At 46.2% G+C, this 144,179-nt stretch overlaps 3 protein-coding genes and 2 non-coding genes across 15 annotated transcripts; 4 read left to right on the forward strand and 1 right to left on the reverse strand.

The window, feature by feature from the left end:
- Nucleotides 1–44,470: 44,470 nt before the first annotated feature.
- LOC100273813 (uncharacterized) lies at nt 44,471–72,905 on the forward strand. Of its 11 annotated transcripts, XR_004851760.1 has the most exons (14): nt 44,471–44,735; nt 47,172–47,596; nt 47,719–47,947; nt 50,776–50,871; nt 51,216–51,284; nt 51,936–51,992; nt 52,095–52,175; nt 52,252–52,416; nt 55,875–55,970; nt 59,681–59,777; nt 60,092–60,233; nt 69,138–71,653; nt 71,740–71,830; nt 71,911–72,905. XR_004851760.1 is itself a non-coding variant. In XM_035961347.1 (12 exons), the coding sequence occupies exons 1-11, from the start codon at nt 44,655–44,657 to the stop codon at nt 60,226–60,228; spliced, it is 1,533 nt and encodes a 510-aa protein (XP_035817240.1). In that variant the 5' UTR covers nt 44,471–44,654; the 3' UTR covers nt 60,229–60,233; nt 71,911–72,891. The 11 variants fall into 11 exon arrangements, 5 of the variants coding, with proteins under 5 accessions (XP_035817240.1, XP_035817239.1, XP_008654604.1 ...); XR_004851763.1 differs by lacking the exon at nt 69,138–71,653 and having other exon boundaries at nt 55,875–55,957; nt 71,911–72,897; XR_004851761.1 differs by lacking the exon at nt 69,138–71,653 and having other exon boundaries at nt 71,911–72,881.
- LOC103635191 (protein ALP1-like) lies at nt 64,124–65,754 on the reverse strand. The gene is made up of 2 exons (XM_008657709.2): nt 65,439–65,754; nt 64,124–65,360 (listed from the first exon to the last, which is right to left on the reverse strand). Exons 1-2 carry the CDS (start codon nt 65,681–65,683, stop codon nt 64,319–64,321), a joined length of 1,287 nt encoding a protein of 428 aa, XP_008655931.1. The 5' UTR covers nt 65,684–65,754; the 3' UTR covers nt 64,124–64,318.
- Nucleotides 72,906–81,468: 8,563 nt separating the features above from the next.
- LOC111590100 (small nucleolar RNA R12) lies at nt 81,469–81,551 on the forward strand. The gene has a single exon (XR_004852293.1). It is a non-coding gene; the product is annotated as a small nucleolar RNA R12 (small nucleolar RNA).
- Nucleotides 81,552–81,675: 124 nt separating this feature from the next.
- LOC111590091 (small nucleolar RNA SNORD24) lies at nt 81,676–81,762 on the forward strand. Its single transcript, XR_004852363.1, has one exon. It is a non-coding gene; the product is annotated as a small nucleolar RNA SNORD24 (small nucleolar RNA).
- Nucleotides 81,763–102,623: 20,861 nt separating this feature from the next.
- Nucleotides 102,624–108,092, forward strand: LOC103635194 (uncharacterized). Its single transcript, XM_035961665.1, is given in 8 exon segments — nt 102,624–104,277; nt 104,379–104,763; nt 105,062–105,306; nt 105,383–105,595; nt 106,272–106,364; nt 107,207–107,311; nt 107,402–107,701; nt 107,703–108,092. Coding segments are annotated over 8 exon segments (1,545 nt in total). The 5' UTR covers nt 102,624–104,100; the 3' UTR covers nt 107,730–108,092.
- Nucleotides 108,093–144,179: the final 36,087 nt, after the last annotated feature.

Below are 144,179 nucleotides of genomic sequence, written 5' to 3' on the forward strand. Positions count from 1 at the left end.
TGAAGATAGCAAGGAAAGGGCTTCGAGGAACTAAGCGAAGGTGAAGGTCAAGCGACGGCTTGTAGACCGAGGTACCATGGCTAAGGTGAAGAAGAGAGTACTTGCACTAAGTCGATGAACTAATCAGCTATGAAGAGTTATAACATGTTGATGCATCAGTAAGGTGACTTGAAGCCATGATTTGAACTCATATAAGGTGATATGGTACAAGTCACTGGGTTTGATTTGAGTTTGCTTCAAAAGGTGAGACAAAGATGTTTGTGATCCTTATGAAGCAATGCCATGGAGAAATCACACATGAGACACCAATGACTCAAGGAGTTTACTTCAATTTATTTTATTTAACTTGAGTATAGGAATCGTCGTACTATAAAGGGGGATCCAAAAAGAAGGTTGGTGTTTGCCAAAGCTCAAACCTCTATATTCAAAAGCTATTTTTGAAAAACAAAAATCTCTTTAACATTATTTGGTTGACCATGGTTAGGTTTGAGAAACCTAGAGTGTTCTTGCTGAAAAGCAGCTGAACTTGTTCAGCTGCAGCTGAGCTTTTCAGCTGAGCTGGACTTCAGCTGAGCTGAGCTCCTTTAGCTGCAGCTGAGCTGGACTTCAGCTGAGCTGAGCTTCTTCAGCTACAGCTGAGCTTTTCAGCTGAGCTGAACTTCAGCTGAGCTGAGCTCTTTCAGCTGCAGCTGAGCTCTTCAGCTGAGCTGAGCTTCTTCAGCTACAGCTGAGCTTTTCAGCTGAGCTGAACTTCAGCTGAGCTGAGCTTTTCAGCTGGGCTGAACTTCAGCTGAACTCGACTTCAGCTGTGAACCTCTTTGACCATACACCAGCTGAACTTGCCTCCGGGAAGTTGAGCTGGGGTTTTCTCTCCTAAACTCTCTGGTCAAGACCAGTTGAACTGGTCCTGAGGGGCAGTTCAGCTGGTCTCTGACCCCTCTGACCTCTGATCTGCAGTCTGCCAGTCAGACTGGCAAACAGGTCGCCAGGAGCTGTCAGGGGCGGTTCAACCGCCCCCCCTGGGCGGTTCAACTGGTTTTGGTCAACTTTGACCAGTCTGCGGTCAGTCTGCGCGTCAGTCTGCCAGTCAGACTGGCAGACAGGCTGCCAGGCCTGCCAGGGGAGGCTCAACCGCCCTAGGGGGAGGTTCAACCGCCCTCAAACAGAAAAATCTGCCCAACGGCTAGTTTTGAGCTCCACCTATATATACTACCTCCTACCTCTCTCCCTAAAGTAGTGAGCACGATTTGAACTCCATTTCTAACCCAAGAAACACCTCCCTCTCTCTCTCACACATCTCTTGCCTCTCCCATTTCAAATCTTTGGAGAGAAATCTTTGAGTGAGCTTGAGAGCTGCGGTTTTGTGCTTCATCTCTAAATCTCTCTTGCTCTTCTTCTTCATTCGAGCTTTGGTACTACATCGAGTTCTTTGTGGATTCATTACTCTTGGAGCTTCTAGCTCCTAGACGACTAGGTGTCTCTTGTGAGTCTCCAAATCTTGTGGAAGACCACAAGAAAGTTTGTATTACCCGCTCGTTTGAGCAAAGATTAGTGTGTGGGCTTGACCTTTGTGGTCGGCAAAGGGAGGATTAGGGTTGAAAGAGACCCGGCTCTTTGTGGGCGCCTCAACGAGGAAGTAGGGCACCTTGGTGGTGTGACCGAACCTCGGGATAAATCTTGTGTCTCTTGTGTTCTTGCTCATTGTGTTTGTTTGTGTTTTTCGTTCTCTCACCATTGCTTGGAAGATTTGTTTATATCTTTTTGGTGTGTGGATTTTGAGAAGTGCCATTCTCAGATCTACTACTTTGAACCCTGTGGATCATTTAGAACATCTCATTTCCAAAGTTAACTGGGTGAATTTCGAGATCAATTCAGTTTTACCCAGTTTGCTTCTAGTTTTTGTTGAAAAAGTTTTAACTTGCCTATTCACCCCCCCTCTAGGCAACTTTCACACGGGATCATCCCTGGGAAGCGCGTCCAGCCCCTCGGGCGACTCGACCTCCCAGTCTGCTTCGGGACACCCTCCAACTTCCGAAGGGAGACCCTGACGTTCGAAGTGGTCGGGTTCCGAGGAACCTACCACGCCGTGCTAGGGAGGCCATGCTACGCGAAGTTCATGGCCGTCCCCAACTACACCTACCTGAAGCTCAAGATGCCGGGCCCCAACGGGGTCATCACCGTCGGCCCCACGTACAAACACGCGTTCGAATGCGACGTGGAGTGCGTGGAGTACGCCGAGGCCCTCGCCGAGTCCGAGGCCCTCATCGCCGACCTGGAGAACCTCTCCAAGGAGGTCCCAGACGTGAAGCGCCATGCCGGCAACTTCGAGCCAGCGGAGACGGTCAAGGCCGTCCCCCTCGACCCCAGTGGCGACACCACCAAGCAGATCCGGATCGGTTCCGGGCTCGACCCCAAATAGGAAGCAGTGCTCGTCGACTTTCTCCGCGCAAACGCCGACGTCTTTGCGTGGAGTCCCTCGGACATGCCCGGCATACCGAGGGATGTCGCCGAGCACTCGCTGGATATTCGGGTCGGAGCCCGACCCGTCAGGCAGCCTCTGCGCCGATTCGACGAGGAGAAGCGCAGAGCGATTGGCGAAGAGATCCACAAGCTAATGACGGCAGGGTTCATCAAAGAGGTATTCCATCCCGAATGGCTTGCCAACCCTGTGCTTGTGAGGAAGAAAGGGGGGAAATGGCGGATGTGTGTAGACTACACTGGTCTCAACAAAGCATGTCCGAAGGTTCCCTACCCTCTGCCTCGCATCGACCAAATCGTGGATTCCACTGCTGGGTGCGAAACCCTGTCCTTCCTCGATGCCTACTCGGGGTATCACCAGATCCGGATGAAAGAGTCCGACCAGCTCGCGACTTCTTTCATCACGCCGTTCGGCATGTACTGCTATGTCACCATGCCGTTCGGCTTGAGGAATGCAGGCGCGACGTACCAGCGGTGCATGAACCATGTGTTCGGCGAACACATCGGTCGCACAGTCGAGGCCTACGTCGATGACATCGTAGTCAAGACACGGAAGGCTTCCGACCTCCTCTCCGACCTTGAAGTGACATTCCGGTGTCTCAAGGCGAAAGGAGTCAAGCTTAATCCTGAGAAGTGTGTCTTCGGGGTACCCCGAGGCATGCTCCTAGGGTTCATCGTCTCTGAGCGAGGCATCGAAGCCAACCCGGAGAAGATTGCGGCCATCACCAGCATGGGACCCATCAAGGACTTAAAAGGGGTACAGAGGGTCATGGGATGCCTCGCGGCCCTGAGCCGTTTCATCTCACGCCTCGGCGAAAGAGGTCTGCCTCTGTACCGCCTCTTAAGGAAGGCCGAATGTTTCGTTTGGACCCCTGAGGCCGAGGAAGCCCTCGGCAACCTGAAGGCGCTCCTTACAAAGGCGCCAGTCTTGGTGCCGCCGGCGGACGGGGAAACCCTCTTGGTCTACGTCGCCACGACCACTCAGGTGGTTAGCGCCGCGATTGTGGTCGAAAGGCAGGAGGAAGGGCATACATTGCCTGTTCAGAGGCCGGTCTACTTCATCAGCGAAGTGCTGTCCGAGACTAAGATCCGCTACCCACAAGTTCAAAAGCTGCTGTATGCTGTGATCCTGACAAGGCGGAAGCTACGACACTACTTCGAGTCCCATCCGGTAACTGTGGTGTCATCCTTCCCCCTGGGGGAGATCATCCAGTGCCGAGAGGCCTCGGGCAGGATCGCAAAGTGGGCGGTGGAAATCATGGGCGAAACGGTCTCGTTCGCCCCTCGGAAGGCCATCAAGTCCCAAGTGTTGGCGGATTTCGTGGCCGAATGGGTCGACACCCAACTGCCAACGACTCCGATCCAACCGGAGCTCTGGACCATGTTTTTTGACGGGTCGCTGATGAAGACGAGGGCCGGCGCGGGCCTGCTCTTCATCTCGCCCCTCGGTAAGCACTTGCGCTACGTGTTGCGCCTCCACTTCCCGGCGTCCAACAATGTGGCCGAGTACGAAGCTCTGGTCAACGGATTGCGGATCGCCATCGAGCTAGGGGTCAGACGCCTCGACGCCCGCGGTGATTCGCAGCTCGTCATCGACCAAGTCATGAAGAACTCCCACTGCCGCGACCCGAAGATGGAGGCCTACTGCGACGAGGTTCGGCGCCTGGAAGACAAGTTCTTCGGGCTCGAGCTCAACCACATCGCTCGGCGCTACAACGAAACCGCAGACGAGCTGGCTAAGATAGCCTCGGGGCGAACGACAGTCCCCCCGGACGTCTTCTCCCGGGATCTGCATCAACCCTCCGTCAAGCTCGACGACGCGCCCGAGCCCGAGGTACCCTCGGCTCAGCCCGAGGTATCCTCGGCTCAGCCCGAGGTACCCTCGGTTCAGCCCGAGGCACCCTCGGCCCAGCCCGAGGTACCCTCGGCCCCCGAGGGCGGGGCATTGAACGTCGAGTAAGGGCAGAGCGGGGCCACGCCAGACCAAGATTGGCAGGCCCCGTACCTGCAATATCTCCGTCGAGGAGAGCTACCCCTCGACCAAGTCGAGGCTCGGCGGGTAGCGCGACGCGCCAAGTCATTTGTCTTGCTGGGCGACGAAGAGGAGCTCTACCATCGCAGCCCCTCGGGCATCCTCCAGCGATGCATCTCCATCGCCGAAGGTCGGGAACTGCTGCAAGAAGTACACTCGGGGGCTTGCGGCCACCACGCAGCACCCCGAGCCCTTGTTGGAAATGCTTTCCGGCAAGGCTTCTACTGGCCAACGGCGGTGGCTGACGCCACTAGAATTGTCCGCACCTGCGAAGGGTGCCAATTCTATGCGAAGCGGACACACCTGCCCGCTCAGGCTCTGCAGACAATACCCATCACCTGGCCCTTCGCTGTATGGGGTCTGGACCTCGTCGGTCCCTTGCAGAAGGCGCCCGGGGGCTACACGCACCTGCTGGTCGCCATCGACAAATTCTCCAAGTGGATCGAGGTCCGACCTCTGAACAGCATCAGGTCCGAGCAGGCGGTGGCATTCTTCACCAACATCATCCATCGCTTCGGGGTCCCGAACTCCATCATCACCGACAACGGCACCCAGTTCACCGGCAAAAAATTCTTGGATTTTTGCGAAGATCACCATATCCGGGTGGACTGGGCCGCCGTGGCTCATCCCATGTCGAATGGGCAGGTAGAGCGCGCCAACGGCATGATTCTACAAGGGCTCAAGCCTCGGATCTACAACGACCTCAACAAGTTCGGCAGGCGATGGATGAAGGAACTCCCCTCGGTGGTCTGGAGCCTAAGGACGACGCCGAGTCGTGCCACGGGCTTCACGCCGTTTTTCCTGGTCTACGGGGCTGAAGCTATCTTGCCCACTGACCTGGAATACGGCTCCCCGAGGGCGAGGGCCTACACCGAACAAAGCAACCAAGCCAGCCGAGAGGAATCGCTGGACCAGCTGGAGGAAGCTCGGGACAGGGCCTTGCTACACTCGGCGCGGTACCAACAGTCCCTGCGACGCTACCACGCCCGAGGGGTCCGGTCCCGAGAACTCCAGGTGGGCGACCTGGTGCTTCGGCTGCGACAAGACGCCCGAGGGAGGCACAAGCTCACGCCCCCCTGGGAAGGGCCATTCGTCATCGCCAAAGTTCTGAAGCCCGGAACGTACAAGCTGGCTAGCAATCAAGGCGAGATCTACGGCAACGCTTGGAACATCAAACAGCTACGTCGCTTCTACCCTTAAGATGTTTTCAAGTTGTTCATATACCTCGCACCTACGCAAAGTTTAGTTGTCAAGGAAGGGTCGGCCTAGCCTCGGCAAAGCCCGACCCTCCCTCGGGGGCTAAAAGGGGGGAGACCCCCTCTGCGTCGAATTTTTCCTCGAAAAAGGATCTCTTTTTAGCAGGATTTCTTTCGTGCTTCTTGACTACTTCGGAAAGCGGATCCTGGAAACGACGAGGTACACGTAAGCAGCCAAGGCTGACCGAGCCGAGGGACTCCTACGCCTCCGGGATACGGATACCTCACTCGTCCCTTTCTGCGATAAGTAACTTGCGCTCGGGTAAAGCGACTCTGTGGACCGAACGAGTCATCACGTTCGGAAGCTCTCCTGCCGAAGCAGTCCTTCAAGCTTTCTCGACTAAGTCGGGGACAGGGCCTCATGGACGGGTGAAAGTACGCGTAAGCGGCGAGGCCGACCGAGCCGAGGGATTCCCACGCCTCTGGGATACGGATACCTCACTCGTCCCTTCCGCGAAAAGCAACTCTCGCTCACACAAACATCCCTGTTACCGACAGAGTCCAGATGCTCGAAACAGGAGGAAAAAAGACGCAGCTTCGCGAGCGCGGCGAGGGCGTGTTCTTCTGGCCTCGGCGGCCGCAGAAAGCACACGCTACAAGATGATCTGATCCTGCAGGCTCGGGTCTTCACGCCGAAGGGAGCCGTAGCACCCTCGGCATCGACGACGTCTTCAGCAAAGCCCGACCCAGCCTCGGGCGGCGCCGCGGTCCAGGGGCTCCTCCGGGAATCCGGCCCGAGCAGGCGGCTCAACCGGTTACCCCTGGGGCCTCGGTCAACCGGCTTCCAAGGGCGCCAGCCCGATCCGAGGCCTCGACTGATCGCCTTTGGCGTCGGCTCCGCTGACGGACAACACGGCTAGGCTCCGGCCAACCAGGTTCCCCATTCTCGAGCCAACTCCGCCTCTGTTCATACTGATATCGCTACCCCCGGCCTCGATCCACCGAAGGGCGGCCGAGGGGTCTCTTCAACTAAGCTAGAGGAGCCTCACATAACAAGGCCGAACGGGCCGAGGGATTCCCACGCCTCCGGGATACGGATACCTCACCCGTCACCTTGACACGGGGCAACTCATGCTTGGTAAAGCGGTTCAGATAATCAAACAGGCGAGACTTAGTGCTCGAAAATGAGGAAAAAACGCGGCTCCGTGCCAAAATTACATACACGTTCAGGCCTCGACAGCCACAATGAACGAACTCACTGGCATTCGAAGTGCCATTACAAACGGAACTCCGGTTCCCCCTCCGCAGGTACGAACAACCCCACTCCGAGGGGGAAGGCCTGCGGAGCAACGGAAGGCCGACGAATGGCGCGCCGTCACCCGCTCCAGCAGCGGCGACGACGACGCCTTCTGCTCCGAGGGACCAAGCAGCGGCAACGCCGACCTCAGGCTCGATGCCGCTGCCAGGAGGCCCCCGCCCGTGCCAAAACTTGTGAGGCAAGGACGGGCAGAAGGCCATAGAGTTGGAGGTCAGCCCGTGGCCGGCCCCGGCCATCTCGCCGGCAGCAGAACCTCTTCAAGCTGCCGTGGCGGATGCCGGCACCGCGAGTGGCTCCGAAGCCACTCGCGCCTGAAGGCCAGGCACGCTGCAGCTGCCAGCGCCGCGGACGACGGCCGCCTTTCCCTCCGATCACTGAGTGAAGGAGCGGGCCGCCGCCCACGCGGGGGCCGACCTCAACTCGGCGCACTCCCCTCCCCAGCCCTGGTGATGAAAATCCTTGAGGCTGAGGGAGGGGAAGAGGCCGCGGCCCGGCTCGCTTTCCCTCACCATCGAGTCGGAGGTCGCCATCTCAGGTGACCGCCGGCGGAGGGGAGCAGCCGGGCAGCATGATGAAAATCCTTGAAGCCGAACGATGGCTGAGAGGTACCAACTCCCATGGAGTTGCGTTCCTCCAACGAGGAGGCGGAAAGGCGGCGGATACCCCCCATCCGGGGGCTTGGAAGACGGGAAGACCCGACGCTTAAGGGAGGAAGAAGACATGGTTGCCTTACGAAAGGAGCCTCCCTCCTTTTAAAGGCAACTCCCCCTACGTGCGCCCCCAGGCGCCGCGGGCCGAGTCTTCTCCAACACGCTCCAAGGCCCTCCCTGCGACTCGGGGGCTGGGTCCCGCATGTCATGCAAGCCGGCTCAGGGCAGAAGAAGCTAAACCGCCGCGCATGGTGCGCACGACCGTCCAGCGGTTACAGGCGACCCCCCATTTTCGCCCAGACCAACGGGCAGAAGGAGCGGGCAGCCATGCAGGCGGCATGCAACCGCGCCAGATGGACGCGCTTCTCCGACTTCTGACACGCCAGCTTGGAACCCAGGCCCACGCGTCGAGCAATCGGCGCGCCAGTTGCTGCATGCAAGCAACCGCACCGCCACTTGTGCCACCATCGCGCCTCTTCGGTTGCGAAGCCTATGCCACGACTCGAGGCGACCCAACAGCGCCAGACTGGCACGCCGGTCAAAGCGACCGAAAGTGGGCCGGCAGTAATAGCGGTGGCAGGCGGGCGGGCGCAGCGGTCACGTCGTCAGCCAGGCTCACGTCCCATCCTGAGACAGCGAGAGAGCCTCCTCTCACGGCGTGAAGACGGTGCACCCGTGACCCGTTCCTCGAACGGATCGCACGCGCGCAACGGCCGCCCCGCCAACCACTCGCCCCGTCGCATTAACTCCGCGGCAGGACACGCGGCGCTTCTGGCAGGAGGAGCGTGCGACGCTTCACCTTCGCCGTAATAACCGCGTCAGAAAAGGTACGCCACGTCGTCCGATTTCGTATCCTTTTCCGTTTTCCTCTTTCTCTATCTCTTGCAACAGGGACCGGGAAAGGGGGATACCCCGAAAGGGATCCTTCTCCGCGAAGGAACCGGGCTCCGAGCCCCCCATTACTGATCAGGGGTTCGAAGGCTGGCCCCCCGAGGGTTCAACAGTCGCCTCAGATCGCGTGGGCCCGACACCCACTACTGGTCAGGGGTTCGAAGGCCAGCCCCCCGAAGGGCTCCATGGCCGCCTCAGGCTACTCGGGCTCCGCGCCCATTACTGATCAGGGGTTCGAAGGCTGGCCCCCGAAGGGTTCACAGTCGCCTCAGACACCGAGCGAGGGATGACCAGGGGTACGTTCGATACATAACCGAGGCTCGGGCTGCGCTCCCGAGGTACCCTAGGACATTTCCGAGACCAGCGGGAACGATCTTGTAACGGAATCCCATCGGAGGGAGGCATCGAGCCCTCGGACCCCGTCGCCAGGGGACCGGGTCCGGCAAATCACCCGTAGGTACTTTTGGGCGTGCCTCTGGGCCCCTAGCCGACTCCAACGAACGGGGCACGGACGTCCACTCGGATTACCCGCTTGCAGCTCACCGGAGACACCATGTTCGGTGCCCATCGAGGGTAACATGGCGCACTCCCCCCCTCCTCCTTGCGGAAAGGCGACGTAGGGGCGTATGTAAAAAGCCGAGTCTGTCCCTGATCGTCCTCTCGCCCTGTGCAGAGGCTCGGGGGCTGCTCTCGCAAAAACCGGCTCCGGCCAAATCGTTGACAGCGTCAACATACCAGCCCGAGAGCTTGGGCCCCGACCGTGCACCCGGGCTACGGCCAGTTCGCATGAGGGAACAACCAGACCAGCCGAAGCGTTAAGCGAAGTATTAAGACCTCGAAGGAGTGTAACCACTCCTCCGAGGCCTCGGGGGCTACACCCGGCGGGTGCGCTCGCGCGCACCCACCGGAACGAAATGCAACCGAGAAAGGCTGGTCCCCTTGCAAAAAAGTGCGACAAAAGCCTCCAAGCGAGTGCTAACACTCCCTTCGAGGCTCGGGGGCTACTGTCGGGGACCATAATTAGGGGTACCCTCAAGGCGCCTAATTCTCAGCTGGTAACCCCCATCAGCATAAAGCTGCAAAGGCCTGATGGGCGCGATTAAGTCAGGGATCAGTCCACACGAGTGACTCGATCACGCTTCACCCGAGCCTAGCCTCGGCCAAAGGCAGCCGACCTCGAGAGACTTCCGTCTCGCCCGAGGCCCCCTTTTTATGGCGGACACATCACCGGCTCGCCCAAGGCCTTGGCTTCGCTCAGAAGCAACCTTGACTAAATCACCACACCGACTGACCAAATTGCAGGGGCATTTAACGCAAAGGTGGCCTGACACCTCTATCCTGACACGCGCCCCCGGCAGAGCCGAGGTGACCGCCGTCACTCCACCGCTCCACTGGCCAGTCTGACAGAAGGACAGCGCCGCCTGCGCCACTCCGACTGCAGTGCCACTCGACAGAGTGAGTCTGACAGGCAGTCAGGCCTTGCCAAAGGCGCCACGGCGAACTCCGCTCCGCCCGACCCCAGGGCTCGGACTCGGGTAAGACCCGGAAGACGGCGAACTCCGCTCCGCCCGACCCCAGGGCTCGGACTCGGGCTAAGACCCGGAAGACGGCGAACTCCGCTCCGCCCGACCCCAGGGCTCGGACTCGGGCTAAGACCTGGAAGACGGCGAACTCCGCTCTGCCCGACCCCAGGGCTCAGACTCGGGCTGAGACCCGAAAGACGGCGAACTCCGCTCCGCCCGACCCCAGGGCTCGGACTCGGGCTAAGACCCGGAAGACGGCGAACTCCGCTCCGCCCGACCCCAGGGCTCGGACTCGGGCTAAGACCCGGAAGACGGCGAACTCCGCTCCGCCCGACCCCAGGGCTCGGACTCGGGCTAAGACCCGGAAGACGGCGAACTCCGCTCCGCCCGACCCCAGGGCTCGGACTCGGGCTAAGACCCGGAAGACGACGAAACTCCGCCTCGCCCGACCCCAGGGCTCGGACTCCGCCCTGGCCTCGGCCGAACGACTTCCGCCTCGCCCGACCCCTTGGCTCGGGCTCGGCCACGGCAACAGAAGGCAGACTCAACCTCGGCTTCGGAGGAAACCCCACGTCGCCCTGCCTAGGGCATAGACCGCCACGTCAACAGGAGGCGCCATCATCATCCCACCCCAAATCGACTCGGGTCACGGAGAACAAGACCGACGTCTCATCCGGCCAGCTCCGCCAGAGAGGCAATGATGGCGCTCCACAAGCTCTATGACGACGGCGGCCCCCAGCTCTCTTACGGAAGCAGGACAACGTCAGCAGGGACTCGACCGCTCCAACAGCTGTCCCTCCATCAGGCTCCGCCGCACCTCCGACAGCCACGACATCACGCCAGCAGGGTGCCCAGATCTCTCCGGCTGCCACATTGGCATGTACCTAGGGCGCTAGCTCTCCCTCCGCTAGACACGTAGCACTCTGCTACATCCCCATTGTACACCTGGATCCTCTCCTTACGACTATAAAAGGAAGGACCATGGCCTTCTCAGAGAAGGTTGGCCGCGCGGGACCGAGGACGGGACAGGCGCTCTCTTGGGGCCGCTCGCTTCCCTCACCCGCGTGGACGCTTGTAACCCCCCTACTGCAAGCGCACCTGACCTGGGCGCGGGACGAACACGAAGGCCGCGGGACTTCCACCTCTCTCACGCTCGGCTCCGGCCACCTCGCCTCTCCCCCCTTCGCGCTCGCCCACGCGCTCGACCCATCTGGGCTGGGGCACGCAGCACACTCACTCGTCGGCTTAGGGACCCCCCTGTCTCGAAACGCCGACAAGTTGTTTTCCATTATTGTTGTTGGGGACCAGCGCAAAGTAGCTAGAGATAAAGAAGAAAGTATTTACAATATGCTCGTGGCAAGGTTGAGCGCGGTGTGGTATCTTTGGTAAGAAGTTTTGTGCAGATGATGAGGGACTGTTAGAGGTGAACTAGAGGTGCGTCTTGTGAGCAACTATTGCCTTCTGATGTGAGGAAAGGACTGGAAAAGGAAGAAGTTGGCCAAAAATCCCTGAATAGTGGGAAGCCCTGCCACAGAAGTCGGTAATGGTAATGGTAGCGCCGCGATATCGAACCCAACCGATGGCCGTGATGTAATGTCACGTAATTGTCAGGTGAGCCTATTCGGGACAGCAAGGTGGCAACGCCTAGGGGAAAACGCATGGGGTAGGAAATGCAATCGCGGAATCATCCAGAATCGAATCGAAAAGGGGAGAGAAGCTGACCTGTGCCTGGGCGGTCTCGATGCGGCGGCGGGCGAGCGGGAGGAAGCGGGCGAGGAGGGAATCGACGATCTGCTTGGCGGCGCCGCCAGCGCCCATGTCGGACGTCGAGGCCGCGGCGCTGGGCGGCGTGGGGGGCAGCGGCGGGGGGTACGAGACCCCCGCTGCCGCGGCAGCGGAGAGGTGGTGGGAGGAGCGCGGGGTAGCCAGCTTGATATCGCGGGGAAACCGACCCAGCCAGGCGGCGATGCGGAGGCGGCCCCCGCCTCGCCCTGCCCTGCCTTCACCGATGGTACGGACTAGAGGAGAGATGGGAGCCACTGGAGGTTGGCGGAGGTCCTCCTCCTGGCCGTTGGCGCCTAACAAGGAGAGGGGTAGTGGAGGCGAAGAGGACAGAGCGGCTGTCGGAGCGGAGGCGCCCATGTCGGATCTGTGCCCGCTTGCCATGAAATCGCCCCAATCGAAGAAGTGGAGGCCTGGGGGATGAGGGCGAGCGAGCGGCGGCACTGGCCACGATGGAGCAGTGAGATCTAGAGTCAAGAGAAGTGGTCGAGTTTTTAAGTTTGACAATGTAAATGTAAAGTACTGATATATTCAGTATAGAATGGGTATATCTATCTAAATCTCTATGTACATAAATGATAGAAATTAAAGCAAAATGATGATTTAGATCTGTTGTGTGACACATTAATGATTGGGTCACATATGGATCTATTCTACCATCTATGTCACGCTGCAGAGATAAGTTTTAGATTATATATATATATATCATCAAACTAAGCTAAATTCATTATTTACTATATTTTTTCACAATACTTCTTACCAGAAAAATCCTACAAAGACGGTTTTATATTTAGAAGTGTCTAGTATACTCACTAACATCTAAGACAGTCCTTATAGTCTAGACGACTCTAATAATATCTTTATTTGAGATGATTTCATATACAGAAGTGTCTAATATAGTAACCAAAGTCTAAGACAATTCTTGCAATGTTAATGACTCAAAAGGTATATTTATTTAAGACAATTTTCAATAACAATCTGTCTTAAATCAATATAAGACATTTCTTATGATGTAACTGTCTCAGAACACTTCTTTATTAAAGACGGATCTCCAACAAACCGTCTTAGCTTACTCCTCGCCATATGATAAAAGACGCTTATATAAAATGCACTAATATCTGTCTTAAAATGTGCGTCTTAAATAAGCAGATTTTTAGTAGTGGGAAGACTGTCTGTCGATGGGCGCATCGGACAGTCCGGTGCGCCAGCCACGTCACCCAACCGTTAGGGTTCGACCGTTGGAACTCTGACAGATGGGGCCACCGGACAGTCCGGTGGTGCACCAGACATGTACTGTTCACTGTCCGGTGCGCCTTCTGGCGCCTGCTCTGACTTTGCGCGCACTGTCCGTGCACTGTAGCGCTTTTACAGGTTTCTGTTGGAGTCGACCGTTGCGCTGTAGCCGTTGCACCGCTGGCACACCGGACAGTCCGGTGCTACACCAGACAGTTCGATGAATTATAGCGGAGTGGCATTTCCAGAAACCCGAAGGTGGCGAGTTCGAGTTGATCCACCCTGGTGCACCAGACACTGTCCGGTGGTGCACCAGACAGTCCGGTGTGCCAGACCAGGGCAGCCTTCGGTTTTCTTTTGCTCCTTTCTTTTGAACCCAATCTTGGACTTTTTATTGGTTTGTGTTGAACCTTTGGCACCTGTAGAACTTATAATCTAGAGCAAACTAGTTAGTCCAATTATTTGTTTTGGGCAATTCAACCACCAAAATTATTTAGAAAAAGGTTTGACCCTATTTCCCTTTCAATCTCCCCCCTTTTGGTGATTGATGCCAACACAAACCAAAGCAAATACATAAGTGTATAATTGAACTAGTTTGCATAAGGTAAGTGCAAAGGTTGCTTGGAATTAAACCAATTTATATTTTCATAAGATATGCATGGATTGCTTTCTTTCTTCTAATATTTTGGACCACGCTTGCACCACTTGTTTTGTTTTGCAAATTCTTTTGGAAAATCCTTTCAAAGTCTTTTTGCAAATAGTCAAAGGTAATGAATAAAATTTCGAGAAGCATTTTCAAGATTTGAATATTTCTCCCCCTGTTTCAAATGCTATTCCTTTGACTCAAACAAAACTCCCCCTTAATAAAATTCTCCTCTTAGTGTTCAAGAGGGTTTTACAAATTGAAAGAAGATCAATTATTTTAGATACCAATTTTTGAAAAACTCCTCTAAAAATATAGATACCAAATGAGATATAATTTCTTAGAGGAATACTAATTTCAAAGATACCAATTAGGGAACATTTAACAATTAAAAACTTAAACTTGTTTCGAAAATTTTTGAAATTGGCGTGGTGGTGCGGTCCTTTTGCTTTGGGCTAATACTCTCTCCCCTTTGAAATTAATCGCCAAAAACGGAGTCTTTAGAGCCCTTATTAAATTCTCTCCCCCTTTGGCAAACAATATAAGTGAAGGATTATACCAAAGTGGAGAGCGATGCGGAGTGACGTCGAAGGGTAAGTAATATCGGTAGAGTGGAGTGGAAGTCTTGTCTTCGCCGAAGACTCCATTTCCCTTTCAATCTAAGACTTAGCATAAAATAAACTTGAAGAACACATTAGTCATAGCAAATGAAAGAGGTATGATCAAAGGTACATAGATGAGCTATGTGGGCAAGGTAACAATCAAAATTCCGAGAATCAAGAATGTTTAGCTCATGCCTAAGTTTGGTAAAGGTTTTCTCATCTGAAGGTTTGGTAAAGATATCAGCTAATTGTTCTTTGGTGCTAACATAAGCAATCACGATATCCCCCTTTGTTGGTGATCCCTCAAAAAGTGATATCGAATGGCTATGTGTTTAGTGCGGCTGTGCTCAACGGGGTTATCCGCCATGCGGATTGCACTCTCATTATCACATAGGAGAGGGACTTTGGTTAATTTGTAGCCATAGTCCCTGTTGGGGACTTGTTCTCAAATGCTATGAATTAAGAACAAGGCAACATAAAATGTTAAATATTAATGTCCTTCGTCCGCTGAAGCATTATTTCCCCAAGGATTTAATGAGCTTCGAACGAAGGTCATAATGACACAATTACGAAGGTTATATCTTCGTAATTAAATTCTCAAAGATAATACAAAATAACATGAGACATAAAGCATTAAAGACAAGCAAATTAGAAGTAAACAACATGATTTACATATTATATAAATTTAAGATATTCAAATATGATGTTTTGGTACATTTATACCTCTGCCTTGGCAAAGAATAATTTCCGAGTGATGTGATTGCAATTACAGAAATCCGTGAACAGTAAAGGAATACTGTTCACTATTTATAGGCACAGGACACAGCCTGTGAGCAATTACAATCATACCCCTCATAAAAGTTTACAACAACGACTCAAACTCTTATGGACTAAAAGGTCATTCTATCTTTAAGTCGGTTTGTAATTCTGAAGCTTCATGAACGGCACCCTTCGGCATCGCGTACAGACAGCTTCAGCCAAAGCTGTTTCTTCCTGCAGGACCTTCGGCGACGAAGCATGGTCCCAACAGTAGCCCCTTCGCGGTGCTAGATCGTTTTTCGTAACGAGCTTGATCCGTGAAAAAGGTCTCTTAGGCTTCAGGAAGCCGAAGGTCCGAAAAACACCTTCCCTGAGCTCGTTGTCGAGAAACGATACAGTTTCCGAGCGCGTAGCGGTCCCACCATGCAGGTTCACTATTTTGGTCTTTGCGGCCCACCGCGCAGCGGGTGCGAGCAGCTGTTTGCCTGGTGTAAAAATCCGGACGATTCACCTTCTTACCTGCAACACTATATAAACAGACAGGTAGGTGTGAAGTTACCACAGCATTCATTGCTATTGCACTGTTTTGCTGCCAAAAATTTTAACCATAGCCGAAGCTTGACTCTCGCATTCAGACGAAGCTCCAGTTTGGTGCCTACTTCGTCAGAAGAAAAGCTTCGGGAGAAACCGTTATTTAATTCCCAAGAAATCTTTCAAGAAATTCAGAAATTAAATGGCCAGAGTGCGCTCTACTGCTAGAGTTGAGCGTGAGGGAGACGAAGCTGAAGGTGGGGAGACTGTTCCTATCTCCGAAGCAATGCAGCAATCCGGATTGGTGACCTCGGAAAGAATCCCCACTGCCGAAACAGAACAAGCTGCTGCTGAAGCGGAACAAGAAGATATTGAGGAAGCTGATTCTGACGGTGATTACCATATCGCAGTACCGAGCAAGCCTAGCCATTTGGACTTCGGAAAGTCGACTATCTCCAAGGCTGATTTTTCCAAAATGGTGAAGTCGGGCTATTTCAGTGAAGATGAGAAGAAGTTGATTCGCTTCGGGGGAGAGGAAACTACCCCAAAGCCGGAAAAGGATGAAATAGTTATTTTCAAGAGTTTTCTAAAAGCTGGGTTGAGATTTCCTTTAAATAGAATGATTTCTGATGTGCTGCAAAAGTTTGGGATCTATTTTCACCAACTGACTCCTAATGCCATTGTCAGGCTTAGCGTTTATATCTGGGCTCTCCGAAGCCAGGCGGTGGAGCCGTTTGCCGACAGCTTCTGTCGAGTACATGAGCTGCATTACCAGACTAAGGCCAGAAAGGATGGGTTGCATGAAAATTTTGGTTGTTATAATTTTGCCTATCGGAAAACCACAAAATTTCCTGTGATTAGCTACCGAAGCAAATGGCCGGCAGGCTGGAAGTTAGAATGGTTTTATGTCAAAGTTGATGATGACAAAGAGAAGCTGGTACAGAGCCCTCTTGAACTGATCTTCGGAGAAACCAGACCCCGATGCAATATGGCAGCAGAAGGTCCAACTTGGACCGCACTGGCTGAATTCAAAATTATTGCAGAACACATTGGCACTAGAGATTTAGTGCAGGAATTTCTGGCCTGCAGAGTATTTCCAACTATGAAGGAGTGGACTATGCCGAAGCTTAAAGGAGAAAAGAAAGAGGGGGAGCTTGTGCGACTGCCCTATTATTATAAGTTTAAGAAATATTTTAAAGCACCCTGCCAAGAATGGCTCGATACAATCGAAGTAATGAGTAATGAAATTCTTGGAAATTACTCCAAAAAAGAGGACCAGCTGATGACAGCAGCCTTCGGCACTCGGCTGAAGCGAAGGCTGAATAGGGTGCTTGATGCTATAGGATTTGAATATGCTGATTATGGTCGACTGGGCGGAGATGCTGGAGGCCCGAAGCGAAAAAGAATTGCCAGCGCTGCTGACGAAGAGGTCGCCAAGGTAGCCAAAAAGAAAAGAGAAGATTCTGAAAAACTTAGTCCTGAAGAGTTGAACCCTGAGCCGAAGGTGGCCACTGCAAGAAAGAGGAAAATTGCATCTCCAGAACCAAAAACGTTGGTTCGAGAAGAAGGTACTCCTGCAACGTCTTCTGCTGTTGAAGTAGAAGAGATTATGAAGGTAATGACTGAACCCTTGCCTGTCAAGCTAAGTCCGCTGGCGCTGGAACTGACGAAGTGTTTTCAGAAGGACAAGGCAGCTTCGGCAGAAGAAGGTCCTGCACTGCCGAAAAAACGAAGGATTATTCAAATAGCAGATGTAATTCATGGGACACCGTCACCGACACCGGCATCAAGAATTGCTATTGACCAGACTGCCGAAACCGCCGAAGCTAAAGGCGCCGCAGCCGAAGCCACCAGAGCGGAAACCTTCGAAGCTGAAACTGGCGCAGCCGAAGTTGCCGGGGCTGAAACCGGGGCCACAGAAGATCCGAACCTGGAAGACACACTTGAAGTTATTGATAACATACTCCTAAAAATGACTGAAGAAGAATCTGTTGTGGCCGCGGCGAGCACAGCTACTGAAAAGGGGAAAAAGCAAGCCGAAGACATTTTGGAGGAAGAAGATTTTGAATTTCAAGATTTACTTGGGCAAGAACTGACAGACGCTGAAAAAGCAGAGCTTAAAAAATGTGCCATAGCCTGCGGATATAAGCCAGGGGCTACACTGTTCGGTGGGGTTAACGAAGGAAAGCTGAGGTGCCTTCGAAACCGCAGCGAAGCTAAAATTGTTAGAACTCTCTGCAAAAACATTGGCTTGCCGAAACTAGAAGCGGACCTCTGCCATTACCAACGACACCATATCGCTGGAAGCTTTCTTTATGCTAACTTCAAGGTAACAAATATTTTTGTTATTTTATTATTATTATTATCTTTTAGGTCGTTTTCTAACGAAGATTGTTTCGACAGAGCATATTATTAAGTAAGGTTCTAAAAATGCAACAAGATCTCGAAGAAGAGAAGAACAAAGCCGTCATTCAAGATTTGGCTGAAAAAGTTGAAAATTACGAAGCTAATTTGAAAAGAAAGACTTCACCATCCAGGACCTTGAAATCATGGTTAAAGAGCACGAGGGTGCATTAGAAAAGAAAGATTTTGTTATTCAGACTATGGAGGGTTCTTTGGCTGAAGTCCAAACTGAGAATAACAGCTTAAAGAATGAATTGCTCCAACAATCAGAAAAATTTGAGGAAGAAAAGAAACATCTTGAAGCAAGGCTGAAAACTGAGGTGGATAAAAATTCAAATTTGCAGAAATCCTTTAAAGAACTTCAAGAGAAATGCCTAAGCTTCGGCAGCCGATGCGTGCAGCGGCTGAAGGATGTGTTTCATTCTGTCGGAGCCAGCTCTGCAAAATTTACACCTTCAGCTGAAAATCTGCCCAGCACATTAGAATATATTGAAGGCGAGGTTGATGCCCTTGACGAAGTTATTGGTGGGCACGCCGACTTCTGCGCCCTGGTAGCTTCTCGGGGCACAGCTACTGCTTTTCTGAAGGCTGGCTGCACGCATGGAAATATTGTGAACAGACCAAACTTCAGCTTGTCAGCATCAGATCTGATAGATATCCCAAGCCTAGCCCGAAGCATTGGAAATAGATTCATGACCCAGATCTGGGTAAGTGGCGGGCGAAAAATGGCAGGTGACGAAGCTCGAAGTCATCTTAAGTCGGTAAGAAACTTATGTTTGTTACTTTTACATTCTCCTTGAAATTTGCACTTTTCTTATTCTGTTGTTTGATATGCGCAGGATGACGAAGCTAAAGAATGACGAAGCTGAAGTTTGACGAAGCCTAGCCTGAAGCTTGATAGTTGCTTAGAATATACTTTCCTGCAAAAATTCTGGAGAAACTCTTGTAATATAGTTATGGAACAACTCATGTAAATTTGTACATACCTTGTAATATATTTTGTTTCTGCTATCTGTGTACAATCTGCTTTGCTGTGGACGAAACTTCTCTTTTGAGCCGAAGGCGAAAAACACCTTCCCTTCTTTTCGTACACAACGAAGCATAAAAAAATTTTCTTTCGAAGTTTTTCCTCATTGCTGAAGCACCTGTCTTTTTTGTGTAATATGATGATGATTCTATATATGTCTAAATGAATGTTTATGAATGCAAATGACATGATGAAATGTACTGTGCAAATGAATATTGGGACACATGTTCAAAAACCATAAGCACAGCCCTTCATCCCCTTAGGAATGATTCAAATCTTTTTGCCGTTTACTTTTCGCTTCACCGTTTACTTTTCGGTGTATCAGCGTTGACTTTTCGCTGTAAGCCTCCCTTGGGAGCTTCTTCGCCTTTTACTTTCAGCGGAATCAGCGTTTATTTTTCGCTGTAAGCCTCCCTTAGAAGCTTCTTCACCTTTTACTTTCGGCGGGATCAGCGTTTATTTTTCGCTGTAAGCTCTGCATTCCCTTAGGAACGACTTTTGAGCTTCTCCCTGTTTCCTTTTCTTTTTTCCTTTGCATTTACATTTACATTTTTGGGGGGATATCACTCTCATAGAATTGAAATAAGGAAAATTACATGTTGTGGCCCCATTAAAAACCTTTCTCCCCCTTTGGAAAGGAAAAGGGTGCCACAAAAAAGAATATAAAAAATTACATCAAACTAAACATAATATCGTCGAAGCTCATCCGCATTCCATGATCTAGGAATGTCGTTGCCGTGCATATCCTTCAATCTGTAGGAACCGGGTCTTGACGAAGATACTACCAAAAAGGGGCCTTCCCACTTCAGCTGTAATTTGCCTACTGTCTCAGGGTTGGCTACTCTTCGAAGTACCAAGTGTCCTGGTTCAATGTTCTTCAGCTTAACCTTTCTGTCACGCCATTTTATTGTTTCAGCTTGATATTTATTGATGTTTTCCACAGCTTGAAGTCTGATCCCTTCTATAGCATCTTTTTCTATAGAGCAATCAGTTTCGTCTTCGCCTTCTGCCGAAGCTACTGTTCTTATTGATCCTGCTTTGGCTTCCTCCAGGGTTATTGCTTCGTCACCGAACAATAGCTTAAAGGGCGTAAAGCCTGTTGACCTTGACATGGTTGTGTTATGGCTCCACACCACTTTGATTAACTCGTCTGGCCACTTTCCCCTGGGCTGATTGAAGATTGACTTCATTATTCCTGTCATTATGATCCCATTAGCTCTTTCGACAAGTCCATTTGACTTTGGGTGTCGGACTGATGCAAAATGGATCTTCGTGCCAATTTGATCACAAAATTCTCTGAAGGCTTCAGAATCAAACTGTGTCCCATTGTCCACAGTAATAGCCTTCGGCACTCCGAAGCGACAAACAATGTTTTGCCAGAAAAACTTTTGAATAGTAAATGAAGTTATTGTGGCTAAGGGCTTTGCCTCAATCCACTTGGAAAAATATTCCACTGCCACTACTACATATCTTAGGTTCCCCTGTGCTGGTGGTAATGGGCCTAGTAAATCGAGGCCCCACCTTTGCAACGCCAAGTGGGTTGTATTAATTGGGTTAAAGACGAAGGTTGTTTTTTGATCTTTTGCACATTTCTGACAACCTTCGCACTTTTGGACCAGATCCACTGTATCCGAAGCTGCCTTTGGCCAATAAAAACCTTGGCGAAAAACTTTCCCAAGCAAGGGCCTAGATCCAATGTGAGATCCACACAGGCCTGCATGTATTTCCTTCATTAATTCTATACCTTCGGATCTGGATAAACACTTGAGCAATGGGGAACAGACCCCACGCTTGTATAACTCCCCTTCTATTATGACATATGGTCGAGCTCTTGCTTCCATTCTCCTATTATAAGCTCTGTCGTCTGAAAGAAAATTACCCTGAAGGAAAGAGATTATCTCAGTTCTCCAATCTTCGTTATAAACAGGGGATATGTTAAGGATTGCTCTTTCAAGAAGCTCGACCGAAGGTGCTTTTATTGTTTCGAAAAATACTTCCGAAGGTATAGGCAGCCCCTGGGCTGCTGACTTGGCCAATAGATCAGCATATTCATTTTCTCCACGAGGAATATTTTTGACAGAGAAACCTTCGAAGGAAGCCTCAATCCTTTGGACTGTATCTAGATATTTTTCAAGCTTCGGGTCTCTTGCTTTATAGCTTTTGTCAACATGACCAGAAATAACTTGGGAATCAGTTTTAAGAATGGCCCTTCTGATTCCCATTGCTTTTAACTTCCGAAGACCCAAGAGCAGAGCTTCATACTCAGCAATATTATTTGTGCAACTGAAATTGAGTCTTGCCGCATAACAGGTTTTAACTTTAGAAGGTGAAACCAACATAGCAGCTGTTCCTGCTCCGAAGGTTCCCCAAGACCCATCGCAAAACATTGTCCATGTTTTGGCATCTTTATTCGTTTCTTCCTCCTGAGCCCCTGGCGTCCAGTCAGCAATGAAGTCTGCCAACGCTTGAGACTGAATCGAAGATCTATGAACATAATCAATACAAAATTCATTGAGCTCTGCAGCCCATTTTTCAATCCTTCCAGTAGCTTCTGGATTTCTCATAATATCCTTCAAAGGTTGTGAAGAAGGAACAATTATGTTATAAGCTTGAAAATAATGCCGAAGCTTCCTGGAGGCCATCAAAACAGCATACAGTACTTTCTCCAATTCTGTATAATTTTTCTTTGATAAACTAAGAACTTCGGATACGAAATATATTGGAGCCTGTTTCTTGACTTGGCCTTCAAGCTTCTCCTGGACAAGTGCTGCACTTACCGCTGAGTGCGAAGCTGCCACATATAATAACAAAGGAGCCCCTGGCGTTGGTGGACTTAATGTTGTTAGATCTATCAAATATTGCTTCAGCTCTTCGAAGGCTTTCTGCTGGATTGGTCCCCATTGAAAGACTTCGGCTGACTTCAGCACTTCGAAGAATGGTAAGTTTCTCTCTGCTGATCTGGATATGAATCTGTTGAGAGATGCCAGCCTTCCTGTCAATCTTTGAGCCCCCTTTTTTGTACTTGGTGGTTCCATTCGAAGTATAGCTTCGATTTTGCTTGGATTAGCCTCAATTCCCTTTGTTGAAACTAGGCAACCAAGAAATTTCCCCTTCTTTACTCCGAAGACACATTTTTCTGGATTCAGCTTTAAACCAGCTTGTCTAAAATTAGCGAAGGTCTCCTGTAAATCAGCAATGTGGTTATCTTGCTTCGTGCTTTTTACAATGATATCATCAACATAAGTTAGCACATTCCTGCCTATCTGAGAATGGAGGACCTTCGCTGTCATTCTGCTGAAACTTCCCCCGGCATTCTTAAGCCCCTCAGGCATCCGAAGGTAACAATATGTCCCACTAGGGGTTATGAAGCTGGTTTTCGGTTCATCCTCCTTCTTCATCCAGATTTGATGATAACCTGAATAGCAATCCAGCAGACTCATAAGCTCTGATGAAGCTGCTGCATCGACTAAGGAATCTATCCTTGGCAATGGAAACTCGTCCTTCGGACAGGCCTTATTGAGATCAGTAAAATCGATACACATTCTCCATTTACCATTGGCCTTCTTCACCATAACAGTGTTAGCCAAACATTCTGGGTATTTTACCTCTCTAATAACTCCGGCACTCAGGAGTGTTTTCACTTCATTCCGAGCACCTTCGGCCTTGTCATCAGACATCTTCCAAAGCCTCTGCTTTCTGGGTCTGAAGGATGGATCAACATTGAGCGAGTGCTCAATAACATCCCTGTTAACTCCACAAAGATCATTGGCTGACCAAGCAAAAACATCTTTATTGTTGAACAAAAACCTTATCAAGGTTCTCTCCTGCTCTTCGGACAATTGAGATCCCAATAGCACCTTCTGCTCTGCTATATCCTCACATAAGAGCATGGGCTTCGGCTGATCAGCCGAAGCAGCCTTTTCCCTTCTGAACTTGTATTGCTCACAAGCTTCAGTTCCATCTATATTATGGATTGCTTTTGAGTCTGTCCAATTTCCTTCGGCCCTTCTGGCAGCTTCCTGACTTCCATGAATAGCAATGGGCCCTTGGTCCGAAGGTATCTTCATGCAAAGATACGCTGGATGAAGAATTGCTTCGAAGGCATTGAGAGTACCACGACCAATGATTGCATTGTAAGGGTATTCCATGTCAACAATATCAAACACAACTTGTTCAGTCCTCGTGTTGTTGATAAATCCGAAGGTTACTGGCATTGAGATTTTGCCGAGTTCTACAATCTGCCTTCCTCTGAAGCCGCAAAGGGGATGTGTGGCATGAAGAATTTTATCTTCGGGCTCTTGCATCTGTCTGAAGGCCTTAGCAAATATGATATCAGCTGCGCTGCCTGTATCAACCAAAACATTGTGGACCAGAAATCCTTTGATCACACAAGAGATAACCATAGCATCGTTGTGTGGGTAATCCTTGAGTTGAAGATCCTCTTGAGAGAAGGTGATTGGAATGTGAGACCATCTTGACTTGATGAAGGGTCCTTGCACCCCGACATGTTGTACCCTTCTCTGTGCTTCCTTCTTCTGCCTCTTATTGGCTGGTTCTGAGCTTGAACCGCCTGTTATCGGGAGTACCAGCTTCGGAGCCGAAGCAGCTCCAGCTTGATCGTTGAACGAAGCCATCAGCTCAAAAAAGTGGAAGTGAGTTCACCGGAGGTGGGCGCCAATGTTGGGGACTTGTTCTCTAATGCTATGAATTAAGAACAAGGCAACATAAAATGTTAAATATTAATGTCCTTCGTCCGCTAAAGCATTATTTCCCCAAGGATTTAATGAGCTTCGGACGAAGGTCATAATGACACAATTACGAAGGTTATATCTTCGTAATTAAATTCTCAAAGATAATACAAAATAACATGAGACATAAAGCATTAAAGACAAGCAAATTAGAAGTAAACAACATGATTTACATATTATATAAATTTAAGATATTCAAATATGATGTTTTTGTACATTTATACCTCTGCCTTGGCAAAGAATAATTTCCGAGTGATGTGATTGCAATTACAGAAATCCGTGAACAGTAAAGGAATATTGTTCACTATTTATAGGCACAGGACACAGCCTGTGAGCAATTACAATCATACCCCTCATAAAAGTTTACAACAACAACTCAAACTATTATGGACTAAAAGGTCATTCTATCTTTAAGTCGGTTTGTAATTCCGAAGCTTCATGAACGGCACCCTTCGGCATCGCGTACAGACAGCTTCAGCCAAAGCTGTTTCTTCCTGCAGGACCTTCGGCGACGAAGCATGGTCCCAACAGTCCCTAAGGGTTTGCCTCATCCAAAGCAATTGCACGCAACAATGGCCTGCGACAATGTATTCGGCTTCGGCGGTAGAAAGGGCTACTGAATTTTGTTTCTTTGAAGCCCAAGACACCAGGGATCTTCCCAAGAACTGACAAAGTCCCTGATGTGCTCTTTCTATCAATCTTACACCCTGCCCAATCAGCATCTGAATAACCTATTAAGTCAAAAGTGGACCCCTTGGGATACCAAAGACCAAACTTAGGTGTATGAACTAAATATCTCAAGATTTGTTTCACGGCCCTAAGGTGAACTTCCTTAGGATCGGCTTGGAATCTTGCACACATGCATACGGAAAGCATAATATCCGGTCGAGATGCACATAAATAGAGTAAAGATCCTATCATCGACCTGTATACCTTTTGGTCTACGGATTTACCTCTCGTGTCGAGGTCGAGATGCCCATTGGTTCCCATGGGTGTCTTGATGGGTTTGGCATCCTTCATTCCAAACTTGGTGAGTATGTCTTGAATGTACTTAGTTTGGCTGATGAAGGTGCCCTCTTGGAGTTGCTTCACTTGAAATCCTAGGAAATACTTCAACTCCCCCATCATAGACATCTCGAATTTTTGAATCATTATCCTACTAAACTCTTCACAAGTAGATTTGTTAGTAGACCCAAATATGATATCATCAACATAAATTTGGCATACAAACAAATCATTTGCAATGGTTTTAGTAAAGAGTGTAGGATCGGCTTTGCTGACTTTGAAGCCATTAGTGATAAGAAAATCTCTTAGGCATTCATACCATGCTCTTGAGGCTTGCTTGAGCCCATAAAGCGTCTTAGAGAGTTTATACACATGATTAGGGTACTCACTATCTTCAAAGCCGGGAGGTTGCTCAACATAGACCTCTTCCTTGATTGGTCCATTGAGGAAGGCACTCTTCACGTCCATTTGGTAAAGCTTAAAGCCATGGTAAGTAGCATAGGCAAGTAATATACGAATTGACTCAAGCCTAGCTACGGGTGCATAGGTTTCACCGAAATCCAAACCTTCGACTTGTGAATAGCCTTTGGCCATAAGTCGGGCTTTGTTCCTTGTCACCACACCATGCTCATCTTGTTTGTTGTGGAAGACCCACTTGGTTCCTACAACATTTTGGTTAGGACGAGGAACCAAATGCCATACCTCATTCCTCGTGAAGTTGTTGAGTTCCTCTTGCATTGCCAACACCCAATCTGAATCCCTTAATGCGTCTTACACCCTGTATGGCTCAATAGAAGACACAGAGGAGTAATGTTCACAAAAGTGAGTGACACGAGATCGAGTGGTTACCCCCTTATGAATATCGCTGAGGATGGAGTTCACAGGGTGATCTCATTGTATCGCTTGGTGGACTCTTGGGTGTGACGGTCTTGGACCCTGATCATCTTCCTTGTCTTGATCATTGGCATCTCCCCCTTGATCATTGTCCTCCTCTTGAGGTGGCTCATCTTCTTGATCCTCATTCTCATCATCTTGAGCTTGATCATCATCTTGAGTTGGTGGAGATGCTTGCATGGAAGATGATGGTTGATCTTGTGCTTGTGGAGGCTCTTTGGATTCCTTAGGACACACATCCCCGATGGACATGTTCCTTAGCGCGACGCTTGGAGCCTCTTCATCATCTAGCTCATCAAGATCAACTTTCTCTACTTGAGAGCCGTTAGTCTCATCAAACACAATGTCACAAGAAACTTCAACTAGTCCAGTGGACTTGTTAAAGACTCTATATGCCCTTGTGTTTGAGTCATAACCAAGTAAAAAGCCTTCTACAGCCTTAGGAGCAAATTTAGATTTTCTACCTCTTTTAACAAGAATAAAACATTTGCTACCAAAGACTCTAAAATATGAAACATTGGGCTTTTTATCGGTTAGGAGTTCATAGGATGTCTTCTTGAGGATTCAGTGAAGGTAGAGACAGTTGATGGCGTAGCAAGCGGTGTTGATTGCTTCCGCCCAAAACCGGTCCAAAGTCTTGTACTCATCAAGCATGGTCCTCACCATGTCAAGTAGAGTTCTATTCTTCCTCTCCACTACACCATTTTGTTGTGGTGTGTAGGGAGAAAAGAACTCATGCTTGATGCCTTCATCCTCAAGAAAGCCTTCTATTTGAGAGTTCTTGAACTCCGTTCCATTGTCGCTTCTAATCTTTTTTATCCTTAAGCGAACTCGTTTTGAGCCCGTCTTAAGAATCCCTTTAAGGTCTCTTGGGTTTATAGCCCCAACCACCAAAGTGGTCGTTGGGAAGGCTGTCTGTCGATAGGCGCACCGGACACTGTCCGGTGCGCCAGCCATGTCACCCAACCGTTAGGGTTCGACCGTTGGAGCTCTGACAGATGGGGCCACCGGACAGTCCGGTGGTGCACCGGACAAGTACTGTTCACTGTCCGGTGCGCCTTCTGGTGCCTGCTCTGACTCTGCGCGCACTGTAGCGCTTTTACAGGTTTCCGTTGGAGTCGACCGTTGCGCTGTAGCCGTTGCACCGCTGGCACACCGGACAGTCCGGTGCTACACCGGACAGTCCGGTGAATTATAGCGGAGTGGCATTTCTAGAAACCCGAAGGTGGCGAGTTCGAGTTGATCCACCCTGGTGCACCGGACAGTCCGGTGCGCCGGACCAGGGCAGCCTTCGGTTTTCTTTTGCTCCTTTCTTTTGAACCTAATCTTGGACTTTTTATTGGTTTGTGTTGAACCTTTGGCACCTGTAGAACTTATAATCTAGAGCAAACTAGTTAGTCCAATTATTTGTGTTGGGCAATTCAACCACCAAAATCATTTAGAAAAAGGTTTGACCCTATTTCCCTTTCAGTTTTGATGGGATCAAAATGCTATAATCTTCTTCTTCTTCATCAGCATTTTCTTCTTCCTTAATATCAGCCTGCTCAGCTTTGGCACCAGAAGTACCTTCGTCAACGGTTCCCTCTGTCACACCTAAGACCGATTGTCTCATGACTTCGGAAATCAGAGCTGTCTCGGTGGCCTCAGTCTCCTCTCCTTATCGAGTCACCCTTGCAGTCAAGCGTACTCTAGCCATCTGATGGATCTTTTGCAGTTTTTATAAAGCTGATGTTTTTTACAGTTTTTGACGAAGCTCTCTCTTTTGATGAAGCTAATTCAAAATGATGGTTCGCTCCATATTGCAGTGAAAAAGCTTCGGCTATGGTTAAATTTTTCAACAGTACAACAGTGCAATGGCAATAAATGTTGTGGTAACTTCACACCTACCCGTATGTTTATATAGTGCTGTAGGTGGGAAGGTGAATCACCAAGTCGCCCGCACCCGCTGAACAGTCACCCGCACCCGCTGAATGGTGGACCACTCGGCGCTTGGGAAGTGAATCACCAGATCGTTCGTACCCGCTGCGTGGTGGGCCACCTCGCGCTCGGAATATTTTAATCGTTTCTCGGCAACGAGCTCAGGGAAGGTGTTTTCGGACCTTCGACATTCTGAAGCCTTGGAGATTTTTCACGGATCAAGCTCGTTACGAAAAATGATCTAGCACCGCAAAGGGGCTACTGTTGGAGGCCTGCTTCTTTGTCGAAGGTCCTCTAAGCAGAAACACCTTCGAAAGATCGGCATATAAGCAAATACAGCGTGAAGGTACACGCCGAAGCTACGATCCAGGGAGCTTCGACATAGTGACATGCCTTGAGACGAATGGTTGCACCGACTTAAAGAGGAAAATACTGATCAGTCCATGATAATTTGTGTCATGATTATAACTAGTCATCAAAAACATAAATGTAATTTTGATCGGACTACGTCCCATGCCTATAAATAGGTGAACAGTACCCTCATACTGTTCACGCTGACTTGTATTCACTCACACATCCCGCTTGGATTTTCATCTTCTGTCAAGCCGAAGGTATAAATGTTATTCAATATTGTTTATATTCATTCATGATATAACAAAAAAGAAACATAAAGGATGTCAAATGATTGTTCACAATGTTTCTCATGTTTCATATTGTCGGGGACCATAATTAGGGGTACCCTCAAGACTCCTAATTCTCAGCTGGTAACCCCCATCAGCACAAAGCTGCAAAGGCCTGATGGGTGCGACTAAGTCAGGAATCGGTCCATTCGAGGGACTCGATCACGCCTCGCCCGAGCCCAGCCTCGGGCAAGGGCAGCCGACCCCGGAGGATCTCTGTCTCGCCCGAGGCCCCCCTCCAGCGATGAACATACTTCCGGCTCGCCCGAGGCCTAGTCTTCGCCAAGAAGCAACCCTGGCCAAATCGCCACACCAACCGACCAAATCGCAGGGGCATTTAATGCAAAGGTGGCCTGACACCTTTATCCTGACGCACGTCCTCCAGTCGACAGAGCCGAAGTGACCGCAGTCACTTCGCCGCTCCACTGACTGCCTGACAGAAGGACAGCGCCGCCTGCGCCGCTCTAACTGCTGTGCCACTCGACAGAGTGAGGCTGACAGGCAGTCAGGCCCGGCCTCAGGCACCATAGGAAACTCCGCTTCGCTCGACCCAGGGCTCGGACTCGGGCTCAGCCCCAGAAGACGGCGAACTCCGCTCCGCCCGACCCAGGGCTCGGACTCGGGCTCAGCCCCGGAAGACGGCGAACTCCGCTCCGCCCGACCCAGGACTCGGACTTGGGCTCAGCCCCGGAAGACGGCGAACTCCGATCCGCCCGACCCCAGGGCTCGGACTTGGGCTCAGCCCCGGAAGACGACGAACTCCGATCCGCCCGACCCCAGGGCTCGGACTCGGGCTCAGCCCCGGAAGACGACGAACTCCGATCCGCCCGACCCCAGGGCTCGGACTCGGGCTTAGCCCCGGAAGACGACGAACTCCGCTTCGCCCGACCCTAGGGCTCGGACTTAGCCCTGGCCTCAGCCGACGGTCTCCGCCTCGCCCGACCCGGGGGCTCGGACTCGACCTCGGCCACGGAAGACAGACTCGACCTCGACCTCGGAGGAGCCTCCACATCGCCCAACCTAGGGCACGGACCGACCACGTCAACAGGAGGCGCCATCATTACCCTGCCCCAAGCTGACTCAGGCTACGGGGAACAAGACCGGCGTCCCATCTGGCTCGCTCCGCCAGACAAGTAATGATGGCGCCCCGCACGCTCTATGACGACGGCGGCTCTCAGCCCCCTTACGGAAGCAAGAGGACGTCAGCAAGGACTCGACAACCCCGACAGCTGTCCTTCCGCCAGGCTCCAGCGCTCCTCCGACGGCCACGACACCACACGAACCGGGCGCCAAAACCTCTCTGGCTGCCACGATGGCATGTACTTAGGGCGCTAGCTCTCCTCCGCTAGACACGTTAGCACTCTGCTACATCCCCATTGTACACCTGGATCCTCTCCTTGCGCCTATAAAAGGAAGGACCAGGCCCTCTTAGAGAGGGTTGGCCGCGCGGGGAAGAGGACGGGACAGGCGCTCGCGTGACGCCGCTCGCTCCCCCTCCCGCGTGGACGCTTGTAACCCCCTACTGCAAGCGCACCCGACCTGGGCGCGGGACAAACACGAAGGTCGCGGGATTTCCACCTCTCTCCCTCTCTCGCTCCGGCTGCCTTTTTCCCCCCTTCGCGCTCCGTCTCGCGCCGACCCATCTGGGCTGGGGCACGCGACGACATTTCACTCGTCGGTCCAGGGACCCCCCGGTCTCGAAACGCCGATAGTTGGCGCGCCAGGTAGGGGCCTGCTGCGTGTTGACGAACAGCTTCCCGTCAAGCTCTAGATGAGCAGTCTCCAGCAACCTTTCCGGCCCGGGACGGTGCTCCGTTTCGGGAGTCTTGAGTTCATGTCCCTCGACGGCAGCTACGACATGATACTCCTTCCCCCGCCGTGCGACAGCGACAATGGCGGCCGACAGCCCGCCCGCCGGCGGCGGAATCGACGACGTCTTCCCCGCGTGGTGGAAGAACAAGATTCGAGCTCACCCCGCCCTCTCCCCCGCCGACGGAGGAGGAGGCGGGGCAACCAAGGCCAAGCAGGAGGCGGCACCTCGTCGGCTGTCGAGCGAGTCGACGGCGCCGGTGCCCCAACGGGGGGCGCGTCGGGCATCGACTTCGCGTTTGAGACGAAGACGAGCGTCGTCTCCCCGTGACACACCAATTCCAAGCAAACGGACGACGCCAGCACGCTCGCGAAAGGCTTGCTGGGCGTCACCCTCGTACCTGAGACGACGGTGCAGTCAGTCCCTGACGCGACTTCATCACCGCCCGTCGACCAAGAGGTACTGACCGATTCCCATCTCACGCCTCTTGGATTCAGCCTCAACCCGCCAAGCGGCTTCGCTTTGGCGGACGCTCTCGTAGAGGCGAGTCCGAACCCTCTGGGGTATCGTATGCGGTCACCCTGGGACCGGCTGACGGGCGTCTCGACCTACGGGCCCTCGGGGTCCGAGGAAGAAGATGAGCCCGACTTCTGTTGGGACTTCTCCGGACTTGGTAACCCCAGTGCCATGCGGGACTTCATGACCGCATGCGACTACTGCCTTTCCGACTGTTCCCACGGTAGCCGCAGCCTCGGCGACGAGGACTGCGGCCCAAGTCGTGAATGTTTCCACGTCGATCTAGGGGGTCCCTCCGAAGGCAACCATCTTGGTATGCCGGAGAACGGTGATCTCCCTAGGCCTGTGCCTCGCGTTGACATCCTACGGGAGCTAGCTGTGGTCCCCGTTCCGGTGGAGGGTCATGACCCACAGCTCGAGCAAATCCGCAGGGTGCCGGCCAGGCTCGACGAGGGAACAGGAGCACTTGAGCCGATCTGCCGGGACGTCGGGCAGGAATGGGCGGGCCAACCTCCGGCCGGGGAAGTGCGTCATCTACCCCAGGGCTTCCAACACCGCATCGCCGACGATGTCAAGGTGAGGCCGCCACCCGCTTCCAGTGGGGTCGGCCAGAACCTGGCTGCAGCGGCAATGCTCCTCCGCGTGATGCCGGAGCCGTCAACCATCGAGGGGCGGCGAATTCAGGGAGAGCTCAAGAATCTCCTGGAGGACGCCACGGTCCGACGGGCCGAAAGCTCCGCCTCCCGAAGGCAGGGGTACCCCTCGGAACATCGCGCCGCGACTTCCCGATTCATGCGGGAAGCCTCGGTCCACACCGGGCGCACGCGCAACACAGCGCCTAAGGCCCCGGGACACCTCGGCAACGAGCACCATCACCGCGACCGTCGGGCCCACCTCGACGAGAGGGTGCGTCGAGGATACCACCCCAGGCGTGGGGGACGCTACGACAACGGGGAGGATCCGAGTCCCTCGCCCGAACCACCCGGTTCGCAGGCTTTCAGCCGCGCCATACGACGGGCGCCGTTCTGGACCCGGTTCCGGACCCCGACTACTATCACAAAGTACTCGGGGGAGATGAGACCGGAATTGTGGCTCGCAGACTACCGGCTGGCCTGCCAACTGGGTGGAATGGACGATGACAACCTCATCATCCGCAACCTCCCCCTGTTCCTCTCCGACACCGCTCGCGCCTGGTTGGAGCACCTGCCTCCGGGGCAGATCTCCAACTGGGACGACCTGGTCCAAGCCTTCGCCGGCAATTTCCAGGACACGTACGTGCGCCCTGGAAACTCCTGGGACCTCCGAAGCTGCCGGCAGCAGCCGGGAGAGTCTCTCCGGGAATACATCCGGTGATTCTCGAAGCAGCGCACCGAGCTGCCCAACATCACCGATTCGGATGTCATCGGCGCGTTCCTCGCCGGCACCACTTGCCATGACCTGGTGAGCAAGCTGGGTCGCAAGACCCCCACTAGGGCAAGCGAGCTGATGGACATCGCCACCAAGTTCGCCTCTGGCCAGGAGGCGGTTGAAGCTATCTTCCGGAAGGACAAGCAGCCCCAGGGCCGCCCACCGGAAGATGCCCCCGAGGCATCAACTCAGCGCGGCGCCAAGAAGAAGGGCAAGAAGAAGTCGCAAGTGAAACGCGACGCCGCCGACGCGGACCTTGTCGCCGCCGCCGAGTACAAGAACCCTCGGAAACCCCCCGGAGGTGCCAACCTCTTCGACAAGATGCTCAAGGAGCCGTGCCCCAATCATCAGGGGCCCGTCAAGCACACCCTTGAGGAGTGCGCTATGCTTCGGCGCCACTTCCACAGGGCCGGGCCACCCGCGGAGGGTGGTCGGGCTCGCGACGACGACAAGAAGGAGGATCACCAGGCAGGAGAGTACCCCAAGGTCCGCGACTGCTTCATGATCTACGGAGGGCAAGCGGCAAACGCCTCGGCTCGGCACCGCAAGCAAGAGCGTCGGGAGATCTGTTCGGTGAAGGTGGCGGCGCCAGTCTACCTAGACTGGTCCGACAAGCCCATCACCTTTGACCAAGCCGACCACCCCGACCACGTGCCAAGCCCGGGGAAATACCCGCTCGTTGTCGACCCCGTCATCGGCAACATCAGGCTCACCAAGGTCCTCATGGACGGAGGCAGCAGCCTCAACATCATCTACGCCGAGACCCTCGGGCTCCTGCGTGTTGATCTGTCCTCGGTCCGGGCAGGCGCTGCGCCTTTCCACGGGATCATTCCTGGGAAGCGCGTCCAGCCCCTCGGACAACTCGACCTTCTCGTCTGCTTCGGGGCACCCTCCAACTTCCGAAGGGAGACCCTCACGTTCGAGGTGGTCGGGTTCCGAGGAACCTACCACGCAGTATTGGGGAGGCCCTGCTACGCGAAGTTCATGGTCGTCCCCAACTACACCTACCTCAAGCTCAAGATGTCGGGCCCCAACGGGGTCATCACCGTCGGCCCCACGTACCGACACGCGTTCGAATGCGACGTCGAGTGCGTGGAGTACGCCGAGGCCCTCACCAAATCCGAGGCCCTCATCGCCGACCTGGAGAGCCTCTCGAAGGAGGTGCCAGACGTGAAGCGCCACGCCGGCAACTTCGAGCCAGCGGAGACGGTTAAGTCCGTCCCCCTCGACCCCAGCAGCGACGCCTCCAAGCAGATCCGGATCGGCTCCGAGCTCGATCCCAAATAGGAAGCAATGCTCGTCGACTTTCTCCGCGCGAACGCCGATGTTTTCGCGTGGAGTCCCTCGGACATGCCCGGCATACCGAGGGATGTCACCGAGCACTCGCTGGATATCCGAGCCGGAGCCCGACCCGTCAAGCAGCCTCTACGCCGATTCGACGAAGAAAAGCGCAGAGCCATAGGCGAGGAGATCCACAAGCTAATGGCGGCAGGGTTCATCAAAGAGGTATTCCATCCCGAATGGCTTGCCAACCCTGTGCTTGTGAGAAAGAAAGGAGGGAAATGGCGGATGTGTGTAGACTACACTGGTCTAAACAAAGCATGTCCGAAGGTTCCCTACCCTCTGCCTCGCATCGATCAAATCGTGGATTCCACTGCTGGGTGCGAAACCCTGTCTTTCCTCGACGCCTACTCAGGGTATCACCAAATCAGGATGAAGGAGTCCGACCAGCTCGCGACTTCTTTCATCACGCCCTTCGGCATGTACTGTTATGTCACCATGCCGTTCGGCTTGAGGAATGCGGGTGCGACGTACCAGCGGTGCATGAACCATGTGTTCGGCAAACACATTGGGCGGACGGTCGAGGCCTACGTCGATGACATCGTAGTCAAGACGAGGAAAGCCTCCGACCTCCTTTCCGACCTTGAAGTGACATTCCGATGCCTCAAGGCGAAAGGCGTGAAACTCAATCCCGAAAAGTGTGTCTTCGGGGTACCCCGAGGCATGCTCTTGGGGTTCATCGTCTCCGAGCTGGGCATCAAAGCCAACCCGGAGAAGATCACAGCCATCACCAGCATGGGGCCCATCAAGGACTTAAAAGGCGTACAGAGGGTCATGGGATGCCTTGCGGCTCTGAGCCGCTTCATCTCACGCCTCGGCGAAAGAGGCCTGCCTCTGTACCGCCTCTTAAGGAAGGCCGAGTGCTTCATTTGGACCCCTAAGGCCGAGGAAGCCATCGGGGACCTGAAGGCGCTCCTCACGAATGCGCCTATCTTGGTGCCCCCTGCTGCCGGAGAAGTCCTCTTGATCTACGTCGCCGCGACCACTCAGGTGGTTAGCGCCGCGATTGTGGTTGAGAGACGAGAAGAGGGGCATGCATTGCCGAGACCTGCATCAACCCTCCGCCAAGACCGACTACACGCCCGAGCCCGAGAAGGCCTCGACCGAGCCTAAGGCACCCTCGGGTCAGTCCGAGGCACCCTCGGCCCGGCCTGAGGCACCCTCGGCCCAACCCGGGGCACCCTCGGCTCGGCCCGAGGTACCCTCGGCCCCCAAGGGTGAGGCACTGCGCATCGAGGAGGAGTGAAGCGGGGTCACGCCTAATCGAAACTGGCAGACCCCACACCTGCAATATCTCCACCGAGGAGAGCTACCCCTCGACAGAGCCGAAGCTCGATGGTTGGCGCGGCGTGCCAAGTCGTTTGTCTTGCTGGGAGATGGGAAGGAGCTCTACCGCCACAGCCGGAAACGCCTTACGACAAGGTTTCTACTGGCCGACGGCGGTGGCCGACGCCACTCGAATTGTCCACACCTGCGAAGGGTGTCAGTTCTACGCAAGGCAGAACCACCCCTTGTAGAAGGAATCCGGGGGCTACACGCACCCCTAGGAAGGGCTGTTCGTCATCACCCAAGTTCTGAAGCTCGGAACGAACAAGCCGACCGACAGTCAAGGCGAGGTCTACACCAACACTTCGAACATCCAACAGCTACGTCGCTTCTACCCTAAAGATGTGTTCAAGATTTTCGTATACCTCGTTCCCACGCAAAAATTGGTCATCAAGGAAGGGTCAGCCTTGCCTCGGCAAAGCCCGACCCTCCCTCGGGGGCTAGAAGGGGGGAACCCCCTCTGCGTCAAAATTTTCAATCAAAAAGGCTTCTGCGTTCCCCCGGCTATGTCAGAAGCAGGACCCCAAGAAGCGAACGCGGGTGCATGTAAGTGGCAAGGCTGACTGAGCCGAGGGACTCCTACGCCTCTGGGTTACGGATACCTCACTCGTCACCCACCACGAAAAATGACTCCTACTTGGGCAAGCCACCCTGCTATTGACGGGCGGGGCCGGACACGCAAAAATGAAAGGAAAAGGGGCACGACTTTATGCTACGATAATAAAGTGTTCAGGCCTCGGCGGCCGCAAAAAGACACACGTGCATTCAAAGGAAACTGCTCCGACAGAGTTAGGCATCGCCCGGGGAAGGAGTCGCGCCTTCGGCTTCGTCCCCGCCCTCGGCAAAGTCCACCCCGGCTTCGGACGACGGCACAGGCGGGAGGATCTCTGCCTCGAAGGTGGTCGCCAGCACTGCGCTCGGACCTGCAGCGGCCTCGTCGAGCCTCTGGACTTCAGCCAGGGCGGCTTCATCTTCGTCAGGAAGGCAATACCCCTCGCTGACCCGCTCCAGATCCACGACGTAGTGGGAAGCGAGCACGGCGAAGGCCTGCCTGACGCCGTGGTGTAGCGCCTCGCGGAGTCTACCGCGCACGTGATCGCCCAAGGCCTGCAGGAGACTTTGAGGGGAGCTTCCTGAGGGGACGTCGCCGAAGCCAAAGACCCGGCAGAAGTCCGAGATGGCCTCGGACATGGCCGCGTGGTCGGCCTCCCTCTGCTCGGCCGCCCCGGCAAGCGCCCTGGTGGATTCATCAAGGGCGGACTCAAGCTCTGCGAACAGCTAGAGCGCAAGGCCTCAAACACAAGTGGAGGAAACAAGCTGAAACGAAAACCGGAAATGGCTAGGACATACCTCCGGCTCGGGCACGCTGCTCCAAAGCTGCGGCCTGGGCTATGGCTAGGTTTGCTGCAAGGGCTCCAGCCCGGCTTTCGGCCTCGGCAGCCCGGCCCCGGGATTGGTCTCGCTCATCGGCGACCTGGTCGAACTCCGACTGACGTCGCTGCACCTTTGCACGTGCCGCTGCCGCCTCTGCTCTCAGATCGGCGCAGAGCAACCGAAGGTCCGCCACCTCGGCGCCCTGCTGGGAGAGGCGCGCAGTAGCCCCGACAAGCGAGGTCCTCAGGGATCGCAGCGAGCCCCAGATATCGACCTCGTGGCGGATGAACGACGACTTGGCGGCGCTCAGATCCGTCAGATCCTGAGGGAAGGAAGCGGGGCGTCACAAAAGACGCCTTGGTCACAAAAAAGGTATGCCTGAAACCATTACCTGGAGGATCTTGGGGACGTCCCTGCTGAAGACCTCCAGCGATGACCGGAGCGACCCCACCGTTGCCTCGGCACACTCGCGGAGCTCGTCCCAAGACTGCTCCTCCCGCTCATCGTCAAGAACGAAGAAGGGATCCGAAGCCTCACGGGTCCGGAACCGGAGCAACTAGCGCTGCCTCCTAGAGCTCCGCCGCGCGGGGACAAGGCTACCGCTCGGTGGGACGGATCGCGTTTCCACGCCCCCCTCCTCCGAGGCACCGAGCGTCGACGCCTCGGCCATCTCAGCGTCGGCGGCGACAGGCCGCTCCTCGACCAGGACGGCAGCGGCTTCAGCGGCAGCTGGCGCCAGCACCGGCGGCATGTCCGGTGGGCCCGAGGCCACATCCGCGCCAGCCGCCTCCCCCAGCAAGATGGCCGCCTCGGTAGAAGAGCTGGCCTCGGGAACTCGCTCCACGACGAATGGTGCTGCCTGAGCCCCCCGCTGTGGAGCGCCTTGCGAGAAGGTCAGCTGAACAGCGAGGCCCGGCACGGCACCGGCTGCGGAAGCCGACGCCGTCTTAAGGGCTTTCCGGGGAGCCAGATCGGTCAGGCCATGGCTTCGCTTGCTGAGGAGGAAAGAAAAGTCGCGGTCGGGACATACGAATGAGAAGCCAGGACGAAGGCATTCCAAGATACTTACCCGCTCCGGGCCATGATCAACCGTGCCTGAGGAGAGGTCTCTCAGATCTCGACCCCCCGAAGGCACCGCCGAGGTCCGCCTCGCCGTCAGCTTCGGTACCGCCCTCGCCTTGGGCACCTTGGACGCCCGGGAGACGGACTGCCCAGGCGCTGCCACGACGACCTGAGGGTCACCCTCCTGCGCTGCCGGCGTGGCCGACGGCTCCCGGGGAACAGACGCCTCGGCCTGACTCCCCGGGGTCACCTCAACTTCCCCGCCCGAGGGGTCAAGTACCCCCTCGGTCTACCCCCTCTCTTCGGGCCGGGACCTCGGCGTCCCGACTCCGGGAACTGACGGCGCCAGCCCACTCAGGGGCTGGCTTGACGACTCCTGGCCTAGCCCCAAACCCGGGCTGAGGCCGAGGCGGGCAGCCATGTCGTCATCCTCGTCATCATCTTCATCATCGTCGTCGTCGTCAGGCGTTTCCGGTGACGGCTCCCTCGGGAGTCCCTCCCTCTCCTGCCGACGACGGAGCTTTTCCAAGGCGTCTCGGGCCCGCGTCCGCTCATGGGCCCAGGCCTTCTCCGCGTCCTTCTTTTTCTTCTTCTCCTCCGTGGCAACCCGCCGCGCTGCTCGGTCCACCGCGTCCTCCGGGACCCGTGGCCGGGAAGGCTTGTGCCACCCTACCTCCTGGGGACGGATGGAAATCCCGACCGTAAGGACCAAGGGCAACCTGACGCAAGGAGAAGGAAGGAGCGGACATTCACCAGGGTCACGCACTTGTGGTCGGGACGCATCAAGGGCTGAGAGAAGGCACTGGCGTCCGGTTTTCCCAACGCGACGGCCACCCGCCCGTGGAGAACGTTGATGGGAAGAGGATCCGAGGACATCCGCGAGCCCTCCAAGTCAGCCTCCGGCGTCATCTCCCAAAGCGACAACCGCCGCTCTGCCAAGGGAAGCACCCTACGGCGGTGAATGGCGGCAATCACTCCCGCAGCGGTGAGTCCTCCTTTCCGCAACACCTCCAGGGCCTTGAGAAGGGGCTCGAGGTTCTTCTGTCTGTCGTGCGGGGTCCCGTAGAGCCAAGCATCGGCGGCGGCGGTGACCACTCGCTGAGAAAACGGCGGGAGCATCTCATCGTCATTCCGGAGGTAGAACCATCGGCGCTGCCACCCTTTATTCGAGGACGCAAGGATGGCGGGGATGTACAGCGACGCCCGCGACTGCCTCAGCTGGAGGATGCAACCGCCGGCCCGCACTGCCGCGCGGACCCTTCTCTCCCCCGTCGGCGAAGCAAAAAGCTTCGCGGAAAAGAGATGAGTCCACAAGTCCCAGTGGGGGCGATCCCCAAGTATCCTTCGCACACCGCTACGAAGATGGCGGCTTGCGAGATGGAGTTGGGGCTGAGGTTGTGCAACTCCACCTCATAGTTGTACAGGATCGCCCGCATGAAGCGGCTTGCCGGCACACCGAACCCCCGCTCGTGGAAGGAGACGAAGCTCACGACATACCCCGGCGGCGGGGACGGGGCGGCTCCGCTCGCGGGAGGAATCCACTCCGGCTGCCTCTCATCAGAGAGAGGGCGAAGTAAACCCTCGACAACAAGATCCTCCAGGTCATCCGTTGTGACCGTGGAGAAAGGCCATGGATCGCGCGGCGAGATGATGGTCACCCGGTCGGCCATCACCGAGCAAAAGGGGTGGCGGCGGAAGGAACTGGGTGGGCGGTTTCCTTTTCTCCGGCTAAACCTCTCAGGTTGCGAAAACCTAAGGAGGAGGTGAGAAGCGAAGCAAAGAACCATCGCCAGACCCTCCCCCGAGTATATAAAGACCAAGGCGAGACCCGTTCAACGTTTCGCCCGGACCCGCCGCGGGATTCAAAAACCCAAAGCGAAACGGTCGTTCCTCGAACGGCTTGCGCACGCACAACGGCCACCTCGCGAACCGCCCGCTCCGTCGCATTAACTCCGCGGCGCGACAGGCGGCGCCTCTGGCAGGAGAAGCGAGCGACGCTTCGCCTTCGCCATAATGACCGCGTCAAAAAAGGTACGCCACGTCATTCGATTTCGTATCCTTTTCCTCTTTATCTCTCTTACAACAGGGACCGGGAAAGGGGGGATACCCCGAAAAGGATCCTTCTCCGTGAAGGAAACAGGCTCCGAGCCTCCCTACTGATCAGAGGTTCGAAGGCTGGCCCTCGGAGGGGTTTAACAGCCGCCTCAGAGCGCGTGGCTCCACACCCACTACTGGTCAGAGGTTCAAAGGCCGGCCCCTCGGAAGGGTTCAACGGCCGCCTCAGGCCACTCGGGCTCCGCGCCCACTACTGATCAGGGGTTCGAAGGCTGGCCCTCGAAGGGTTCACAGCCGCCTCAGACATAGAGCGAGGGATGACCCTAGGTACGTTCGATACATAACCGAGGCTCGGGCTATGCTCCCGAGGTACCCTAGGACATTTCCAAGACCAGCGGGAACGATCTTGTAACGGAATCCCATCAGAGGGAGGCATCGAGCCCTCGGACCCCGTCGACAGGGGACCAGGTCCGGCAGGTCACCCGCAGGTACTTTTGGGCGCGCCTCTGGGCCTCTAGCCGACCCCTAACAAATGGGGCACGAACGTCCGCTCGGATTACCCGCCAGCAGCTCACCGGAGACACCATGTTCGGCGCCCTCCGAGGGCAACATGGCGCTTTCCCCCCTCCTCCTTGCGGAAAGGCGACGCAGGGGTGTATGTAAAAAAGTCGAGTTTGTCCCTGACCGTCCTCTCGCCCTGTGCAGAGGCTCGGGGGCTGCTCTCGCAAACCCGGCTCCGGCCAAATCGTTGACAGCGTCAACATACCAGCCTGAGAACTTGGGACCCGACCGTGCACCCGGGCTACGGCCAGCTCGCATGAGGGAACGACCAGACCAGCCAAAGCATTGCGCGAGGCATTAAGACCTCGGAGGAGTCAAACCACTCCTCCGAGGCCTCGGGGGCTACACCCGGCGGGTGCGCTCGCGCGCACCCACTGGAACAAAACGCAACCGAGAAAGGCTGGCCCCCTTGCAAAAAAGTGCGACAAAAGCCTCCAAGCGAGTGTTAACACTCCCTTCGAGGCTCGGGGGCTACTTTCGGGGACCATAATTAGGGGTACCCTTAAGACTCCTAATTCTCAGCTGGTAACCCCCATCAGCACAAAGCTGCAAAGGCCTGATGGATGCGACTAAGTCAGGAATCGGTCCATTCGAGGGACTCGATCACGCCTCGCCCGAGCCCAGCCTCGGGCAAGGGCAGCCGACCCCGGAGGATCTCCGTCTCGCCCGAGGCCCCCCTCCAGCGACGAACATACTTCCGGCTCGCCCGAGGCCCAGTCTTCGCCAAGAAGCAACCCTGGCCAAATCGCCACACCAACCAACCAAATCGCAGGGGCATTTAATGCAAAGGTGGCCTGACACCTTTATCCTGACGCACGTCCTCCAGTCGACAGAGCCGAAGTGACCGCAGTCACTTCGCCGCTCCACTGACTGGCCTGACAGAAGGACAGTGCCGCCTGCGCCGCTCTGACTGCTTTGCCACTCGACAGAGTGAGGCTGACAGGCAGTCGGGCCCGGCCTCAGGCACCATAGGAAACTCCACTTCGCCCGACCCAGGGCTTGAACTCGGGCTCAGCCCCGGAAGACGGCGAACTCCGCTCCGCCTGACCCAGGGCTCGGACTCGGGCTCAGCCCCGAAAAAGACGGCGAACTCCGCTCCGCCCGACCTAGGGCTCGGACTTGGGCTCAGCCCCGGAAGACGGCGAACTCCGATCCGCCCGACCCCAGGGCTCGGACTCGGGCTCAGCCCCGGAAGACGACGAACTCCGATCCGCCCGACCCCAGGGCTCGGACTCGGGCTCAGCCCCGGAAGACGACGAACTCCGATCCGCCCGACCCCAGGGCTCGGACTCGGGCTCAACCGCGGAAGACGACGAACTCCGCTTCGCCCGACCCCAGGGCTCGGACTTAGCCCTGGCCTCAGCCGACGGTCTCCGCCTCGCCCGACCCGGGGGCTCGGACTCGACCTCGGCCACAGAAGACAGACTCGACCTCGACCTCGGAGGAGCCTCCACATCGCCCAACCTAGGGCGCGGACCGACCACGTCAACAGGAGGCGCCATCATTACCCTACCCCAAGCTGACTCAGGCTACGGGGAACAAGACCGGCGTCCCATCTGGCTCGCTCCACCAGACAAGTAATGATGGCGCCCCGCGCGTTCTATGACGACGGCGGCTCTCAGCCCCCTTACGGAAGCAAGAGGACGTCAGCAAGGACTCGACAGCCCCGACAGCTGTCCTTCCGCCAGGCTCCAGCGCTCCTCCGACGGCCACGACACCACACGAACCGGGCGCCAAAACCTCTCCGGCTGCCACGATGGCATGTACTTAGGGCGCTAGCTCTCCTCCGCTAGACACGTTAGCACTCTGCTACACCCCCATTGTACACCTGGATCCTCTCCTTGCGCCTATAAAAGGAAGGACCAGGGCCCTCTTAGAGAGGGTTGGCCGCGCGGGGAAGAGGACGGGACAGGCGCTCGCGTGACGCCGCTCGCTCCCCCTCCCGCGTGGACGCTTGTAACCCCCTACTGCAAGCGCACCCAACCTGGGCGCGGGACAAACACGAAGGCCGCAGGATTTCCACCTCTCTCCCTCTCTCGCTCTGGCTGCCTTTTCCCCCCTTCGCGCTCCGTCTCGCGCCGACCCATCTGGGCTGGGGCACGCGACGACATTTCACTCGTCGGTCCAGGGACCCCCCGGTCTCGAAACGCCGACACATATGCTTCTGTTTCTCATGTTTCATATGCTTCTGTTTCCTAAGGGAGATAATGCTTCGAAGGACGAAGGTCTTTAACCATTAACATTTTGTGTTGCCTTGTTCTTAACTCATAGCATTTGAGAACAAGTCCCCAACACTGTTTTAGTCAAAGGTTAGCTTCGTTTGTATGTAGAAACATTCGTGAAAACACATTTTTTCACGTCGAAGCTATATGTTAGTCAGATGATTGTTTCTTCATCAACAAGTGAGCCTTGACATGACTTTTATTGTGTTCTTAAGACAATCATGCAATACAGTTAATTAGAGGACCTTCGGCAATGTAGGCCACAACACTATTAACTAAGGACATGTGCTCGACTTCATCTTTGTAAACTAATATCATCGACAAATTAAAAAAAACATTATTGGCTAAGGACATATGTGCGAACACAAGGTTGGTTTGTCTTTTTTGGTTCGGGTTGATGATGAGTGATTGTCAACGGGTGGCATCTCGGGTTGAGTTAATCGAGGCGTGAGTTATGTGTGTACAACCATGTCTGTCGGCTTTGTGAGAGCACCTAGAGGGGGGGTGAATAGGTGATCCTGTAAAAACTTAAAACTTAAGCCACAAAACTTGGTTAAGTGTTAGCACAATAATCACCAAGTGGCTAGAGAGAAGTCTTGGCAAAACACAATAACCACAAGAGAACAATCACACAGATGACACAGTGGTTTATCCCGTTGTTCGGCCAAGACCAACGCTTGCCTACTCCACGTTGTGGCGTCCCAATGGACGAGGGTTGCAATCAACCCCTCTCAAGCGGTCCAAAGACTCACTTGAATACCACGATGTTTTGCTTGCTTTACTATATCCCGTTTGCGAGGAATCTCCACACTTTGGAGCCTCTCGCCCTTACACTTGAAGTTCACAAAGAAGCACAGAGTAAGGGAGGGATGAGCAACGCACACAAGACTCAAAAATCAGAGCAACAACACGCACACAAGTCGCAACAAGAGCTCGCAACACAACCCAATGAGTTTACAACTCAACTAGAGCTCTAGATGCTATCACAAAGAAACAAATGCGTGGAATCGAAGTCTCGATGCTTAGGATTGCTTTGAGTATGCTTGGTGTACTCCTCCATGCGCCTAGGGGTCCCTTTTATAGCCCCAAGGCAGCTAGGAGCCGTTGAGAGCATTCTAGGAAGGCTGATCTTGCCTTCTATCGACTGGCGCACCGGACAGTCCGGTGCACACCGGACACTGTCCGGTGCCCGATTTCTTTCCTTAACTGGCACAGCCGACCGTTGGCAGCCAGAGAGCCGTTGGCGCACCGGACATGTCCGGTGCACACCGGACAGTCCGGTGCCCCCTTCTAGCCGTTGGCTCGGCCACGTGTCCCGCGCAGATCGCGCGGCCGATCGTTGGCTCGGCCGACCGTTGGCTCACCGGACAGTCCTGCTCACACCGGACAGTCCAGTGAATTATAGCCGTACGTCACCGGTGAATTCCCGAGAGCGGCCAGTTCGCCCACGCCAGTCTGGCGCACCGGACACTGTCCGGTGCACCACCGGACAGTCCGGTGCTCCCAGACTGAGCAGACTTTGGCTGAACAAAGCCATCTCATTTCCAATTCGATTTTTCCTGTTTCCAGCACTTATACACAATACATTAGTCTTTAAAACAATGTACTAAGTCTGAGAAACATACATTTATCCCTGATTTGTACTTTGTTCACCATTTTATACTTAGGCACTTGTATTGGACACTAAATCACCAAAATACTTAGAACCCTTTCACTTTGTGGCGTGCAAGTGTGGAGCATAGGGATGATGGTCGACCACGAATGTGAAAGTCATGTGAGTTCGTGCCGATGGACCGGGAGTGGTGAAGAACGAGCGCTGTGACTTGACCGAGAGACCGGAGCCGTGGTGGCTGACACGTGGGACAAGCACTCACGCGAGGACGTGGCAGAGCGGACCATGTTGCCAGCTTGATCAATGATTGTCAAGAATAGTTCTAGAAAAAAAGCTTGAGCTCAACGAACCGGCTCGGGCTCGTAGCGGCTCGGAGTAGCTCGGTGTTTAGGGCATGTTTGGCTTGGCTCCGCTCTAATTCAGAGCAACTCAACTCTAAAACTCTAGGTGAAGTAGCTCTAGGGTTTAAGTTGTTGTCTCATAACCAGTGGTAGTGACAGAGTTTTTCTCTGGAGTCTCGTCGAACACGCCCTTAGAGCGACTCAATGCCACATGAGGAGTCTTGTGTTAGAGATTGACGTGGTCAACCGGATTATTTTTTTTATTCTCAGCGTTTTTTAGAAATTATTAAAAGAAGTTACAAAATAAAAAAATCATGATGGACAGGAATACTCCTCATTCATCACCGCCACAAGCAATCCCCACCGGTTCTCGCTGAGAAATTTGCTGTTTTGCCATTCTCAAATTTGGCTGCCTGTTATTATGCCATCCCGTGTCTATGACTGGTGAGACCGTCTGTATCTATGATTTGTGGGTCCGATGGCATACTAGCGAAGCCCATAAATGATAATGGCAAAATTGCCAATGGCTCGTTCTCGCCTCCGGGGCTCTCTTGCGCTCACACTCCCACCGCCGCATATCCGAGTAGAGCGCCACGAACTCCACGAGCTCTCCGCCCAGCGAGACTGTCCGATGCCCCCTCCTTCACCCGCCTCGCAAGTGCGCACTTGCGATGCTGGCGCCGCGTAGTCGCCCACGCGCGGGACGGTGAGTGAGATGGCGCGCTACTTCCGCAGCAGCAACCTCGCCTCTAGGATCTTCGACCGTCAGCTCATCTCCCCGCTCCCTGGCGCTACCGTACGTTTCCTTCTATCACCTCTCTTCTCTCCTTGGTTGTTCCTGTCGTTTCTGGTAGGGTTGTGTCACGTGCGGCGGATGCGTCGAGGAGACGGGGACGGCCGAAGTATGGCTGGCTTCATCTCTTGGTGCGGGGCAACAGCGGTTCAGCCCCTGGAGAAGGGTAGCTAATTTGCTAATTGGATTTTGCATCAGTTTTGTGCGATTAGCATTTGTTGTGTTGTTGTGCCTTTGTGGCGTGCTAGGGTATGCTGCGTTGATATCTACACCGTAGGACAGCGAAGCTTAAGATGATAAGACATATATACCCACTAATTTAGTGAACTATTACCGTCATGCTTGGAAAGAACGATAAGTGCTGGACAATAACTAAGGGGTGTTTGGTTTGAAGAACAAATCCATTCTACAATTTTGGTGGATTGAACTCATTTCTCGTATTATTACTAATTATTAACCTATCCGGAATGAAATGGTGATCGAAGAACTAATTACATTCCGCAAACCAAATAAGAAAATGAGTGAGAAGATGATGGACCACCTCATTCATCAAACCAAACAAACTGTAAAGGGATAAGTCTATATAACCCCCTGACCTTTAGAGGTTGGTCTACTTTACCGTCTCATTAAAACCGGTTGTTTAACCCCCCAACTTTATAAAACCAGACAAAAAAACCCCTAGATAGTTTTAATTGATGGTTTTGATGACGTGTCACTGATTTAAGTGACACAAGTTTTGTCTCTTTCAACTTTGTCTTCTGCTGGTATCCAACATTTATATAATTTTGCACAAAAATCGGTAATTAGATATAATATTCGCTCTATTTTTTCTGAAATTTTACACGTAACAGATTAATTACTAAAAATAAAAACTATATAAAAAGAGTTTAATATTTTTTGTCTTCTTATTTTTAAGGCAAAATTTTTTACTACATCTAAATAACATTATTACTAAACTATTATAATTTTTATTGATTTTATTTAGTTAAATGCTCTTTATTCTAATTACTAAATCAATTATATATTTGTTTTTTATAAAAACTTACCAAACAGTAGTAAAATGCACTTCAATTTTTACACAAACTTTCTACTAGCTAAACTAACATACACAAATATTTTTAGAATTTTCTAAGAACTTTAAATCAGGACTCATAATTTACATTAATATTTTATAGAACTTTATACAAGTCTAGATTTAAAGTTCTCAGTAAATTTAGAAAATATTTATATTTATTAGTTTAGCTAAAAGAAGGTCTGTGTCTAAATTGGAGATCATTTTATTATTGTTTGCTAGATGTTTCTAAAAAAACAAATATAAAGTTAATTTAGTTAGTAATTAGATGAAAGACAACATAACTTGATTAATAAAATCAACAAAATATATTGTAGTTTAGTAATAGTACTATTTAGCTCTAATAAAATTTTAAGGCTCAGAAGATAAAAAATTAACGAGACACAAAAAAATTAAGCTTCTTTTATGTAGTTTTTGGTTTTAGTAATTAATTTGTTACTCGTAAAATTTTAGAAAAAATTAGAACGAATATAATATCTAATTATCGTTTTTGTGTAAAATTGTATAATTTTTGGATACCAATAGAATACAAAATTGAAAAAGACAAAACTAGTGCCATTTAAATGAGTGTCTTGGCATCAAAAACACCAACTAAAACTGCTTAGGGGGTTATTTGTCTGGTTTTGTAAAGTTGAGAGGGTTAAACAACCGGTTTTGAAGATGAGAGACAGAGTGAAGTAGACCACCCTCTAAAAGTCAGGGGGGGTTTTATATAGACTTAATCCAATAACTAAACCAAACCTAGCCTTCCCAGTGCTGTTTCTAGGTCATGCTACAAATGAACATGGATTAGTTTGGATAATGTCACTTTAAACCTTGCTAATTCATAATTATTGAGATCAGGCACCTGGAGAACAATTATCATATAGTTTTTTCTCATCATGATACATGGTGGTATAAAATGTTGGAGCTCCCACATTGAGTACTTTTGCTACCTTTTTTCAATTCTAGTATATGAAAAACTGAGAACATACAATTCTACCTTTTTTGAATAAATATTGAAGAATCAACTGTTTAGTTTGAAACTTAAAATTTCTCAAAATAACCTTCTCCATTTTTCTTCTAAAATTTTGTGTTCTATATCTAATTCAGATGATGAGAAGTGAATGAACATGAATCTGGGATTGATGTAATGTATCTCATATGTTTTTTTTACTTCTGCACAATTCACACTTGTTTCTGTATAGTTGGGAAATGTTTTTAATATAAATGCTTACTTAATTACTTTCATGAATGTTTTAACTTTTAACAACATATAATTAGGCTTGGTAGCATGCTCTTTAATGTTGAACTCAAATTCTAACCGTTTCCCTGTAACTTAAGCAGATCTAAGTTGTGTTTTCTTGTTCTTTACATACCATTTACAGGTTAACACGATTAGACAGTTTTATGAAAATTTGGTCCCAAGCTATACTATATATGACATAGATTGCCCAGATTATTCGTTTCGCAAGTTCACTGATGATGGGAAATATCTTGTGGCTTTTAGCCGAAACCATCAAGATTTGATTGTATACCGTCCAATCTGGTTCACATATTCATGCAATGAAGAATGTGAAACTCATGAGCTTCCGCCAAAGGCAAAGAAGTTTGACAGCTTCTTTAAGCAGCTTTATTCAATTCCTCTTGCATCTAGCAATGAGTATATTTGCAAGGACTTTTTCCTGTACATGGAATGCCATCGATTTGGTTTATTTGCAACATCTACTGCACAAAGTAACGAATCAACTGCCACTGAGGGTGCAATACATGGGGTGCCATTGATTGAGAAAATAACTTTCCATCTTGTGAGGTACAAATCTTGTCTCTAGAGGAATGCATTTTTTTTGGGGTGGGGGTCTAAGTTACAATATCTTTTGTATCCGTTGTTTCCATTGTTTGGGTGGATTAGGACATCTATATTTGTGTTACCAGGCTAGAAGATGGTGTGATCCTGGATGAAAAGGCTTTCTGCAATGATTTTATCAATCTGGCACATAGTATTGGTGCTTACATGTATGAGGACCTGCTTTGTATTGTTTCTTTGCGATACCAAACAATACATATCCTACAGATACGAGATTCAGGCAACCTTGTTGAGGTACGCAACATTGGTGCATTCTGTCGGGAAGATGATGAGCTATTTCTTCACTCACATATTCAGGTATATGCAAATCTTAGTACTGTGACTTTGTTGGATTTTATGTACTTGAGATTAGGTTTACATTTTTTGGGTGTACACTATTGCACACATTAAACAGTCTGTACATATTCTTTGTGCCTGTTTGCTTACACCCAGCTTTTATAAGCTCCACTGGTCAACAAATACCCTAGCTTATAAGTTCGTTTATATTTTCTAGGCACCTAGCTTATATAATCCAATAAGCTGCCCTCATTAGTTTATTTCAATTCAAGCCTCCCGCACCTCCAATAAGTCAGCTTATATTTTGGTTGCCAAATAGCTTAGCTTATACAAACCAGCTTATAGCCATGAAATCAATCTTGTGCCACTTATATAATCTTGTAACTGTTAGCCATATTATACAATCTGGCCAGGGAAACAAACAGGGCCTTATTAATATGCCGATTGGGACACGTCTACATCATTTTGCATTGCTATCACACATTAAATATCCACCCTAATATATCATTTATCTGACAATGTCGTTTTATTACCGACCCACATTATAAAAACTTGGCTGTTAGGGGAAAGACCGCCCCCATGGTACTATATTAAGAAGAAGCTCAATCGAAGCCCCGACCGAGAAAGGTCACCAAAGCTGGCCCCCCGTGCAACATGAGGGTCTGCCCTCTATAGGTCAGATCCTTACTCGTGCTTTGAGCCCTCCTAGCCCCTACACGAGGATCCGCCCCCCATAGGTTAGACCATCTCGTGTGCACACAACCAGGGGAACTAGCGAGTGACAGTTTTTTAACCTCAGCCTCAGTCTGAGATTCGCTCCCACTGGGATTCGAACTCAGGAACTGAGGAGTGCTTCTTAGACCATCTAACCAACTTGGCTAGAGGCCCTTTCGCACCGACCCACATTATAAATATTGATTACATCAAGGAGGTCTATCCATTGCTACCTGCCCTAGTCTATGTATTAACCATGTAACTGGTGATTGTTCATGATGTATGTGGGTACTGGGTAGGTGTGTTATGTTTTTCCTCTGAAGCACCACAAGAACACTGAATTTCGATTCTTTATTTATATTTGGGATACTCGAAAAGGATGCTGTAACACACAACACCCATTTGTGTTAACTTTGAGGTTACTAGGTTAGAAGAAATAATCAAAGAATTGTAAGTGCCAGTCCAGATTTGATGGTCCGGATATGAAATTAATATTTTTCTCGAACCACGCAAGAGAGCTGCTGAGCTGCGTGCCATTTCATTAAGAAAGAAAAGGATGGGATTGCCCCCCTAGGGGGGTGACTTACAACTCACACTTGCAACTTAATTACATAAAAACAGACCCGAAATCGGCCCTAAGTTGCCCGACCTTTAGGGCGAGTTCTTGTAGAGTTGTAGCCCCCACCAAGCACCACATTTGACCTTCATCCAGGGGCGGACCCAGCCCAAAATGTGATTGGGGACCTAAATATGAGTGGGGCCCTAGATAGAGAGCTATTAACAAATGGGCCATTGTAACTATACTAAATGCACATTTTGAACATATGGACTCACTCCCTGGAAAACACAAGCATTTCTATGTTTCCAAAGTTCCCAAGCCACTAGGATCAATAGAGAATTGAAGCCTTCCCTTTCTTCTTTGGGTAATACTTGAGCTGCACGACTCCACCAAGAATTGAAGAGACTATTAGCACTAGCAGGGCTTACATTGGCAATGAGTTTGTGAAGCACAATATGCTAGACCTGCCTAGCAAACACGCAAGAAAGCAAGATGTGGCTGATAGTTTCAGAGTGCTGATCACAAAAAGGACAAGCAGCAAGATGTGTTAATCCCCTTTTAGCCAAGCGATCATAAGTCCAGCAGCGGTTATTGATGGCCAACCAAATTATTGGAAACCCTAACCCTAGAATAGGGTGGGGACATGTATTAATAGACATGGTGATGGGCCTAGCCCCTTACAGAGGGGCGAGAGGGTAAAATACACCCAAACACTAATACAGTTCTAACACAAATGAAGAACTTGCATTTAGTTGGTGCCCAAGTCTTCCAAATCCTCTTCGAAGGCAAGAATTTGATGGAGCCAATAAACATCGAGTTGCATGCTGACCTGCTGCTATACTGTCCATTAGAAGACAATTTCCAAGTAAATGGGATATCTGGCTGTAAAATGGTGTCCTCTACCAGTTGCCAAATTATTAGAATTCTGTTATAACCTGCACTGAGAGAGATCCTTGGATATCCTCAACCCATCTTCTGTTTAATAGCCCTGACTCACTGTACGCCGACTGGTTATTCTCTTGCGTACTGCAGAAAAATGGTTTGGGGGCTATGCTAGCCACACTGCTGCCCTGCAACCACTTATCAGTCCAAAATTTGGTTCTCTCCCCGTTCCCAATGGTTACTGTGACATCCATTTCAAATAAAGCTTGAGCTTGTTTGGGGATATGTATAGGAAGACCAGCCCAAGGTTTGGATGGATCCACCTTTAGGGACCACAACCAACAGATACGTAGAGCCCAATTCATTCTCTATAGGTCATGGATACCAAGGCCGCCATATAAGTAGCATTTTGACTTCTCTAAAAACGCTACTTTTTACTAAAAACGCTACAATTTGGTACAAAGGGAGTAACTAATTTCGAGTTTGAACTGAAAGAAGCCTGTATTTTTCGTTCTGTTTGCAAACCATCACTTATTGACATTATTCGCTCTTGAAGAATATAAACATGCCTGCATCTTTCATATGTGTATTTGTGCTCAAATCTTTGATTGCTACTGCTGTTGTTTATTTTCTACTGTTGATTGTGCACACGAGAAATTATCTTTGATCCTCTTAGTGGATTTGATGCATGCAGACTGGTTATGGGGGTTCTTTTCTTCCTGGCATAAAGCAACGGTTGTTGTCATATATTTTTTGCAAGACGTGGAATGAGGTTCCAGATCAGACTTTGGTTAGCTATCTTGTTTGAACCATTTTCCAGTAGTATTTGAACTTCTATTGATTCTAGATAACTAGATCATTTACATATACTCTGACATTAATCTCATTTTTTAAATAACTAACGAAAGCTTAAATTCGTATTAAATGTGCCCACCTATTTGTCATTTACAAAGAATAGTACTTTATCTATGCTTGTTGGCGTACTGATTGTTGCTTCATTTGAAATGTTGAAATGAAAACATTCTTATTGCTTATTCCTTTTTTTGGTGATATTACTGCCTTCTAGGCATGCTTTATTAAAGTGAAAATATTTCTCTTTTTGTTTGAACTTCGAAGTAGTGAATTTGTTTGCAGAGGGTCCAACATCTAAAGAAGAAGTTCTATTTTCACTTCCAAGATTATGTTGATCTTATCATATGGAAGGTACCATGGTACATTCTTTTCTGTTTTTCGGTTTGCATTGATGTATGTTCCCTTTTTTTGGTTAGTTGAAAAGTTCTTTTAATTCTTTACGGGCAATTACTGTACTTTTAGCTAGGTGCTTAGCCATAGCAATTGCCTGAGCCTGCATGCTAGATTGAATTAGGCCCATGTGTGTGTTGATGTGAGATTTGGGTTAGACAAACTTATAAGGTTCCTAGAGTCCATGTCACTAACCCTGGGTTAGCCCTTCTATGTGAAGCAAGTACAAAAACGTAAGTGGGTTGTTGGGAAGGTTTCTAGAATCCATGTCACTAACCCCGGGTTAGTCCTTTTATGTGAAGCAAGTACGAAAACATAAGTGGGTTGCTGGAATCCCACTTGGTTGTTGAAGGCGGGTTAGGCAAACTTATAAGGTTTCTAGAGTTAATGTCACTACCCCAGGTTAGCCCTTTTATGTGAAGCAAGTATGGAAACTTTATGTGGGTTGTGGGAAGTGTGTGGTTCACTCAGCGTGTAGAGTGTATTTGAGTCATTTTGACTCTGGGGCATTATAGCCTGATGATGTCAAGGCCTGTCTTCTTTGCTATACAAATCATTTTCTCATAAAACATTTTTTTTTCAAGAGGTCCTTACAGCATGGTAGTTGATCAGGTACAGTTTTTGGATCGCCATCACCTATTTGTCAAGTTTGGTAGTGTGGATGGAGGGGTAAGTTTTCATTTCTGCCATCCTTCCAGTAACATCAATTTCATCTAACTGTGAAATGTTTTGGATTTCAGCTAACAGCAAATACGTTTTGGATATCCCTAGGTTTCTCGGAGTACTGACCAAAACCTAGCATTCTTTGCCGTGTACAACATGGAGACAACAGATATCGTTTCACTTCATCAGGTATTTAGGACTAACAAGATATTAGGTATTACGCCGTGTCTTCTCACGCTGACCTTATTTTATAAATTGTTAACAGAATTCTTCGGAGGATATCTATGCCTTGTTTGAACAATTTTATGATCATTTTCATGCAAATCCACAAGCTTCATCACATGGAAAATTTATCTCCTCTCATTCCAATGATATTCATGCTTTGGATCAACTTCGGGTTATAAAAAACAAAGCAAGTAGCTCCTCACAGGTAATATTGGTAAACCAAAGAGTATGATCCATTTTTCCAGAGGGCATTTTTGCTCTTTGTTTTACAAGATATAAGAACTTGCACATGTAATCTTTGAAAAAAGGTAAGGCATTGCAAACTTCTATGCAGAACAAAATACTGAACTGTGTAGATAAATGTATACAGCAACATAAAATCTCCAATGTGATTTATAAATGCAGCAGGTGATTTATCAGCAGATTAAGTACAAAAGGTTTATTTATGAAGTGTTACTTATTATTTCATAATTGAATTAAACCATCTCTCATAAATTGAAGTCAATTAACCTGGAATTTAATATGTTATGGACATGCTGGTTGTGACAACAGTTCAAATCTTGTTTTTGAGCTTTGAGTGTGTTTTTCAGTATATGTGAAGTTTATTAGACATTGTTCGCTTGTGAATATTTATCCTATATTTGTGCAGAAAAATAAAGGTATCAAATACTAATTGATGCACAATATTTTTTTATTACTTGATTCATGTTGAGTGCTGCACTTTATAGCTGGTAGTAGACTCAGTACCCCAGGGGCCAGGTCATTGAGTGCTAGTTGCTGGAATTGGCCTATGCCACTGTTATGGTCGCTAGATCGGTGAGGGATTGGAGAGGGGTATCGATGGGCAGGAACGTCGGCCGGGGGCCTCTGCCCACGGCCAAGCAAGAGGAGGGTTTGTCCCTTCTAATTCTTGCCTACTTTATTTCTCATTCATTGATTACATAAATAGGCCAGCTGACCGTCCCTATCTAGCTAGAGATCCTTATCTCCTTAAAACTCTCCTAAAAACTCTCAACAACTACTAACTGATAACCTTCCTAGATAATCTCAACTAATCTCCTAGATAATCTCAACTAATCTTATCTCTAACTACCCTTATCTAATCCTCCTTAGAGGACCCATCGCTGCTGCTACCGCAGACCCTCCATGGGCCTCCTTAGGCCCTGACACTACACCCCTCCTGGACAAGCAGCTCGTCCTCGAGCTGCAGCATGACGGGTGCTCAAAGACCGAGTCTACTTGACCCAAAACCAGACACCTAGAAGACAAGCCTTTTACATCTCGGCTTATCTTATTATTTCGAATCTGATTTTTTTTACCCCATAAGATAAGGCGGACACCCTCCGCGCATTGGACTTGCACGTGTGCAGCCACCTGGATCCCATGGACGCCATCTAGACGAAAGGGGAGCACATGGACGGGCACCTGGCGTAGGTCGCAACAATAACCAGCGGAGGCGCCCTCGTGGCGGACGGTAGCGGAATGTGGTGGCGCTAAATAGTGCGCCCTTGCCGATGACGAGAGGAGTGCCTTCCCTACTGCCGCTGTCGTAGAGTTGAAGTTCGTCGCCCGCGGGACACATACCATGCTCGCACTTGGAGATAGCGGCCCGGTGCTGCTGCTGATGGCCGTCCGACATGGCGAGGTCGGGCCCCTGTGTGCCGAGGTCAACCGTCACCAAGGCTGCCTCGAGCATCTGCCGGCGCATCTCCCGCACTCTCCGTCGTGCAAGGAAGCCACGAGCAGCAGCTTGTATGCCCACAGCCGCCGACGTCTGGAGCCGTGCGGACAACGCCAGCTGGTGCTGCTCATGTTGCACTGCTGCCTTGATTTGCAGCAGCCCTTGCTCAACCTTCTGGAGCGTGGCTTGCATCTTTGTGAGATCAGCCCTTATGTTGGTCCACAAATCCCCCATCGATGGAGCTGGTGATTGCTGAGTCGTGGCTGCCCCTAGTGGCGTCGCCCATGGGGATGGAGACGCCGTCAACGAAGATGATGTGATGAAATTTGGCGTTGTCCCTGGGGATGGGCATGTCGACGTCCAGGATGTGGTGACAAAATTGGCAGGCGATGCTGCCCATGGAGATAGGGACGCCGATTGCCAGGATGGCGTGACGAAGGTGGCATGCGGCGTAGCCCATGGAGATGGGGACGTCGGTTGCCAGGACGGCGTGACGAAGGTGACATGTGGCATTGTCCATGGAGATGGGGACGCCGATTGCCAAGATGACGCCGCGAAATTGGCAGCAGAAGCCATGGGATCAGATCGAAACCCAAGCTAGCCGATACCAGATGTTATGGTCGCTAGATCGGTGAGGGATTGGAGAGGGGTATCGATGGGCAGGAACGTCGGCCGGGGGCCTTTGCCCACGGCCGAGCAAGAGGAGGGTTTGTCCCTTCTAATTCTTGCCTACTTTATTTCTCATTCATTGATTACATAAATAGGCCAGCTGACCGTCCCTATCTAGCTAGAGATCCTTATCTCCTTAAAACTCTCCTAAAAACTCTCAACAACTACTAACTGATAACCTTCCTAGATAATCTCAACTAATCTCCTAGATAATCTCAACTAATCTTATCTCTAACTACCCTTATCTAATCCTCCTTAGAGGACCCATCGCTGCTGCTACCGCAGACCCTCCATGGGCCTCCTTAGGCCCTGACACTTCCGATACCAGATGTTATGGTCACTAGATCGGTGAGAGATTGGAGAGGGGTATTGATGGGCAGGAACGCCGGTCGAGGGCCTCTGCCCACGGTCGAGCAAGAGGAGGGTTTCTCCCTTCTAATTCTTGCCTACTTTATTTCTCATTCATTGATTACATAAATAGGCCAGATGACCGTCCCTATCTAGCTAGAGATCCTTATCTCCTTAAAACTCTCCTAAAAACTCTCAACAACTACTAACTGATAACCTTCCTAGATAATCTCAACTAATCTCCTAGATAATCTCAACTAATCTTATCTCTAACTACCCTTATATAATCCTCCTTAGAGGACCCATCGCTGCTGCTACCGCAGACCCTCCATGGGCCTCCTTAGGCCCTGACAGCCACATACTTGGGTTTAATATGGTTCCAACTTCCAAGCTCTTCTGCCATTTTGCATGGCCCAACTGTACCCTCAAGTTCACTGCTAGCCTGACTAAGCTGCAGTATGAATCTCCTGCTCCTCTGTCCATCATGAGTCATGGCTCATGTCGCAATAGATTTCAGCTAGATTGAGAACAACCTATATTGCGATAGGTGGCCTTACTTGGTGGGGAGAAAAGGATGATGATTGTGGTGCTTTGTACCACCTTTATCAATGGTGGCAACAAAATTTAGAGGATAAGACGATCAAGGAAAGAAAATTATGACGAATAAATTTGTTGGGACAACGACAAAACTGACTTGTGTGAAAAAATATTGTTTATTCAGTGATTTTATTTATCTGTGTTTTTGTTACCTTTTATTTAAGAAGGTTCAATATGTAGAGCGGAGATAAATGATCCACTGCCACTGCAGCCACCACAAAAAAAATCTTTAGTAGTTGTAATAGATATTTTGCTTGTTGCTGAGTTGGTGCTCATGTGCATTTAAGGTGGTGCATACATTGTTCATTGTTTGAGGCACTTAGTCAAGCTGTTTGTAAATGACTAAACGCATGTTTAATATTTGGCAGTTTGTGAAAAAGATGATGACGTCATTACCTTACACTTGCCAATCACAAAGTCCTTCACCGTACTTCGACCTGTCTCTTTTTAGGTATGATGAGAAGGTATGTTCTGTGACGTTTAAAATATCTGCTATGAGCAGTGCATGTGCGCAGCTTGGCTAGTTTCTTATTTGGATGTAACCTGTAATTTTAGGTCCTATAGTCAAGCTCAATGTTAAGGGCTCAACATATCACGAGCATTCTAGCGTGTGTGAATATGTGAAACCCTAACCCTAATTCAGGTTGGGAGTATATTATATAGAAGAGTTAGGTGGGCCAAACCTATTATAATAGGGGTAATGAGTTAATTACATGGAGACCCTAACCGAACCGCAACAGGAGCTAACACCTCTCGCAGTTTCAACTCTATCCTGTATAGATGTTAAGACTGGATCGTAACTCAGTGAATACACTCGACGATAGCCCCTTGGTGAAGATGTCAACGGATTGCAAGGTGGTCGGGACGCGGAGGACGCAGACATCACTGACTGCAACATGCTCGTGAACGAAGTGAAGGTCGATCTCCACGTGCTTCGTACGCTAGTGTTGCACGAGATTGGTGGAGAGATACATCGCGCTGATGTTGTCGCAATAAACCAGCGTGGAGCGCTCGATGGGGCTGTGGAGCTATTGGAGAAGCTGGCGGAGCTAGGAGGCCTCAGCCATGCCTTTGGCCACATCGCAGTACTCAGCCTCAGCGCTGGAGCGGGAGACGACGACCTGCCGCTTCGAGGCCCGGGAGACAAGGTTGGTGCTCAGGAACACGACGTAGCTAGATGTAGATCAATGCGTGTCGGGGTAGCTAGTCTAGTCGGCGTCAGTGTAGACCACCAGCTTTGAAGTCAGGAGGGGTCAAAGGAGAAGGCCATAGTCGATGGAGCCGCGGAGGTAGTGAAGAGTCTGTTTGAGAGCGGTGTGTTGGGCCTCCCATGAGGTGTGCATGTGAAGGTACACCCGCTGAATGGCATATGCGATGTCGGGCTTGGAGGCTGTCAGGTACTTGAGCGCCAATGAGGCTCCGGTAGGCCGTCGTGTTGGCGACCGGGGGCATGTTGTCCTTAAAGAGTTTCACCTAGGTGTCGACATGCGTGGAGTAGGGTTTACAGTCGGACATGTCAGCCTGCTCCAGAATGTCGAGGACATACTAGCGCTGGTGAAGGAAGAGGCCTTGGGGCTGACGCTCCATGTTGATCTCGAGGAAGTGGTGGAGAGGGCCTAGGTCCTTCATCGCGAACTCGCGCTGAAGGGCGACGATCTTGTGCTGAAGGAGGGAAACACTGGACGGCGTGAGCACGATGTCGTAGACGTAGAGTAGGAGGTAGATGATATCACCGTTGCGCCGATGGATGAACAAGGATGTGTTCGACTTGGTCCAACGATGCCAAGGGAGACCAAGTAGGAGGTGAAGCGACTGTACCAAGCCCTCGGCGCCTGCTTGAGGCCGTATATTTTAAGTGGTTCGGACAGAAGACTAGGTCCGGGCGAGAAGAGTCGACAAAGCCGGTGGGCTGGCTACAATAGACCGTCTCTCAGTCAGAGTGCCATGGAGAAAGGCATTCTTCACATCCAGCTGATGGACCGTCCAATCCCGGGAGAGGGTGAGGGAGAGGACGACTCGAACTGTGAAGAACTCGATGACGGAGCTAAAGGTCTCATCATAGTCTACTTTGGGGCACTGAGTGAAGCACCGAAGGACCCAACGGGCCTTGTAGCGGTCGAGTGAGTCATCCGAGGTGAGCTTGTACCGAAAGATCCACTTGTCGGTAACCACGTTGGTGCTTGGTGGATGCGGCACCGGGTCCCAAGTGTGGTTGGCCAGGAAGGCCGCATACTCTTCCATAGCGTGATGCCAGTTGGGATCGACGAGGGCGGCGAGAACGGATGAGGGGACCGGGGATGCATCCGGAGAAGCGTTGGCTGTCAGGACTAGCCGGTCGACGGGACGGAGAACTTCGGCCGAGCGGCGTGTCACCATCATGTGGACATGGCTGTGTTCACGGTGGATGGCGATCGGGTGGTACAATGGTGGCTCGACACAGGAACGAGCCGACAGGGCATGAGTGATCGGTGGGGCGGTCCGCCCACGATGATGGTAGACGCGAGCGGGGTTGACAAAGCATGCTGAATGGGACGCCGGCAGCAGGGCCGCACATGGCGACAAGGCCGCGTGTGGCGCGGGCGGGGTCTATGAGGCTGCGCGTGGTGCAGGCAGGGTCGACGGGGCCGCATGTGGCGGGGTGAAAGAGGACAGTGGAAGAGAAACATCTATACAATCGACATCGAGGTCTTGGGGTGGGGTGGAATTAGTAAGAGGGAAAACCTCCTCATCAAAGACAACATGACGAGAGATAATGATGCGGTAGTTGAGGAGGTCAAGGCATCAATATCCTTTGTGGTCAGGGGAGTAACCGAGGAAGAGACGAGTGGAGCGGGGGGGGGGGGGGGGCTTGTGAGGAGCAGTTGCAGAGGTGTTGGGATAGCATGCGCAACCAAAGACTAGAAGGTGGGTGTAGGAGGGGGATGTGCCATATAGGCGAAGTGGGAGGGTGGGGTGACTCACCGCCTTGGAGGGAAGGTGATTGATGAGATGAGTAGCAGTGTTCAGGGCCTCGGCCCAATAGTTGGCAGGAAGAGATGTCTGAAAGAGGAGGCGACGGATCATGTTAGTGGTGGTGCGAGTGATCCGTTTGGCCCGACCGTTCTGAGGGGAAGTGTAGGTGCACGAGAGGTGCAACTGAACGCCGTGAGAGAGAAAGGAGCGAGAGGCGGAGTTGTTGAACTCAAGACCGTTATCGCACAGGAGGCCACGAACCGGGCGACGAAATTGGGTGGTGACCCAAGTGAAGAAGTGCGAGAGAGTGTGGAATGTATCAGACTTCAGTCGCGGGGGAAAAGTTCAAAGAAAGTTTGAGAAGTCATCGAGAATGACCATGTAGTATTTGGAACTAGAGAGACTGAAGACAAGAGATGTATAGAGATCACAATAAACAAGATCACAGGCCTGAGCAGCCCTGGACGTGGAAGTAGAAAAAGGAAGACGAGAGTGGCGGCCGAGCTGACATGCATGATAAAGGCGCTTAGAGGGGCCCATGCTACAAGAGATATCAGAGCTACTGGAGAGCTTAGACGTGATGTATAAAGAATTGCTTCAGTTGTCAACTACTCCAGCAAAAAATAGCCATATAAAGAATTGCTACCAAGATGAAAGTAAATAATCATGTGAAAAGTATAAACAGACTCACCAGTTCAGTGTCTAGAGAAATTCCCGGAAAAAAGACTAACAGAACTCTGGACCAAGATATTATTTGGAAAAGGTAAGCAGACTCACATTAGGCTATTGTTTGCTGGAAGGTATGTGGAAGGTATTCAGAATCATAGAAAAATGTGGAAGAATCCCATGAATCAAGCCATGTGGAAGGTATCAAGAATCATAAAAAATATGCATATTCTTCTTGACAGCAGCAGCAACATATCAGGTGGCCATATATTTGTAGCTAAACTAATTTGTATTTTCAATATATGACCGTACATATCATCTAAAGTCAAACGATGTAGAACTATGCTAAACATACTAATCAATGCAGTACAAGGGACTACTTGGTACAAATGATGGCAACGGGCATTAGAAATTTCACAGTTTCCACCACTGTTTGTTTTATGCAGTTCAATCCCTGTAATTACCTTGGTACCCATATAAGCTAAACTGTGATATACTAATATCACAGTTTTACCTTCTGATTTGACTTGTAGTTCTGTTCCTTCTTCCCTTGCAGCTGATTTCAGCAATTGATCGGCATCGGCATTGCACAGAGCATCCAATAAAATTTATGTCAGTGAGGCAAAATGTTGTCAAATTTAAGATCAAGCCAGGTACTGGTCCATTGGTGTGGTTATGTACTAAGATTCTAGAGCTGGCGTGTGTTGCAATATATCAACATAATCCTTAACAAATACAATTTTATTGTCATTTACCCAACGCCACAGTTGTACAATCAAGAATCATGTACCTTTGCCAAGCTGTGGTTTAACATACCTTTGTGACAAATGGGAACATGGCACATGGTACCACAATAAGGAAGATATATCACTTATTTTTAGCAAGCATAAAAAAACCATTTTAGTTGGTTTTAGTATTATGTTTATTTGACCTAGTTATATACTCATCCTTTTCCTTTACTCTGTAGGTTCAGATTCTGGTGCTTCTGACAGCAGAGCAAAAAGAATCTCGTCCTTCTTGTTTCACCCATTTTTCCCGCTTGCACTTTCGATTCAGCAGACTTATATGCAGCCAACTGTTGTCAACATCCATTTCAGGAGATAGAAAAGGTATAACGGTTGCCTTAGTTGTATTTGTGTCATTAGTGAACTTGCAGCATTGCTGGTGGCAAAGTTTTGGCCATATGTGCTCTAGTAGATATGCTGGAACAAGATCCATTGTCTGGCGGTGAGGATGGCTAGTTTGATTTCTCTTCCAAAACAAAGTACAAAATGCAAATGGGCTCATCATTCATCTATTGATGTGGCTTCATGGGCTCATCAGTTATCTATCATTGTGGCTTCACAGTGTTGATCTATGCTTTCATATGCCTAGCTCGGAGTGTCAGATGTGCTTGTTATTATATTTAAGAACTATCTCCAGCAGACTCCCTATCACACTCTGTCTCACCATTTCAAACTCCACTCTATAATAAGTGCAAAACAGTACTTTGCACGATCGTTTACACGGTCTGCTAGAGATGGCCACGTCATAGCATGGAGCGGGTATATTGCATGTTTCATGCTTGAGATGAGGGTGATCTAAGTTGCGAATTTGTTTTCGAGGATATATAGGAAATGTAGCATTACAAATAGTTTTGGGTTGTCTATTATGATGAAGTAACTATTATTTAGTGAAACTTTTATGCGAACATAATTATAATTTTTCAGTGCTCAATATATTACTGGAGCTCCTTAATCTACAATCTTTGTTTGTTTAAATGGTTATTTAGCCTATTTTAACATGTCTCAACGCTACATGGTGACGTTTTGTTTGTGCTAAATCGATTACTCCGTTGTTTATTCTGATTAAATGGATTTTCGTCAGTTCAGATGGCTAATTGGTTCGGAATGTTTAGGGCAACTATAATAAGAGACAGTAAGTCGGCGTTTTACGCCGAGTTAGAGAAGAGAAGAGGATGTAGAGAAGTGAACTTAAACTTATTAGACTGTCTCCAACAACACCCTGTAAAGGGTCCTGTCCGTTAAATATAGAGGACTGTCAGGTCCCCTACGGCTCCAGTAAGGGACTCTATAGCGTCCTCTAAATTTTAGAGGATGTGGCAGGCACTCTAAATGTGGAGGGCACCGGGAGTGCGCTATCCGCGCTGCTCCTCCACCAGCCGCCGCGAGGAAACTTTCGCGTCCTCCTACCCCGCGCTGGCGACTGCATCTTTCGGGGCCGAGCCCTCGATCCGGCGCGCTTCGCCGCCGGCATCGAGGAAGGAGGGCGAGAAGCGGCCGTGTGGAGGCGGGTCTGTCGGCGTAGAGCTCGCACCCCTTCGAACCGAGGCCACGCGACCCACCACAACCCAAGATCCAAGCCAGCTTCCCCTTGCTCGTCGCCGGAGAGTCGCCATCGGTAAAAGGCTTCGTCGTCCGCCGACTTCGTCGAAGGCAGTCGGCAAAAGGAAGAGAAGCTCGTCGCCGCCGTCGTCTTCCTCTTCGATTCGGTCCACCGAGGCAGATATGCGAAGAGCGAGGTACGAACTACACAAATCCTTTTTGTTTAGTACTGAATCATTACCGTATTGTATTGTTCGTATTTGGGGGCATGGATTAGGGTTTGTGGGATGTTTAGGGTTTACGATCTGGAGCATTCTAAATAATGCGCTTCAAATTCATGCATCAATGGCTTATTGTTGTGTCCGGATGCTTAAATTTAGACCGGTTTTGGGGGATCCATTTCGGGTTTGGGGGGTTGTTCGTCCCAGATGATGCGGTACAGTCCAGATTCAAATTACTCAACATTAATTTTTTATGCGACCATGGTAACCTAATCTGCAAATTTATAACAGGTTCACATAGATGCAATGTACATTGATTAAGGGTTCATTTCAACTGTGTACTCATAGTTTGGAATCCCTTCTATGCAGTAGTTTGTATAAGATACGTAATTTGTAGTCGGTGTTAACTAATTCAACATTGTGTTTGATGTAGCCATGGATTCGGAGAACGAAAAGCTCCGTAAAGCACTGGCTACTCTGCTCAGAGTTGTTCAAAAGCGTAGTTGTGACATCGTTGATGTCGTCAAATCAGCCTTCCAGCCTTTCAACTCACCTTTGGTCGACAAATTGAACCGAGCACTAGTTGAGATTGACGACCTCGCCAAGGATCTTGAAGACGTAGCAGTGCAAACTCAGTGGGAGGTAGAAAATATGGCTAACAGTCAAGTGAAAGAACATCCACAACAAGAGGAAGCAGTAGAGGACCTTCTGATAGAAGATGGTTCAGAAGACGACCTACTGATAGACGAAGAGTCACCAATTAACTATGAAGACCTTGTGGGCTACGACGATGGTCGTGACTACTTAACCGACGACACATATCCGTACTAGTGTTCTAGGTTTAACTTAAGTAGAAGTATTGTAGCATGTTCAGGTCTATGTTCAGGTCTACTGGTCGGTTGGTATGATCATGTTTTTGGGGGATTTAAATGTTCTGGTCTATGTAAACTGAAACCGGTTCAGTTACTACAATAATTATTGTGTTTTGTTGGACTATGTTTGCCTTACTTTATACCATGTTACATGATGACTACATGCTCATTTATATCATGTTTGATCTGCCTCTATTGCATAGTATGGGGAGTGATTGGAACCAGGTGATGTCTCAATATGGAAGCTTCCTTAGCCAGATTGACGAGCAGCCTATCGGAACACAACATTCTGAATTTCCAGTTGATGGGCAACCCGAGGGCTCAAGAACACCAGCTGTTACTAAAAAGCCAACTCAAAGAACTAAGCTAGCAAACTTCACTGCTGAAGAGGACACAAGGGTATGCCATGCATGGCTTGCTGTTAGTTGCGATCCCATTATTAACACAGGGCAGAAACGTCAAGGATTTTGGAGTAGAATTACTGAAGCATACAACTCAAGACGAGGAACATTGCCAGAAAGGTCCACAAAATCTTTGATGAGTAGATGGGATACTATCAAAACACAGTGTTCCACTTTTGCTGGATACATGATGGCAGTCCTCCGACAGAATCCTAGTGGACTCAGTGACGCAGACAAGGTACATCTTTCATGTAACATTTTGACATCACTATTTAGAGGTTTGTTAGTATGTTCCTGTTGTAACCATTTGTTATATGTGGCAGACATCACTGGCAGCTTCTAGGTTTGCAGCAATTGAGAAGAAGCCTTTCCACTTTTTACACTGTTGGGCCATTCTTAAGGACCAACCAAAATGGATGGACAACCACATGGGTCAACAACATCAGCAAGCCAACGCTAATCCCACACATTCTAACACTATCGATGTGGATGCAGAAGAATCTGTACCATCAAGCTTCACATCGAAGAGGCCACTTGGTCGAGATTCTTCTAAGGAAAAGGCAAAGAGGACTAAATCTGTGGACACATCTTCATCAGATTCTGAGTTCATGACACGCATGGGAGATCTTTCTTTGGAGCGCCTGTCAGTGTACAAAACAGCTGTTACAACTGAGGAAAAGAAGTTGGATTCAATGAACAGAAATGAGAGGCAGAAATTGCTCCTAGAAAAGAAGAAGTTGAACCTAGAGAAATTAAGGCTTGAAAGGCAGAAACTAAAGGAGGACAAGGAAGAGGAGATAATGATCTTAAGCATGGATTTGAGCAAATGTAACCCTCTACTCCGCAAGTACTATGAAGCCAAGCAAAAAGAGATACTGGTAAGGGTTATTGGGTCTACTTCATCTGGCCAGTGATGGTTCCTTACTTAATATGTTTGTTTGTCATTTATGAATGAGGCGTAGTCGGACTTGTTTCTGTGAGCTTGCTGTCGTCAGACCCTAATCTGGTTTGTACAAGATTTTTTAGGTCTTCTTTGAACTATTTGTTTTGAAGTATTTGTTTTGAACTATTTGTCATGGTTTGTACCTGAATGTTTTACTATATGTGTTGAACTATTTGGTTTCATTAACTGTGAGCTTGGTGCAGTTTTTGTTTAGCATTTGTACACACATGTGGTTGCATGACAGTAGTACTCCTTGTTATTGAATTGAAACAGCAGCATGAGACACTACGACAGTTTGACACTAAGACAGACAGTACACACACTTGATAAGAACAGACATGACACTAACACAGACAGTACAACAATGTAAAGTAAACAAAGACAGTTCGACAGTAGATAAGAACAACCATGACAGAACTTGTTTCATTGCGTCCTATGCAACTCCGGATCCATGTCGCGCCCAGTGATGGTGTATCAGATCTACCTGAAGCTGAGTATATTTGTTGCGGTCTTTCAGTTGGTTGTACCTTTGATTGACGAAGTCGTTGCGCTCTTCCATTGAACCTTGAGTTGTGTCTGCCAGCACTCCGATGTTTTCAAAGGTTGTGTTCAAAGACAATGGACCTTCGTCTTCTACTATCATGTTGTGCAATATTATGCATGTTTTCATGATGTCCCCAATGTGTTCAGGACTCCAACCGTATGCAGGTCCACGGACCACACCCCATCTCTTCTGGAGTACACCGAAAGCTCGTTCTATATCTTTTCGAGCAGACTCTTGAATTGTTGCAAAGTGTTGAGTTCTAACGTCGTAGGGGTTACAGATTGTCTTCACAAATGCGGGCCAGTCAGGGTAAATCCCGTCTGCTAGGTAATATCCCATATTGTACGTGTGACCATTCACAGTGAATGAAACTGGAGGTGTGTCACCGCTCAGATGCCTTTCGAAAAGGTTTGAACGGCGAAGAACGTTTATGTCGTTGCAACTACCTGGCAGACCAAAATATGCATGCCATATCCACAGGTCATACGACGCAACAGCTTCCAAGATCATGGTAGGATGTTTACCACGCCCTGTAAACATCCCCTTCCATGAACTTGGGCAGTTACGCCACTCCCAATGCATGCAATCAACACTACCAAGCATACCAGGAAACCCACGTGACTCGCCAACTTGGAGAAGGCGTGCGATATCTTCTGCATTTGGTGCACAGAGATAATACGGAGCAAACACGGTTTGGACGGCCGTGCAAAAGTGTTTCAATGCCTCATGAGCAGTAGATTCCCCAATGCGTACGTATTCGTCAACGGCATCAGCCGGAATACCGTAAGCAAGGATTCGAACAGCAGCAACAACTTTCTGTAGAGCAGAAAGACCAATCTCACCCGCACAATTTGGACGCTGAATAAAATAAGGATCCACTTGTTGCACAACATCAACAAGGCGCTCAAAGACATGGCGACGCATGCGGAACCTACCATACAATTCATGTGTCATAATAGGGGTCATGAAGTTTTGTACATGGTAAAAAGAATGTGTTAATTGTAAATACCTCCTACGAAATTGAGCATCCGTGTACACCGGGTTCGCTCCAAAGTAGTCCGCTCGGATTCTTGCATCGCCGCTCATGTGATCACGATAAATCCTAACACGCCCTGGAATCGAACCACCATGACGATGCTCATTGCGTGCACGTCGCCTCCTATTGACCATGTGCCTCGCCAACTGCAACTCTTCTTCCTCTTCCATTTCTTCCATCAACCGCACAAGAAAATTGTTTTCTAAGTAGGGATTCATGGTTGTGGAGTTTGTAAAGGCAAGGTTGAGTGAAGTATGGAAGGCTCACTCGGTATTTATAGAGGAAGTACGCTTCGGATAGAAGCCATGCGGTTGTCGTGCAAGGGAAGTTAGGCTATGGCTTCTCGAAGAAGAGTACTGGCTTACGGTGCAAGCTTGTCCATTTGAAAACATATTTTGCCAACGATATTATACTATGTGGCGCGTTATCGACAACGATTACACAACAACAAAACAAGCAATGTAATTAATATTGACAATTCGAATTTATTACTTTCAAAATTAATAAATACAATTTTTACGTATCATTTATGTAGCGTGAAATGAGAAGAAAACAAAGAAAAATGAAAAATAAATGGAAAATGTAAATCTGTTAACACTGTAGCTTTAGGGGACGGAATTTAGAGGACGCCGCTAGAGACGGAGAATATATAGAGGACAGAATCTTTTAGAGTGTTCTGTAAAGGACAAAGAATATTCCTTTAGGGGACGAAATTTAGGGGACGCTGCTGGAGACAGTCTTAGACTGAGCCTAGCAGCTCCCGTATACCAGTCTCAGGCGCAGGTTTTGTGCGTTTTTGTCTACTGTTCATTGGTCCAGCAGGTGTCGCATCTGGTACCGTAAAATAGGAGGTTCCCTTTTTGGGTGTGGAATATACCATATTCTCTCTCCTCACGAAACACAGACCAACGACCAGAAGCCGCCAGAGGCTACGACAACTCTAGGCGGAACTCCCAATCGTGCTGACCACCTTCGAGTTCTCTGGCGGCGATGAATTGACGGAGTGAAGGTAGATCAAGTCCGGACACCAATGGCGTGATTGGATGCGCAACTGCGTGCGCCCAGGACCTGTGCGTCCGTTAACTGTGTGTGTCTGGTGATTGGTGAGTTGCACGAGTTGACGCTGGCCTGCACGTGCGAATGTAACCTAGGCGTTTTTTGGTCCTGTACGCCTACATGCATGGAGACGCCTGCATGCGTGGAGACGTGGGGAAGGAAATGCAGCGAGCCCGGCGTCCTCGAGCCTAGCCACCAATTACGCCCCAACGATCCTCGGTCGAACGAGTGGTGTGCCCCCTCTCCCCCAAGTGCCGGGTTAACATCGGTTGCGCACAACGCATCAAGGTATGCCCAAACTTGTAGATCCAGTGGCGTTCTAAATGGATTTGAGTGTAGATTAATTTGTGTTGCTCTATCTAGTTGTGTGAGGTTGCACGGTGTTGGTAGGACGCATAGGTGTGGTTGCGTTCAATCTGGCGATTTTGTGAACACTTTCAAATCGCTATAGCTATATTGGGGACAAATGGCACGCACGACGAGTCAAAGCGGGCTCGATATTTGTGCAACAGTTGTTCGATTTGTTAGTTGCATACAGATCTGTTCAACACATAGGGACCACAAAGATGAATCTATTGCATTGCTTACCACTATGGACGATGCTGAAACAAAAACCTTGTGCAGTCCCAAAATGACTCAGTGGCGACCCAAATACCAATGAGACGTTCGACTCAAATCCTGTAGCTTTATCCATTTTTAGATGAGTCATGACACGTCGTGCAATCTCTAAATGATTTTTTAATTGCCAGATGTTGTCCAATCCGTTAAGAGGCCCTGAAATGGGCTGTCGATGAGATGGAAACTCACACTATTCACTACAAGCTTTTATGCCTTCTATGACGAATATACAATGACACCACACACATTTGTCATAAATTAGTTATGTTTATGACGTTTTCTGAGAGCTAACCCAACATAGTGACGCAAAAAAATCTTCGTCATTAAAGTCGTCATAATTTAGAAGAATCAGACCATTGTGACGATATTTAATGACAATACTGAATTGTCATAAGAGTGAATCGTCACAGTACCCTTTTATGCCATAACTGTGACGATATAGTGTGTCATATCATGTTTCGTTATAACTTTTATTATTTTAATACAAATAATAATGTAAAATCTATTTTTACATGCGCAAGTATTATGTGCATATTTGGACGCATGTGTCGGTGCTGTGTTTCAAAAAATACTTTTAAAAAACAAAAAAATAAAAATAAAAAACGCCTAGTCAAGGATCGAACCTGGCACGTTTTGAATACAGATAAGGATCCAAACCACTGCAATGGAGTTCAGATTCTGATATGCTCTTGAAGATAGTCGTCTTTATATGGTCGGCTGCGCGCGCGTTCATCTTCATACGAAGAGTTGTTTGGGGGGAAAAAGACACCGTCGTGCGCCTCCATACGAAGAATTGTTTGGGAAAAAAGACACCACGACGTGCGCCTCCATCCACGATTGCTGCGCGCGCGTTCATCTTGCTGCTCGCTAGAGGTATTACCTACCATCTTCCACCATGCATTCTCTGTTCAGGGATTTCTGTTTGTTAGGGTTTTGTGACTATCCCATTCAGAAATTTCCATTCGTTAGGAAGGGCTCAGCGCACGACACTTCATTGATGGCGGAGCAGGTTAGAATCCTTCTTAGGATCATCGCTTGCGCATTGGCCGCCGGATGGACTGCGGTCAATGTCAGACAAGGAGCACCTCATCATAGAATCCGTTTCCAACTGTAATATATGAGACACGATATTTCCAATTTCCTTCTAGCAGGCTAAAATACGATCATATATAAGAGCATCAATCATCATGTATGCCCATCAGCTTTCCCGTTCCTACCAACCATGTCTCATGTTAGATCATGACACAGAAAACCCCATGCTTCAGAGCTGTTAGCTTGGATAAAGGTGTTGTCACCATTAATCTTCAGGTCATTATTAATCTTCTGTAAATCTGACGGAGGAGATGCCCACAGACGCCTACCTATCATCAAATTTCTAGTTGATGCAGGATTTTTTGCTTTATGTGTACTTCAGTAACCACCTTCATCACATTGTTTACAAACCAGGCAAATAGTGTCAGTTAGAACTACTATACGCTTCAGGTTCATTTTAACAGCCAAGCTACAGTGCATCAGGCGCCACACAAACTGCCTTCTGCTTTCAGGGGATAAGTTTCAAAATCTTCATCCATAAATTCCAATTGGTTCGCCATCACTTACTCTCCATACAATGTCATCCTTCTGTTTTCAACGCAAAGAATTACATGAGGCTGACATGTTTAAAATAACTACTAATAATATGTAATTGCTTTAAAAAAGAGCAAGGAACGCCTTTGGTACAAGCCAACAGATTAAAAAAGCTAAGAAATTCAGAACACATTGATACACCAAAGTATATTGAAAAACTATTCCAGAAAATTTATAAATATATAAAAAAGGCGCGCTGGGCGCGCTTTAGACACTAGTATCCATGAAAGACAGATACGAGCATCTAGCCATGCTAAACATGATTCCATGAAACACAAATATGAGTAGGCCAAGTGTTGAATAATTATTTTTTGCACAATTTATGAACAAGATACATCTAACACATGTGTTTTTAAATTTTTGTGTTTGTAGATGGACAAATCTTGGATCAACAGTAGGCTTTTTAGCGAGCAATATATCACAGGAGTGAGGGGTTTTATGAAGTTAATTTCAGAGCGATTTGATGATAGTGAGGAGGTACTATGTCCATGTAGAAAGTGTTTGAATCGGCTTGCCAAACCTAAGTCACAGATACAGGATCATTTATATATTCATGGAATGGCGAGCACATACACTACGTGGATACATCATAGGGAGGAACAGTTGGATGCTGAACTGAGTGAACAAGCTGGCCATCTACATGAACATTATAGTATGAATGAGGATGTTTGTATGAATGGGCCTGAAAACCCTGAAGATAGATTGCCTGATATGGTACAAGATTTTTTCAGAGCTGAAGAGGGAGGTGCACAAAATTCTATGTTTGCAGTTGTATTGGATGAGATGAAGCAAGAACTTCACCCAGGCGCATCATACACAAGATTTTCTTTTGTAGTGAAGTTACTTCATATCAAATCTCGTTACCGGATCAGTAATGTTGCCTTCTCTGCTATTCTAAAGTTGTTGTCATTGGCTTTCCCACATTGTTCTGTACCAACATCTTATAAGGAAGCTAAGAAACTTATTAAAGCATTGGGACTTGGATATGAGTCAATCCATGTGTGTCCTAACAATTGTGTTTTGTTTCGAAAGGATTATGCAAAAAATAATGAGTGCCCAGTGTGTGGTTCATCAAGATGGAAAGATGGTGAACAAAGAAATAAGAGCCCTCAGAAGGTGTTGCGGCATTTTCATTTGATTCCTAGATTGAAGAGGATGTTTGCTTCAGAAAAAACTCTGAGGATGCACAATGGCACAAGTTGAAGAGGAAAGAAGTGGAAAATGAGCTTAGCCATCCAGCTGATGGTCAGGCATGGAAAGACTTTGATAGAAAACATAATTGGTTTGGAGAAGATCCTAGAAATATAAGGCTTGGGCTTGCCACAGACGGTTTTAATCCCTTTGGCAAAATGAGCTCCTGTTACAGTATGTGGCCAGTTTTTGCTATCCTTTATAACTTTCCTCCATGGGTATGTATGGAGCAATGGAACTTCATGATGTGTCTACTTATCCCTGGTCGGGAATGTCCGGGAAAAGATTTTGATGTATTTCTACAACCACTAGTTGATGAGTTACAACAACTTTGGTTGGGTGTTTCTACTTTTGATGCATTGAGTAGAAGGGATTTTGATCTACATGCTGCTGTAATCTGGTGTATTCATGACTATCCTGGTTTGAGCACTTTGTCTGGTAGAGTTACAAGAGGATACTATGCTTGTGTACATTGTGACAAAGATCCTTGCTCTAAAAGAATAAGAAATAAAATATGTTATATAGGTCATCGACGTTGGCTTCCACATGACCATCCATGGAGGAAAAAGAAGGATTATGATGGCCAAATTGAGAAACGTGAGAAGCCGCATCAATTTAGTACCAATGAGTTGATGCAGCAATTGGAAAGGGTCAAGGAAGTTAAACCAGGGAAACATCCAAACAACAATAAGAGGAAGCGAGATGCAAATGATGGTCAATGTTGGAAGAAACGATCGTGCCTGTGGGATTTGCCATATTGGACAGATTTGAAGCTGCGCCATAACCTTGATGTAATGCACATTGAAAAAAATATATGTGAGTCTTTGCTTGGTACATTTCTTGCTCTTCCAGGAAAGTCAAAGGACAGTATTAATGCAAGGCTTGATTTTGAAGACATGTGCATAAGAAAAGATTTTACACTTGAAGCATGATGGAGGTTCCTATGTGGTTCCTCATGCCCCCTGTACAATGGATAAAAATCAAAAGGTCGCATTTTATGATTTTTTGAGAAGTGTAAAGTTTCCAGATGGTTATGCTTCTAACCTAGCATCATGCATCACTGCTGATGGATGCAACCTCCAAGGCTTGAAAACTCATGATTGCCATATCATACTTCAACGGATTTTACCAGCTGCTCTCCGAGGAATAATGAACAATGAAATATATGTAGCAATTGCTGAACTAGGTAACTTCTTCCAGCAACTATGTGCTAGGACCCTTAAATTAGATGTTCTGCACCAAATGAAAGAGAATATCCCAATTGTCCTATGCAAGCTTGAGAAAATATTCCCCCCCTCATTGTTTGATGTTATGCTCCACTTGTCGATACATTTACCTGATGAGGCAATACTTAGAGGACCAGTCCAATATGGTTGTATGTACCCCGTAGAAAGGAGGTTATACACCTTGAAACATTCTGTGAGGAATATGGCACGACCTGAGGGTTCAATTGCAGAAGCATATGTTGCTAATGAATGTTTGCATGCATCTTCAAGGTATTTTGATGATCTTGAGACAAGACACAATTGTGAGGGAAGGAATAGATAGCATGTTGATATGAGTAAGGGTGATATATCTGTTTTCCAACATGGAGTACAATTACTTGGAGCCCCAAGGATTACATATCTAGATAAAGATTATGATAAGATGGTTTGGTATGTGCTTAACAACTGTGTAGAGGTTGATCCATATATGGAGTATGTATTCCCATTATTCCTCTTGCTTGCTCTTGTTATTTTAGTATTCATTGCATGCTAAATGTTGATTTTAATATATTTTACAGTCTATACAGAAAGGAGTTACAGAATGAGGGAGGATTTCCTGATGTTGAAAAACAAGTAGAAAAACAATTTTCTTCCTGGTTTAAAAATTATGTGAGAACTTGTTTTATATTTCATTTTAATCCTTTATTACTTGAAGTTATTCTCATTGTATACAAATTTTATATATACAGATTGGAACACTTTGGCATGAGCGAGGAGAAGATCTCTGTTCTGATCTATTAGCTTTGTCATGTGAACCTGATCTGCGAATAAGAGTTTATTCAGCATGTATTGTTGATGGTGTTCGATACCACACTGTCGACCGTGAGAAATATAGGAGGACACAAAATAGTGGTGTAATGGCACAAGGCACACATAATGGTGAAGATATTGAATTTTATGGTTCCTTAAGAGAAATAATTCAGTTGCAATATAATGCAGACAAGGGTGGACACCGGTGAGTGGTTATTTTTCGATGTGATTGGTTTGACACAGAAAGCAAGAAGGGAAGAATAAAAGATGATGGATTATTGAAAAGCATCAACCGTTCTAGTTGTTGGTACAAAAATGATCCTTTCATTCTTGCGCCACAGGCTACTATGGTTTTTATTTGCAAGACACCAAATATGGAGGTAGCTGGAGTGTAGTTCAAAAATTTGCGCATAGACACCTTTGGAATGTTGATGAAAATTGTAGTGATGAAATACCAAATGGTGTGTCGCTTTCTTACCAAGACGATGAATGTGTTGCTTCTAATATTCAGCATACTGAAGTGGATATAAACAATGATATTGTTGGGGTACAAAATGTTGATATTATAGATGCAAGTGTAGTTGAAGATCTACATAGACAAAGGGATGAAGAAGATTATTTTGAGGACGAAGAAGATGAAACAGGATGGCAATATGCCAGTGATAATGACGAGAGCAATATCCCAAATGTTGTTGATGATAATAGCGATGACGACTAGATGGGTGATCTTGAATGAGTTAGCAACAGACATAACTGTGGACACTCTGAGTTCTGTTTTTAGTTGTAGTGTGTTGGACTGAGGACTGAAGTTTATGCAAGTTGTGTGTGTCTCTTTTCTGTAAAAACTGAAGGTTATGCAGTGTTCGTAATGGTGCGGTTGTATATTAGACTGAAAATCTTATTTACGCACTTTCTTGTGTCTGTTTTCTATAAAGACAGATTCACTGATTTTTCTGTAAAATGAAAACTGAAAACAGATTCACTGAAAACTGAACTAAAAACAGATTCACTGTAAATTGCAAAACTGAAAATTGAAAACAGATTCACTAATTTTTCTGTAAAATGGAAACTAAAAACAGATTCACTATAAACTAAAAACAGATTCACTGTAAACTGCAAAACTGAAAATTGAAAACAGATTCACTAAAACTGAAAACAGAATTTTCTGTAAAGACAGATTCAAAATGAGGACCCCTCTTTAAAGTGTTGTGTAAAGACAGATTCTTGACAGGTTGTGTAAAAACTGAAAACTGAATTTTCTGAAAACAAGTTCTTGACAGGTTGTGTGAAGACAAGTTGTGTAAAAACTGAAATCTGAAACTGCAGATTTGTGTGTTACTGGGAGCATATGTGCTTGTGTTTCTAAAACTGCAGATTGCTGGATGTTACTTGACTGGGAGCAGATTTGTACATGTATCTAAACATTATTTCAGAATATGCTCCTTTCAAGTTATTATCTATTGAGTATCCAGTCTGACTAAACATTATGTATTGAGTATCCAGTCTCACTGAACATTATCTTCAACTATGTGTGCTCCTTTCTAGTTAGGAACTGGGAGCACAGATGAGGCGAGATTCATCTGACTGAACTGAACCAAAATGAGCTCCAGTCTACAACTTATAGTCTACAGGAATTCGACAGCTTACAGTCTACCTGCAAGGAATTTGACTGAACTGAACCAAAATGAGCTGACTGGAAATGGCCTTTTCACTACACCAAAATAAGAAACTTCCGAGAGGCAAATAACTTCCTACGGTTTCTATTCAAAACCGTAGGAAATTAATAATTTCCGAGCGGCAACTAGTGCCTCTCGGAAGTTAAGTTTACTTTCGACGGTTGGTCTATCGCCTCTCGGAAGTTTAGTTAACTTCCGAGAGGCCGTCGGAAGTTAAGTTAACTTCCGACGGTTGGTCTATCGCCTCTCGGAAGTTACCTATTCAGGCGTTGACCGATCCGGGTATGCCTTAACTTCCGACGGTTTTGCACAGGGCCTCTCGGAAGTTATCAATTTTAGGCTAACGGCGCGCGCCCGTCTCTGTCCGTCTCACATTTTGCAGCGCCCGCTACGCCGTCTCCACCGCCGCCTGCTCGCCCGCCTGCTCGCCGGAACGCGCCGCCGCGCTCGCCCGGCCTACTCTCCGCGCGTTCCGGCGCCTCCACCACCGCCTGCTTGCTCCACCCGCCCGCCTGCTCGCTAAACCACCGCCCGCTCGCCGCGCGCCCGCCGGCGAGCTCCACCGCCGCCCGCTCGCAGTGCGCCCGCCTGCTCGGCCGCGCGCCCGGCGGCTCGCCGCGCGCCCGCCTGCTCTTCGCGCGCCCGCTCGCTCCACCGGCGCCTGCTCGTCCGCCGGCGTGCCCGTCTGCTCGGCCGCCTCCCTGCCGCCGGGTGCTCAGCCGCCCCACATCCCGTCGTCTCCGTTCCGCCCCGCCCGCTACTCGCCCGGCCCGACTCCGCCAGTCACCGTCGTCGCTTCAGGTAACTACTTCCGATTATTTATATTATATTTTTTATATTAAATATGCTAACTTCCGAGAGTTAACTGTTTTTAAACCGTAGAAAGTTATGTTAATACGGTTAATTAACTTAATAAGCTAGGTGGTGCATGTAATTGAATTATGTTAGTCTCTTGTTTGTTGTGTGTTAGTAATATTTTTGCAAAATTGTCGTAGTGTTGTGAAACCTATGTGTCGCCCATTCTGGATAGGCACGAGTCACATGATATCTCTACTACACCATAAGGGTGGTGTGAGGGCGTCCACACCATCACCGTGCCCCCGCCACCCCGCCCGCGTCTTCCCCCGCATGCCGCACGCGCGAGCCCACCCCCCCCCCCCCCCCCCCCCCCCCCCGAGCCCGCCCGCGCACCAATCTCGCCGCCGGGTATCCCGCCCGCGAGCCCGTGCCCCCTGCCCGCGCACCAAGCTCCCTCCCCCGCGGCAAACTCCCTCTCCTGCGGCGCGTCTTCCTCCTTGGATGCGACATGCCGCACGCGCGCCAGGCATCGCCCCGCCCGCCACAAATCTCGCCGCTAGGCACAATCCCCACACCAAACGCGCCCCCTGCCCTCGCCCTCGCCCTCGACGGCGCTGCCCGTTGTGATGGCGGGAACCGCGGACGCGCCCCACCAATCCCGACCCCGAGCCAGCCCGCCACCAAACCGCGCCCCTGCCCTCGCCCTCGACGGCACCTTCTTCATGGATGGCGGGATCTAGATGCGATGGAGTAAGAATAAGTTTGGTGGCCAGATCTCCTCTCATATTACCGCGCCCGCCTGATATAGAAGGTCCTAGATCTTTTCTCCCCATTACCGCGGTCGATGGATTTCTCGGCCTCGGCTACGGAGGCGGCGACATTATGAGCGTCGAGGTGCCACACTTCCACCCCGGCGTGCTTCTTGACCAGGGCGGCTTCGGGTTCGGCCTCGGCAACGCGGCGGTCTGCGGCGGATCTGGGCGCGCACTACGCGGCCAACAACATCGTGCTGGCCTCCTTCGCCAGCCAGCTCCTCGATAACGCCCTCGTGCCGCCGCTGGATGATCGTGCCGGCAGGAGGACGCCGTCGGACGAGATGGACGACGAGCTGTACGGCGTCGCCGGCTGCAACAGCCACGTCACGGCGAGCTTGCGGTGCCCCAGCCAATCCGGGGCCACGGCGGTCTGGTCGTCGTCCAAGAAGTCGTACGATATCTGTACCAGCGCCGACGGACCAGTAACCGTGCCGGCCCATGACACATACCACCTCGTCGGGGCTGGGCTCTCCGACGCGGGAGGCCTCCACTACCCGCTCGCCGCCTGCAGTGGCGCCAACGCGTCCACGGCGGTGGTGGCGAGCGAGTTGTCGCTGACGCTGTGCTCCAACTCCAACTCCATCGCTTCCTCGAACAACACACTGAACGCCACGGAGCAGTGCTCCTCGAGAGCGAGCCGGTCCGCCCTGACCGAGCTGCAGTGGGCGCGGTCCCGGATGGCGCTGCACTTCGCCGCGGTGGTGGCGCGCTCGCGGTACACGGCCGTGCTCCAGGATTTGCTCAACGACGTCGCGGCCACATGCTGGACGGTGTCGCTGATGTGACCGGCGACTCATGCAGCGGCGTCGACTCGGTTGGTGCGCCGTCCGCGGTGAGCTCCAACAGGTTCATGGCCTCGACCGAAGACGCTGTTACCCCTGCAGCTGCCTGGCGTCCGTCACGCTGTTCTCATCGGTGATGAGTACCAGCTTCCCGCATTGGTCAAAAGCAAGGTCGGTTAGTCCCTTTCCCTTTCTGTCGTGATGTTGAATTTAATTTACATCGCCAGATTTGACAATAAAAAAATGCTGTGATATGCATGTACAGGTTTGTGAGGATGCATGATTTGGGAGGAGTTTGTTCGAGAGGCTAACATCTCTAGAATAGCCCAAGCACCTCCTCGAGCAGATGAATAAATAGGAAATATGAAGGGAGTATTAACTGTAGCAGTCACCCAAATATGATTACAGATCTAGATGTTCAGCGGAGTTTTCCACTTTTAATTGATTCCAAATAGAAGAAATATAGTAGTTTGCTTTATTAGAGAATAATTTGCAATTATATAAAACATATATCTGCAATGGTTCTTATCATGTGACTTTGTTAACTGCTCTATAGTGATTTGATTTCCTTTCACATAGACTGAAGCAAACTACTCTATATATTTATGTTCACCAGTTTAGCCATAGGTTCCAAACACTTGCTCAGATAAGACTACAGAAAACAATCGAAGCAGTTAGAAGAGTGGAACACTGCTGCCTTCTCATCTGAACTTACAGCTACTAAACACAAAGAGGTATGCCATCTTTTCTATATTAAACCTCCTTGGTCTGAGTTCTATACAAGATATTATTACTGCTACCTTCTTTACAGCTGCAGATGACCCCTAAGGATTCTAAACGGGTGATGCTAAAATACTGGTGATACACTACAACCAACAAGGTATGTATGCATTCTGTATTTAAAAATAATTCAATTACACTTCTCTTCCAGCATGAACTTACTGTTATTTCCTTTCTTCTACACCTTGGTGTGTGTTTTTATGCAGTTATTTAATAGCACTATTACACTACTTTCCTTTTCAACAGATTGATTCGCAGCAAGTGTTTGGCTGCATATAAGAAGCTTTCATAATATGAGGTCTCCCGGTGGGTTGTTGAAAGGATGGTCAGTCTTCATGACCAATATGAAGAAGACTGGATCATCAGATGTTTTTTTTATCTTGGCTTGTAATTCTTTGCTGTTCCCAACAATCCAGCAAGGCATGTTGCAACACCCCACATCCAAGGATGTATTCTTTTTTTATGGTAATAACCCTTCAGTTATTTTTTCACAGAGGTTTAGTAATTCTGCTTTTATGTTGTAGTTTTTTAGATGCACATGATTCAGTAATTACATTGTGTGTAGATGTATATCACTATAAATATCCAGTAATAACAACCAGTTTAATGAATCCACACGTCCTAATAGTTTAATTATTAGCTAAAACTAATTTGGGATCTAACTTCATTTGTTTTCTTGGCAATTTTTCAAACTGGGTGGACATGATGATAAGAAGGTGATGGTTCCTACTATAATAACTTTGCGAGACATGTTTACTCATGCTGAGTTGAGAGTAAGTAGTTGAACTGTGCTTGATGTTGCCTTTAATATGTGCTCTTTTGATCCCAGAGACTGGGCATACTTGTACTTGTTTGCACATTAGATTATTTCAGATTGCTCTCACGAGGCTCATGTTTCATAGCAACTTTTTTTCATTGTGTATGCTAATTTATATGAACATCACTTTCATTCTCATACTAGAATAGTTTCCGAAATCAATGTTATAAAATCAATTTAGTTTGTGTTTCCTGTGTGTGTCCATTGAAAATAATGCAATACCTGTGATTCTTACACAACTGTCTCATGATTCTTTTGACAGATTACTGCAGGCAAGCGATTGCCAAATCTGGATTTGTGGAGCCAACACCTATCTGTTAAAATTTCTGGATTTCACAAATCACAAGAGAGTTGTAGAGAGTTCGAGCTGAGCAGAGATCTCGGTACTGCTGGCCAGTGGCCACACAGGTAATCTATTCAATCCCTTCCCATTGAAACTGCAATATTTTTTACTGCATTAGTTAAGAAAGCATACATGTACAATAGATATGCAATATACAGTAATAGATATAACAAAAGATCTAACAAGTATGGAAACAAACTAAATAAGCATGCCTCAATATAGTAATCGCACAATTGAGCACCACTTGCTCATAGACATAACACAATGCATATATATGATATAAATCGATAAAAACATGTAATGGGGCCATCCAATCAGGAGACTTTCAAAAACACTAGGACAGTCAAGTGAGTTGGAGAAAACATTAAATATATATAACAAGTTTCCCAAGCCACATTGGTTGCCTTGCATTAGATGTTATTTTCCAATTTGAAGTCGGTGCATTTTTGTTGACAATTTTCTCTTTTTATTTCATTTTTCTATATTATTGTGAATTACTAAACCTTGGTGATAGGCCACAGAAACTTATTGTGACAGAGATTGCAGTGCCACCTGTTTCTATACGGCCTTCTGTTGTTGTTGGTAATAGTAGAACAAGGTTTGCTTTCTGTTTCTTAAGAGCTATTGTGCTTATCCTCATTTTTGTTTGGTGATTCAGAATAGCAGAATAACCTTGTGATCATGAATTGCAGTGCCACCTGAGCTTGCCCACGCTATGCATGGAAGGAGCGGTCGCAAAGCTCGCCCCAAATCTGCCTTGCCCCCGTCCCGGCTCTCAATCTCGCCATCCTCCAATCCGTCGATACCAGCACCCTTCAATCGGCCAATCAGCCCAAATCGACACCGCTCCATGGATACCGAGAAAGGTTTCCATCGACGACATGACCTATTTGATAACATGTCAAGCTGGACACCACACCAAACCCCATCCTTCTCTACTCTCGCCTAGGAAGACTACAGTCAGGTACGATGATGCAGTGTATGTAGTTGACAAGCCAGTGTATGTATTTGAAACTTCTATTGTGTGCTACTGGTATCCTAGGTTTTTTTATCAGTTGCATTTTTAACCGATGTAAGATTAAGCAACCGATAATTAGAGGTACACGTGAGCATATGTTTTTTACCAAATAATTAGAGGTACACGTTAGCAACCTATTTGATAATACACAGTTAAATGTGAAACTTATACCGTTATTGCCAAATTTTTGTTTTTTCAATTTAATCATGTGCTTCTGTATCAAATGTTTTTTCCACTATATAGATTGCTCTTATCAGTTGCTTAATCTTGTGCTTCCGAATCATTGACACTGGTCTGTTATGATACTCCCTAAGTGTAAGTGAAGATGTATAGTCTCTACCCTCTTTAAATACTGCCAAGACATGCGCATTTCTCACCGATTCACCAGCATTTGCAGGAAATGATTGACCAGAAAGAACCATCATGCTTGCTGCTGCAAGTTTGTGGCCTCCAATCCCTCCTTTATGTTCTTGGCTGGTACCATTGCTGGTCGGACAAGATAATTCATTCTTCACACATGGTTCCTTTAGCTGTGAGAGATTTTCTGATTTTATCAGTCCTGTCAAAGGACACAGATTATTTGCCTCCGGACTTATTTTTGGTAAGTTCATACCTGGGCAACCTAAATCCAGTGTCTTATCTTCATTCTTTTTCTGTTCAGTGCTAACAGAAGAAGGAATCAATGGTACTGTTGATGCCTGTGACATGTAGGACCGTCTTGGGCCATCAGTTAATCTGCGAACAGATTGAAATCGGATCTATAGGTGTTGATTCAAGGTGAAATTGGATCTGTAGGTGTTGATTTCCCCCATTTTTCACTCCAATATTGCATATTCCATTAGCCTGCTCAACAGATTGAAACATGTTTTCAAGAAATCCTTTTTATGAGTGCAGGTGCAGTACAATGTCGCATTCGGCAATTCCTTCCCTTCAATGCTACTAAAGTATATCTGTTTTTGCTTATTAAACCTACTATTGGTTCAGTAATGGATTGCATATACTAAAGTAGTCCTGAAACATCACGTCATTGTCTCTGCACCTCTACATAATTATATTATGCTTAAAGTCTACCACATTTGTTATTTCAACATGAACCACAGGCTGCCCTGAATACTTATTTTTGTTGCATTTTTATTGACCTTATTGCTAGATGTTGGACTTGGGTCCAAATGCATACCAACAGTAACTATAGTAGTAGTAGATGGACAACCATTGATTTGATTACTCTGTCTGCCTGCCTCCATCGATTCAATATTATTGTGCAAGATGTTATTTGTTTGACTGTCCAATATTATCTGAATTCAAAAGCTTTTAATAGTCCAGTTCTTATGATCATGCTTTAGCAGTAGCTAAAAAGATGATCAGTAAATTTAAGTTGCACAATTGTATTACAAAGATGTTCAGTTTAACTGCATAAATTCCAAATTTCAACCTGCTGGACAAATTGGAATTTGTGCAGCGGTTTTTACTGTTTCTCATCTGTTTGGAATTATGATTTGAATTTGTCCTACACATTATAATATGTTCAGCTTAGCTGTACAAATTCCAAATTTAACCATTTCTCATCAGTTATTTTTTCTCTCGAACATGCAGGAGAACTGCACATTAATATATTAAGAAAGAAAAAAAGGAAAAGGTCTGAGAATAGACCGGATACAAACGACTTCTTGCGGAGGTAAAAAAACACAAGAATGTTTTTTCTCATCAGTTATTGGAACTATCAGTTTTGCTTGAACATATTCTAGGCTATGGAAACTTGAGTGTTGATGCATGCATGCTTGCATGTTTTGTGGTTTTTAGCTTCAGGTAAAGGAAAGAACGGTTCTAATAACTCTTCCATTGTTGCTTTGTACTCACCATTTGCAATACTGATAGTTCCTTTTAAGCTGGGTTTTGGTCAACCAATGGTACAATTGTCCATTTACTTTTTTATATACAAATGATTTCAGATAGCCTATTTGTATTAGATTTTTTTTGCACATTTTTACTTGTCTTCACAATTCAAGATGCATCTTCACTATTAGCTGCTGATTGGTGATTGATTGACTGTGGTGTTAGATTTCCGCTGATAAATCTTATGCTGACCGACACTGTAGCCTATTTTATCCTTATCCAATTGGGCCAACGGTACGTTCTGTTGATTCTGGGTCAGATGTATGTGAAATTTGTTGGCTGATTTTGTTGCTGTGGTAATATACTAATATGTGACAAAATTAATATGGAAGTACATATATGTAAAAATAAGTCGTTTTAGTGGTCAAATCCACATTTCCAGCGATTTATGTTATAGTTCTTTTAAGTTTTTTTGTCTTTCTCGAGTTGTTTTTATGTTGTGTGTATTGTTTAGTGGACATGAAATCCACCTGCACCTTAAATGTGTAGTAGATTTATCTTTCTGGTTTCTCGGTGTTGGATTGTTGCAGGATGGGTTCAAGAATGGTTCTGATATGCCAATAGAGATGACGATGGCGAGAATGACGAAGAAAATCAATCGGATTCCCATTTATTTTTACGTGAAAGATGAGATATTAAACAACTACTTCTGACTCGCGATCTCGCTGTCGTTGGCTTCTTATTGGAAGAAATCTTTTTGTTTTATTTTTGCCAGTTTATTCTTCTCTGGATCCTGTTTTGTGTTTCCTATGTGGATGGATACCTTAGATGATAGTCTGTGCGACCGGTGATGTGACCAAAATATTTGCTACTCTCGATGGGGCAAGTGCCCCGCCTAATGACCATGAACTGCCAAGATCTCTAAGGCCCTCTGTAATCAGTCTTGATGTGTGTTTCTGAATGTTCGAAATAATGCTTTTATATGAGATTAATGCTTATAACTCGCCATATGGCTGATGAGCTCTATGACCGGAGCTCTCTTCGAACATAGTAGTCTACAATTCTTCACGTGATTGAGTGAACTCTATGGTATGTTGGCTTGATTTCCATGGAATATTGTCAGCCTATCCTATATGTAGTCTTGTCCTTGAGTGGAATAGTTGAAGTTTCTGAGTTCCCCGAACTTATGGTCATCATATTAATATAGCGACAACTTGGATTTTTTTGGTAGATTAAGTATGTTATTTTTTACAGACTATGATAGCACTAAATAGACTCGCCTTTCCTGACCCAATGTTTTGCCTTCAGCTGCAACCGCTGGTTTATCAACCAATACATGTATTTGGTTATCTGGTTTATTTAGGATTTTTTCCTGAATTTTCCAAGGATTAGTTTACGCGAAGAAAGATGCATTTAAACTTTAGTATTTGTTGTTGCAACTTTTTTTGTTGTAACTATTGCCAAAGCAATTCTTGCAAATAAGACAAAATCCCCTGATTTAAAAATGTCCATCGAAGAAAAAATACTATTGTTTCATAACTTAGCACCCGTGAGACATGGATCGAACTATCATAAACCTTGGAAATGTATCAGTAATACATGAAGTGCATCCCCATTCCTGCTTATTGTGATTCTGTAACCCCATTCACACTGTGGCTGGGACTCGCTGGATCGCTCAAGCAGTACCTCACCAATGTCCTCTTAAAAATGTCCACATTTTTAAGAGGACATCTTGGCCCCAAATCAGAGGAACCCTCGCATTACCTCACCAATGTCCTCTTAAAATGTGGGACCAACAAAGGATTGAGACTTGGGAGTGATGTTGAGCACAGGCATCTAGATGCTATCATCCACCCTTCCAGGGCTGAGACCCTAATTTGGGGCCACTGAAGAGGTCCATAGGTTGACCACCTTTGGTCAGCACTTAGCTAGCCTCTAGGCCTCAGATCTCATGTATCATGCTTACATAGATCATGTGTTTGCCTCCATAAAGTTGGAGTAGCAACCATTATGAGTTAGGGGTCTTCTTATCCTGTTTTTTTTTGTAAGATTGTCGATATATTTGTCTATCATTCAAAATTCTATATTGATCTTTTAAAAATTATTTGTGCAATATTATAAGGTTTGTTTGACATCGATTCATTCTATTTGAGTCGACATATTTATAAAAATATTACATATTTATATCTTCAATATAATATTACTGTTATGGTAGTATTTTATCACACAGATTTTATATATCATAGTGATGTTTGCCATTCTGTATCTATGTTTTATATTAAAATTTAACTTTCGTGGCAACGCACGGGCACACACCTATAACAATATAACACACATATGTATATAATTTATTGTGTTATTATACGGTTCCGTTGCAACGCACGACACTCACCTATAACAATATAACACACATATATACATAAGTTATTGTGTTATTATACGGTTCCGTTGCAACGCACGGGCATTCACCTAGTATACACATATGACTCGTATTGGTCCGAAATTGTCCCTTTTTGAAAAGCCTGTTAGTGGATGATAGAGCTATGGATTTATGACGATGACGGGTCCGAACGAGATTTCGGTGACATAACCCTGTTGTTCTCTATTGCACCATTTATGGGCATGTAAATGGAGAACAACGGGGTTATGCTGCTGAAATTTCGTTCGGACTCGTTGCTCGTCATAAATCATTGCTCTATCGGTCACTCATGGGTGGGTTTAGGAACTATCTTTTTCTATAGATGTAGTGACACGATCGATATGTGTTTAGTACCGGAAAAAATTTATGAATCATGTGTTCTACTATTTTAGAATCAAATATGGTGGGCGAGGACCGTCGATGGATGTATGAAGGTTGGCGTATGAATGATCCCTCAGCAGATTGGATAAGAAAGACAGAGGATTTTATTGATCGTGCTTTTGCTATATCAAGAACCGGCACGGATGTGCGTTGTCCATGTAGTATGTGTCGGATTTGTAGATGTCAAGACAAGAGAACTCTGTCGGGGCACCTTTGCAAATATGGCTACATGCCTAACTATGAAGTATGGGTGTATCACGGCGAGGACTTTCCCCGTGAAAATTTGCCGGAAGCCAACAACACTGACGACGTGGAGTACAATAGAATGGACGAGATGCTTGAAGATTTAAGGGAGGATCCTGATTTGGTGTTTCCACCAAATCATGAGGAGCCGCCTCCTCCAGAGGTTAAAAAGTTCTTTGACCTCCTTAAGGTTGCAGAAGAGCCATTGCACGAACACACAACAGTTTCAGTCCTCGCTTTCGTGACTCGACTTATGGCTATCAAGTCCAAGTTCGTGTTCTCGAACAATTGTTACAACGAGCTCTTGAACTTAATCAGTGAAGTGTTTCCACCAAATCACAAGATGCCGAAAGACGTGTATCAGTGCAGGAAACTGCTCTCTGGTCTAGGTATGGACTATCAGAAAATCGATGTCTGTCCAGATAATTGTATGCTGTTCTGGAAGGATCATGAGAATGATAGTAAGTGTCTAAAGTGTGGCAAGTCGAGATATGTAGAGGTAAAAAACGATGATGGTGAAATGGTCATATCAACTGTAGCCCAAAAGCAACTTCGTTATATGCCTCTTGCGCCTCGTGTTAAGCGTTTGTTTCTTTCGAGGAACACAACTAGGCACATGAGATGGCATAAAGAACGTGAACGAGGGGACACTCATGTGATGACGCACCCGTCTGACAGTGATGCGTGGAAGGCTCTAGATGACTTTGATCCAGAATTTGCTAGTGAAGCGTTTAATATTCGAATTGGGTTGGCGACAGATGGTTTCACACCTTTCAATACGAACGCAGCATCATATTCTTGTTGGCCTGTTTTTGTTATTCCATACAACCTTCCACCTCATCTGTGCATGAAATATGATTACATGTTTCTGTTGGGTCCATGCTTCGTCGCCGAAGGTCTTATAGGAAGAAGCGGTCTTCGGCTGATGCTGTTTGTATAAGATGGCCGAAGGTTCCTCTTCATAAAGCTTCGGTATTACAAACCGACTTAAAGATAGAATGACCTTTTAGTCCATAAAGGTCTGAGTCAATGTTGTAAACTTTTATAAGGGGCATACTTGTAATTCCTCATAGGCTGCGTCCTGTGCCTATAAATAGTGAACAGTATTCCTTTATCGTTCACGCATTCTGATAATTGCAATCGCATCTTTCGGAGATCAACCTTTGCCAAGGCATAGGTATTATTGTATTCAATGATTCAATACGTTAAGTGAATATAATATAATTCGTCTATGATTTATTTACCCCTTTTTATATCCTTTATTTTATGTCATCTTATAATATCTATTGAAATCTTATTACGAAGACTTGAGCTTCGTAATTATATTCTCATCTACCTTCGTCCAAGGCGCATTATCCTCAAGGGAATAATGTTTCATGGACGAAGGGCATTAACATTTAACACTTTATGTTGCCTTGTTCTTAAGGCATAGCATTTGAGAACAAGTCCCCAACATTGGCGCCCACCTCCGGTGAACTCACTTCCACTTTTTGAGCTGATGGCTTCGTTCAACGATCAAGCTGGAGCTGCTTCGGACCCGAAGCTGGTGCTCCCGATCACAGGTGGTTCGTCCTCAGAGCCAGCTAACAAGAAACAAAAGAAGGAAGCACAGAGAAGGGTACAACATGTTGGGGTGCAAGGACCCTTCATCAAGTCAAGATGGTCTCACATTCCTATTACCTTCTCCCAAGAGGACCTTCAGCTCAAGGATTACCCACACAACGATGCCATGGTTATCTCTTGTGTTATCAAAGGATTTCTGGTCCACAATGTCCTGGTTGACACAGGCAGTGCAGCTGACATCATATTTGCTAAGGCCTTCAGACAAATGCAAGAGCCAGAAGATAAGATTCATGATGCTACACATCCTCTCTGTGGCTTCGGAGGAAGACAGATTGTAGCACTGGGCAAGATCACCATGTCAGTGACCTTCGGGTTCATCAACAACACTAGAACTGAGCAAGTTGTGTTTGACATTGTTGACATGGAATACCCTTACAATGCAATTATTGGTCGTGGCACCCTCAATGCTTTCGAAGCAATTCTTCATCCTGCCTATCTTTGCATGAAGATACCTTCGGATCAAGGACCCATCGCTATCCATGGAAGTCAGGAAGCTGCCAGAAGGGCCGAAGGCAATTGGACTGACTCAAAAGCAATCCATAACATAGATGGAGCTGAAGCTTGTGAACAGTACAAATTCAGAAGGGAGAAAGCAGCTTCAGCAGATCAGCCGAAGCCTATGCTCTTATGTGAGGACATAGCAGAGCAGAAGGTGCTGTTAGGCTCTCAATTATCCGAAGAGCAGGAGAAAACCTTGATAAGGTTTTTGTTCAACAACAAAGATGTTTTTGCATGGTCAGCTAATGATCTCTGCGGAGTAAATAGGGATGTTATTGAACACTCGCTCAATGTTGACCCATCCTTCAGACCCAGAAAGCAGAGGCTTCGGAAAATGTCAGATGATAAGGCCGAAGGTGCTCGTAACGAAGTCAAAAGACTCCTCAGTGCAGGAGTTATCAGAGAAGTAAAGTACCCAGAATGGCTAGCTAACACTGTTATGGTAAAAAAGGCCAATGGCAAGTGGCGAATGTGTATCGATTTTACAGATCTTAACAAGGCTTGTCCGAAGGATGAATTCCCATTGCCAAGGATAGACTCTTTAGTTGATGCAGCAGCTTCTTCAGAGCTCATGAGTCTGTTAGACTGTTATTCAGGCTACCATCAAATCTGGATGAAGAAGGAATATGAGCCGAAGACTAGCTTCATAACTCCAAGTGGCACATATTGCTATCTTCGGATGCCTGAGGGGCTCAAAAACGCTGGAGGAAGTTTCAGCAGAATGACTGCGAAGGTTCTCCAGTCTCAGATAGGCAGAAATGTGCTAACTTATGTTGATGACATCATTGTAAAAAGCACGAAACAGGAGAATCATATTGCTGATCTGCAGGAGACCTTCGCCAGTTTCAGACAAGCTGGCTTAAAGTTGAATCCAGAAAAATGCGTCTTCGGAGTAAAGAAGGGGAAATTTCTAGGATGCTTGGTTTCAACAAAGGGAATTGAAGCTAATCCAAGTAAGATTGAAGCTATACTTCGGATGGAGCCGCCAACTACAAAAAAGGGGGCTCAAAGGTTGACAGGAAGGTTGGCATCTCTCAATAGATTCATATCCAGATCAGCAGAGAGAAACTTACCATTCTTCGAAGTGCTGAAGTCAGCCGAAGTCTTTCAATGGGGACCAATTCAGCAGAAGGCCTTCGAAGAGCTGAAACAGTATTTGATAGATCTAACAGCACTAACTCCACCTACGCCAGGGGCTCCTTTGTTATTATATGTGGCAGCTTCGCACTCAGCGGTAAGTGCAGCACTTGTCCAGGAGAAGCTTGATGGCCAAGTCAGGAAGCAGGTCCCAGTGTATTTTGTATCTGAAGTTCTTAGTATATCAAAGAAAAACTACACAGAATTGGAGAAGGTGTTATATGCTGTTTTGATGGCATCCAGGAAGCTTCGGCACTATTTTCAAGCTTACAATATAATTGTTCCTTCTTCACAACCTCTGAAGGATATTATGAGGAACCGAGAAGCTACTGGAAGGATTGGAAAATGGGCTGCAGAGCTCAACGAATTTTGTATTGAATATGTTCATAGATCTTCGATTCAGTCCCAGGCGTTAGCAGACTTCATTGCTGACTGGACGCCAGGGGCTCAGGAGGAAGAAACAAATAAAGACGCCGAAGCATGGACTGTGTTTTGTGATGGATCTTGGGGAACCTTCGGAGCAGGAGCGGCTGCTGTGTTGGTTTCACCTTCCAAAGTTAAAACTTGCTATGCGGCAAAACTTGATTTTAGTTGCACAAATAACATTGCCGAGTACGAAGCCTTGCTTCTGGGTCTTCGGAAGCTAAAAGCAATGGGAATCAGAAGGGCCATACTTAAAACTGATTCCCAGGTTGTTTCGGGTCATATTGACAAGAGTTGCAAGGCTAAAGATCCGAAGCTTGAAAAATATCTGGATATGGTTCGAAGAGTTGAAGCTTCCTTCGAAGGATTTTCTGTCAAAAATATCCCTCGAGGACAAAATGAGCATGCTGATCTGCTAGCTAAGTCAGCAGCACAGGGGCTGCCCTTACCTTCGGATGTGTTCTTCGAAACAATAAAGGCACCTTCGGTGGAACTTCTTGAAAGAGCAGTCCTCAATATATCTCCTGTTTATAGCGAAGATTGGAGAACTGAGATCATCTCTTACCTTCAGGGAAAATTCCTTTCAGATGACGAAGCTTATAACAGGAGGATAGAGGCAAGAGCTCGTCCATATGTCATGATAGAAGGGGAGTTGTTCAAGCATGGAGTTTGTGCTCCGCTACTCAAGTGTTTATCCAGAACCGAAGGTATAGAGTTAATGAAAGAAATACATGCAGGACTGTGTGGATCTCACATTGGATCTAGGCCGTTGCTTGGAAAAATTTTCCGCCAAGGATTTTATTGGCCGAAGGCAGCTTCGGATGCAGCAGAATTAGTCCAAAAGTGCGAAGGTTGTCAGAAATGTGCAAAAGATCAAAAACAACCTTCGTCCTTAACACAACTCATACAACCCATTTGGCCATTGCAAAGGTGGGGCCTTGACTTGTTAGGTCCGTTACCACCGGCCCAAGGGAATCTAAGATATGTTGTAGTGGCGGTGGAATATTTTTCTAAATGGATTGAGGCAAAGCCTTTAGCCACAATAACTTCGGCCACCGTCCAAAAGTTTTTCTGGCAGAATATTGTTTGTCGTTTCGGGGTACCAAAGGCTATTACTGTGGACAATGGAACACAGTTTGACTCCGAAGCTTTCAGGGATTTCTGTGATCAAATTGGTACGAAGATCCACTTTGCATCAGTTAGACATCCGGAGTCAAATGGACTCGTTGAAAGAGCCAACGACATTATAATGACAGGAATAATGAAGTTAATCTTCAATCAACCCAGGGGAAAGTGGCCAGATCAGTTAACCAAAGTGGTGTGGAGCCACAATACGACAACATCAAGGTCTACAGGCTTTACTCCATTCAAGTTATTATTCGGTGACGAAGCAATAACTCTGGAGGAAGCTAAAACTGGATCAATAAGGGTAGTAGCTTCGGCAGAATCAGGTTCCGAAGCTGCTAATTCTGTGGAAAAAGATGCTTTAGAAGGGATCAGGCTGCAAGCCGTGGAGAACATCAATAAATATCAAGCCGAAACAATCAAATGGCGAGATAGAAAGGTTCGGCTAAAGAATATTGAGCCAGGACACTTGGTGCTTCGGAGAGTGGCCAACCCAGAAACAGTGGGCAAGTTGCAGTTGAAATGGGATGGACCTTTCTTAGTAGCATCTTCGTCAAGACCCGGTTCATACAGATTGAAGGATATGGACGGCAACGACATTCCTAGATCTTGGAATGCGGATGAGCTTCGGCGATATTATGTATAACTCGATGTAATTTTTCATATTTTTTATTTTTCTTTCATGGCACCCTTTTCCTTTCCGAAGGGGGAGAAAGGTTTTTAATGGGGCCATCACATGTAATTTCCTTTTTTAGTTCTATAAGAGCAAAATCCCCCAAGGAATGTAAATGTAAAAGCTGAGAGTGCACCATCGAGTGCCGAAAAGTAAAGGCGAAGAAGCTCCAAAGTCGTTCCTAAGGGAATGCAGAGCTTACAGCGAAAAGTCAACGCTGATACCACCAAAAGTAAAGGCGAAGAAGCTCCAAAGTCGTTCCTAAGGGAATGCAGAGCTTACAGCGAAAAGTCAACGCTGATTCCGCCAAAAGTAAAGGCGAAGAAGCTCCAAAGTCGTTCCTAACGGAATGCAGAGCTGAGGTGTGATTGTTTTTAAGGAAATAATGGCTATGAGTATGGCTTCGGATACGTGTTTGGCCATTCATTTGCACATCACATTACATCATAGCATTTGCATTCATAAACATTCATCCAGGCATATGTAGGATAATCATCATCATGGCATAAGTAGTTGCTTCGGCAAAAAGAAAAAAAAGGGGGAAGAAGGAGCTTCGTGTACAAAAAGGAGAGCTTCGGAAAGAAGGGAAATGTTGTTTTCTATGCTTCGCTGCGTACGAAAAGAAGGGAAGGTGTTTTTTCGCCTTCAGCTCAAAAAAGAAAATTTCGTCCACATCAAAGCACTTCTTATACATCAATGGAAGGATAAGGATATATTACAAGGTATGAACAGAATGACAAGTTTCAGTTACATTTACAAAAGTTATCTCAAAAGTTTCTCAAGTACTGTCTACAGTCTACTATTTAATCTCCAAGGAGCTTCAGCTTCGGCGTCATTTTCTAATCATCAGCTTCGGGTTCGTCATCCTACATGAATAAGGTTGTTGTAAGCCAAAACCGAGCTTGAAGGAAGAGGTAAGCGCAAGGTATAATTTCTTACTGGTTCAAGATGACTCCGAGCTTCGTCTCCAGCCTTTTCTCGCCCACCTTTTATCCATATCATTTTTACAAATCTGTTAGAGATACTTCGGGCGAGATCAGGAATGTCATCTAGGATTGATGGTGATAAAGTGAAATTTGGCCTATTGACAATCTTTCCATGATCGCAGCCAGCTTTTAGGAAAGCTGCAGCAGTGCCCCGAGAAGCCACCCAGGCACAGAAGTCACCGTGCCCAGCTATGACTTCGTCGAGCTCGTCAATCTCACCCTCAATATGTTCGAAGGTCCTCGGTAGACCTTCAGCTGAGGGGGTGAATTTTTCACTGCTGGCTCCAACTGAGTGGAAAATTTTTCTTAATCGTTGAATGCATTTGTTGCTAAATTCCAAACATTTTTCTTGAAGGCTCGTCAATAAATTTCTCAAATCTGAACTTTGTTGAGCTTCGGCTTCAAGTTTTGCATTAAGATCTTGCTTTTCTTGTTCGAACTGCTCAGATTGGCGGAGAAGCTTCGTGTTCAGTTCTGTTATTTTTGCTTCAGCTTCCGCCAATAAACCTTCGGTTGCCTGGAGCTCAAAGTTCTTTTTCTCGATAGCATCTGAGTGCTCCTTTATTTTGCTTTCCAAATTTTCAATTATAACTTCGTGCTTCTTATCTTCAAAATCTTGCTGCATTTTCAAGGCTTTGCTCAACAGCATACTCTGCATGAAAACAACCTTCGTCAGACATGTTTTTATTATTAGAAACAATAAAAGTTAAGGGAAAAGTAGTTCACCTTGAAATTGGAGTAAAATAAACTACCAACGATATGTTGTCGTCGGTAGCGGCTGATGTCTGTCTCTAGCTTCGGAAAACCGATACTCTTTGACAGAGTACCGATAACTTTGGCTCCAGTTTGATCTCGAATACAATCTAATTTTTCATCATCAATGCCTCCGAAGAGGAGTGCTCCAGGTTTGTATCCGCAGGATTTGGCATACTCTCTAAGCTCTTCTATTTCAGCTTTCGATAGTTTTTCCCCAACTAAATTCTGGAACATGAAGGCTTCGTCTTCTGAAGCTTCATCAGCAATTTCCTTCCCTTTCCCCGACGCTGCGGTCGCGGCCTCTTCGGCGGCGGTGGTAGTTTCTTCTGCAGCCATGTCTAGCAGTATTTTGTCAATGTGCTCGACTGTGCTCTCTAGGTTCAAATCTTCAGCTGAGGCAGCTTCGGCAGCTGCGACCTCCGAAGGTGTAATTTCAATATCTGCCCCTTCCGCAGCCGCTGGTGTTTTCTGAGCTGCAGCTCTTGGCGGTGTCTTGTCAATTACCTCTGTCACAGTGATAATTCTTTGTCTCTTTGCTTTGATTGTTTTCTTCGATTTTTCGGGCTCCTTGTCCTTCTGAAAAAACTTTGTCAGTTGAGGCCTCAGTGGACTTAGCTTCGCAGGTAAGGATTCAGTCATTACCTTCAGAATTTCCTCAACATCAGTGGCAGAGGGTGATGCGGGGGTTTCTTCTTCGTCGGGTATTTTACGCTTCGGAGAAGACGCTTTCTTCTTCTTCGGAATTTTCTTCTTTGGTAGTTCTTTTTCATCTTCATTTAAGGCTTCAGTTATCCTTTTCCTTTTTTGGCCTCCGGCACCTTTGTTCAAATTTTCATAATCAGGGTATTCGAAACCCAGGGTGTCCAGCACTCGGTTTAGTCTTCGCTTCGGACGGGTGCCGAAGGCTGCGGTCATCAACTGATCTTCTTTTTTGGAATAATTGCCAAGTATTTCATTGCACATCACTTCAATTGTATCCAGCCACTCTTGGCAAGGTGTCTTAAAGTATTTCTTAAACTTGAAGTAGTAAGGTAAACGCACAAGTTCACCTTCTTTCTTCTCCCCTTTCAGCTTCGGCATTTCCCACTCTTTTACACTAGGAAAAACCTTGAAAGCCAAAAACTCCTGAACCAGGTCCCTTGTACTGATATGCTCTGCAATTATTCTGAATTCATGCATTGCTTTTTGAGTTGGACCTTCTGGTGTCATGTTGCAGTGGGGGCGGGTTTCTCCGAAGGTTAGTTCAAGTGGACTTTGCACGAGCTTCTCCTTGTCGTCATCAACCTTGACATAGAACCACTCCGACTTCCAGCCTGCTGCCCATTTGCTTCGGTAGCTGATCACAGGAAACTTTGTAGTTTTTCGATAAGCAAAATTATAGCAACCAAAATTGTCATGTAATCCATCCTTTCTAGCCTTCGTCTGATAGTGCAGCTCGTGAACTCGGCAAAAGCTGTCCGCAAACGGCTCCACCGCTTGGCTTCAGAGTGCCCAGATGTAAACACTAAGCCTAACGATAGCGTTAGGGGTCAGCTGGTGAAAATAGATACCGAACCTCTTCAGTACCTCTGCAATAATCCCATGTAGGGGGAATCTTAATCCAGCCTTTAAGAAGCTCTTGAAAATAACAATTTCATCCTTCTCCGGCTTTGGGGTAGTCTCTTCTCCCCCGAAGCGTAATAGCTTCTTCTGATTTTCAGTAAAAAAGCCCGACTTTACCATCTTGGAAAGATCAGCCTTCGAAACAGTAAACTTCCAGAAGTCCAAGTGGCTGGGCTTGCTTGGCATGGCGATGCGATAATCATCTTCGGGATCAGTTTCCTCAATATCTTCTTCTTCTTCTGCTTCAGCGATTGCTTATTCTGCTTGTTCTGCATCATCACTAGGGATCTTTTCCGAAGTCACTAGCCCGGATCGTTGCATAGCTTCGGAGATGGGAACAGTCTCCGAAGCTTCAGTTTCGCTTCCCTCACGCTCAACCCTGGCGGTAGAACGCACTCTGGCCATTTAATTATGAATTTGTGGAAATTTAATACTTTTTTCTTCCGAAGTTTTTTCTTCTGACGAAGCAGGCTTCAGACTGGAGCTTCGTTCGATTCCGAGAGTCAAGCTTCGGCGATGGCTAAAAATTTTGGCAGCAAAACAGTGCAAATAGCAATGAATGCTGTGGTAACTTCACACCTACTCGTCTGTTTATATAGTACTGCAGGTAAGAAGGCGAAGCGCCAGGATTTTTACACCAGGCGGACACCTGCTCGCACTCACTGTGTGGTGGACCGCAGAGATCAAACAGTAACTCTGCAAGGTGGGACCGCTGTGTGCTGGGGAACTGAATCGTTTCTCGACAACGAGCTCAGGGAAGGTGTTTTTAGACCTTCGGCTCCCCGAAGCTTAAAGAGACTTTTTTCACGGATCAAGCTCGTTACGAAAAACGATCTAGCACCGCGAAAGGGGCTACTGTTGGGTCCATGCTTCGTCGCCGAAGGTCTTATAGGAAGAAGCGGTCTTCGGCTGATGCTGTTTGTATAAGATGGCCGAAGGTTCCTCTTCATAAAGCTTCGGTATTACAAACCGACTTAAAGATAGAATGACCTTTTAGTCCATAAAGGTCTGAGTCAATGTTGTAAACTTTTATAAGGGGCATACTTGTAATTCCTCACAGGCTGCGTCATGTGCCTATAAATAGTGAACAATATTCCTTTATCGTTCACGCATTCTGATAATTGCAATCGCATCTTTCGGAGATCAACCTTTGCCAAGGCATAGGTATTATTGTATTCAATGATTCAATACGTTAAGTGAATATAATATAATTCGTCTATGATTTATTTACCCCTTTTTATATCCTTTATTTTATGTCATCTTATAATATCTATTGAAATCTTATTACGAAGACTTGAGCTTCGTAATTATATTCTCATCTACCTTCGTCCAAGGCTCATTATCTTCAAGGGAATAATGTTTCATGGACGAAGGGCATTAACATTTAACACTTTATGTTGCCTTGTTCTTAAGGCATAGCATTTGAGAACAAGTCCCCAACAGTTTCTTTCCCTAATTATTCCTGGTCCAGATCATCCTAGGAAAGGGCTGAATGTGATGATGCAACCCTTGATCGATGATCTCAAAAAGTTATGGAAAGGAGTCGAAGCATACGATTGCTACAAAAACGAGAAATTCACACTTTGAGTTGCATATTTGTGGTCCATTCATGATTTCATGGCATACAGTTTATTTGTTGGATGGAGCTGCCATGGAACTCTGACATGTCCAATATGTGGTAAGGATACAGATTGTTTCCGCCTTGAGTTTGGAGGGAAGATCTGTTACTTTGACTGCCACAGATGCTTCTTGCCCCAAAAACACCTATATAGGTTCGAGGTTAACACCTTTAAGAAGGGCACTATCGTGACAAAGGGACCGCCCAGGCGTCTTAGCGGAATAGAGATTGAGGCTATGCTTAATAATTTGAAAGAGAATGAAAGTGGTGATGGATACATAGGTTTTAGAACCGAGCATAACTGGACACATAAATGTGGTTTATGGGAACTACCTTATGTTAAGGCATTGATTCTGATGCATAACATTGACGTCATGCATCAGGAACGTAATGTTGGTGAAAGCATTCTAAGTACCTGCATGAATTTAGGTGATAAAACAAAAGACAATATAAAGGCTAGAAAGGACTTAGCAAAACTTTGTAACCGACCAACCTAGGAACTCGACAAAAATGGAAAAAAGCCACGTGCTCAATTTTGTCTAAAACCTAAACAGAAGAAAGAAGTAATGGAATGGTTGAAAAATTTGAAATTCCCAGATGGTTATGCGGCCGGGTTTAGGAGAGCTGTGAACTTGAAGACAAATAAAATAACTGGATTGAAGAGCCATGATTATCATATAATGATGGAAAGGCTCCTCCCTGTAATGTTCCGAGGGTACTTGAAAGTCAGTATCTGGCAGGCTTTAGCTGAGTTAAGCTACTTTTATAGGCAACTTTGTGCTAAAGAAATAAACAAAGATGTGATGGAGAAGTTGGAGACAGAAATTCCTGTCCTTATATGCAAGTTGGAAAAAATATTCCCCCAGGATTCTTCAATCCAATGCAACATCTACTTGTCCACCTTCCATATGAAGCTAAGGTTGGTGGTCCTATGCAATACATGTGGATGTACCATATTGAAAGGGCATTAAAGAAGCTTAGTTCAATGGTTGGTAACAAAGGAAGAGTTGAAGGGTGTATAGCTGAAGAATTCAAATATAAAGAGGTAGCAGCCTTCACGAGTGTATACTTTGCAGACGAGCACAATATCAATGCCCCTACATTGAGGTATCATGATGACAAAGTAGGGACCCGCAGCAATCTCCAAATTTTTGAGATTGAGGGCAAGACTGTTGGGGCATCCACAGAATATCATCCTGAGCGCGAAGAAAAGTTGGACGCTTTGCTCTATATGTATGAAAATATGGATGAAATGACTCAATATTTCAAGTAAGATGACTCCATATTTCAATTTGTTTACTTGTAGTAATCGTGTTCCGCACCTCATTTGTTTACTTGTTGTAACAGAGAATTCCAATCGCATCTTAATGAGAAATTGTCCTCGAGGCAGTATGAAAACGCGCTTCGAGGAAGACATGGGAAGCCCAATTTCATTAATTGGTTTCGAAATTATGTAAATAACCTAACACTCTTGTTCTACTTTATATATTTTGTTTTAGAAATCTAATTTCACCATCTGATTGGCAGTGTGACAAAATTCCAAATTTAGACGAGGACTTGCTTCAGATGTCTTACGCAATCGTAAAAGTCAGAAGCTACGGTCGTTACGACATTAAGGGGTTTCGTTTTCGTTCGACCAAATTTGAATGTACTCGTCCATTTGCGGCGACAAAAAATACTGGAGTTGTATGCAGGGCAGTCGATGATCGTGGAAGAGAGATGAATTATTATGGAGTTATTAATGACATACTCGAGTACGACTTTGCCGGGAGCAAAAATCTTAAGGTGGTGTTTTTCAAATGTGATTGGTTTGATCCCAATCAAGGAACTGTAGAAAACCAATTTGGCATGGTAGAAGTCAAACATGAGCTCAAAACAAGTGCATGTAGCAAATTTGTTCTTGCTCACCAAGTTGACCAGGTGTACTACATACCGTATCCATCTATAAAGCTGGAAGCCACATGGGTAGTGTACAAAGTGAATCCTCGTGAACAGTTACACACCAGGGGTGAATGGTTCGAGGCGGAAGTTGAAGAAATTTACCAAGAAGATGAACTTCCGACCAATTTTAATATAGATACTGAGGTTTTGCCAGAATCATTAGTGGGAGATCCTGAAGATGTAGTAAGCCCCAAAAAACGGAAACGGAAGTCAAAGAAGAAAACATCAAATCGAAGAAAACAATTTGATCCTGATTTTGAATACGACTTAAAAGTAATTATATATTTATTGTTCATTTCAATACATTATGTTCATTTACATTATGTTCATTTCAATACATTATGTTCATTTACATTATGCTCAATTACTAATTTGATTTTGTTTTAATAACAGGATGTCTAAAAAGGTCAAGCAGCTCGCTAAGGGACTAGCGCGGAGAGCCTCCATTTTTGGTAGAAAGGAGGACTTAGTGTTCCAGGGCACTAGTTCAAGCTCGAGCAGGCGTAGAGCTTTGTTGGAGCATGTTCCAGAGTTGCAGGGTCAGGCAGTCGGCGTACAGAGGAATGAGGTAACCAATATATTTGTTTTGTAATGTAATATTTGTATGAGTTCGAATAACTAAATTATTAATTTTGATCTATAGGATGAGCCTGAAGATGAGGAAGAGACAGAGGAGTGGAGACAAGTGGAAGATGAGGAAGAGACAGGGTGGGGTGAATGGCCCAATGATGGAGGGTCGGGAGTTGGGGGAGCTAGTGGGTCAAGGGAAGGAGAAGCTGGTGTTTCAGGTGGAGGTTCTGGAAGCGGGGGAGTTGGAGGGTCTTCACGGGTCCGGAAGCCGCGGAAGACTAGTTGGGTCCCCCCTCCTAAAGAACCAGTTAACAAGGTTGAGATAATCCCGAGTGGAGATGGGTAAGAGCATATTTGCTTTGTTCTTATGTCTTACACATTGATGATAAATAATTATTTTTTGAATTTGACAATTGTGCTTGTGTTGTTAGGGCTTGGCTGGATAGTAGTTTCACCGGCAAAGATCGTGTAAGGCAAGTAAATAAAGTGTTGGGCAATATCTGTCGTATGAGATGGCCTGGATTGGTGATTGAGAATGGTATTGAGGTCCCTGTCACAAGATGGGATCAATACGGCCTTGCGGTTAACGCGCAACATGGGAATGCGCAAGGTGCAGTTTGGCATGACTTCTGGGTATGTTTATCTATCTTCTTGCGAAGTTATCAGCTCAATGATTGATTCATATTATGGATTCTTGACTATGTTTCTTTTTCAGAAATATTATAAGTTGCCTGATGGAGATACTCATATCGAGCATGCACACTCCGTGTTCCATAAGAACGCGGCAGATGTTGTTGCGGATATGATGTACTATGTTCGAATCCAGGTGATTAATCAAGCTATGTTGAGTAGTGAAGGACAACGAGCAACCAGTAAGAGCGAGGCGTCACAATATGGACTTTCTATGACTGAGCAAGATTTTCTTCAGGTAATTGATGTTTTTGCATATGATGTACTGTGTTCCTTGTATATGTTACAGTTACTTATAAATGAATTGTGTTTCCATAGCATTCGATTCCATGGATAGCCGCCAATGATGCTGCTTGGCGTGCCTTATGCCGTTATTGGGCTTTGGATAATTTCAAGGCAAAGTCTATACGACAAAGTTCCAATCGTGGAACCGAGTCGTATCACAAGTATGGAGGTGATGATCACTTTCGTTTGGCAAAACGAATGGTAAGTACAGGAAACTAGCAGTGGTGTAGTTTTGTTGATTGTATATGACTTGATGTCATTTCTGATTATAATGTTTGTCAAATGTACGTACAGGAAGCTAGCAGTGGTGTAGTGCCCAGTGATGTTCAAATATACCTGAGGGGGCACAGAGGACCAGATCCTGCAAATCCAGATGTGTTGTGTAGCCAAAAGGCAACAGATCGTCTGGTGAGTGTTTTGAAATGCTTGGTAGATTTTGTTCATATGAATTTATGTATGTGCCCAGTGATGTAAGATTGCATTGTTCTTTTGTATGGAGGCTGCATATGCTGAGGCGATGTCTAGTCAGCACGGATCGGACTATGACTGGAGGACCGCACCTATTGATCCTCAGGCTGTGTATGCAAGTGGTGGAAAACCCCATGGAAGGTGTGGACTCTACATACCTTATCTTGTTTCATCGGTTTAAGTACAATAGATTATTTTGAATCTGTTGTGATGTTACTTGTTTGAAGGTACTCGATTTTCGATAACGTCATCGACTCGAGCCAGGTGACGGTTCAGAGGGGAGGTTCGTCGAGGTCTGCTGCTCGTAGCTCCCGTCGCTCTACTCAGGATACTGCAGAAGTTGAGCAACTACGAGAAGAGCTTAGGCAACATAAGGAGCGGCAAAGGGTTCAGGAGGAATACTTGAGGCAGCATGCTGCTCAACAAGAATACTATGCTACTCAGTTTCAACAACAGCAAGCACTGATACAAGTAAGTTCAAAAAGATCATTCATTTTAAGTTATGTATTGATTTAAAACACTAACATTAATGTGTTCGGAAATTTGGTAGCAACTAGCACAAGCCCAAGGGATACAGTTTCCAATGGCCCCCCCACCTCCACCTTCCATACATTTTCCTTGGCCTTCACCTCCACCTCCACCTACCGAACATCAGGTATGCAAATTTATCATAATTTACTTGTTACATTACGATGTAACTCCGTGAATGTCATTTGTATAGGTATATGAGACTCCTCCAGCTACCTTGCCGGCGCAGCAACAAGATGATGGGTTAGACTTTGTCAATACGCTCTTCGCGAGTGGAGGTAGCGAGCATCACTCTTCGATATTTCCTGATGTTGATCGACAGTAGTGGGCTTCCATTCGATGTGTTTTGTGAGACTTCAAACTTGTGTCTTGTGAATTCTTATGTTATTATTATGTATGTGAGATGTTATATGTGATATGTTGTGTATTGTGGCTGTTATATATATTTGTGGCTGTTATATATATTTGTTATGTATGTAATGTGTTGAATTGCCAAAAACAAATTGTATATTAAGTGATGGTCATATTAACTTCCGAGAGGCGTGGAAAACTCTCGGAAGTTAATGGTTAACTTCCGAGAGGCCGTCGGAAGTTATTCCGCGGACGGCGTTCGTCCGTGCTGGACGGCGTCAGCACTTAACTTTCGAGCGGCGGACGGCCCTCTCGGAAGTTTCTTTAACTTCCGAGAGTCCGTCGGAAGTTAGCCTAACTTCCGTCTAATTTGTTCCGACGGGCTAACTTCCGACGGTTTTGGCTAACTTCCGACGGTTTAGATAACTTCCGAGAGTTTTGCGCTAACTTCGTACGGTTTAGGCCCTCGGAAGTTAGGTATTTTGGTGTAGTGTTTTTCAGGTGTTTTCAGGAACTGAACTACTCAAGGAATTCGACAACAATGCCCTTTTTTCAGGTGTTTTCAGTTAAGTTTTCAGGTTCATTTGAGATCTGTTTTCAGTTTAGTTTTCAGGTGTTTTCAGTTGAGTTTCAGTTTCAGTTAAGTTTTCAGTTCAGTGGTAACTATATTGAGCGAGATGTTCAGACCAAGTCTGAACAGATCTGCTAAAATCTGTACATCACAAAAAAAGAATGGCATCACAAGAGCTTTTTGGACAGAAATGACAGTTAAACAGAGACTTAACTGAGCTGACAACACAAGCTCTGCATTGAATTGCAGCTTCATCTTCCCTATTGTTACTTCATAATGTTATTTTTTGGTTTTTTCAGGAAACGGAAACCTCGGAAAAATACCACTAAACAATGGTTCCCCAAAAACATGGCCGAATCAACTGAACCTCATGATGAGAACCCACCAGATGACACCGGAAGAACTGAACCCACCAGTCAACACACAAGTGATTTTGCGCCATGGAGGTGATGTTGGCCAGCAAGAGTTCCAGGCAGTAGATGTTGGGAGCTTAACGCCACCAAGGCTATTGTTAGGCGCCACATCTTCTGTTGGTGATGTTGGCCACTTGACCCCTCAAAGGCACAAAAAGCGAGCAGTAGGCAAGAAGTTGACGCCGAAGAAGAAAAGTGTTTGACAGTCCCTATGTGCATGTGGTCAAACTATGTGTGTGAAATTAAGTGTATGACTCAGTCAGTCAGTTAGTACCTATTATGTGTCTATTAGTCCTATTATGTGTATGGCAAACCAAACCTACTGCCACTTTCGGTTTATGTCTGTTTATGTCTGCAATGGCTTTTTTATGTTGAACTATGTGCTGTCCATTTTCTGTACGACTCAAGAAACAGAATCTGCAATGGCTTTTCTGTTTATGTCTGCACAGATTGTTCCAACAGTAGGGAAATAGAATCTGTTTTTGAGAATCTGTTTTTAGTGAACAAGAAACAATTTTCTGAAAACAGATTGTTCAGTTTCAGTGACCAGAAACAGGTTGGCAAACTGGCAAACAGAAAACTGGCACATGTTGGCACAGATTGTTTTCGAGAATCTGTTTTCAGTGAACAGAAAACAGCTGGGGTGAAAATGGACAGATTGTTCAGTTTGCCAGTTTTCTCGAATCTGTTTTCTGTTCAGGTTCAGTGACCAGAATCTGTTCAAGAAAATGGACAACTATTTTCTGTTTTCTGTTCAGGTTCAGTGACCAGAATCTGACCAAACTGGCAAACTGGCAAACTGAAAATGGACAGCTAAATGGCAAACTGAAAATAACCTACAATGGCAAACTGAACATTTTCTTGAACCTGCATTGTGAACATCAAAATGCCAGCTGAACTGGCAAACTGAACTGGCAAACAGCTGCTGTAGGGCAGCTGCTGCAGGGCCTAACAGCTATTTTCTGTTTTCTGCATTGTGAAAATAACCTACAATGGACAGCTGCTGCAGGGCCTGACAGCTGAACTGGCAAACTGAACATTCTGAACAAATAACCTACAAAAGAAAATAGAATGGACAGCTTCACAATGCCAAACTGAAAGGACAAGTTCAGCATCAGTCATAACCCAGGTTCACAAGCTAACTATTACACAGATAACCTTACACAAGCTAACTCATACTCAGATAACTCTTACACAAGCTAACCTTACACAGATAACTTGAACACAGCTAACTCTTACACAGATAACCATTCCACACCACACATACTACTCTACTTCATCTGACGATCCACAATCTCTTCAGAATTCACATCATTCAGTGCCCATTCCCCGCCACCCATATCTTCATCTTCAGCAAATTGGTTATTGAAACATTCAGATAATGGTGGCGAAGGACCAGCTTCGAGATCTTCTAAACGTTGTGCTTCCTCCAGCAGTGACTGAGCAAGCTCATACACGCGCCACATTGAGAAGTTCACTGACACCTCTTTGGCCGTATCTGGCGAATCCATTATCTCGTTTCCGGCCAAATCTATCAACTCTTTCCCAACTACATGCATCTTTGCAATGGCTTGTGCGAGGTCACTACGAACCGTTTCAAATCGGGTTATCTACGAAACCACATACAATGGTGTTGGAATTGAACTCGGAAATTGCTCATACTACTGCAAGGAAACCTTACTGACACTGAACGAGGTTCCGAGCACTGCTTGAGGACAGAAGGGGTCTGCTGCTGGGTGTACCACGTACCTGACGACAGAAGGGTTCATATATCTGCCGGTTGTATGATTGGTGAGTTTGCTGGGTGTACCACGTACCTGATGTGGCCGCGCAGTTCAGGTCCTTGCCCGTGGAGGACTGCTCCTTGCCGCGAACGTAGCCTGTAGGCTTGGCAACGATCGACACCGACAAACGACTGAAAGCCGAAGCCACTTTGGCCTCACTGTCCAACTCGACATCGACGTCGAGGACCAGGCGTTTTTCCCCCTCGTCGGAGCCGCCATCGGAGGAAGAGCACTCTCGGATCGAGCTCACAGATATTGGCGGCGCCGTGGAAAGGGATGAGAGTTAGGTTTTCACCAGCAGCGTCGTGGTTACAGCGAGGGGCAACAATGACTTTTACTGTAGGTAAGAAAAGGTTACAGAGGCCGGGACATTAACAGTACCAAAATGGCGCGGGTGTTTCCTCCATAATACCAAACTGGCGAAGCACAGCTGCGGAGTTATAAAGTGGCGAAGCCGCGTGACGAGAATGTTACAAATTCAAATAACTCTTCGAAAAAGCTCAGTTACTAAAATTTCGAAGTTCAACGGATTATAATACTAAAATTCTACAAGCTCCGTTACTTCATCACCAGTCTTCACATAGTGTAATGGTCTGCTCTGTATAGGAATACCCTGAGGTGGTAGGTTCGACTCCTATCATCTCTGTTCAGCTATTTCTTTTTTTTTATTTTTTTGCCTATCTTCTTCACCTAACTCCGAAATGGCTGGACGTCCTCGCATAACCTCCCTACACATATCTTCTTCACCTGACCTCTCTTCCTTACCCTCCCTCATAGCAGTCGGCTGCCGTGGTCCGGTGACCTCCCCACGATGCCTCCTGGGAAGAGATCCACACAGCCCTCACGGAATTCTGAAGGTAATTTTGTTTAGTTGCTCCTCTCTGTTCGTCACTTCGTGAAGCAGCGGGATCTAGGTTTGGGAAGGTTTTCTCCTCCATGGCCATGACGACTCATGAGCTCTGTCCCCATCCTTCCCGCCTCCCATACCTCCACCATATGTCGCCTCCTCTTCTCTGTCGCCTGACTCGTCCTCGCCATCGCGGCGCCTCCTCCTTTGCCTTCACTGTCTCCACTAGCCGCAACCGCCATCACCTGCAGCAACCTCCGCCTACCGTTGCCTTCCACTATGGCCGCACAAATGACTCGTTCCGAGCCTTCAGCGGCCACCTCGCTCGGCAAATTCTCCGCCGGCGACAGGGAGAAGGTGCTCGCTGCCGTTGGCGTACACACAGCAACTTCTCTGCGCTACCTTCTTCCTGCCCAACCCCGAACCTCCATAAGCTTTGGATCTGGGTAGAATCATGATGTAGATTGTGGCTGCTCATGTCACGTATATCCTAGAAACTTCTAGCTATTTTAGTATCTAGCTGCTAGCCTACTACCATGGTGTGATCGGTTAAGATATTGCTTGTGTGTCTACTATTCCCTGCAATTCCTGCTAACTAGTAAATGGCGCGCCCTTTGCGCGCGTGAGAAAAAACGGTAATATAAGTCATAACAATATTATGTTGGTTTGAGGTTGTACATGCATATTTCATAATCTAAATGATAATTTCATATTAAGTAAAAGTTCATTTTGTAGTGGTTGCAGATTTAAAGTGTTATCACTATTAAATTTCAATCATTATGAAAACTGCCTTGCAAACTGAAAGATCTTAGCCTTAAGGCAACACATTTAAAAATACTATTGAATTTTCTGAGTAATATTTCAGTAGTACAGTGAGTAATGAACCAATGATAATTCAAGACATTCTAAGACCATAAGTTAAAGCATGTTTTTGAGTAATATTTCAGTAGTATCGTGAGTAATGAACTAATGATAATTAAAGACATTCTAAGACCATAAGTTAAAGACATTCAGTAATATTTTCTGGTTGCTTAGATCTCTTGGCTATATGCGCCAATTGCAAATGCTCACTATTTCATAATACAATTTTTCAATTAGACATAGCTAGATCGATTTTATTCATTGTCAAACCAAACAGGATGTTTTTTAACATTGGGTGGAGAACTTTATCCATCTATATATAACGTTTTGGACCAAGCAAGAAATTGACACAAGATATAAATTGTTGAATATAATTGATGCATTACAATTTCTTCTTTATTGTGTTTGATACCTTTTTCATTTATTCATTTACATTTTAAATGTACAGAAGACCCTCTTACTGAATACGAGAAAATGAGGGCTGTGAATATGATGAAGAACAATCAATTGTTTCAACGGCTAGGCCTTGGACAATTAAAAACAATGATCACCGCGACAACTCCAAACAACAAACAAGGTGGTCCTCAGGAATCAGGTTCTTTATATGATGGTGAGAACGTTGAGGATTCTGGTGAAGAGGATGTTGGCATGGTACTGATTACTCTCTTAGCTTCTTCACATTATCTATCGTTACTTTTGGGTTCGCAAATAATTTGATATGAATATGCTTATTCTGTTGTACATATATTTAGGAATTCCAAGCTCGTAAGGGTGTCCCTACCCACATCTTCCAAGCTCGTAAGGGTGTCCCTACCCACATCTCCAATGATGGTGAACATATGTCAACAAAAGTAACAAGAGGAAATAAAAGAATTATGGCACCTGTGCAGGAATGGCCAGTTAGAGTCACTAGACAAAGAGTTGCTGAAGTAAACCAAATGTCTACCCATAGCCTAAATGTTTCTACACAACCCAGTTCAAGTGCCGCCACAAACCATGATTTAACCCACAACCTTATTGTTCCTACACATCCTAGTTCCAATACTGCCACAAACCATGAGCCCATCCAAGACATGGATACTATTGCACAAGCTACTTTCCAGATACAGGAGGGTGATAACCACACTGGGAATCAAGGCAAGTGGGCATCTTAACTTTTTGGACTGCGATATCTATCATTACTAGGATAATATCATGAATGATTTTGGCGAGTCACAAATATATATTGAGAACCTATACTTACCCCATTTGGGTACAACTTCAATTTGAACTCAATTATTCATATGTTGTATTATGTTTTATCACAACTAATGTTTAGTTATATGCAACATTATTCATATAAAAAACAATTTGTGTCTATACAATTATAATTATTTATATTTGACACTAATTGTGTAAGATAATGTACATTTTTTGGCATGACCACAAACAACAGAAATCATACCAAGGAGAAAAAGTATGGGCAGGCAACTTGAATCGTTAAGCAGAGGACTGGGAATCAAGATTCCAATCCAAATCACTGAAGGGAACAAAAGCCCAGAGCCACCTATTCAAGCTGCTAAGTTTGCATCAGAGGGTGGAATCACATTGAGGCAGCACATTCCAATATTTAACCATTGGAAGGAATACAAGAAGAGAGAGAATGAACCTATAATAAGAAACTACATTGGCAAAGTTACTGTAAGTTAGTTTTACTCATCATAAAGTTCATTGGCCTTTTCAATCAAGACTCATATAACGATTACTTCTTTACTAGGCTAATTTCACGGTGGACAGTGAGAGCATGACAGTGGAAGATGCATGTCTAGACATGCTAAAGAGTGGACAACGCCAAATGAGGTATAGACTGAAACAGAAGTACTTCAATGGGATACCTGCTAATCAAGTGAGGACTACATCACCTATTCCAAGCATGTCTGACAACGTCTGGAGAAAGTTGGTGGAGAAGTGGTCTACCCCAAATCACAAGGTACTTGCAATATCCAGACGTTTTCTACATCTTTATGCTTATCCCAACCTATGAATCAACATCGTCTTTGGAACACAGTGTGATGGCCAGTCCATTGATCATTCTATAAATAACACATGTTTCTTTGATCTGTTGCATATATAGTACTAGGTCAGCCTGCTAGTTGCTGCAAATATTTGACATATTACTTGACTGGGAGCAGACTTGTATTGCATCAGGGAACTGCTTCAGTACACCATTGTTACTGCAACTGCTACTGACATATTTCTTTGACCTGAAAAACAACAAGTTATACATATATTTGTTTACACAGTCAAATAAGCATTGCATGGGCGGCAGTTTTGTTTGGCTAGCCAAAAATAATGGGAAAAGGGGAATACAATGTGACAGGTGCCTATTTTTGGTAAAATGTTAGTCTATACATGATGTGATTGTGGCGTTGGTGTATCTTTTTTGAACCCGAGAATAAACTGCTTATACTATATTAGGCAATAAGAGTGAGTTTTCCATGTATTCACGTTTGTAGCAGTGTGGCATGATCTAGAATGGTGGCTTCTGCATAACCCTATGTCTGACATGATTGTTTACTCTGTTGCCACATCATATGTTTGTTTTTTCTTACTCTAGCTACATATTCTAAATCTATATTATTTTTACATGCTTATTTGATACACAGGAAAGTTGTGTGAAGAACAAACTTAATCGTGAAAAAGTACAGTATCAACAATGCACAGGCTCTCAGTCCTACATTGCAAAGGCTTTTATATTGGTAAGAAAATAACCACTGTTTACTTATCTGCATAGTTGAATGATATGTGAATGTGTAATATTGCCAATAGAGTCAGTTTAACATCTATGTTACCTCATATAGTTGCCCCTGGTTGTTACATTTGTGTTCACTTACATTTCTTGATTATGCAACAACCTTTATTTTATGTGCATAGTTGAATAATCTATGAATGTGTAATGCTGCAAATGAACACCCATAACCATTTAAAGAGGTGGTTATTATGTGTGCTTGCTTCCATTAATTAGAGAGCATGTCTCCTAAATCATTTTTATTGTATTGTTAATAGTTTATTAACAGGTCATCCACCAAACTATAATGTTTTAGTTTGTAGCTATGTTACCTACAAGTTTCCTAATCCTCCTTATTTGAACATTGTGCAGTTCCTCATGCTCTTTCTGCAAAAAGTCCATTTATATATTCATCAAGTACTGGATAGATAGAACAATAATAACAGAGAATGTATAGCTTGCTATTTTTCTATTTCTGTATTTGATTCTAACATCTCTGTTTTTGTAATCGACTCTAACATCTCTCTAGCATTTTAATATATATATATAAATATATATATATATAGCTTGCTAAAGCATTTAGATATGCAGTAATCGACTCTAACATCTATGTTTCTATTTATGTATACCAAAGCACAATGAAACATCTTTGTTTGCTCATATAGTTGTTCCTGATTGTTTCATTTACAGTTTTATTTAAATGCTTTAGCGCTGTTCATATCTAAAATGCATTTTAAATTGTTATTTTGAAAACCTACATGTACCTTATTTTAAGACCTTCATTCTCACCGGACTCATTTTATATCATTTCAGAAGCAAGAAAAATATAAGGACGCGAAACCTAGTGCAATAGATCTTTTCAAGGAGATGCAATGTAGCAAAAAGAAAGGTTTTAGTGAAAATGTTCAGAAAGCTATTGTAAGTGCTTGTTTTCCTTTCATGTTTGTACTAACAACTTGCAACTTGTGGTATACTATATTGATGAATAACCTTTAAATTTTATATTAGGTTGACATGGAAGAAATGGTAGCAGCACCAGTTCAGGATGGACAACAACCAAAATCTCCTACAGAAGTTGTTTCTAATGTGCTACCAGGCTCCAGTGTGTTCCTACGCAATGTTGGTCTTAAGTCTGCATCCCAGAAAAGCTCCACAACGACTGTTTCTGTAAAGGTTCAACAACTTCAGGATGAACTCCAGACCGAGAAGCAAGAAAAAGATGGCCTTCGGGAAGAAGTGGAAACCTTGAAGGCTCAAGCACAAGCATCTCAGGAGACCATTGATAGTATGAAGAGGTCGATGGAAGAAAATAACAACCTCCTTCGTCAACTATTAAGCTTCAATCGAGGCCAAGTGCCTCCATCATAAGTCTGGTTGACCACTATAGGACATACAGCCTTATGGCTGTTATAGTGGCTAGTTATAGTAGCTCTAGATTTGAAGTTATAAGATCATTTTTCAATTCTGCTTAATGTTTAATACTTTGAGTTGAAGTTATTGGACTTGTTTTGGATTTTAAGTTAAAGGATTTGCAGATATATGTTTTAAAGTTATATTATTCTCTTCTAGATGAAATATTTGTGATGAACAAATTCATATGATATTTTGGTTCTGATGTGTAATATTCTATGACGATATGAATGCATATGATGTATTCCTTGCGATGATGATTATATTTGTCACAAATGCTTTGTCAGCACATCACTTGTCGTGTCATCACATTTTATGACGAAACTTTTTGTCACAAATGTATTGACACATAAGCGGCCAACACCTTTCAATTTGTGATGAAATTCTTCTTCACAACAATTATGCCACGTCATCGAATCTATGACAAAAATTTTTGTCATAAATGTTTTGCCACGTCACATACCACGTCATCACCATTAGCCACGTGGCAATGCATGTCAGTACGAATTGTGACGTTTTTAGGGGCAATTATGACGAAATATAGTGTCATAGATTTAGTGACGAAGCTAGTATGCGTCATAGAATCTATGACGATTTTTTGATCATCGTCATAGTACTCTATTTAACACGCACCTTCTGTGACGATGACTTTTTCGTCACAATGACGTCACCAAAACATAACTTGTGACAAATAAACACTAATTAGTGACGTAATCATTATGTCACAGAAGGCCTAAAAGGTTGTAGTGATTGAAGTGAAGTCGATCGTCCCTCATGCAATGACAACTCGTCACACAACCGATGAACTCAAGCACGTTCTAACGAAGATCTCATAAATGGGTGGTTGGTTGGACAAGGTGTCCATCTTGTGCTCTGATGCTGTCAAACATGCCCCCAAGCTATTTCAGACATCACTCTTGAAGAGCTTGAAGCCGCCCGTGAAATGGATGAACATCACGAACTAGATGAGCTATAGTACAAAATGAATCCACCCAAAAGCCTTGAGGAATTCTGCGAAAAATGGGGATTAGTGGGATTAAATAAAATGTAGATGTTGCCTTCGTGCAACTTTACCCTTGTAGAATCTATGTGGGACAGACCAAGTCCAAGTCCAATAATGTATGTTATCACTGCAGTAAAATGACGCACATTCGACGGCCACTTAACCTTCGACGGCTTCCTACGCGACCGTCAGACATAAGCTTATGTCCGACGGAATCTGATGGCCCTCGGAAATAGTAACTTATGTCCGACGGCTGTCAGATAAGCCGTCGGGCATAAGCTTACGTCCGATGGTCGGACTGATAGCCGTCGGACATAAGACTATGTCCGACGGCTTATCTGACAGCCGTCAGACATAAGTTATTTTAACGCGTGGGCCAGACACTTTCGTTTCATTTCCATCCGCTCCATCTCTCTTCTCTGTCGCGCTGCCACCATCGCCCGCTGCTTGCTTCGCCGCCATCGCCACCATGCACTGTGCTCCGCCGCCGCGCTGCTGCACTTGTTGTCATCAACCGCCACTGCCCTGCCCGTGCCCGCCGCCTTCGCCCTGCCCATGCCGGTCGCCCAGGCGCCCACCACCGCCGCCGACAACCGCTGACGGTCACCACCGCCGCCCCGGCACCTGTCCCGACGCCGGCGGTCTCGACGCCGGTGAGGTACGATAATATAGCCACGGGAAAAAGTTTCCAGGTCAGTGAACAATCCCCAGATAATCCGGCCAAGCTCGCTATGATTTCAGTTACGATAACGACATCGCGCGTCGCTCTGTTGCGTTCGCTATGGTGAAGGAGGATCCCGACAAGGTGGGCCCACCATGCAGCGAGCGTGGGTCATCGCGTCAGTGCGGGAGAGAGCCTGGTGGCTGGGACCCGCGCGACGGTGAGAGCAAACCACAAAGCGCGCGAACTCGGTGAGGGAAAAGGCTAGTGGGCATGAGGCGCTAAACTACTGGGCCCACCAGTCAGCGAAGGCAATAGGAGAGCGCGTGGGCGCGATGGGGAGAGGAGTTGGGTCCGCGCGTTTTGCGGTGAGTTGGGCTATGGAGATGCTTTTGGCCCACCAGGTAAGCTTTCTCTTTCCTATTTCCTATTTTCTATGTTCAGATTTCTATTTAATTTACAAATTCAAACCAAATCAAATCTAGTTTTAAGATTCCGATATAAGCAATATCTACAACACAAAAACCCAGCATGAATGCAAGTATATTTCTGATTATTTATTTAATTACCATTATATACTTTTTAAGTAAATGCTCCAAAACATATAGCAAAGATAAATTCACTTATTGTTTGTTTTAGAAAAATATCATTTTTTGAATGTGTGATCATTTAAAGTTAATTCAAAAATGAATATTTGTTTCTTACTTATTTTGAGTGAAAGTGATATATATACTTTATATTTATTTACTCTTTATTTACTCTGCTCCAATAAGCATTTGTATGCTTGGAATTTAATAAGAATGAGATGTACATAGTTATATAACCCAATAGGAGTATTTTATATATGATAACTTACCATCATATTTACTTAAGAATACAATTTAAGGGTATAGCCAAAATTTTATATTTACTATTTTCTAAATATTAAACTTTAGGGAATTTTCTTAATCGATCATGATACAATTTTGGAGTGTCATAGATAGTGTGACACCCAGGTGTCTATTTCGTGTTATGTCGATTTATCCTAATCTTGGATGCTTAGTGAAAATTTCTATTTCTCGATTATATCTATCTCCATTCATCAAGTTACTCATGAATGTTTCACCAAATTTGGAATTATTCGATCTCAAGAACAACCAAATTTGGATCCTGTTAAAACTTTTATTTCTCGGAGCAAATGCAAATTCTAAAGTCAATCTCGTCTCGCGACTCCTGTCTAGACTCTTTTATTCGGACTCTTGACTGTTGTGATGTTATCCGAACTATGTCCGAATCTGCATTCTCCAGCGGAATCTCTATTGTGTCAACCTCTAATTATTTTTATGCAAATTAGCTTGTTATCTTTATGTCATCATTCATCTCTATTTATCAAGTGCATTCTAAAGAATTCTAGAAGTTTAAGGCAAATACTCACATGAAAAGATAAATCCTATACATGCTTGAAACTGCTTGTCTGAACAAATACAAATTTTGAAATTCAACAAAACCTTGTCATCTTGCTCAAACAACTCTATATCAACTCTACAACAAAAGTTATTAAGGGTCCATGTAACACCCTGAATTTGGGGGTATAAAATTTCTTTCTAATTATCACCCAAATTCTTCTCTCTCTCACCCTAGGTTTTATCTCTCTCTAGATTCTCTCTCCCTTTTTCCCTTTTGAGTAGAAATAGCTTAAAGTTAGGGGGATTTAATTATTTATTTTTGCCAAAATATTATGAGTCATGACATGTTGCATCATGCTGAGCTTAAAATATTCTTTGAAGTGTTGCACAAGTTTGAATTTATTTGAATTTGAAATCTAGTTGAATTTGGATTTGAAAATTCTATAGAAAAGAAATAGAAAAGGAATTAGAAAATCCAAAGAAAAAGAAAAAAGGAAATGCAGCCCAGCCGGCCTAACTCGGCCCAGCCAGGCCACGCACCCGCACGCTCGCGGCGCCTGACAGGCGGACCCCGCCTGTCAGCGGCAACCCTCTCTCCTGCGCGCTCTCCCTCTCTCGCTCACTGCCCAGTGGGGCCGACCTGTCGGCGCCAGTTGCTTCGCCCGCGCGTGTCCCTCCTTTCTCTCTGTCTCGTGGGCCCGGTTCGCCAGGCGCTGAGCTGTTGCCCCGCGCGTCCCCTTTTTCTCTCTGCGATGTGGGCCTGCCCTGTCAGATCCGCCCCCCCCGCCCTCGCCGTGGACCAGCGAGTGCACACTCGCGCACGTCGCCGGGTTTCTTGGCCACGACGCCCACCCACGCGCCCAACTCCCTTCTTAGAGCCCCGCCAGTGCCCCGTGCTCGCCCCTCGCCTCATTTCGCACAACTTCACCCTCTCTCGCGCTCTGCCCACGCCGCCAGCCGCCGCCGGAGACCCGCGCCCGTGTTCCCGACCGTCCAAGCCGCCAGAGACCGCGCCAGACCTTTCTGAGCTCCGCTCCGAGGTGAGACGCCCGTCCCCGTGCCCAATTTTCCCTATTGCGCTCTGTGCTCGGTCAATTTCAACTTCGCCGGTGCTCGACCGTGGCGGACCGCCGTGCTCGCGTGGTGGTCGCCGATTTAGCTTGGTCTAGTTCCCTGGCATTAGTCCCTAAGGTGCCTCTGCCTCTGCTGAAGTTAGCCAAGGCCTTAGCGCGCCTTAAGCCCCTTCCCCGTGACCAGAATGCCTTGCTGGAGCTCCTCCGGTCCACCCGAGACTTTCTCTCCGCCGTTCTCCCCTCTCTGCCCGTGGATTCATGGCCTCTTCCTCGCCATTGAGTTCACCGTGGCGTTCTCTCCCTCTCTGCCCATCTCCGGCGACCCCAGAGCCACCCTAGCTCATGCCTGCCCCAACTCCGGTGACTTCACCGCCGCGGAGAGGAGCAGCGCCGCCCGCAGCCGTTTGCCCCTCCCCGGTCTGATCCCCTCCGTCCAATCTTCATCACACGACCCAGATCGTGGGATACCGCTTCACGCACGCGCACCTGACGCCCTGACCTGCCTGTCAGCGCCCAAGTCCCCTGGCGCTGGGCCCGCTCGGTCAGTGCACTCTCCCCCTCTGCCGCTGACGCCCCTGGCCCGCTTGTTAGTGCTCGCCCGCCCTCGCGCGCGCGCCCTCGGCCGTAGATCTAATCTCAGCCGTTGGTTTTAGATCTGATGGTTAGATTTACCCGATACCCCTTCGCGCGGTAGTTTTATTAAAGAGACCCTCGGTTTGTTGGGAATTAACTCGTCGTCCCTGGTTTTCGTGCGCAGGCCCCTGTAATCTTGCAGATTTAGCCCTGGACTTTTAAATATTCATAGAATTAGACCTAATTTCATATTTGAATTCCCAAACTTGTTTATTTCATAACTTTTGCATATGAACTCCAAATTTAGTGATTCAAATTGCAAAATATTCATAGAATTATTCTCTGTCTAAATAAAATGGTTTCATCTACTGTCTACACATTCTATTTTTTATGATTAAATATGAACTAATGTAGATGTAGTTTTAATTACTTAATAAAATAAATAAAAGGAGAACCTTAGAGATTTAAACATGTTTAAGCTTGTGAGATTAATAATATGCATTACATGAGTTCATCTCTGTTCTAATTTTTAGGTAACAATAAAATAAGTTGAACTATGATTATGTACCTGTAAGTAACACTTAGGGAAATAATAATCTATTTTCAAATGAAGTTAATGTATGTTATATTTTATGTTATAATTTGAATTTATTATCCCTTATGTAGTATTGTGTCTTTTTAAGATGTGTTCTGATGTTTGTACATGTTTGGTGTGATGTTCATTTGTACTTTCCAAATGTATTGAATGCATGCTCGCTTTATTTAGACAACGAGCAGTCCGAGGTTCCTGAGTGTGTTGTTGGAGACCTCCCTGAGCAACAACCTGGTGAAGGCAAGTGTCCTCTGACCTATTATGTCCTGCATACTTTATGATTCACTGTCCCGCATTACCTTATGAAACCTAAGGATTGACTAGTCTGTATTTACTCATCCTTGTTTACCTTTTTGGTTTATCATGGTTATCATTTTGCTATTGCCTTAACTCTAAATCAATGAACATGATGTGAACATTTATGATACGATACTGTTATCCTGATTATGTTGATGAACTTATGATACTCTAGGGGACTCAGGCCTTTTTCTTGAGTACCTCTCTGTAAGGACCTGTTCGTGGAGTGACTACCCGGGATAACAATGCAACCATGAGGGTGGAATGGGACGCCCTTAGCTGATTAATTAGATGAACCTGGGGTGTAGTTGGCTTTGCTGGAGGGCTGCCAATGGGGGCCGGGGCGTAGTGCTCGCTCTGCCAAGGTTGGGGTGCAGAGGTTCTTTTGATTTGGTTTTGTTAGTCACCCACCTTGGGGAGGTGTACTGCGTTTGTACGACTGGCGAAACCTAACGAGCAGCTATGCACCAGGGGAGTCTTTGTGAAGGCTACGTAGTGAAACCTTGCTGACTCACCATTGTAGTGTTTGAGGGTTTGATCGACCCAAGGCATAAAGGGATCACAACTTGTGGGTAAAGTGTGCAACCTCTACAGAGTGTTAAATACTGTTATATCAGCCGAGCTCATGGTTAAGAGCAGCCTTGGGACCCTCTTTGATTAGAAGAACTTTGGATACTTTTATGATGATGATTAATAATGATGTTATAAAATCTGATCTCTGGTATTTCCTCTTTTGAGGAGGTACTTCTGGGTACTAACTGGGTTTATTACTAAAACTTGGCTCTACTAATAGTAATAAATATTTGACCAACTAAAAGTAACTGCTTGACCTCAACTCCATATATAGCTAGTCCACTTTAGCCAAATGGGACATTTGCTGAGTACGTTGATGTGTACTCACCCTTGCTTTACAAACCACCCCACCCCAGGTTGTCCCCACTGCATGCAGTGCTCAGGAGGTGATGTTGGCAACATGGATGACTTCGAGGAGTTCCGGGAATATGACGAGTTCTAGTTCTTTCTTAGTGGCAAACCCTCAGTCAGCTGCCTGTGTAGGCTTAGCTTCTACGTTTTGTATTTTCGCACTTTGATAGTTATGTTAAAGACAATGGTTATGTAATAGACTCTGTGGATGTCTTGGACATCTTGTTGTAATTAAGTACCTTTCCGCTATTTATTTCAAGCATTGTGTGATGATGTCCAATTATGTAATCACTGTGTAAGTGAGTTAATGATCCTGGCACGTATATGGTTCACATTCGGTTTGCCTTCCAAAACCGGGTGTGACATAAGTGGTATCAAAGCCTTGCTGACTGTAGGACCATTAACCTAGACTAGAATGGTCGCCCTAAGGACTATAGACCCTTACTCTTACCTTGATCTTAGAGTCTTTTCAAAAGTTGGTCATCTTGACCAACTATATGTTATCTACTTATCTCAAAAGTTTTGTCTCACTTTTCTTTCTGTTTACTGTCTGATCTCATAGTTCTACTCTTACTCTTGTGCTTACGATATCTTTTGTAGACAGCCCGTATCAGGTGCACTGCACGTAAGTCTGTGATCCCCTTTTTGCCTTCTCGCCTGGTGGAGCGTCCACTGCGTCGCACAGTGTCAGGTCAGTCCAGTCACCTGGAGAGACTGCATTGTCGCCTACACGAGGAGCAGGAGCGCCGACGCCAGGAGCAGGAGCAGCAGGACTCTTCCCCCTTGCCTCAGCGGAAGGTGGAGTCTGAGAGGTTGTCTTCCCTTGTACCTCAGCCAAAGATGCCCCCTACACCACCACAGGGCATCCCGATTGATGGAGGAGACCCTGACGGAGACGGAGACGACGCCGGTGGCAGTTCGAGCCATGGCACGGAGCTCTCGGAGGAGCCGGAGCCAGACGGATGGATCGCTACACCCATCACTCGTGACGCTGCTCGCGGGTGTCACTTCCACGACGCTCTCGATACCCTGTTGCGTCGGGCCTTCGACCGACACACATGGTCTATCGAGTACCGTTGTGTAGTCTACCAGCATCGTCGCGGACTATACCCAAACCAGTGGGAGGCTACTTGTTTGGTGCACCGTCCAGACGATGATCTCTGGGGTGCAGAGGCCTTCTCAGAGCACTATTCTATTACTGAGAGGGATACTGCTGAGGCAGCCATGCAAGATGCAGCATGACGGGCACTTTCTCAATATTGCTCGTTGTTCAGCGGGATAGCTGATGGCCTGGACCTGAAGTACTACCCTCGCCGTTCAATCGACAGTGATGGAGGTGTGATTGCCTCACCAGTTGGTGAGGGCAATCCCAGGCTGAACAACATGGTCAACTTGGCTGTCGTGCTCAACACAGAGTTGGACTACACCCTCGATGAGTTGGGCAAGGTTCGGGCGGAGGTTGCGGAATTGCGTGCTAAGTGCGCAGTACGCCACTATCTGGATGGTGGTTCTCCCGCCCCTGTCGGGATTCATCACCCTTACCGTTCAGCGCCCCGTGGTCGCTTCGACTATGGTACCCTAGACTGCAGGACCCGCATAGATTTAGATCCATAGATCGATGGAGTCGGAGTTTGTAATAATGCTTACTTCAATGTCTTAGTTTAGTTAGTCTTAGTTCGAGTTAGTTTGCTTATCGTATGTTGGATGCTTATTATGATGGACATGTAATGAAGTTGGATCTTTGTAATGATTGTCATCAAGCTGTGGGTCTCCCCTACAACTTGGTGTAGTTATTAATAAAGTCGGTTATTTAGTTGGGTAATCGATTTATTTCCACTTCCCTCTTTATCTGAGAAGTTGTCAGTGAAGATGGTCATTTGTTCAGTGCTATGAAGATTTTCTATACATCTTTTCTTATGCTGAAAGACTGCAGAGGCAAATTTGATATATGTGTGTGATTTCTACAGATGTCTGAGAACAGGCGCAAAGGTGCGAGGCATGCTCAGCCTGAACAGCAGGCACCCCAAGATGAGGCAGCCCCGCAACAGCATTTGCCACCGCCACCACCGATGACCACTGAGCAAATGTTCCTGATGCAACCCAAGCAGTCCAGGCAATTGGACAGACCTTAGCAGCAATGCAATAAGTATAGCAGCAGCCACCACCGCCTTAGCCTCCAGTGCAAGTCTAGATGCCACAAGTGCCCAGAGACAAGTAGACAGAATTCATGATGGACCATTCCCCAGTGTTTGTCCATTCTACTGATCCCATGGACGCTGAAGATTGGTTGTGTACCGTGGAGCGTGAGTTGCACACTGCCTAGTGCAACGATCGTGAGAAAGTGTTGTATGGTCCCCGACAGCTGAGGGGAGCAGCCCAGTCTTGGTGGGAGTCTTACCTCACCACTCATGCCAACCCTGAAGCCATCACTTGGGAAGAATTCACGGACAACTTCCGTCGCTACCATGTGCCCGAGGGACTAATGATAGTGAGGAAGGAAGAGTTTCTCACCTTAAAGCAAGGTCCCCTGTCCGTCAGCGAGTACATGGACAAGTTTCTGCAGCTGTCTCGTTATGCCCAAGAAGATGTCAACACGGATGCCAAGAGGCAGTACCGCTTTCTGAGAGGATTGGTTGATCCCCTCCACTATCAGCTGATGAACCACACCTTCCCTACCTTCCAGCATCTGATCGACAGAGCAATCATGAGAGAAAGGAAGCGTCGGGAGATGGAGGACAGGAAACACAAGATTGGTGGACCTCAGGTTGGTAGTAGCAGCCGTCCTCGCTACTCAGGCAACCCACCTCAGCCATTCAAGCAAGGTCACTAGCACCAGCATCAGCGTCAGAACCAGCAGCAGCAGTACCAGAGGCAGTTTCCTCAGCAGCAGCAACAGTACCGTCAGAACAACCAGCAAGGAGGAAGTCAATACCAGCGCCAGAGCAACCAGGCAGCCCGTCTTCCTGCCCCAGCAACCAACCAGGACAACCAAGCAGCGCCAACGCAAGGAGGAAGTCGTGCATGTTTCCACTATGGGGAACAAGGCCACTGGGCGAATCATTGCCCAAAGAAAGCAGCTCAGCAGCAGCCAGCTCCTAATGCCCCAGTCAGACAGAATGCAATGCAGCAAGGAGACAACAACCATGGGCAACCTCGTGCCCAGTATGGAAAGGTGAACCACTTGGAGGCCGACACAGTCCATGAGACTCTAGGAGTGGCACTATGTACGTTTTCAGTCGAGTACCATTATGCAAATGTCTTATTTGATACTGGAGCAACACATTCTTTTGTGACTGCATCATGGGTAGAAACACATAATATACCAGTAGCACCCTTGTATCCACCCATGAGAGTTAGTTCAGTTGGTGGAAGGACCCAAACTGATAGATTTTGCCCTAGTGCAAAGGTTCAAATAAGGGGATAGAGTTCCCCGCTGATTTAATAGTTATGGGTAACCAGGATACAACTATAGATGTCATCCTAGGGATGAATTAGCTAACCAAGTATCAAGCCAGTCTCAGCTGTGATAAGAGAACGGTGAAGTTAGTGTCCCTATCAGGAGAAGAAGTGTTAGTGGAATTGGTCTTGTCTAGATCAAGGAAAGGGAGTTATCACCAAGTCACCGCTCGTATAGAGGAGATTAAACCGTCAGAGGCTATCAAGGTAGTGTCAGAATTCCTAGATGTGTTTCTCGAGGAGTTACCAAGTATGCCACCTGAAAGGAAGGTTGAATTTGCTATAGAGCTTATACCAGGCACTGCCCCCATTTCCAAGAGAGCTTATCGAGTGTCCGGACCAGAGTTGGTGGAACTCAAGAAGCAGATTGATGAGTTGTCAGAGAAAGGCTACATCAGACCAAGTACCTCGCCATGGGCAGCCCCAGTGTTATTTGTAGAGAAGAAGGATGGAACAAAGAGGATGTGCTTTGACTATAGATCCTTGAATGAGGCTACTATCAAGAACAAGTACCCCCTGCCCAGAATTGAAGATTTATTCGATCAGTTGAGAGGAGCCAGTGTGTTCTTGAAGATAGATCTAAGGTCAGGCTACCATCAACTTAGAGTCCGACCTTCAGATATACCGAAGACAACATTCATCACCAAGTATGGACTATATGAGTTCACGGTTATGTCATTCGGCTTAACAAATGCACCAGCTTACTTCATCTACTTGATGAACCGCGTGTTCATGGACTACCTCGACAAGTTCGTAGTAGTGTTCATTGATGACATTCTTATATATTACCAGAATGAGCAGGAGCATTTGAGGAAAGTACTTCAGAGGCTACGATATTGTTAGCTGTATGCCAAGCTTAGCAAGTGCGAGTTCTAGATCAGTGAAGTCCTATTCTTGGGTCACATTATAAACCGAGAGGGATTGGTTGTAGATCCAAAAAAGGTAACAACTATCTTGGACTAGAAAGGACCAAAAGATGTCCGAGGAATCAAGAGTTTCATCGGAATGGCCGGCTATTATCGGTGTTTCATTGAAGGTTTCTCCAAGATTGCCAGGCCAATGACAGCCTTGTTGGCAAAGAAGGTTGAGTTCAAGTGGACCCCAGCATGCCAGAAGTCTTTTTAGACATTGAAAGAGAAGTTGACAACGACACCAGTGCTGATTCTGCCAGATGTTCACAAGCCATTCTCAGTATATTGCGATGCTTCGTACACCGGACTGGGATGTGTGTTGATGCAGAAAGGGAGAGTAGTGGCATACTCGTCCCGACAGTTGAAGATTCATGAGAAGAATTATCCTACCCATGATCTGGAATTAGCAGCTATGGTTCATGCATTGAAGACCTGGAGGCATTATCTTTATGGGCAGAAGTGTGATATCTACACGGATCACAAGAGTCTCAAGTACATATTCACTCAGTCAGAGTTAAACATGAGGCAGCGAAGATGGCTAGAATTGATCAAAGATTATGAGCTGGAGATTCATTATCACCCAGGCAAAGCAAATGTGGTTGCAGATGCTCTGAGTAGAAAGAGTCAAGTCAATATGTTGGCAGCCCACCCGATGCCGTATGAGCTAGCTAAGGAGTTCGACAGATTGAGCCTCGGATTTCTGAACAACACTCAAGGAGTGACAATCGAGTTGGAACCCACTCTAGAGCAAGACATCAGGAAAGGTCAGAAGGATGACGAGAAGATCAACGAGATCCGGCAGCTGATCATAGATAGAAAATGCAAGGATTTCCATGAAGATGCAGAAGGAGTGGTATGGTTCATGGACAGATTGTGTGTTCCCGATATCAAATCAATCCGGGAACTGATTCTCAAGGAAGCCCATGAGACATCATACTCTATACACCCTGGTAGTGAGAAGATGTACCAAGACCTAAAGAAAAGATTATGGTGGTACGGTATGAAAAGGGAGATAACAGAGTATGTGGCCGTATGTGATAGTTGTCAGAGGATTAAAGCAGAACATCAGAGACCTGCGGGTTTGTTGCAACTGTTGCAGATTCCTCAGTGGAAATGGGATGAGATCGGAATGGATTTTATAGTCGGTTTGCCCCGCACTCGTACTGGTTATGACTCCATCTGGGTAGTAGTGGACCGTTTGACAAAGGCGGCCCATTTCATACAAGTCGAGACCACCTACAACAGTGCGGTGTTAGCCGAACTATACATGGCCTGGATTGTGTGCTTGCATGGCGTTCCGAAGAAGATAGTATCAGACAGAGGCACCTAGTTCACCTCTCATTTCTGGCAGCAGTTGCATGAAGCTTTGGGCACACACTTGAAGTTTAGCTCAGCTTATCACCCGCAGACAGATGGTCAAACAGAGAGAACCAATCAGATTCTGGAGGATATGTTGAGGGCTTGTGCTTTGCAAGATAAGATAGGTTGGGATAAGAGATTACCATATGCAGAATTCTCTTACAACAACAGCTACCAAGCCAGTCTGAAGATGTTACCATTCGAAGCGCTCTATGGGAGGAATTGCAGAACTCCATTGCATTGGGACCAACCTGGTGAAAGACAGATGTTCGGTCCAGATATTTTGCTTGAAGCCGAAGAGAACATCAGAATGGTCCGAGAGAATTTGAAGGCAGCGCAGTCTAGACAACGAAGCTATGCTGACACCAGAAGAAGGGAACTCAGTTTTGAAGTGGGAGACTATGTCTATTTGAAGGTGTCACCCATCAGAGGAACCAAAAGGTTTGGAGTCAAAGGCAAGCTAGCACCTCGATATATTGGGCCGTATCAGATTCAAGCAAGACGTGGAGAATCTGTCCGCTGTGCACGATGTGTTCCATGTGTCTCAGTTGAAGAAATGCTTGAGAGTGCCAGAAGAGCAGTTGCCAGCAGAGGATCTTGAAGTTCAAGAAGATCTGACTTATATTGAGAAGCCAACTCAAATTCTAGAGACAGTAGATCGGGTCACTCGGAGAAGAACCATTAGGATGTGCAAAGTCAAATGGGGTCATCACTCAGAAGAAGAAGCAACCTGGGAAATAGAAGATGATTTGAAAGCCAAGTACCCTGAACTCTTTTCTAGCCAGCCCTGAATCTCGAGGGCGAGATTCTTTTAAGGGGGATAGGTCTGTAACACCGTGAATTTGGGGGTATAAAATTTGTTTCTAATTATCACCCAAATTCATGTGTTACTCTTCTCTCTCTCACCCTAGGTTTTATCTCTCTCTAGATTCTCTCTCCCTTTTCCCTTTTGAGTAGAAATAGCTTAAAGTTAGAGGGAATTAATTATTTATTTTTGCCAAAACATTATGGGTCATGACATGTTGCATCATGCTGAGCTTAAAATATTCTTTGAAGTGTTGCACAAGTTTGAATTTATTTAAATTTGAAACCTAGTTTGAATTTGGATTTGAAAACCATATAGAAAAGAAATAGAAAAGGAATTAGAAAATCCAGAGAAAAAGAAAAAAAGGAAATGCAGCCCAGCCGGCCCAACTCGGCCCAGCCAGGCCGCGCTTCCGCGCGCCCGCGCTGCCTGACAGGCGGACCCTGCCTGTCAGCGGCAGCCCTCTCTCCTGCGCGCTCTCCCTCTCTCGCTCGCTGCCCAGTGGGGGCGACCTGTCGGCGCCAGTTGCTTCGCCCGCGCGCGTCCCTCCTCTCTCTCTGTCTCGCGGGCCCGGTTCGCCAGGCGATGTACCGTTGCCCTGCGCGTCCCCTTTTCTTTCTCTGCAATGTGGGCCTGCCCTGTCAGATCCGCCCCCCGCCCTCGCCGTGGACCGGCGAGTGCGCACTTGCGCACATCGCTAGGTTTCTCGGCCACGATGCCCGCCCACGCGCCCAGCTCCCTTCTTAGAGCCCCGCTAGTGCCCCGCGCTCGCCCCTCGCCTCATTTTGCACAGCTTCATCTCTCGCGCTCTGCCCACGCCGCCAGCCGCCGCCGGAGACCCGTGCCCGCGTTCCCGACCGTTCGGCCGCCGGAGACCACACCATACATCCCCGAGCTCCGCCCCAAGGTGAGACACCCGTCCCCGTGCCAAATTTTCCCTATTGCGCTCTGTGCTCGGCCAATTTCAACTTCGCCGGTGCTCGGCCGAGGCGGACCGCCGTGCTCGCGCGGTGGCCAGCCGATTTAGCCCGGTCCATTTCCCCGGCGTTAGTCCCTAAGGTGCCTCTGCCTCTGCTGAAGTTAGCCAAGGCCTTAGCGCGCCTTAAGCCCTTTCCCCGTGACCGGAATGCCTCGCCGGAGCTCCTCCAGTCCGCCCGAGACTTTCTCTCCACCGTTCTCCCCTCTCTGCCCGTGGATTCATGGCCTCTTCCCCGCCATTGAGTTCGCCGTGGCGTTCTCTCCCTCTCTGCCCAACTCCAGCGACCCCGGAGCCACCCTAGCTCACGCCTGCCGCAACTCCGGTGACTTCACCGTCGCGGAGAGGAGCAGCGCCGCCCGCAGCCGTTTGCCCCTCCCTGGTCTGATCCCCTCCGTCCAATCTTCATCGCATGGCCTAGATCGTGGGATACCGCTTCATGCATGAGTGCCTGACGCCCTGGCCCGCCTGTCAGCGCCTAAGTTCCCTGGCGCTGGGCCCGCTCGGTCAGTGCGCTCTCCCTTCTGCCGCTGACGCCCCTGGCCCGCTTGTTAGTGCTCGCCGTCCCTGGTTTTCGCGCGTAGGCCCCTGTAATCTTGCAGATTTAGCCCTGGACTTTTAAATATTCACAGAATTAGACCTAATTTCATATTTTGAATTCCCAAACTTGTTTATTTCATAACTTTTGCATATGAACTCCAAATTTAGTGATTCAAATTGCAAAATGTTCATAGAATTATTCTCTGTCTAAATAAAATGGTTTCATCTACTGTCTGCACATTCTAATTTTTATGATTAAATATGAACTAATGTAGATATAGTTTTAATTACTTAATAAAATAAATAAAAGGAGAACCTTAGAGATTTAAACATGTTTAAGCTTGTGAGATTAATAATATGCATTACATGAGTTCATCTCTGTTCTAATTTTTAGGTCACAATAAAATAAGTTGAACTATGATTATGTACCTGTAAGTAACACTTAGAGAAATAATAATCTATTCTCAAATGAAGTTAATGTATGTTATAGTTTATGTTATAATTTGAATTCATTATCCCTTATGTAGTATTGTGTCTTTTCAAGATGTGTTCCGATGTTTGTACATGTTTGGTGTGATGTTCATTTGTACTTTCCAAATGTATTGAATGCATGCTCGCTTTATTTAGACAATGAGTAGTCCGAGGTTCCTCACTGTGTTGTTGGAGACCTCCCTAAGCAACAACCTGGTGAAGGCAAGTGTCCTCTGACCTATTATGTCCTACATACTTTATGATTCACTGTCCCGTATTACCTTATGAAACCTAAGGATTGACTAGTCTGTATTTACTCATCCTTGTTTAACTTTTTGGGTTACCATGGTTAGCATTTTGCTATTGCCTTAACTCTAAATCAATGAACATGATGTGAACATTTATGATACGATACTGTTATCCTGATTATGTTCATGAACTTATGATACACTAGAGGACTCATGCCTTTTTCCTGTGTACCTCTCCATAAGGACCTGTTCGTGGAGTGACCACCCGGGATAACAGTGCAACCATGAGGGTGGAATGGGACGCCCTTAGCTAATTAATTAGATGAACCTGGGGTGTAGTTGGCTTTGCCGGAGGGCCGTCAATGGGGGCCGGGGCATAGTGCTCGCTCTGCCAAGGTTGGGGTGCAGAGGTTCTTTCGATTTGGTTTTGTTAGTTACCCACCTTGGGGAGTTGTACTGCGTTTGTACGACTGGCGAAACCTAACGAGAAGCTATGCACCAGGGGAGTCTTTGTAAAGGCTACGTAGTGAAACCTTGACGACTCACCTTGGTAGTGTTTGAGGGTTTGATCGACCCGAGGCATAAAGGGATCACGACTTGTGGGTAAAGTGTGCAACCTCTGCAGAGTGTTAAAAACTGGTATATCAGCCGAGCTCATGGTTAAGAGCAGCCTTGGGACCCTCTTTGATTAGAAGAACTTTGGATACTTTTATGATGATGATTAATAATGATGTTATAAAATCTGATCTCTGGTATTTCCTCTTTTGAGGAGGTACTTCTGGGTAATAACTGGGTTTATTACTAAAACTTGGCTCTACTAATAGTAATAAATATTTGACCAACTAAAAGCAACTGCTTGACCTCAACTCCATATACAGCTAGTCCACTTTAGCCAAACAGGACATTTGTTGAGTACGTTGATGTGTACTCACCCTTGCTTTATAAACCACCCCACCCTAGGTTGTCCCCACTGCACCCAGTGCTTAGGAGGGTATGTTGGCAACATGGATGACTTCGAGGAGTTCTAGGAATATGATGAGTTCTAGTTCTTTTTTAGTGGCAAACCTCCAGGCAGCTGCCTGTGTAGGCTTAGCTTCTACGTTTCGTATTTCCGCACTTTGATAGTTATGTTAAAGACAATGGTTATGTAATAGACTATGTGGTTGTCTTGGACATCTTGATGTAATTAAGTACCTTTCCGCTATTTATTTCAAGCATTGTGTGATGATGTCCAATTATGTAATCGCTGTGTACATGAGTTTTTGATCCTGTCACGTACATGGTTCGCATTCAGTTTGCCTTCCAAAACCGGGTGTGACAGTCCATGCCAAGGAAATGTCGAGAAAATACCCCAATTGCCTTAAAATATAATTTGAATCCTTATAATGATGCTACCTTTACCCAAGTGGAATTTCTATTTTCAGCCAAGGTATAAGGTTTGACCTTAATAAAAGTTGTAGAACCTGTGTTATACAACAAATTTTATATCTCGGGCTCCACGCCCACCTCCCGAGCTCCATCATCCATGCTCCACCGCGGCCTCCTGCAACAGATGTTTTGCGCATGTCCAGAATGTCTAGAGGTAGAAGATGAATCCCTATGCCTATGACAAGTGGGCCCGAGGCGAGATGTGAGTACACAAAGTTGCAGATTTCTGTGTTGTGTTCTAAAATTCATATCTCGAGTTTTAGATCTCATAAAATCGTGAAATTTGTTTTGTTGGTTTCCTTATGAAATGCTCTAACTATTGGATCTATAAGTTGGCATGTTTTAGTGGAAAAGTTTTTCTATAGAAATTTGTATTTAAAAACTGGTTTACAAAACAAATGAACTTGCTTCTCTCCACAGTTTTATTTATAAAAATCCAAAAATAACGAAACTTATTTTGTTAGTTATATGTTGTCATACTCCATCTAAGAAAAATATAAACTTATATGTTGTTCACTGTTTTCTTGGTGTGTTAATTAAAACAAGTTAAATAGAGAAAAGAAGATTTATTTGCTTGTTATTTTTGGATCTGTAGCTATTGTGCTCCAAATGGATTCAAATTATAATAGTAGACCCTTAGTGTGATGCTTGGTGACTGGTAAAAATTTCATGAATTGCGGTGCTTGTATGATTAAGTTAGTGATTTAACTTGTTTGATGCATATTATGTAGTTTTAATTGGTTTATAAATAATATATGGATGTAAAAATGGAAAATGATGTTCCACTGTCCTTGAATGATATTATAGTAGCCCAAGAAAACTTAATATGGTCATGCATCCACAGAAAATAATTAGTTTTAGATTTAACTTGCTCTCACAAGCTTTATTGCATTAACAATTTATTATTTTTGTATTAAATAAAATATAAAACATGGGCATGTGAAAGTTATACATTAGTCATTATTTTTCATTACCTATGCCTCATAAAAATGCCAGCCCCAAATTAGATAGTTTCATATGGTGCTAAAATGACACACATTTTATAATTATAAGAAGGATTAGAGACAAATTAGAAGTAAACAAAAGCGTGCATGTTCCTTGAAATGATTAAGTGTCTTGATATAAATTGAAACTTGATAACTAAGTCATAATGATTCAAACTTGAGAAATTGGTGGTAGTATCTCTCTTTGAGTTTGGTTGGTGATTTAGTTAAGTGCTCTTGTGCTAGCAAACTGAAATTCCTGCATGTACAATTTTGGTTGTGCGTGTAATCTAGCTAAGTAGAATATGTTTTCTGTAGAAAGCCATATAGAAAAGTTGTAGATAACTTTATTATCTTACTTGTGTTAAAATTTGACAGCCATAAGTCTGATCATTTAGAAGTTATGCTTGTCACAAGTTCAGTCTAATCATATTGAGATGATAATACCAAAGTTATAGAGCATTTCTTAAGCTTTCTAGAAAGTCCTTGTTCACTATTTTTGGATGAATATCTTTTAAGATATGATTAAAACAAGTAACTATTGTGTTGCTGCCCAAAAATCTGCAAGTGCTCATTTGATGGTTGAGATCACACTTTTGGCTAAAAATGTTTAGTTAGCACTTAACAGACATAGACTTGTAATGTCTAAACTTAGGTTAACATGCGTTCCATGATAAATGTGCTTGCTTGCTATAGTTGGTTGTGGATAGGAGTTCGGTAGTTATTGATGCCTATGTCATATTTAAACATACGTTGTCTTGGTTGCTCTTGTGTGGTCAATAGGAGAACCCATGAATGATTAAGGTGAGCGTGGTAAATGCGCGCACTTGTGATGTCGTAGTTGTGTTGCGTAAATAAATAAAATGTTGTCGTCTTTTTAATGGTGTTAATGTTGAACGCCGATAACATATAGATAACTAATGCTAGCGTGTGGTTGTTTATGGTGTCTTACAATTTAATATTTGGTTCGCAACCGTGTATTTGAATATCTTTTGCTACTTTCATTATATTCATACATATGCATCATGCATCTCATTTAGGACCGAGAGATGATGATCGTGCAAGTGATGTGGTGCCAACAACAAGATGCAGTTGGTGGACAACCTAAGGAAGGATGGACATGACCAGTGGATGCTCGCCAAGAGAGTGTCATCTTGCAAACACTACCAGTGTTGAATTCCAGGCAAGCCTCGGTTTTATGCATAACCGTTATATATGCTATTTTACTGCACTTAATGTTTGTAGGCTTGTACTGTGCACTTAAGTGTAGGAGTTGCTTGAAACCCTAGTTGCATGAACTCAGGATTCCTTTTGAGATGGATACTAGTATGCTAGGTCGAGTAGCTGTTATGCTAAATCAGGATCTCGGTAGAAGTCGAGTGATTTTTCTAGCACTCGCGCGAGGTCAGGAATTGGTTATATCCATTTTTATATCTGAATGATGATGGTCTGTGGACAGTGATCCATGGGGATGCGTTGTCTACGAGACTAAAATTGGAATAAGGATTAATGTGTGGTAACGTGTGTCAAGCGTTTGAACATACTAAACGCATGCCGAGAAATATAGTAAATCGGTAAGCCTAGTACCTGAGTGAACCTGCCCGCAGATTGCTCTCCTCACGTGTCCTGAGACGTGGTCTCCCATTCCGAATATGGTGGGTACAAGTGCGGTCACTGCAGGATGGCAGCCGGGGTCAGTGGGCATTGTGGGGCTATTTGGTTCGTGCCTAAATGTGCCACACTTTGCCTAAGGTTAGTCGTTCGAATTGAAGAACTAACCTTAGGCAGAAAAGTTAGGCAAAGTGTGGCAAGTTAGACATCAAACCAAATAGACCCACATGTATGCCAAGGCGGTGAGCCCCTTTCTGTTGACAGGGAATCGATGGGGACGGTTGATGTGTGTGGGGACGGAGTGCCTCGCCCCGTCGTGTGTTTAGGTTTACATTGCAAGGTTAAAAACTCGATTCGAATCGTCTGCTTCTCGCAGCTAATGATACTGCTTGATCCATGCTACTGCATCGAGTAAGAAGTGAAAGGAGGTTACTTTCAAAAGATGTTGATTGACTAAATTGCTTGATACCATGTATGGTTAGTCAGGTGCTCATCTAGTCTAAATTATTATTCTAGAACTTGAAAAGATAAAACTTGATTTTAGACTCAGCTAGTGCTTTTGGCAAACCAAACCCCTCAGCCAAACAGCTTCATGGTCTAGAGGTAGAGGAGTAGACTCCTCACACCGGGTAAGTCTAGCTGAGTATTAGTATACTCAGCCTTGCTTATGGCATAATTTTTGCAGGTACCTCCTTGATTTGGTTGATGGTGTGACTTGGCCTTCATCCCTGCCACCGGGATAGATGGTCGAGTGGGTTACTGCTTCTGCAGGAGAGGACCAGGAGGAGTAGCGTGGCCAGGCTTCACCATGTTACTCGATTTTCTCCGTTAGTTATTTCTGCTGCATTAAAATTTTATGGTTATTATTTCTGAAACTCCGATAATGTAATCACTAGTGATACTTTCTTAATTTGTGGTATTATGCTTTATTGTATTTCTCTGTGCCTCACCTTTGAGTGAGCTAGTGGTATTCGATCCTGGATAAGTGGCTTTATCAGACTAGATCCAAGGGACTGACTGGTTATTCCGGTTGAAGTGTGTTGCTGCCTCTAAGGGTGTGTCTTAAGTTCTTAAGTTGGAATAATCTGGGCGGTTCCGCCACAGCTGGTATCGGAGCGAATACCATTATAGAGAAGTCAATAAGTCATGATTACCAACCTTTTCTAAAGTAAAACTTGCTAGAAACTAATGTTGGATAGATCGTCTGGTTGATAAGTTAGACCTAGGACGTGAAGCATTAGGAAATAGATGGGTAGCTAGGTGGCTATTTATATAGGCCATAAAGGCTACTATTGCTACTATTAGGATGCTGTAGAAGCACCCGAAAAAGTAGTTATGTCTGAGAAGACGTTTAGATGAGCATGCATCATGATTGTCGCCTTATAATTGTCTCTTGTGCATCAACATGCTTCTCTCACCTTTATCCCAATAATAAGAAATTGTGAATAAGTTGCCACCTTGTGAACTATAAGAAATGCCTTACCTCGTGTTAGATTGGTAAGTCTTGTTAGGTCGTGTTATGTGTTTCTCTTGTCTTGCTATGTAGGTGGTATTGTAATTATTCAACCCTTTTGCCCATAACTAGCAAAAAAAAATTGTTGCTTGTTCTGTTCATAAAAGGACCCCATCCAAACAACCTTGAGTTTAGCAAGTGAAACCTCCAAAAAAATATTTATGCTCGTGTTAGTGTTTTCTAACCCTTGTGTGTTTTACCCATGAAGTTACACCTGCACAGTTTGTAGACCCCCATAGCTTGACCGCTAGACCAACCCAAGTCTCCTTGTGCACTTGTTACATCAAAAAAACTTGTTTTTTGGTGTCTAGTTGCACAAACCATATCAAGGCCTTTTTTCATTCCATAGATCCTATCCCGAATCTTCATAACCTTTCTGATGCTCATCCTAATCGATCTCATGTGACTACCTCTCTTTTCACCTGGACCTAGTAATCTTTTCCCTTGAGGATCATGTTGTGACCATATCCGTCGAGTCTCTAGATCATTCATCGAGATCTACCATGTCGTATTGTAATCTGCTCCAACCGATTCTCAAGTACCGGATGTCGATCAATCTAATCTCTCATTTCTAGTCTTTCTGATGCTCTTTCTCTAGGCATCATGACGTCGTTTTATAGATTCTTATCTATAAATGGTGTATCCATTGGGTTCAATGGATTTCATTGTTGTCCTTGGTTCTCTCATGTCTCTAAAAGCTCGACAATCTATTTTGATCTCATGGTCGGTTCATCCTCATATCAAATCTTGTGCTAATCTCTGACCTGATAATCTCCATGTTGATCATAAAATAGTTCTCTGAGTTAAAGAAAATTCTCATGTGATGCTCTTTTTGGCCAGTAATCTCTGCTTCAACTCCGGTCACATCCTTAATTTTTGAGCCATACTCTCATGGGCTCCATTTATTTGTGTCACGTGGATTTCTCATTGGTTACGTTTGGTAATGGTGTTATGACTAACGACTGATGGTGCCGCGACGAAATCGAGAGCCTCCTATGGGTGCACACATAAGGTTGAGCTGCTCGGCATGCGCTCGTATCGCGGTTAACAGTCGTGATCCATTATGGAACTATACCGATGTGCTATCTTTTGTGAACATTCTCTTAAAGTGATCATTGCATTTTGTCTCAATATGTCATGATATTCGGTCCAAATCTATCTTTCGTATCGTGTTAGATACCATCTCATGAATTTGCATCTACCATCATCCTGGGAGTTACATGCTTCTCCACCCTTAAGGATCCTCATTCGAATCTCAGGATGAGAGTCTGTTAAGGGGGAAGGCTGTGACACCCCAGGTGTCTATTTCGTGTTATGTCGGGAGATTTATCCTAATCTTGGATGCTTAATGAAAATTTCTATTTCTCGATTATATCTATCTCCATTCATCAAGTTACTCATGAATGTTTCACCAAATTTGGAATTATTCGATCTCAAGAACAACCAAATTTGGAGCCTGTTAAAACTTTTTTTCTCGGAGCAAATGCAAATTCGAAAGTCAATCTCGTCTCGCGACTCCTGTCCAGACTCTTTTATTCGGACTCTTGACAGTTGTGATGTTATCCGAACTATGTCCGAATCTGCATTCTCCAGCGGAATATCTATTGTGTCAACCTCTAATTATTTTTATGCAAATCAGCTTGTTATCTTTATGTCATCATTCATCTCTATTTATCAAGTGCATTCTAAAGAATTCTAGAAGTTTAAGGCAAATACTCACATGAAAAGATAAATCTTATACATGCTTGAAACTGCTCGTCTGAACAAATGCAAATTTTGAAATTCAACAAAATCTTGTCATCTTTCTCAAACAACTCTATATCAACTCTACAACAAAAGTTATTAAGGGTCCATGCCAAGGAAATGTCGAAAAAATACCCCAATTGCCTTAAAATATAATTTAAAGCCTTATAATGATGCTACCTTGACCCAAGTGGAATTTCTATTTTCAGACAAGATATAAGGTTTGACCTTTAATAAAAGTTATAGAACCCGTGTTATACAACAAATTTTATATTTAAACCAAGCCTTGATTCAGTTTCTAAGTACCTGAAACAGTGCCATCAAGACAGAATAAAAATCTGATTTCAAGATTTGAATTCTTCTAAGTCTGGAATCAGTGTCGTTCGGATTGACGTCTCGCGTTACCAAATTTTTGTTGAACAACTCAAGTTTCCCAAATATAAAAGTTGTTAATAACTAATAGAGGCACAACATATTAAAAGATGGCATTCATCTGATTCCGTTCGACATGATTTGACACTCAGATTTTGTAAGTTTCCACTGATTTCTAACCCATTGACAAACCAATTTTCGTGGGTCTATAACTCTCTAACCAGTGCCAGAATCACCTCAAGTTCTGTACAAGATTTGTAGAGTGTACATCAAGGAAGATATCTTCTACAGTGACCAAGATCCGATTCCAAGCACAAACAGCCAAAACACGCCACCCAAAGTCGATCTGCCGTCACTACCACCTGCTGCAGCTGGCTCACAGGTTCAGAGCTCCTGCCCTATAAATGGCAGCCCACCCCTCTCCTTCCCTTCCCCCACATGCCACTTCTCCTCCTCTCTGTTCCAAAACGCAGCAGCAGCCTCCTCCCTCACCTCCACGCCCACCTCCCGAGCTCCATCATCCATCCTCTACCGCGGCCTCCTGCAGCAGCTGTTCTGCGCACGTCCAGAATGTCTAGAGGTAGAAGATGAATCCCTGTGCCTATGACAAGTGGGCCCGAGGCGAGATGTGAGTACACAAAGTTGCAGATTTCTATGTTGTGTTCTAAAATTCATATCTCGAGTTTTAGAGCTCCTAAAATCGTGAAATTTGTTTTGTTGGCTTCCTTATGAAATGCTCTAACTATTGGATCTATAAGTTTGCATGTTTTAGTGGAAAAGTTTTTTTGTAGAAATTCGTATTTAAAAACTGGTTTACAAAACAAATGAACTTGCTTCTCTCCATAGTTTTATTTATAAAAATCCAAAAATGATGAAACTTGTTTTGTTAGTTAGATGTTGTCATACTCCATCTAAGAAAAATATAAAACTTATATGTTGTTCACTGTTTTCTTGGTGTGTTAATTAAAACAAGTTAAATAGAGAAAAGAAGATTTATTTGCTTGTTATTTTTGGATCTGTAGCTATTGTGCTCCAAATGAATTCAAATTTGTACAGTAGAATCTTGGTGTGATGCTTGGTGACTGGTAAAAAGTTCATGAATTGCGGTGCATGTATGATTAAGTTAGTGATTTAACTTGTTCGATGCATATTATATAGTTTTAAATAGTTTATAAATAATATATGAATGTAAAAATGGAAAATGGTGTTCCACTATACTTGAATGATATTATAGTAGCCCAAGAAAACTTAATATGGTCATGCATCCATAAAAATAATTAGTTTTAGATTTAACTTGCTCTCACAAGCTTTATTGCATTAACAATTTGTTATTTTTTTATTAAATAAAATATAAAACCTGGGCATGTGAAAGCTATACATTAGTCATTATTTGAGCCCCAAATTAGATAGTTTCATATGGTGCTAAAATGACACACATTTTATAATTATAAGAAGGATTAGAGATAAATTAGAAGTAAACAAAAGCGTGCATGTTCCTTAAAATGATTAAGTGTCTTGATATAAATTGAAATTTGATAACTAAGTCATAATGATTCAAACTTGAGAAATTGGTGGTAGTATCTCTCTATGAGATTGCTTGGTGATTTTGTTAAGTGCTCTTGTGCTAGCAAACTGAAATTCCTGCTTGTACAGTTTTGGTTGTGCATGTAATCTAGCTAAGTAGAATATGTTTTATGTAGAAAAGCCATATAGAAAAGTTGTAGATAACTTTATTATCTTACTTGTGTAAAAATTTGACAGCCATAAGTCTGATCATTTAGAAGTTATGCTTTTCACAAGTTCAGTCACTGAATCTGTCCATTTTCTGTACAGATTTCATAAATTGCAGTGTTTGCTTAAGTTATTGTTACAATCAGTTCATGGTCGTTATAAGAAAGTTGTAGATGTTTTTCTTATATTAGTTGCGTTAAAATTTCATAACCATATGACTGATAGTTTAAGAGTTATGAATTTTACAAAATGGTTGCTCTGTTCTGTCCATTTTCAGAACAGATTTCGAAAACTGTATTGTTTGGTTTGATTAAACATAGAATAGCTTCTTGGTGATTATAAAAGTTGTGTAGTACTTTTACTAAACTTTCCAAAAAGTCTTGGATCACTCTTTTTGGTGATCTGAAGATTAAGTTATGGATGTTTAAAGTGTGAAGACTGAATCTGTCTAGTTCTGGACAACAAGGCCTTCGTAGTGTATTTACCCTTGATACATATTAAACCAACCAGAGAGGTTTATAAATAATTTGTTGAAAATTTAATTAGCTTTCCAGAAAGTCTAGGATCACCTGTTTTGGATGCATGAGTCTTTGGTTATGAATTTTTGAAACAAAGAGCCTGAATTTGTCCAACCTGTACAGAGCTGTTATTTTTGCACAATTCGACCTTGCTAAGTGTCTAATCATATTGAATTGATAATACCAAAGTTATAGAGCATTTCTTAAGCTTTCCAGAAAGTCCTTTTTCACTATTTTTGGATGAATATCTTTTAAGATATGATTAAAACAAGTAAGTGCTGTGTTGCTGTCCAAAAATCTGCAAGTGCTCATTTGATGGTTGAGTTCACCCTTTTGGCTAAAAATGTTTAGTTAGCACTTAATGGACATAGACTTGTAATGTCTAAACTTAGGTTAACATGCGTTCCATGATTAATGTGCTTGCTTGCTGTAGTTGGTTGTGGATAGGAGTTCCGTAGTTATTGATGCCTATGTCCTATTTAAACTTACGTTGTCTTGGTTGCTCTTGTGTGGTCAATAGGAGAACCAATGAATGATTAAGGTGAGCGTGGTAAATGCGCGCACTTGTGATGTCGTAGTTGTGTTGCGTAAATAAATAAAATGTTGTCGTCTTTTTAATGGTGTTAATGTTGAACGCCGATAACATATAGATAACTAATGCTAGCGTGTGGTTGTTTATGGTGTCTTACAATTTAATGTTTAGTTCGCTACCGTGTATTTGAATATCTTGTGCTACTTTCATTATATTCATACATATGCACCATGCATCTCATTTACGACCGAGAGATGATGATCGTGCAAGTGATGTGGTGCCAACAACAAGATGCAGTTGGTGGACAACCTAAGGAAGGATGGACATGACCAGTGGATGCTCGCCAAGCGAGTGTCATCTTGCAAACACTACCAGTGTTGAATTCCAGGCAAGCCGCGGTTTTATGCATAACCGTTATATATGCTATTTTACTACACTTAATGTTTGTAGGCTTGTACTGTGCACTTAAGTGTAGGAGTTGCTTGAAAACCCTAGTTGCATGAACTCAGGATTCCTTTTGAGATGGATACTAGTATGCTAGGTCGAGTAGCTGCTGTGCTAAATCAGGATCTCGGTAGAAGTCGAGTGTTTTTTCTAGCACTCGCACGAGGTCAGGAATTGGTTGTATCCATTTTTATATCGGAATGATGATGGTCTATGGACAATGATCCATGAGGATGCGTTGTCTACGAGACGAAAATTGGAATAAGGATTAATGTGTGGTACCGTGTGTCAAGCGTTTGAACGTACTAAACACATGCAGAGAAATATGGTAAATTGGTAAGCCTAGTACCTGAGTGAACCTGCCCGCAGATTGCTCTCCTGACAAGTCATAAGATGTGGTCTCCCATTCTGGATATGGTGGGTACAAGTGCGGTCACTGCACGGCGGCAACCGGGGTCATTGGGGCATTGTGGGGCTGTTTGGTACGTGCCTAAATGTGCCACACTTTGCCTAAGGTTAGTCATTCGAATTGAAGAACTAACCTTAGGCAGAAAAGTTAGGCAAAGTGTGGCAAGTTAGACATCAAATCAAACAGACCCACATGTATGCCAAGGCGGTGAGCCCCTTTCTGTTGACAGGAAATCGATGGGGACAGTTGATGTATGTGGGTATGGAGTGCCTCGCCCCGTCGTGTGTTTAGGTTTACCTTGCAAGGTTAAAAACTCGATTCGAATCGTCTGCTTCTCGTAGCTAATGATATTGTTTGATCCATGCTGCTGCATCGAGTAAGAAGTGAAAGGAGGTTACTTTCAAAAGATGTTGATTGACTAAATTGCTTGATACCATGTATGGTTAGTTAGGTGCTCATCTAGTCTAAATTATTATTCTAGAACTTGAAAAGATAAAACTTGATTTTAGACTCAGCTAGTGCTTTTGGCAAACCAAACCCCTCAACTAAACAGCTTCATGGTCTAGAGGTAGAGGAGTAGACTCCTCACACCGGGTAAGTCTAGCTGAGTATTAGTATACTCAGCCTTGCTTGTGGCATAATTTTTGCAGGTACCTCCTTGATTTGGTTGATGGTGTGACTTGGCCTTCATCCCTGCCACCGGGATAGATGGTCGAGTGGGTTACTGCTTCCGCAGGAGAGGACCAGGAGGAGTAGCGTGGCCAGGCTTCGCCATGTTACTTGGTTTTCTCCGTTAGTTATTTCCGCTGCATTAAAATTTATGGTTATTATTTCTGAAACTTCGATAATGTAATCACTAGTGATACATTCTTAATTTATGGTATTATGCTTTATTGTATTTCTCTGTGCCTCACCTTTGAGTGAGCTAGTGGTATTCGATCCTGGATAAGTGGCTTTATCGAACTAGATCCGAGGGACTGATAGGTTATTCCAGTTTAAGTGTGTTGCTGCCTCTAAGGGAGTGACTTGGGCACTTAAGTTGGAATAATCCGGGTGGTTCCGCCATAGATACCACACATAGGTACCACGAGATTCGGCGGTCTCTCGGGGCTATTCGCAGAGGGCGCGACAACGGCGGTGGTGAATCTCCAACGGCGGCTGCCCTCCCCTTTCTTCTTTGCTTGCGACGAGCGTTCACGGTGGGGTGGATTTATGTGAGGACATACGTGCGGTGTCTGGGGACCCTTCCCCTTTATGGTCGCGAAGCATGGGTTAGCCAACTGGTCTGCACGGATCGCTGGGCGATTCCAACCACTCGACCGCGACGTTAGCTCGGTGAGGAGATAAATAGTGGCCAGGGCCCACATGCCAGCGAAAGTCGTAAGGCGAGCGCGCGGGGGGAAATAAGTGGTGGGGCTTGGGTGTCGGCACTTCCATGTAGAGGTTAGCGGCATTCGGCTGATAGGCGGGTCCCGCCTGTCGGTGCCCACTTGCAGCCAGGCTAACAGTGTGGGAAAGGATTTGGGCCGACCGCAGGTTTCGACCTAAAATAGCCTGAGTCCCATTTTCTTTTGTCGTTTTCTTTTCCTTTCCTTTACTATTCTTTTATTCTTAGGCTCCTACATTTTCAGATTTCAAATTTGAATTCAAAGCCAAATTTGTTTCAAATTTAAGCTTGAGTTTAATGCACAAACAAAACTTCAACATGGTGCATACTTGCATATGTTTATTTGGTATTTATTTATAAAAAACATGCTCCAATACCCCAATAATAAACCACATAATCATAATAACTCCATTATTATTTCTTGGATGGCTAAAGTCTTAGAAATCACATTTTTAGGGTTTACAAATCCTACCCCCTTAAAAGAATCTCGACATCGAGATTAAGATGAGCTAGGGAAAAATGGGAAAACTCTGCTCGCAATTCATCTTCTTGTTCTCAGGTAGCTTCATCTTCTGCGTGATGGCTCCATTGTATCTTGCACATCTTAATCACTTTATTCCTGGTGACTCGAGTCAAAGTATCAATGATCTTGATGGGATATTCCATGTAGGTCAGATCACCCTGCACATTGAGTTGCTCTTCTGGCACTCTGAGGCACTTCTTCAATTGGGACACATGGAATACATCATGCACATCTGTTAGATGGCTGGGTAACTCCAGTTGATAAGCCACTTCCCCAACTCGCTTTAGGATTTTGAAGGGCCCAATAAAGCGAGGGGACAACTTCCCTTTAACCTTAAATCTTCTTATACCCCATATTGGTGGCACCTTCAGGTACACGTGATTACCTTCCTCAACCTCTAGTTGTCTTCTTTGGGTATCTAAATAGCTTTTCTGCCTTGACTGTGCAGTTCTCAGGTTCTCCCTTATTGTCCTAACTTGTTCCTCTGCCTCTTGTATAACTTCCGGTCCAAAGAACTGCCTTTCACCTGTTTGTCACAATACATCAGGATTCTACACTTCCTTCCATATAATGCCTCAAACGAGGACATCTTCAAACTGGCCTGATAACTGTTGTTATAGGAGAACTCCACATACGGTAAACTCTTGTCCCAACTACCACCATGCTTAAGAGCACAAGCTCTCAACATATCTTCTAGCACCTGGTTGGTCCATTCAGTTTTCCCATCTATTTGGGGATGGTAGGCTGAACTGATGTTTAGCTTTGTGTCCATGCTCTCATGCAACTTCTGCCAAAACCGAGAGCTGAATTGGGATCCTCTGTCAGATATGATCTTCCTTGGCATGCCATGCAGACATACAATCCGTGACATGTACAACTCTGCCAATTGGGCACCTGAATAAGTTGTCTTCACTAGAATAAAGTGGGCTACTTTGGTTAGCATGTCTACAATTACCCAAATAGAGTCATACCCAGCAGTAGTGCGAGGTAGACAAACGATGAAATCCATACCGATTTCTTCCCACTTCCATTCAGGTATCTTTAATGAGTGAAGTAATCCAGCTAGTCTTTGATGTTCAACTTTTACCTTCTAGCAAACATCACACAAAGCTACATGTGAAGCTACATCCCTCTTCATGCCATACCACTAGTACTTATGTTTCAGATCCTGATACATCTTGATACTACCAGTGTGAATAGCATAGGCGGAGTCATGGGCTTCTTTCAATATGGTCTCATAGAGACTATCTATCTCAAGAACACATATCCTGTTCTTGAACCAGATTGTGTCTTGCTCATCTTTCATGAAGTCTGGACCTCTGCCTTCAGCCATCAGGTCTTTGATCTCTTGAATCTTAGCATCATCAACCTGACCTTTGCGTATATCTTGCTCCAAGGTAGGTTCCACCTCTATAGTGACTACTTCTGCATGAGAAACTATTCCCAAGTTGAGCCTATCAAACTCCTCTGCCAACCTATCTTCCATCCTACTATCTCTCTTACTTTGGCTGGATCTACCACGATTCCTCCCTTGTAGATTATATGACCAAGAAAAGGTATCTCATCCAACCAGAACTCGCATTTACTGTATTTAGCATAAAGTTGGTCATCTCTCAACTTCTGCAATACTAGTCGCACATTGTAATACCCAAATTTGTAAATCATATGGTAAGAGAATATTTCCTTTATATATATGTGCCCTCTTTATTTACCATCACATGTGAACACCTCATTTAAAAGAAAAACAAATAATTAATAAAAGACATGCCACTAAATCATGCATCATGCTGGATTTTATTTTGTGTGCATTTTGGTGACAATATGAAAAATATGTAAAAATAAATATGTTAATACCCAAATTGGAATTTAAATCCTAAAGGAAATTCTAAAAGAGAAGAAAACACTATACAAATAGGATAAAATAAAATATAAATGAATTAAAATTTAGTTCATATTGTTATGTAAATGTAGACATTTAACCTGAGTTTGAACTTCACACATATAGAATCAAATTTGAAATTTAAATTTGAAAGAAAAGAGAAGAGGGAAGAAAAGGAAAGGATAAAAGAAAAAGGGAAAAAATGCTTGGCTGGGCTCCTATCAACCAATTCGGCCCACCAAGACAATCACTCCACGCGACCCACTTGGATTGCTCTGTGCGTGCTACCCGCCTAACGCTGACTCGCTGATGTGTGAGCCCCGTTACCTGACTCAGCGCGCGCGTGTCGTTCCACTGCTCTGTGGGTCTCGCACGTCAGGGCACGTCCCTCTTCTTCGCAACGGCGGTCGCAGATGTCGCTGCCATAGCCGGGCTGTGGATGACCTCCCCCCTTTCTCCGAACTGGGACCCCGAGAGATAAATGGGCACTCCTGTGACCTGTTCCTTCCCACTGCTACCTTCTTGCGCAAGCTCAATGCCCTAGAACAAACCGTCGCTGCTAGTACCGAGCCCACGGAAAGTGAGATCCGCCGTCGTCACCTCGAGCCGTTGGCGTCGCCCGAGCTCAGGAAAGGGGTCCAAGGACTTCGTTTGACGCTGTTGATGCTCGCCGGTGACCGAACGCAGCGTTGAATCGACTGCGCCGTCGACAATTGCTCGCCGGAGTTCAAATTTCATCCCGGGCCGCACCGTGTTGAGGACGGGTGCCTGCTAGTCGCATTTCTTTCCAGTGAGTCTCCGTGCTCATCCGTACTTTCCTTCCCTTCGAAATGGTGTAGGTCTCTCTTGGGTTAGGTCAGTATTTGACCGTGTTGAGAGCACGCCGGCGAGGTTGTCGCCTCGGCCGCACCCGCGTAGCGCACCGTCGCGGGAGGAAGACGATGGTCCGCGGCCGTTGGATCTAGCGCCTGCGGCCGAGATTAGCTAACCGAGCGTACTCCTCTCGGGCGAACAGATCTGGGCCGTAGATGCAGGATCGTGCAAACGGGGAGTCAATCGCAGTCGTATTCTGTAACACCATAAAAGCCATCAATTAAAATAATAAATTTAGACATTATATTAATTAGGGTAATAAATTTATTTGCATCGTTTTTCTTTGCATGCACGTGATTTCTTATCGGATGTTTAAATATCAATCCATTTTAAAAAGAAGTACTAGTAATTAAATAATAATTAAGTATTATAGTAATTATTAGTCTAAAAATAAGTACTTCATTTATAAATATTTTTGGTAATTTTTTTATGATTTTTAGAGTTCTTTAAAAATGAATTTCGGAATTTAAAAATAAAAAAAAAACCTAAAACTACCCAGCCGGCCCACCTAGGGGCCCATGCCCCAAACCCTAGCACTAGCACCGCGCGCGCACGCTCCCCAGCCAAAACAGCCGCCGCCTCTACTCCTCTCTCTCCCCTAATCTCTCTCTCCCTCTCTTCTCTCTCTCATCTCCCTCATCTCTCTGCTCTTTCTCTCACGCGCGCGCGCACAGGAGATCGAGCCAGCCGCTGCCTGCGCGCGAGCCCAGGCGGCCGAGCGCCCAGCGCCTGCTCCCAGCCGCGACGCGCGAGCAGCCGACCGGCCGCACCCGATGCCGAGCCGGCCCTGCACGCAAGCAAGCCTCGCCGCGCGCCAGCCCCTGCGCGCGATCCCGAGCGCGCGTCCAACCGCGGCCGAGCATCCACCGAGCCGCCCTTCCCTGTAGCAGAGCCGAAGTCCAACGCGACGACCAAGCCGACCGACCCGAGCACCGCGATTGCATCCGCCGTTTCTGTGATTATTGGAGCTTGAATCCCTCCGTTTCTCCTCCCCCATTCCTCCTCCATTATGCTCCTTGAGGAAACTAATGTAGTGATGGCTAATAAAGACCACGTTACTCTGGCAGACCATTCCTCTCCCCTCCCTCTCTCTATAAAAGGGGACAACAGAGCTCTCTCTTCTCTCCTGCCTACCCAAGCGCCCCATCTCTCTAGATCACCATTGCACTGCTCGACGCCGTCGTTCGTTGTTGTTCGCCGGAGTTCGCCGCTCGTTGCCGGAGCCCGTGGAGTTCACCGGAGTGTGCCGTTCGTCGCCGGAGTTCACCGGAGCCATGTACTCGCTGTCCGTAGTCGAGCCCCGCTCTCCGTCCGGCCGAAACCCCGTCGAACTCTCCCCGTCGCACGCGCGAACTTGAGGTTGATGACGACCCAAATTTATTTTATGTATTTTATAAAGTGCTTTCGATTCGATTCATGAGTTGTATAGTTTGTTTGTTGTATGAACACATGTGAGTCGCGACATTATGTATATGTGTATGAGCGTTATGGAATTGTTTGGTAGTTTCAAGCGATTATTCGTACACCTTGTTATTTCATGTTAATCGATGCGTTGAATTTTGGATTAGGAATATGACAACATTTAGTAGTCACACTTTGGCAATAAAAATGCTAGATAGGAATTTTTGTAGTTAAATTGGGTTACAATAAATTTTAGAAACTACTTGGAGAATTATAGGTGCATTTTTGATGGATTAGAAAATGGTAATAGAACTCATGTCATTTGAATAATATAGGATTTTAGATGATTTATCTAATTATTTTATTGGCATATTTTTTTATAAAGAAAGGAGAAAATATCATTGGTAGATGGCAAAATAGGTTTTTGTTAGTCAAATAAACATGTTCACAGATTTAGAACTTAAAATTGTTAGAATACTAGTTTATGTCAAATAACCTCGCTTGTGTTAGAAAATGTTCAATTAATAGTTTATGTAGATTTTTAGAATATTAATATTATTGATTTCATTTTTGCTATACTAACTAATTTGTGTTAGAAGTAATAAAAGGTATTAATTTATTTATTAGGATTAAAAGTTAATAAGTATTATTTATCTCCATTGATGATGTTAAAATAAATTAATATTAGTTAAAATTATATTTATTACACCCACTCATAAATTCACCATTAGGATTCATATTAATAGCCACAATTGAATTAATAAGTATTTACGCGATTAGTACGTAATTAAGATATGATTAGTGCGATAGGTTAATGTGTGCTTAATGACATATTGGTGTATGTTTATGAATGGTGCATGTTTATTTATTGGTGTATGTTTTATTTTTGTATGTGCGCTATGCGACTCTATTAGAAGAGGATTGTGCGGTAGACGATCCGAACTCGTTCGAGGACGATCCGCAGGACTCGCTTGAGCAAGGCAAGTGGATTCTCCCTCTGCATATTCTGTTTGTACCTATTCATTGCATATAATAATGTTTATTGTTTTTATATATATTGCATAATTTGATGGGATAGCCTAATTAAGGATTTCCTAGATTTACTACCTGTATTCCTTGTTTAACCTGGGAAAATAATTAAGCTGTGCAAGATTCATGCTACCGCTCAACTTAATGATTCTTAATGTCACTCTTGAATTGGTTTTAATGTTCCAAAAATGTTAATTTGCAATTATGACATTAACCCGATGGTTAAAGATAACTTTATTACAAATTAATTGGAACATGGAGTGACCACCCAGGATAACAGTGCAACCACGAGTGCTATCATGGCTCTGGCTTTGGTAAATAGCTCTATATGCTTAGTGCCTAGCAACCTTACCTGAAAGATGGGCAAGAGGGGGAGCGGTAGGTGCTGGCAGCCCACGTTAACATGGGGTCGTATTCTTGGCTAAGGTACTTCACCCAGGGGGCCACCACCATCGTCTTAGAAACCTTAGCGGGTTGCTTCGTATTAAGTGTATTTTGTGAAAACCTCATAATGGATCCCTAGCCATTCACCTCGGCAGTGTCTAAGGGTCCGATCAACCCGGGCTAGATGGGATACATGGCTTGTGGGTAAAGTTGTACCACCTCTGCAGAGTGTAAAACTGATATATCAGCCGTGCTCCCGGTTATGAGCGACCTGGACTCCTCACATGATAATTGAACTTGAAGATGGAATTAAATTGAGATCCGATGATCTGCCAATAATTTGCTTAAGTGGTTTCACTTAAGTGTTTTTGTTATATTCATATTCCTTTGTTTAAGTGGGATACTTGGGATTCACTCTTATTAGTAAGACAGGTGTTGTTAATAAAATATTGACCAACTAAAATGCTTACTGCTCAACCTTAGCCTCACCTTGTTATACCTGCATTAGTTTTTCCCCCACTTGCTGAGCCCCGACCATAAGTGAGCTCACCCTTGCTAATATTTTGATCAGAGGGTGATGCTGGAGACTTTGATGGAGATTTTATCGACGACGATGATTTCTAAGTCTAATGATGAGCCGGTCATCTTCCTGTGGGAGATTGCCCAGTTGTTTATATTCCGCTTTACTTTGATGTGATACTTGTTAAAGATACAATGATTCAGATGATGTAATAAAGTATTCTACTCTCTTTACGCCTTTATTGCATTGTCTTTTGATATATTACACTTGTGACGTCAACATATGTGTGGAAATGGATCCTGGCACACATATGCTATGCGCTCGGTTCTACCCCCTGGAACCGGGTGTGACAGAAGTGGTATCAGAGGCTATGCTGACCCTAGGTCATTAGATTAGTTAGAAATGGAAAGCCTAGTTGTTCAAAACTTGCTATTTTCATTCCTATAAATTCCTTTATCAGTCTTACCTCTTTGAAATTCAACTGAGTTGACACTTCTCTTGTAGATGGTTCGCACTCTTCAAACTACCCGCGTCAACACCAGCTACGCCCCTCAGCCCCGGCAGGTCCCGGTCTACCCAGTGGTAGTCGAGGAAGCTCCAGCGAATCTCCCTCCCGTCCGAGTAGAGAACGTAATCAACCTGGAGGACAGCTCGGAGGAGCAGCTGCCGACCCCCACCCCATTGGCCGAGTCCCTGGCCGTCGCAGCTGGGTCATCGACGTCAGCATCGTCGGCACCAGCCTTCCAAGCACCTGCACCTGGAGGCAACGACCCCGACGACTCCGGAGACGGCGATGACGAGGACGATGACGACGAAGACGATGGAGAAGACGGACACATCAACGAGGAAGCTGACTACGCCCAGCAGGACCACTTCATGGGGATTGATCCAGTTGTCGAACATTACACATCAATGTTCGAGACAGGACACTTCCCAAACCTGCTGCAAGCAGTGCTGCACGAGCTAGGAGCCTACGCCCGCCCCCTGTACGAGACGAGGCGAGTGAGCGAGCCTCCCCGGGCTTGCTATTACATCACTCGCATCCATGTCAGGGTGATGGATGCAGGTGACAGGGGATTCAGGACTCTGTCTGCTCACGAGTCCCTGATACCGCTGTCCACCTACGCTGCCTCGGTCAGCGACGCTGCCCGTCGGACCCTGTGGTCGCTCAGCCACACCTACCGGCAGCAGCTGCAGAACACGAGGTTCAGGCACCTTCCTCAGCGCCTATGTGGAGAAAGCCAGACCAACATTGTCCCAGGTGAACCTGGTGAGGATCGCCTCAACACCCTAGCTGGTGTAGTGGCCGGTCTCAACAACGACCTGGACAGTGCCACTCTGGACCTCTACAGTGTGCACTTGGAGCTGGAGAATGCCCACGCCAGGATTGCAGCCCTGGAAGCCCAACTGCAAGGACTGGATCTGCCAGAAGCTCAGGTCCCCACCGTGGCGTTGTCTCCTCCCCGCAAGAGGTTGCGCTATGGAGAGCCCGGATCAGTCACTAGGCTGCTTTAGGAGTTTTGAGTCATGATGTAATAAGTTATACTTCGCGTTAGACGATGATACTCTCTTTATGTTATCATATCAATAAATATCAACCATGTGATGGTGATTGATTGAAATGTTTGATTTGGATCTTTGTTTGAGTGCAATGGTCTTATGGAATGATGGCCATAAGAACATATAAAATTTTTAAAACTTAAGTCATTTCCCCTCTAGAATCTTTCTACTCTTCTCTTCTCTAAGATGTTCACTTTCTAACCAATCAGATGGTGAACCAACGTCAAGGACCTAACAACCGGAACTAGCGTGGACAACAAGC

Source organism: Zea mays, chromosome 8, assembly GCF_902167145.1.
Source record: "Zea mays cultivar B73 chromosome 8, Zm-B73-REFERENCE-NAM-5.0, whole genome shotgun sequence".
NCBI classification, from domain to species: Eukaryota; Viridiplantae; Streptophyta; class Magnoliopsida; order Poales; family Poaceae; genus Zea; species Zea mays.

Coding starts and splice junctions, on each gene's coding strand:
- LOC100273813 (XM_035961347.1), top strand. CDS start 44,655: ATGGCGCGCTACTTCCGCAGCAGCAACCTCGCCTCTAGGATCTTCGAC. Junction 52,417..55,874: donor AAGCAAGTAGCTCCTCACAG/GTAATATTGGTA, acceptor AATATTTGGCAG/TTTGTGAAAAAGATGATGAC. Junction 55,971..59,680: donor TTTTTAGGTATGATGAGAAG/GTATGTTCTGTG, acceptor CTTCCCTTGCAG/CTGATTTCAGCAATTGATCG.
- LOC103635191 (XM_008657709.2), bottom strand. CDS start 65,683: ATGAATCCCTACTTAGAAAACAATTTTCTTGTGCGGTTGATGGAAGAA. Junction 65,361..65,438: donor GATGCTCAATTTCGTAGGAG/GTATTTACAATT, acceptor ATTGTATGGTAG/GTTCCGCATGCGTCGCCATG.